Consider the following 144179-nt stretch of genomic DNA (forward strand, 5'->3'; position numbering starts at 1 on the left):
GTCGCATAGAAACTCTAGGAGAGAAAAAAAGATACGATACACTGTCACAGATAAACTGGTAGTGCTCTCACATACTAGGATAGCACTCAGTGTTGTTCAGAAACTCTCCAGAGTAAACACCGCGAAATGTTAATCCATATAGGGGCAATGTTGCTGCTGTTAACTAGCCATATCTGGGAGTATCCAAATATAGGAGGGAGAGCAGACCAAGCAGCGTTAATCATCGGACAATGTGGGGAAAAAAAAAAAAACCCCAAGCACACACTTAGGCCCAATTCAAAAGATGCCAAAAGTCTTGTTTTTCGGGATTACCCGATCTTACTAGGTCTATTTTTGATGTACGCAATACTGATAAGCGCCAGTCCAGCAAGGTGGGAGGCAGTGAATCCTTCCATTTCCTACATATCTCTCTTCTTGCAAGTAGGATACAATAAAACAAAAGCTTTTTGACCGAACCTTGAACTTCCAGTGATGTTCCAAAAATTACGAACAGTGCATTAATGGAAATTTGATATCCCACAGATGTTGTCAACAGTGTGCTAATAGCATCCCAAAAAGGTAACACCAGTGGGCATTCATAAAACATATGTAGATCCGAGGCTGCTAACAATCCGCATTTAGGGCATGCCACAGTGGATTCATTAGAAAATTTAGATAGCCGCTGTGGGGAATAATAAGCCCTGTGTAAAGTAAAAAGGTGGTTCCTACATAACCATGATGGCTTCACCGTATCCCATAAGATTTTACAAGAGGAATACCAGATGTTCTCAAGGTCTTCCCCTGGGAAAGAGGAACTCCATAATGTCTCAGGTAAGGCAAACTCCCCGTCAACTTCATCTAGTAACAAGTTGTACCAAAACGAAATCTCTTTAGGTGCAGGGGGTCTATCCATCAACAAGGTCACTATACTACTCTCACCACCTATTTCAAACCTACCTCTGACAGAGCTCTGCATACGGGCCCAACTTGCTATCTGTAGATATTTAAATTTAGAGAAACCTAACCCCACTCTAGCTAGTATGTGGTCCCAAGATAGCAAAACTCCATCAAAAAAAAGATCTCCCCAAATTTCCAGACCCGCCTCTCTCAGAGGTACTGCCAAGCTGTCAAGAAGCCACACCGGGGAACCGGGAGAGTTCCATAATGGTGACCTACCTGATCTATTGACTAAATGGAGGGAATATATCAAGGTTCTTTTTTAATAAAGGTATTTAATGTATGTTCATGTGAATTAAGTTCTTTAGGTGAAAAGGTATTACTTTCATGTCAGCGTTTGGAAAATGTATCTCTCCCATGAGAACAGATCAATTAAGTGTGAGTGTTGGTGTTATGGGCCCCACCAATGAATGTATTGAGTGAATATGCTAGTATAATATTTGGTCTGTGACGAAGGGAGGATTTACAATTCCACGCTGCATCAGTTTTTCTGGTAGCAGAATCATGGTTGTTATTGTTTTGGTTTGGTGATTATTGCTTGCACATTGCTTATCGATTATTGATTATTGATTGGTATTGGTTTATGTATTAACACTCTATGTTGAGTCGCGTCCAGTTTTATGTTGTTTGCACGGCTTCTGGGATGTAGGAAGTCGGAAGTTTGTAACAGTTACATAGTAGAGCACAGGTAAGCGCTGTTCTCGGGAAAGACGGAATTGTTGTTGCCCTGTAGGTACACAGGGAAAACGTGTAACGATTGAAGTTGCACAACGCATTATCTGGGTTTGATTCGGTGACATCGTCGCGTGTTGCATTAGAAATATCTCCTGTATGAAAGAAGTGTATGGTAGCGAAGGTCACCTGTGAAGTTTTGGTCTTAGGTACCAGGAGTCCAAAAGGCGCTCTGATAACGCTTATCACTAGAAAGGTAATAGGTGTTCTCTAATCTTGTTACAAGGATAAAGTAGAGGGAAGTGCTACTTTGTTAACGAGTGTCATAATTCTGTAGTAGGACAGACTGTTCGCTGTTCTCGGGAAAGACAGAATTCTGTGTGAATGTACTTCATTTTCTCGTGTGAAAGTGCGTGAATGTAAAGGCATTCAAGTTAATTGTGAAACTTTGGTTTTATTTCTCAGGAGCATTGGGTCTCCAACTAAGTGTCTTAATTCTGGAGAAACAGTTAGCTAATGCTTGTTAGACGGGTAAGGTAGAGGGATGTGCTACTTTATCAACGGAAGGAACGATTTCGTAGTAGGGCAGAGGTAAGCGCTGCTCTTGGGAAAGACGGAATTCTCGTGAGAAAGGTCTATTGCTATTCCTTGGTTAGCGAAGCGGACAATGGTGGTGTTTTTGTGTTGTTACTAACAGATTTGTAAATTTGAAACAAAACTCACCGAGTGAATTTTGTAAAGGAGGGGTAGACAGGAGCAGGAGCTGCGGCAGCGGCTGCTGATGTCAGAAAGACTGCGCTGGGATTGGCCAGTCAGCTAGAAACGTAAACGCTCCGGATTGGTGCGTTAGTGTGAGTCGCACTAGGAGTGGAGAATTAAAGGGTGACGTAGACGCTCCTGATTGGTGCGTTAGTGTGAGTCGCGCTGGGATTGGAGAATTGCAAAGGTGACATAGACGCTCCGGATTGGTGCGTCGTGCTACAATTGGTCAGAAAAGCGGTACGGTCGAAAGGAGAGACTAGTGATACACGAAAAGACAGAAAAGATGTAGTACGATCCACCAGAAAAGGAGAAGAAGTCCTGGTTCGGTAAAATTATAAAGTGGTTTAAGAAGGACAAACGGATTGCAACTAGGGAAGGACAATTACTTCCTCCACCGAAAACCCCCGCATCCTTTATGGTTGCGAAATATGGATATCACACCTGTATTTGGTTAGACAATTGGGTTAAGTACACTAGAGATGACGGAGTTTTGGCCTTTCCAGAACATGGTTCATTTAATTTAGCAGTTTTGAGAAATTTAAAGAGAAAATGATTAATCTAGAACCGAGACCTAGACCGACACAATTTGAAGCATTGACAGAATGGGAAGATGAGATGCATGACCGAGAAAGACAGAGGAGTGGTGGAAGGTATAGGTACATGTTTGGTAGATCATTCGGACATGAGAATCATGATGATCGAATGAGAAGGTGGCGTAATGCAAGTATGACTGAGGGTTTGTTTCCCGTAAGAACTGCAGAAGAAAATGGAGGAAGACAATGCGCAGAAAAAAGACATAATGTGGAATCGAGAGGGTATGGAGTGAATGAATCAGAGGATGATGTTCTTGATGACATGTTCTATAAAAATCAACCCCCATATCGGCCAGAACCAGAAATATTAACACCAAGTGCCCCAATGAAAGAAACTTTACGAATCATAAAATCGGAACCAGAGTTCCAAGATTTAGGGAAAAATAATTCCATTAGAGAGGTAGAGAGGAAGTCAGAAAGTAGAATAAATGGTGAAAATTCAGCAGAACTAGCAAAGACAACCTTAGAATTAACAGAGAAAATAAGAGAATTGACTAAAATCTGGAAGCTGTAACAGTTCCAGTGACGATAGGTCCACTAATGCCTATTTTTGATAAACAGAAAGATAGCGAACATTGTTTAACGGTCCCTTATAAAAGCAATAAACGGGTTGAGCAGCCAAAACCGAGTCAAAATGAAAATCCATGAGACAGACAATAAGTATGATTGAACCAAATGTTTCAAATAATCTGTTTATCGGCCAGAACTGTGCAGAAAGACGTATAACAACAGTGGAGTCAATATTAGAAACACAAAAGGATTCAGAACAAGGTAATGTAGAGAAGTCAGTAGGACCATCTACAGAGGAATTAAGTGAATGGTTGAGAAGCTTGCAGAGAAAAGACAAAGAATCTCAGTCAATAGATGTGGCCAAATTACGAATGGTATTAGAAGAGTTAATAGTAGGAACTATTCCCACGGAGAAGTTAAAAACTTACCAGGATGAGGAGTTGCTATTTCTGTGTAAAAGCATAACTTGGAGAGCAAAAAGTCTCCATGAAAGATTAGAAGAAGTGGCAAATGAAATGGGTATAGACATTGAAAAGGTAAAAGCCCTACAGAAACCATATCGAATAGATTTCACTGAAAAGGACATTGAAAATATGAATACCACAGGACGAATAAGTCAGATTAAGGAAATAATTATCTTGTTGAGAAAATGGGGAGATGTGGACGAATGGAAAAGTAGATGGTATCGAAAACGAGATGATGCCTCAGATAAAACTTTTTCAGCTTTCCCTGTTAGAGAAAAGGAGAAGGTAGTAACAGAATACCTTATGAGAGAGATTCCAGGAGGAGGATATGTACATGTCCCATGGACTAGGCAAGATATTTTGTCATTCATAAATGATTTCCCTCGACTACGTGAAAAACCCGTCGAGTGGTATAGACAGGTAGACAGATTTGTAAAATTGTCCAAAGTATTATGGATTGATCTAAACAGCCTGTTTGACATAATAGTACCAGCAGATCTATGGACAGAGTGTAAAATCATGATAGATTGGCCAACACAAGAATACCCAAGGGATCCAAAAACAGGGGCTCCAGACCCTGAGGTAATGAAGAAATACGAACAGGTTATTGCCTTTCTGAAGAATAAGGTTCCACCTAAAGAGACAGATTGGGTAAAAATTGAGAGAACACATCAGGAAAGCAAAGAGTCAGTACATGCATATTATGAGAGGCTGATCTTGGCCTTTAAACAGTTTAGTGGAGATGAAAATCTGAGTGAAAAGGATCTAAGTCATTTTGTATACAGGTTTGTATATGTTCTACGTCCAGAAATTAGTGAGATGATAAAACATACTGTAGATTGGCAGAATAAGAAAATAGACGAAGTATTGAGACATGCTAAATATTTCAGTGATGTGATTGAAGCTAAACAACGAAAATTGAAAGAAAAGGTTATGTGGGCACAAGTAAAGGTAGCAGAGAGACAGGAAGCTCAATTAGCGGAACAAGCGAATAATACAGGATCAAGACAAAAATTCAGTCCTGGGAAAGGTAAAGGAAATATAGAGGAAGCTAAGAAGAAATTCCCATGTCATAATTGCGGTAGAATAGGGCATTGGAAATCCGAGTGTAAATTTCCCCAAGTACTAACGATGAAAATGCATCATTGAATCCACAGGTGCAGAATGAGCTGAGTGGTCAACCGCAGCGACAGCAGCAGGTTGTTACCCAACAGAATCAGGTGCCAAAACTGCCTTTTCCACAGAGCAAAAAGTCCCAGAGGTATAGTAGTGAAACGGGATTCTACAACGGAGAACAGGTAAATAAACTGCCACGCGCTAGCGCTGTTTCGCAGTATTGGCTGCAACGCGATGAGAGTGATTCAGAAGAATGGTATTGACGGTGCCGAAGGGAGAAAGAAGAGTGCGTACTTGGCGCAACTCTAGAAGTAGACCAGTCAGGCCCATTTGTAGATGGAAAGATTAATGAAGAAAGCATTACTTTCCTAGTTGATACTGGTACTACTCGATCAACTGTCAGATCGGCTGATGTTAAGAATCTTCCTCTCTCGGATGAAACGATCCAAGTAGTTGGTGTATCCAACAGGCAGATTAAAACTTACCTTACAGAGCCGGTGAAAGTTAGCATAGGGAAATTTTCTGAAATGCGCCGATTTGCCGAGTGCGACACCAGTCCTGTGAATCTGTTAGGTAGAGACTTGTTGTACAAAATGAACTGCACTATATTTTTTACCCCGGATGGGATAGCATTTGAAACCCCGGATGAAGATGTGCTGTATAACATGACAATGACAAACAGGGAAAATAAGGTTATTGAAACCTATGCTGTATTTAACCCTGATGAATTACCTAAAGAAATGAAACAGTCTGTAAAAGCAGAAGTTTGGGATTTCACAGGAGAAGACGTGGGATTAATGAGAAATGTAGATTCAGTAAAAATAACAGTAAAAGAAGGAGTAAGTTATCCAAATGTCCCTCAATATAAATTGACACCGGAAATAATTGAAGGAGTAACTCCTGTGATTGAGAAAATGATAAAACAAGGTATTTTGAGAGAAATAATGAGTAGTCCATGTAATTCACCAATAATGGGACTGAAAAAACCTAGTGGGAATTTAAGGATAGTACAAGATCTGAGAAAAATAAACAAAATTGTTGTGTCATGTTGTCCCATTGTACCAAATCCATCTGTGATTTTATATCAAATTCCCCATGACGCAGAATGGTATACAGTAATTGATCTATGCCATGCTTTCTTTTCCATCCCATTGCACCATGACAGTCAGAAAATGTTTGCATTTCGTTTCGGCAAGCGTATTTTGGCTTGGTGCCGAATTCCACAGGGGTATACAGAAAGCCCCTCAATATTTAATCAGCTATTGAAGAAGTATTTGGAAAGTCTAGAAATGCCCGAAAATTCAGTGTTAGTTCAGTATATTGACGATCTTCTTGTGCGTCGAAAACCCGTGAGGCTTGTGAACTAGACACTATAGCCTTGCTGAACCATTTGGCAGATGGAGGACTTAAAGTGTCACCATCAAAATTACAATTTTGCAAGAAAGAAGTACAATATTTAGGACATCACATTGAAAAAGGACTGAGAAAGATAACAATAGATAGAATCAGGATCATAAAAAGAATGAGTGCACCCATGACCCAAAGAGAGGTGAGAATGTTTCTGGGAATGGTTGGATATTGTCGTCAATGGATCAGCAACTTTTCGTTGATCGCAAAACCTCTGGTACGACTGACAAGAAGCGATGTAAAAGATCCCATTGATTTGAACAAGGAAGAATTGGCAGCATTTAAAAGATTGAGAGATGGGTTGTGTGAAGCACCTGCATTAGGTATGCCTGACTACGAGAAAGAATTTGAGTTGTACTGCAGTGAGAGAAATGGATGTGCGCTCTCTGTACTAATACAGAAGCATGGAAAACTGAGGAGACCAATTGCATATTTTTCATCAATGTTGGACCCAGTAGCAGTGGCCCTACCTGGGTGTTTGAAAGCAGCAGCAGCTACATGCCGAAGTTTGGAACAGAGGAAATTGTGATGGGATATCCTGTGAAAGTGTTTGTACCTCATGATGTGGCAATCCTTTTAACAAGAAGTTGTACTCAGTATATGACACATAGTCGGCTGACTAAGTATGAGAAAGTTATACTAGGTGCCACAAATGTAAGTCTTGTGAGATGCTTAAATGTGAATCCTTCAACATTACTGCCTGATGCTGAGAATGTGGAAGTCAGAGATGAATCAGATCATGAGTGTGTGGATGTACTTGATTTCTGTACAAAACCACGACCTGACATAAAAGATGTACCCTTACCAGAAAGTGATTTAGTTCTGTTTGTGGATGGGTCCTGTTTGAGAACAGATGATGGAGTGTTAAGTGCAGCATATGCGGTATGTACGGTTGCAGCAGTAATGGAAGCATCATATCTGAAAGGAGTAAAATCGGCACAAGTAGCTGAACTTGTTGCTTTGACTAGAGCATGCAAGATTGGGAAGAGTGTGAGAGTGACTGTGATAACTGACAGCCAGTACGGATTCGGAGTCGTACATGACTTCGGTCAAATATGGCTGCAGAGAGGATTTTTGACATCAAGTGGAACTTCCATTAAGAATGCTGAAGTGGTTGGAAAATTGCTTGAGGCGATACAGCTGCCTAGGCAATTGGCTGTTGTGAAGTGTGCTGCCCATAGTCAAAGTAGTGATTATGTCGCAACTGGCAATAAATACGCAAATGACATGGCACAATACTGTGCACAAAATCAGAATTCCATTAATCGGGCTAAGGAAAGAGAGGTGATTTCTTGCTCCTTGATGTTTACTAACATTGTGGGAAAATGGGAAGAAGTGAGACAATTACAGGAAGAAGCAGGAAATGAGGAAATCAAGCAGTGGGTAAAAGCAGGATGTGCGCCAAGAGAGAAGGATCATGTGTGGGTCTATCGGGATGGAAGACCAGTCATGCCTGATAGCATGATGTCTGCCATGGCACGGATGTATCATGGTCAGGGACACATAGGGAGAGATGCCATGGTCAGGTCCTTTAAACAAACCTGATACAATGCAAAATTCAGACTTGTAGCAGAAAGTCATTGTCAGAGATGCCTAATATGTCAGCAATACAATCCTGGAAGAAAGACAGTAGTGAGTCTAGGAACAATAGGTCGAGAAGGAGGGCCTTTTACCAGAATGCAAGTGGATTTCATTGAGATGCCTCCCTGTAACAGACTGAGGTATGTTTTGGTTATGGTCTGTCTGTTTTCCAGATGGGTAGAAGCATTCCCAACAAGAAGAAATGATGGGATGACAGTGGCAAAATTACTTTTGAGGGAATTTATCCCTAGATTTGGGTTCCCAGTGACAATTGAATCAGACCGAGGAGGACATTTCCATAATGAGATCATAAAACTGATTTGTGAAGCATTGAATGTACGACAAAAACTACATTGTGCCTACCGACCAGAGCCTTCTGGTGTGGTGGAACAGATGAATGGTACTATCAAAAACAGGATAGGGAAAATGTGTTTAGCCACAGGTATGAAATGGCCTGATGTCTTGCCTCTGGTACTCATGACTATTAGATCAATTCCAGATAGAAATACAGGGTTAAGCCCCCATGAAATCATCATGGGACGAGCCATGCGGCACGTGTTTATACCAGTCAACAAGCTGATGACTATAACTGATAACATGGTGTTGGAATACTGTAAAAGCCTGGCTGACGCAGTTCATTCTGTGTTTCATCAGGTTGGAGCGGATGTCACCACCCTTGAAAAGAAGCCAGCCCATGATCTAAGCCCAAGGGACTGGGTGAGAGTAAAAGTTCATAGAAGAAGAAACTGTTTGGTTCCAAGGTGGGGAAAACCACGACAAGTCATCTTGACCACAACAACAGCTGTAAAGTGTGCTGGATTGAAAAACTGGATCCATGCAAGCCATACATTGAGAATTCCAAATCCAGTGGACAGCACAGAAAAGGAGTATTTTGATGAATCAGAATCCAGTACTGAGTCAGATGACGGAGAGCCAAAAACAAAAGAAAACCCTGAAAGGGGGAAAGCAGAAGTCTAACATATGTTCCAAGAAGTATTTCCCTGAGAAGAAGGTTACAGATTTCTGATACCAGTTCAGACTTAGAGACCGAACAAGGAGCGAAGTGTTCAAGTGAAAAACAAGGGAAAACCAAAGAAAAAGACAATAAAAGAGATTCATGAAAAGGAAGTGCCAGATGAAAGATTGAGAGAAATTCCACCTGAAACAACACATTTAGATGGACAGGTGCCAGATACAGAGAGAGAGAGAAAGATTATTGCGGAAGACCCCCGAGGAGGTGTAGGGAACTCCAACATTCAGTTAGAAGCAGGGACAAGTAGTCAGCAGGAAGATTGCGTGTCGGAGACTCAAGGAGGGACAGAAGTAGGGAAAACAAAAGAAGTGGTGGAAAAAGAAACTGTTGAGAGTAAAAAGCAAGTTGAAACAGAATCGGAGGAAAGCGAAGATGAAATACCTGAAGGTCGAGTTCTAAGAAAGAGAGCTTGGAGAACTGAAAAGAATGATAAAGGAAGTAAATTGAAAAGAGCAGCAAAAGACGACGTTTGGCCAAATAAAATAAAAAGATTGAGATATCGACTGACACGAGTAAATTCACCGAGGGCTGAACAGGTGAATGAAGTAACGAGTCAGGAGAAATCAAAAGACGAAGAAACCATTGTGATTAAATAGAGTAAAAGAACAAGAAAACCTAACCAGAAGTATAAATCACCAGAATAGACGTATGTGGCCCTGCCTGAAGTAAAAGAAGAGGCGCATAGCCAAGGAAATCCAGAGCTGGTTGTACCAGAAGTGGTTGAGGAAGACGAAGAATCGGAAATCCTGAGAGTTATCTTGTCCGATATTGGAGAAGAAGCGGATGTTCAGGTCATTCTGTATACAGATCATGAAGGAAAAGTGAAAGATGATGACATGCCAAACTAAATGAGATAAGAAAACAACTGATGGAAATACAATAAAATACAGAAAAAGACAAAAACTGGTAGAACCAAGTAGGTGCTTAGAGCCTTGGGTTAGAAAACTAGTTGTGAAGTAGAAGAGGCTAAGTCAAAAGACACAGTTCATTTTAGCAAAGATGGCAAACATAGATAGTAGAAAAGGTAGATGTACATTTTTGAAGAGATGGTGTAAAGTGTGTTGTTGTTGTACAGGATTATTAATGCTTCTATGGAGTGTACCTACTCTCCTGATCTCATTTAAAAATACTATAGATACAATAGAAGGACATAGTGAAAATATAACTAATATAGGGAAGATTCAAAAGGTAGTTCCGACTAGAATAGATAAAAACTATTTACATAAAGACAGGTCTATAACTAATTTTTCTAATAATGTGTTTTCGAAATTGTTGTATGAATATGTAAAGACAATGGATGTAAGGGACTGCTATGTCTGTATGCAGTTACCTGCCTCTGTATCGGAGGGAGTGACTTATCACCACCTTCCAGTAACTTATGGAATAACATGTAGTGTAATAGCTAGTTTATTTTACCAGATGGGAACATTTTAATATTATTTTTCAGATGTAGATACTATATTTTCACAAGTACCGTCAATTAACAAACTAAACAAGGTAAAACCTGCAAAGGTATTAGGTGAATTTTTCTTAAAGACTAAAGAACTAACATTAGAATACATATTTGAAAAAAATTTGACTTGCAGTTTAAAGAAAGAGGAAAAGATATTTTCAGATATGGTTGAAGAAAGGAGACTGAAAGTGCAAAGAAAGGCATCAGAAGGAAAGGTGGAGAAAACAGTATGGGATTTAGAAATGGAAAAACATTTGAAAGGGGAAACTAGTCCAACTATGGCTTTAGATTGGACTCAGAAAGGGAAATTATGTATTAGAAGGAATCAAACTGCATATGATAACTATTTTGTAGGGAATAGCGAGTGCCATGATACATACTGAATCATGGGTGGATGGGGATTTAAAGGTGTAAAAGATCCCGTTTTTCCTGGGTTATATTTCATTTGTGGGAACAGGGCATATTATCGTTTGCCAGACCATTGGGATGGCACATGTTACGTAGGCCTGGTCTCTCCGAAGATTTTTCACATGACTAGAGGAGAAGATGGTGTACATACTTTAGGTAGTAACTTAGCACGTAGTAAGAGAGAATCTTGGTCAGAAATTGTAGGTGACATTTTTGGAGCACTGATACCAGCAGTGGGAATATCTCTGAATGCAAACAGAATTAGAAGACTGTCAACAGTAGTGGATCGCTTGTCAAAAAGCACCGCTGGAGGATTTTTATTGGTAAACACTGAAATGGTTGCCATGCGTGCTATGGTAATGCAAAATCGACTTGCCCTTAATATATTATTGGCAAAAGAGGGTGGAGTCTGTGGAATGCTGAAAGTTCAACATTGTTGTACTTACATTCCTGACGAAAGTAAAGATTTGAAAATTTAAATTAAAAATATTACAGAATTGCATGACGAAATTGCACCACTGGAGGTTGAAGGTGTATGGGAAAAGATTGGAAGGAAAATATCAGCTATTAAAGAATTCTTAGTAAATTTAGGTGGTACATTTTTAGGTAAGATATTATTTCCATTAACATGTGTGATTTTCATAGTATTAATAATAAGATTAGGGTGTATCTGTCGTAAAAAGAATAAAACACAGAAAAAGTTAAAAAGAGAAAATTTAAGGAGAAAAGACATAAAACAAGAGAGAGAATTTGATGAGATAGAATTGGAGGAAGTTAAGGAGAATATGTACAAATCAGCAAACAGAGAAGAGACAGGGGAAACTGAATTATGAATAAAAGCAAGAAATCATTTTGCAATTCCGTAAAAGAGATACAAAATTTTGATGGTGTGGTGATATAATCACCAAAGGGGGGATTGCTGGAGCGGGTAGTACAACATTTTGTATATCCCCCCATTTCTGCATGTTTATATTAATCCGAATAATCTATTAATTGTAATATTATTAATCTGTTTGAAGTGATATCTAATCAACTATATTAATGAAATAATTACAAGTGGGATTTGCATTTGCATGGCTGAAATAATTTGTATACTAATGTATGTATGCATATTAATGGTAGAATATTAGAATATTGCATGATATATGTTGCTTTTGTGACGTAATTGTATGTTGCACCAGATGACATCATTGGGTGAATATAAACGCTTTGAATGTTGCTATCATGCTAGATAATTACATACACATAAGGGAATTAGTGAGGGTTTAATATTTTATTAGCCATTTCAATGTTTTAATTACGTTTTGTGTTTGTTTTGCTTAAGTTGACCAATTTGGCCCTTCGTAAAGATGGCTGACTTCGACATGATGGCCCTAGTCACCGTTCCACGAGGTTTCGGTTGAAGTGCGCCTGCGCCACAGCCAGTAACAAGTGGCCTTGTCCTGACCCCATGCAAGACGTACCCATCAAGGTCATACTGGGAGAGTTGCCAAGACTATTAAACAAAAGACTGTCTTTAAAACCGGAACCAGCATGTGTGATGACCTAACCAAATAGACTATGTGAGAACTTCACCGAATGACCCCAAACCCACCAATCAGGACGGCCTAACACTGATTTTGTTACATCTTGGCATTAAATTTATTATAAAAGATGGTAGAATAGTGAGTTAATAAGAAAATGCTGACGCTGACGGAGAGGACGGTGACACTGCTGGACAGCTGTTTTCCTGAATCTTTGACAGACTGAAGTGCTGCCTGACTTTTGATGAATTAAAGACTTTTCACGACTTGATTTACTTAGAGGACAACTAATAGCCAGATTAGGTAAATATGATGTTCCGTGGTTTGGTTTACGACTTATTAAATTTGCAATTAATTAGATGAACAAAATTATTATTTTAACAAACAAATGTGTCGGGTGATTTATTTGAAGAAATTAGAATAAGATTAAATGTAGATTAAAGAATTGAGTTACCAAATATCCAATTTCAACTAACTGATCTATCGACTAAATGGAGGGAATATCTCAAGGTTCTGAGTTTAATAAAGGTACTTAATGTATGTTCATGTGAATTAAGTTCTTTAGGTGAAAAGGTATTCCTTTCATGTCAGCGTTTGGAAAATGTATCTCTCCCATGAGAACGGATCAATGAAGTGTGAGTGTTGGTGTTATGGGCCCCACCAATGAATGTATTGAGTGACTATTCTAGTATAATATTTGGTCTGTGACGAAGGGAGGATTTAAAATTCCACGCTGCATCAGTTTTTCTGGTAGCAGAATGATGGTTGTTATTGTTTTAGTTTGGTGATTATTGCTTGCACATTGCTTATCGATTATTGATTATTGATTGGTATTGGTTTATGTATTAACACTCTATGTTGAGTCGCGTCGAGTTTTATGTTGTTTGCACGGCTTCTGGGATGTAAGAAGTCGGAAGTTTGTAACAGTTCCATAGTAGAGCAGAGGTAAGCGCTGTTCTCGGGAAAGACGGAATTGTTGTTGCCCTGTAGGTACACAGGGAAAACGTGTAACGATTGAAGTTGCACAACGCATTATCTGGGTTCGATTCAGTGACATTGTTGCGTGTTGCATTAGAAATATCTCCTGTATGAAAGAAGTGTATGGTAGCGAAGGTCACCTGTGAAGTTTTGGTCTTAGGTACCAGGAGTCCAAAAGGCGCTCTGATAATGCTTATCACTGGAAAGGTAATAGGTGTTCTCTAAGCTTGTTAGAAGGATAAAGTAGAGGGAAGTGCTACTTTGTTAACGAGTGTCATAATTCTGTAGTAGGACAGACTGTTCGCTGTTCACGGGAAAGACAGAATTCTGTGTGAATGTACTACATTTTCTCGTGTGAAAGTGCGTGAATGTAAAGGCATTCAAGTTAATTGTGAAACTTTGGTTTTATTTCTCAGGAGCATTGGGTCTCCAACTAAGTGTCTTAATTCTGGAGAAACAGTTAGCTAATGCTTGTTAGAAGGGTAAGGTAGAGGGATGTGCTACTTTATCAACGGAAGTAACGATTTCGTAGTAGGGCAGAGGTAAGCGCTGCTCTCGGGAAAGACAGAATTCTCGTGAGAAAGGTCTATTGCTATTCCTTGGTTAGCGAAGCGGAGAATGGTGGTGTTTATGTGTTGTTACTAACAGATTTGTAAATTTGAAACAAAACTTACCGAGTGAATTTTGTAAAGGAGGGCTAGACAGGAGCAGGAGCTGCGGCAGAAAGACTGCGCTGGGATTGGCCAGTCAGCTAGAAACGTAAACGCTCCGGATTGGTGCGTTAGTGTGAGTCGCGCTAGGAGTGGAGAATTAAAGGGTGACGTAGACGCTCCTGATTGGTGCGTTAGTGTGAGTCGCGCTGGGATTGGAGAATTGCAAAGGTGACATAGACGCTCCGGATTGGTGCGTTAGTGTGAGTCACGCTACAATTGGTCAGAAAAGCGGTACGGTCGAGAGGAGAGACTATTGATACACGAAAAGACAGAAAAGATGTATTATGATCCACCAGAAAAGGAGAAGAAGTCCTGGTTTGGTAGAATTATAAAGTGGTTTAAGAAGGACAAACCGATTGTAACTAGGGAAGGACAATTACTTCCTCCACCGAAAACCCCCGCATCCTTTATGGTTGCGAAATATGGATATCACACCTGTATTTGGTTAGACAATTGGGTTAAGTACACTAGAGATGACGGAGTTTTGGCCTTTCCAGAACATGGTTCATTTAATGTAGAAGTTTTGAGAAATTTTAAGAGAGAAAATGATGAATCTAGAACCTAGACCTAGACCGACACAATTTGAAGCATTGACAGAATGGGAAGATGAGATGCATGACCGAGAAAGACAGAAGAGTGGCGGAAGGTATAGGTACATGTTTGGTAGATCATTCGGACATGAGAATCATGATGATCGAATGAGAAGGTGGCGTAATGCAAGTATGACTGAGGGTTTGTTTCCCGCACGAACTGCAGAAGAAAATGGAGGAAGACAATGCGCAGAAAAAAGACATAATGAGGAATCGAGAGGGTATGGAGTGAATGAATCAGAGGATGATGTTCTTGATGACATGTTCTATAAAAATCCACCCCCATATCGGCCCGAACCAGAAATATTAACACCAAGTGCCCCAATGAAAGAAACTTTACGAATCATAAAATCGGAACCAGAGTTCCAAGATTTAGGGAAAAATAATTCCATTAGAGAGGTAGAGAGGAAGTCAGAAAGTAGAATAAATGGTGAAAATTCAGCACAACTAGCAAAGACAACCTTAGAATTAACAGAGAAAATAAGAGAATTGACTAAAAATCTGTAAGCTGTAACAGTTCCAGTAACAATAGGTCCAGTAATGCCTATTTTTGATAAACAGAAAGATGGCGAACATTGTTTAACGTTCCCTTTTAAAAGCAATAAAAAGGTTGAGCAGCCAAAACCGAGTCAAAATGAAAATCCATGGAGACAGACAATAAGTATGATTGAACCAAATGTTTCAAATAATCTGTTTATCGGCCAGAACTGTGCAGAAAGACGTATAACAACAGTGGAGTCAATATTAGAAACACAAAAGGATTCAGAACAAGGTAATGTAGAGAAATCAGTAGGACCATCTACAGAGGAATTAAGTGAATGGTTGAGAAGCTTGCAGAGAAAAGACAAAGAATCTCAGTCAATAGATGTGGCCAAACTACGATTGGTATTAGAAGAGCCAATAGTAGGAACTATTCCCACGGAGAAGTTAAAAACTTACCAGGATGAGGAGTTGCTATTTCTGTGTAAAAGCATAACTTGGAGAGCAAAAAGTCTCCATGAAAGATTAGAAGAAGTGGCAAATGAAATGGGTATAGACATTGAAAAGGTAAAAGCCCTACAGAAACCATATCGAATAGATTTCACTGAAAGGACATTGAAAATATGAATAGCACAGGACGAATAAGTCAGATTAAGGAAATAATTATCTTGTTGAGAAAATGGGGAGATGTGGACAAATGGAAAAGTAGATGGTATCGAAAACGAGATGATGCCTCAGATAAAACTTTTTCAGCTTTTCCTGTTAGAGAAAAGGAGAAGGTAGTAACAGAATACCCTATGAGAGAGATTCCAGGAGGAGGATATGTACATGTCCCATGGACTAGGCAAGATATTTTGTCATTCACAAATGATTTCCCTCGACTACGTGAAAAACCCATCGAGTGGTATAGACAGGTAGACAGATTTGTAAAATTGTCCAAAGTATTATGGATTGATCTAAACAGCCTGTTTGACATAATAGTACCAGCAGATCTATGGACAGAGTGCAAAATCATGATAGATTGGCCAACACAAGAATACCCAAGGGATACAAAAACAGGGGCTCCAGACCCTGAGGTAATGAAGAAATACGAACCGGTTATTGCCTTTCTGAAGAATAAGGTTCCACCTAAAGAGACAGATTGGGTAAAAATTGACAGAACGCATCAGGAAAGCAAAGAGTCAGTACATGTATATTATGAGAGGCTGATCTTGGCCTTTAAACAGTTTAGTGGAGATGAAAATCTGAGTGAAAAGGATCTAAGTCATTTTGTATACAGGTTTGTATATGTTCTACGTCCAGAAATTAGTGAGATGATAAAACATACTGTAGATTGCCAGAATAAGAAAATAGACGAAGTATTGACACATGCTAAATATTTCAGTGATGTGATTGAAGCTAAACAGCGAAAATTTAAAGAAAAGGCTATGTGGGCACAAGTAAAGGTAGCAGAGAGACAGTAAGCTCAATTAGCGGAACAAGCGAATAATACAGGATCAAGACAAAAAATTAGTCCTGGGAAAGGTAAAGGAAATATAGAGGAAGCTAAGAAGAAATTCCCATGTCATAATTGCGGTAGAATAGGGCATTGGAAATCCGAGTGTAAATTTCCCCAAGTACTAACGATGAAAATGCATCATTGCATCCACAGGTGCAGAATGAGCTGAGTGGTCAACCGCAGCAACAGCAGCAGGTTGTTACCCAACAGAATCAGGTGCCAAAACCGCCTTTTCCACAGAGCAAAAAGTCCCAGAGGTATAGTAGTGAAACGGGATTCCACAACGGAGAACAGGTAAATAAACTGCCACGTGCTAGCGCTGTTTCGCAGTATTGGCTGCAACGCGATGAGAGTGATTCAGAAGAAGGTTATTGGCGGTGCCGAAGGGAGGAAGAAGAGTGCGTACATGGCGCAACTCTAGAAGTAGACCAGTCAGGCCCATTTGTAGATGGAAAGATTAATGATGAAAGCATTACTTTCCTAGTTGATACTGGTGCTACTCGATCAACTGTCAGATCAGCTGATGTTAAGAATCTTCCTCTCTCGGATGAAACGATCCAAGTAGTTGGTGTATCCAACAGGCAGATTAAAACTTACCTTACAGAGCCGGTGAAAGTTAGCATAGGGAAATTTTCTGAAATGCACCGCTTTGTCGAGTGCGACACCAGTCCTGTGAATCTGTCAGGTAGAGATTTGTTGTACAAAATGAACTGCACTATATTTTTTACCCTGGATGGGATAGCATTTGAAACCCCCGGATGAAGATGTGCTGTATAAAATGACAATGACAAACAGGGAAAATAAGGTTATTGAAACCTATGCTGTATTTAACCCTGATGAATTACCTAAAGAATTGAAACAGTCTGTAAAAGCAGAAGTTTGGGATTTCACAGGAGAAGACTTGGGATTAATGAGAAATGTAGATTCAGTAAAAATAACAGTAAAAGAAGGAGTAAGTTATCCAAATGTCCCTCAATATAAATTGACACCTGAAATAATTGAAGGAGTAACTCCTGTGATTGGGAAAATGATAAAACAAGGTATTTTGAGAGAAATAATGAGTAGTCCATGTAATTCACCAATAATGGGACTGAAAAAGCCTAGTGGGAAGTTCAGGATAGTACAAGATCTGAGAAAAATAAACAAAATTGTTGTGTCATGTTGTCCCATTGTACCAAATCCATCTGTGATTTTATATCAGATTCCCCATGACGCAGAATGGTATACAGTAATTGATCTATGCCATGCTTTCTTTTCCATCCCATTGCACCATGACAGTCAGAAAATGTTTGCATTTCAGCAAGCGTATTTTGGCAATATTAGTACAATATTTAGGACATCACATTGAAAAAGGACTGAGAAAGATAACAATAGATAGAATCAGGATCATAAAAAGAATGAGTGCACCCATGACCCAAAGAGAGGTGAGAATGTTTCTGGGAATGGTTGGATATTGTCGTCAATGGATCAGCAACTTTTCGTTGATCGCAAAACCTCTGGTACGACTGACAAGAAGCGATGTAAAAGATCCCATTGATTTGAACAAGGAAGAATTGGCAGCATTTAAAAGATTGAGAGATGGGTTGTGTGAAGCACCTGCATTAGGTATGCCTGACTACGAGAAAGAATTTGAGTTGTACTGCAGTGAGAGAAATGGATGTGCGCTCTCTGTACTAATACAGAAGCATGGAAAACTGAGGAGACCAATTGCATATTTTTCATCAATGTTGGACCCAGTAGCAGTGGCCCTACCTGGGTGTTTGAAAGCAGCAGCAGCTACATGCCGAAGTTTGGAACAGAGGAAATTGTTATGGGATATCCTGTGAAAGTGTTTGTACCTCATGATGTGGCAATCCTTTTAACAAGAAGTCGTACTCAGTATATGACACATAGTCGGCTGACTAAGTATGAGAAAGTTATACTAGGTGCCACAAATGTAAGTCTTGTGAGATGCTTAAATGTGAATCCTTCAACATTACTGCCTGATGCTGAGAATGTGGAAGTCAGAGATGAATCAGATCATGAGTGTGTGGATGTACTTGATTTCTGTACAAAACCACGACCTGACATAAAAGATGTACCCTTACCAGAAAGTGATTTAGTTCTGTTTGTGGATGGGTCCTGTTTGAGAACAGATGATGGAGTGTTAAGTGCAGCATATGCGGTATGTACGGTTGCAGCAGTAATGGAAGCATCATATCTGAAAGGAGTAAAATCGGCACAAGTAGCTGAACTTGTTGCTTTGACTAGAGCATGCAAGATTGGGAAGAGTGTGAGAGTGACTGTGATAACTGACAGCCAGTACGGATTCGGAGTCGTACATGACTTCGGTCAAATATGGCTGCAGAGAGGATTTTTGACATCAAGTGGAACTTCCATTAAGAATGCTGAAGTGGTTGGAAAATTGCTTGAGGCGATACAGCTGCCTAGGCAATTGGCTGTTGTGAAGTGTGCTGCCCATAGTCAAAGTAGTGATTATGTCTCAACTGGCAATAAATACGCAAATGACATGGCACAATACTGTGCACTAAATCAGAATACCATTAATCGGGCTAAGGAAAGAGAGATGATTTCTTGCTCCTTGATGTTTACTAACATTGTGGGAACATGGGAAGAAGTGAGACAATTACAGGAAGAAGCAGGAAATGAGGAAATCAAGCAGTGGGTAAAAGCAGGATGTGCGCCAAGAGAGAAGGATCATGTGTGGGTCTATCGGGATGGAAGACCAGTCATGCCTGATAGCATGATGTCTGCCATGGCACGGATGTATCATGGTCAGGGACACATAGGGAGAGATGCCATGGTCAGGTCATTTAAACAAACCTGGTACAATGCAAAATTCAGACTTGTAGCAGAAAGTCTTTGTCAGAGATGCCTAATATGTCAGCAATACAATCCTGGAAGAAAGACAGTAGTGAGTCTAGGAACAATAGGTCGAGAAGGAGGGCCTTTTACCAGAATGCAAGTGGATTTCATTGAGATGCCTCCCTGTAACAGACTGAGGTATGTTTTGGTTATGGTCTGTCTGTTTTCCAGATGGGTAGAAGCATTCCCAACAAGAAGAAATGATGGGATGACAGTGGCAAAATTACTTTTGAGGGAATTTATCCCTAGATTTGGGTTCCCAGTGACAATTGAATCAGACCGAGGAGGACATTTCCATAATGAGATCATAAAACTGATTTGTGAAGCATTGAATGTACGACAAAAACTACATTGTGCCTACCGACCAGAGCCTTCTGGTGTGGTGGAACAGATGAATGGTACTATCAAAAACAGGATAGGGAAAATGTGTTTAGCCACAGGTATGAAATGGCCTGATGTCTTGCCTCTGGTACTCATGACTATTAGATCAATTCCAGATAGAAATACAGGGTTAAGCCCCCATGAAATCATCATGGGACGAGCCATGCGGCACGTGTTTATACCAGTCAACAAGCTGATGACTATAACTGATGACATGGTGTTGGAATACTGTAAAATCCTGGCTGACGCAGTTCATTCTGTGTTTCATCAGGTTGGAGCGGATTCCACCACCCTTGAAAAGAAGCCAGCCCATGATCTAAGCCCAAGGGACTGGGTGAGAGTAAAAGTTCATAGAAGAAGAAACTGTTTGGTTCCAAGGTGGGGAAAACCACGACAAGTCATCTTGACCACAACAACAGCTGTAAAGTGTGCTGGATTGAAAAACTGGATCCATGCAAGCCATACATTGAGAATTCCAAATCCAGTGGACAGCACAGAAAAGGAGTATTTTGATGAATCAGAATCCAGTACTGAGTCAGATGACGGAGAGCCAAAAACAAAAGAAAACCCTGAAAGGGGGAAAGCAGAAGTCTAACATATGTTCCAAGAAGTATTTCCCTGAGAAGAAGGTTACAGATTTCTGATACCAGTTCAGACTTAGAGACCGAACAAGGAGCGAAGTGTTCAAGTGAAAAACAAGGGAAAACCAAAGAAAAAGACAGTGAGGAGACAATAAAAGAGATTCATGAAAAGGAAGTGCCAGATGAAAGATTGAGAGAAATTCTACCTGAAACAACACATTTAGATGGACAGGTGCCAGATACAGAGAGAGAGGGAAAGATTATTGCGGAAGACCCCCGAGGAGGTGTAGGGAACTCCAACATTCAGTTAGAAGCAGGCAGTCAGCAGGTAGATTGCGTGTCGGAGACTCGAGGAGGGACAGAAGTAGGGAAAACAAAAGAAGTGGTGGAAAAAGAAACTGTTGAGAGTAAAAAGCAAGTTGAAACAGAATCGGAGGAAAGCGAAGATGAAATACCTGAAGGTCGAGTTCTAAGAAAGAGAGCTTGGAGAACTGAAAAGAATGATAAAGGAAGTAAATTGAAAAGAGCAGCAAAAGACGACATTTGGCCGAATAAAATAAAAAGATTGAGATATCGACTGACATGATTAAATTCACTGAGGGCTGAACAGGTGAATGAAGTAACAAGTCAGGAGAAATCAAAAGACGAAGAAACCATTGTAATTAAATAGAGTAAAAGAACAAGAAAACCTAACCAGAAGTATAAATCACCAGAATGGACGTATGTGGCCCTGCCTGAAGTAAAAGAAGAGGCGCATAGCCAAGGAAATCCAGAGCTGGTTGTACCAGAAGTGGTTGAGGAAGACGAAGAATCGGAAATCCTGAGAGTTATCTTGTCCGATATTGGAGAAGAAGCGGATGTTCAGGTCATTCTGTATACAGATCATGAAGGAAAAGTGAAAGATGATGAAATGCCAAACTAAATGAGATAAGAAAACAGCAGATGGAAATACAATAAAATACAGAAAAAGACAAAAACTCGTAGAACCAAGTAGGTGCTTAGAGCCTTGGGTTAGAAAACTAGTTGTGAAGTAGAAGAGGCTAAGTCAAAAGACACAGTCCATTTTAGCAAAGATGGCAAACATAGATAGTAGTAAAGGTAGATGTACATTTTTGAAGAGATGGTGTAAAATGTGTTGTTGTTGTACAGGATTATTAATGCTTCTATGAAGTGTACTTGCTCTCCTGATCTCATTTAAAGTTACTATAGATACAATAGAAGGACATAGTGAAAATATAACTAATATAAGGAAGATTCAAAAGGTAGTTCCGACTAGAATAGATAAAAACTATTTACATAAAGACAGGTCTATAACTAATTTTTCTAATAATGTGTTTTCGAAATTGTTGTATGAATATGTAAAGACAATGGATGTAAGGGACTGCTATGTCTGAATGCAGTTACCTGCCTCTGTATCGGAGGGAGTGACTTATCACCACCTTCCAGTAACTTATGGAATAACATGTAGTATAATAGCTAGTTTATTTTACCAGATGGGAAAATTTGAATATTATTTTTCAGATGTAGATACTATATTTTCACAAGTACCGTCAATTAACAAACTAAACAAGGTAAAACCTGCAAAGGTATTAGGTGAATTTTTCTTAGAGACTAAAGAACTAACATTAGAATACATATTTGAAAACAATTTGACTTGCAGTTTAAAGAAAGAGGAAAAGATATTTTTAGATATGGTTGAAGAAAGGAGACTGAAAATGCAAAGAAAGGCATCTGATGGAAAGGTGGAGAAAACAGAATGGGATGTAGAAATGGAAAAACACTTGAAAGGAGAAACTAGTCCAACTATGACTTTAGATTGGACTCAGAAAGGGAAATTATGTATTAGAAGGAATCAAACTGCATATGATAACTATTTTGTAGGGAATAGCGAGTGCCATGATACATACCGAATCATGGGTGGATGGGAATTTAAAGGTGGAAAAGATCCAGTTTTTCCTGGGTTATATTTCATTTGTGGGAACAGGGCATATTATCGTTTGCCAGACCATTGGTATGGCACATGTTATGTAGGCCTGGTCTTTCCAAAGATTTTTCACATGACTAGAGGAGAAGATGGTGTACATACTTTAGGTAGTAACTTAGCACGTAGTAAGAGAGAATCTTGGTCAGAAATTGTAGGTGACATTTTTGGAGCACTGATACCAGCAGTGGGAATATCTCTGAATGCAAACAGAATTAGAAGACTGTCAACAGTAGTGGATCGCTTGTCAACAAGCACCGCTGGAGGATTTTTATTGGTAAACACTGAAATGGTTGCCATGCGTGCTATGGTAATGCAAAACCGACTTGCCCTTAATATATTATTGGCAAAAGAGGGTGGAGTCTGTGAAATGCTGAAAATTCAACATTGTTGTACTTACATTCCTGACGAAAGTAAAGATTTGAAAATTTATATTAAAAATATTACAGAATTGCATGACGAAATTGCACCACTGGAGATTGAAGGTGTATGGGAAAAGATTGGAAGGAAAATATCAGCTATTAGAGAATTCTTAGTAAATTTAGGTGGTACATTTTTAGGTAAGATATTATTTCCATTAACATGTGTGATTTTCATAGTATTAATAATAAGATGAGGGTGTATCTGTCGTAAAAAGAATAAAACACAGAAAAAGTTAAAAAGAGAAAATTTAAGGAGAAAAGACATAAAACAAGAGAGAGAATTTGATGAGATAGAATTGGAGGAAGTTAAGGAGAATATGTACAAATCAGCAAAAAGAGAAGAGACAGGGGAAACTGAATTATGAATAAAAGCAAGAAATCATTTTGAAATTCCGTAAAAGAGATACAAAATTTTGATGGTGTGGTGATATAATCACCAAAGGGGGGATTGCTGGAGCGGGTAGTACAAAATGTTGTATATCCCCCATTTCTGCATGTTTATATTAATCCGAATAATCTATTAATTGTAATATTATTAATCTGTTTGAAGTGATATCTAATCAACTGTATTAATGAAATAATTACAAGTGGGATTTGCATTTGCATGACTGAAATAATTTGTATACTAATGTATGTACGCATATTAATGGTAGAAAATTAGAATATTGCATGATATATGTTGCTTTTGTGACGTAATTGTATGTTGCACCAGATGACATCATCGGGTGAATATAAACGCTTTGAATGTTGCTATCATGCTAGATAATTACATACACATAAGGGAATTAGTGAGGGTTTAACATTTTATTAGCCATTTCAATGTTTTAATTACGTTTTGTGTTTGTTTTGCTTAAGTTGACCGATTTGGCCCTTCGTAAAGATGGCTGACTTCGACATGACGGCCCTAGTCACCGTTCCACGAGGTTTCGGGTGAAGTGCGCCTGCGCCACAGCCAGTAACAAGTGGCCTCGTCCTGACCCCATGTAAGACGTACCCATCAAGGTCGTACTGGGAGAGTTGCCAAGACTATTAAACAAAACACTGTCTTTAAAACCGGAACCAGCGAGGGAGGAGCCTAGCGCGCAACCAAGATGGCCGCATAGGTGCGAGGCTCCCGAGGACCTCCGTGACCTCCTACACATATCCTGAAAATATCCTGTCCTAGATGAGGGGACTGTTTTGGTGAGCCCGAGCTGAGGTGGCACCCGTTTTCCGCTTCCAAATTGGACCTCGGACACCGGCGGGAACATCGATCGAGGTTTGCGGCCTTCTCCACGCCGGACCCCGGATTACATCTGTGGGGCCATCCGGAGACAAAGTGAACAACAGCGGCGGGCAGGGCTCGGCGACTCGCGTACCCCGCACTTTCACTTTCGCTTTTGCACCCTCCTTGCTGTCTTGGCGAGGTTGGGTCGCGGGGCGCGGTGAGGTGGTGTGGCCTCGTTGGGGTACCCTGCCGGCCCGCCGGCTGTGATCCACCCCGCGGGTCTGTGGTGGCCTCCCCCCGGAGCCCGTGACCCGGTTTGCCTGCCCTTTACGACGTGATTGGCACGATCGGGGGACTGGAACCATGTCCACAAAGCAAGATGGTGACCGGGCAAAGGTGAAATCGACCCGACGTGGCGCAGCCCAGCAGTCTAACAGCATGGACCGCTACACCCTCCAGAAGGGATCTCCTGAGGTGCCGCGTAGGTCCCCTGAGGGCCCGACTGATGCTCCATCTCTGCCCGCGGATCTGACCCTGCGGGATGTCATGGGTGCTATCGCCGAGATGAAGGCCTCGGTGAGCCAGCGTTTCGATACACTGGCGCAGAAGATAGACTCGGTCCTCGTGGATGTTGGCTTGGTGAGGGCCGATCTATCCAAGACCAATGATCGGGTCGATTCTTTGGCCCACACCACATCGGGCCTCACGACAGATGTGGCGACCCTCCAAAAGGAGGTGCGCCGGCTTGGCCAGGCGAGTGCGCTGATGGACCGCCGCTTGGAGGATTCCGAGGGTCGAGCCCGGAGGAATAATGTCCGCATTATCGGGGTGCCTGAGGGACGTGAGGAGGCGGCGGCGGACCTATTCGTGGAGGACTTGATTCTCACTCATCTCCAGCCCCGGGGGCTGAGTAAATTCTTCGCGGTGGAACGGGCCCACAGGGTTCCCGGGGGAAGGCCTAAGACCGGAGCCCCTCCGGGGCCTCTCATTGCCCGGATTTTCAACTTTCGGGACAGAGATGCTATTCTGCAATCCTCCAGACTACAGGGACCGGTCAGACTCGACAACATGGACATCAATTTTTATCCCGATTTCACTCCAGCGGTCCAAAAGCAGAGACTGAGCTTTCTCGGAGTCAAACGTCGTCTACTGGACCTTAACCTCAAGTATGCGATGCTTTTCCCAGCTAAGTTGCGGGTGGAGGTGGATGGCCGCACGCACTTTTTTGATCGTCCCGAAGCGGCTGGGGACTGGCTGGATACTTTGTCTGGGGATCGGGCTCGGGGGGGTGGGGGGGGAGCGGTTGGGGGAGAGGGCTCGCCGGATCAGGACTGAGGGACTAATATTAGGCCTCGCTCTGGACAAAATTGATGTCACTTTGGACTGTTCGTCTGTTCGAGTAAGTTCCCCTCCGGTGGAGGTCGTGTGGGGTCCCTTGGGGGTTCTCCCTCCTCCTCTGGGGGCTTAGTTAGTTTAACCATCTATGGGGCGACAGGCACACTGCACTTTGGGGGGGCTGTTCGGGCTCATGCAGGGGTGCAGGGAGGGGGGAGTTCTGTTGGGGTGGGTGGGTTGGGGTGGGGTGTTGTACGTTTTTACCACAAGGCAAACCCTTCTTTGTATTGGTCTTAAGGTGCTCTCCGGGGGACGAATGATGGCTTTTGTGTGTGATGGGGGATAGGGACTTGACTTTGTTGTCTTGGAACGTTAATGGACTGGGGGATAGGATCAAACGAGGTGTGGTCCTGCAGTATTTGAAACGAATCTCGCCCGATGTAGTCTTTCTGCAGGAGACACACCTTATTGGTAATTCTTTTTGTGCCATGAATCGGCGTGGCTACCGTTTAGTGGCCCACTCGGGCTTCACGTCGGGCTCACGGGGTGTGGGCACCATGGTGAAGAACTCGCTCCCGTTGGAAATTGATGAGGTGCTCCATGATGATAGGGGACGCTACACTGTCTTGGTGGGGAGAATGGAGGGCAAAGTAGTTGTCTTTGTATCAGTATACGTCCCACCGGGGCTACAGTCGACCACTTTTGCAGACCTGGGGCGCCTCCTCCTTGGCCTTCCGGGGGGGGCTTCTGGTGGTTGGGGGGGACTTCAATGCGGTGGTTTCTGGGACTGTGGATCGTCACCCCCCTAGGGACCTCCCCCGGGCACAGGCGTGGCTGTCCGGCCTCTTGGATACACTGGGATTGGTGGACTGCTGGCGCTTAAAACATCCCACGCAGCTGCAGTACACCTTCCACTCGGGGGCCCATGGTAGCCTCTCACGGCTTGATTATGTCCTTGTCCCGGCGGCCTATGTTGGGAGGGTAGGAGAGGTGCGCCATTTGGCGCGGGGTATTTCAGATCACTCCCCGCTCCTGTTACGCATTGATGTCTGCCCGAGGGGTGAGGGCAGGGTAGTTCCAATCAATGCTTGGTACCTGCGCGACCCCATCATTCGCGCTGACTTGATTAAATCCTTACAGCGATACTTTGATGAGAATGTGGGGTCCGTCCCTTCAGCTATCTCCCTGTGGGAAGCCTTCAAGACAGTTCTCAGAGGGGAGGCCCTATCCCTTATTTCCCATGCCCGGAGGCGCGAGCGGGAGGAGGTGACCCGGGTGGAGGCCGAAATTGTCGAATTGGAGGGTGATCTAGAGGGTGGGGTGACAGATGCTGCGCTACATGTCCTACAGCTTAAGCAGGCGGCCTACAGGGCCCTCGTCACGGAGGCGGCCAGGGGCCTCAGTAGGGAGCAACAGGGGCGACTGTATGATGTGGGTGATAAGGCTGGTAAACTGCTCGCGTGGTTGGATAAAAAGGAGAGAGCGAATCGTGTGGTCCCGCTGATTGAGAGGATGGATGGTGTGAGTGTAACCGAGCCAGAAGAAATTGTCTCCTGTTTCGCGGATTATTTCCGTGAAGTGTATTCCCCGGTTTCTCCCTGCTCGGAGGAGGATTCGCATGCCCTGCTTAGGGATATCGCGCTCCCTTCCCTTTCGGAGGAGGACAGGGTGTCGTTGGATGCCGCTCCCACCTCCGACGAAATTGCCCTCGCCATACGCTCGGTCGCCTCTGGCAAGGCCATGGGCCCGAATGGCATCCCTATCGAGTTGTATAAGTTGCGACCGGATGCATTGGCACCCCACCTTCGCGCGATGTTCCTGGCGGCCCACTCGCTGGGCTCCCTCCCGCTGGACCAGCGTCTGGCTACAATCGTGGTGATCCACAAGGAAGGGAGACCTCGGGACCGGGTTACATCCTATCGGCCTATCTCGCTCTTAAATGCGGAGCCCAAAATTCTTGCCAAGGTGCTGGCCAATCGGCTGGTCGGCGTGGTGGGCGATCTGGTCCATCAAGACCAGTCCGGCTTTATTCCCCATCGCAACACGGCCCTTAATCTGCGGCGCTTGCACGGGGTGCTCGCACGTGTTCCATTCGTGCGGGAGCCGGCCATACTGGCGTCCTTAGACGCCACCATGGCGTTTGACACGCTTGAGTGGCCATACATTTGGGCGATGCTGGCGAAGTTTGGATTTGGCCCGGGTTTCATCAGTTGGGTCAAATTGTTGTATTCGGGCCCATTGGCGCAGGTGGTGGTAAACGGAAGAGTATCGGCCCCATTCGAGCTGGGCCGGGGCACGCGGCAGGGCTGCCCCTTGTCGCCGCTCCTGTTTGCGCTGGCCTTGGAGCCCCTCGCGGAGTGGCTGCGGTGGGAGCCTTCCATCCGTGGTCTCCGTTGGACCCCCGAGTACGAGGACCGCGTGTCCCTATACGCCGACGACATCCTTTTGTACCTAGCCTCCCCACGTAAATCACTAATAGTCCTGGTTGATGTTTTACGTTCATTTGGCCGCAACTCAGGCCTTGTCATCAACTGGGCCAAATCATGTGTGTATGTGCTCTCCGGGGAGGCTCCCGTCCTCCCGCGGGGCTGTCCGATACAGATTGCCGCTCAGGGGTTTAAGTACCTGGGTGTCTACATTACTCTGGACCCTGAGGCCCGTTACGAGCGGAACTTGCTTCCCCCCCTCCAGCGCTTGAAGGAGGACGTCGCGCGCTGGCGGCGCCTGCCGCTTTCGCCGCTCGGCCGGGCGGCGCTGTTTAAAATGATGTCGTTGCCACGCTCTCCAGAACACTATGGACTTAGTCCCGGCGCACTACTTCCTTGAGGTGGAGAGCCTACAGCGCCGCCTGTTCTGGGACGGGAGGCCGCGTATTGCCCTGGCGAAGTTGACGCTCCCATGGTACGACGGGGGGATTGCCCTCCCGGATATTAAACGGTATTACTGGGCCTCCCAGTTAGCTGCAATCAACCATGGCCTCTACGGGCCCGCCTTGAACCCGGCATTTGAAATGGACAAGATGCTACTGCCCGGTGGCGACTACAATCGAGCGCTCTACTCTGGCGCGCCCGACGCTCGCCTGACGGGACCTACGCGTGTCATGGTGCGAGTATGGCACGCGGCTAATGCAGCTATGGGGTGGAAGGACCGTTTGACCCGGGCGTCACCGCTGTACGCATCTGAGAGGTTGGGCTCCCTGTGGACCTCGAAGGGCTTCGAGAAGTGGGACATGATAGGCATTAGTAAAGTCGGTGATCTCTGGACGAGGGGGGGATTTAAAACATTCGAGATGCTGCAGACGGAGTTTCAGCTGCAGGACAGTGAATACTTTAGGTACCTGCAGGTCCGTCATGCACTGGGCTCCGTCTTCCCAGACGTTGCCTCCATCCCGGAATCTTCCCCCCTGGAGGACAGAGTGCTGGATGGCCATGTCCCAGACAGCACGATCTCCCTTATTTACAAAAAGCTGATCAATGACCGCTCGGGCTTGCTAACTGGCCTCCGAGAGGCTTGGGTTGCCGATGGGCTGGAGTTGGACGACGAGGACTGGACCTCCGCGGTGGCCTCTCCGAAGGAGGTGGCCATACCGGCTCGCCTTCGCTTCGTCCAGCTTAAGATACTCCACCGGGTCTACATGACAGGGCCAAGGCTTCTGCGTATGGGCTACGCTGAGGATGGGCTGTGTAAGCGTGGGTGTGGTGCTTTGGCGACCTTTCTGCATATTTTGTGGGAATGTCCGAAGGTGGAGCGATTTTGGCGTGGTGTGCACGAGGTCCTGCGAGTGGTTACGCGTGTCGCGCTGCTGCCTGAAGCGAGGAGGTGCCTGTTGAATGTGTGGGAACCAACTGACTACTCGGCTCCGCAGATGTGGTGGGTGACTCTGGGATATATGGTAGCTAAGCGTGACATTGCTCAACTGTGGGGATCCCAGAAGCCCCCGGCGGTGTCGGCCTGGAAAGAACACATGGACTGGTGCATGTTTCGAGAAAAGGTGGTGTATGTGGCGAGGGGTAAGCCTGGGACATGGGTGAAAGTATGGGGCCCCTGGAACGTCTATCGTGGGGGTATCTGCGCGCCACCACTGCTGCCTGCTGCCTCACCAGCCCCGTCCCCTTAGCTGACTCTTTCCCCCAGCCCCGGGCACAGGGTTCCCCCAGTCCTTGCTCTGTTCCCCTTCCCCTCTTTAGACTCCTGTGGCTACTTGGGGTCCCCCATTCGGGGAGCACGTGCTGCTACTGTCGATTGCGGGTTGCCTTGTGGGTGTGGTTTTTTCTTGTTGTTTGTATAAAATGAAACCGTATTGTGGGGTCTGACTGATATGGCCCACGGCATTGATACCTCCTGAATATGCTCCTCTGCAACACCAAGTGTTTTATGAACGTATGTCATATGCTCCTGTCATCCTAGCGGCCGGCCGGAAGGTTGTAGGCCCATACCTGTATATTCTTGAGATTTGTAATAAACGGTTTAAAAAAAAAAAAAAAAAAACGGAACCAGCAAGTGTGATGACCTAACCAAATAGACTATGTGAGAACTTCACCGAACGACCCCAAACCCACCAATCAGGACGGCCTAAAACTGATTTTGTTACATCTTGACATTAAATTTATTATAAAAGATGGTAGAATAGTGAGTTAATAAGAAAATGCTGACGCTGACGGAGAGGATGATGACACTGCTGGACAGCTGTTTTCCTGAATCTTTGACAGACTGAAGTGCTGCCTGACTTTTGATGAATTAAAGACTTTTCACAACTTGATTGATTTAGAGGAAAACTAATAGCCAGATTAGGTAAATATGATGTTCCGTGGTTTGGTTTATGACTTATTAAATTTGCAATTAATTAGATAAACAAAATTATTATTTTAACAAACAAATGTGTCGGGTGATTTATTTGAAGAAATTAGAATAAGATTAAATGTAGATTAAAGAATTGAGTTACCAAATATCCAATTTCAACTAACTGATCTATCGACTAAATGGAGGGAATATCTCAAGGTTCTGAGTTTAATAAAGGTACTTAATGTATGTTCATGTGAATTAAGTTCTTTAGGTGAAAAGGTATTCCTTTCATGTCAGCGTTTGGAAAATGTATCTCTCCCATGAGAACGGATCAATGAAGTGTGAGTGTTGGTGTTATGGGCCCCACCAATGAATGTATTGAGTGAATATGCTAGTATAATATTTGGTCTGTGACGAAGGGAGGATTTAAAATTCCACGCTGCATCAGTATCCACCGGGACTGATATCTTTGGGAAGTAACTTTATGTTTGGCCACATTCGTACAAACATTTCATAAGGAATGATGGTGTAGAACGAACCATAGACTACCATCAATTCTATTTCCTTACCCTGAACCGTAAAAATTGCTTTGGGTCTCGTCTTTCTTCCCAGTGTGGCTGGTACGCCTTCATCCTCTAGGCACAATATTCTATCTTCACTTTCGTTACCTGCCATATTTATCATGTTCTCAGTCTCACTATGCACCACAGCTACTTTAAATTTACTATTTGATTTGCACATCATGAAGAAGTGACCCATTGCGGCTGCATTTTCTACAATCCTTGCCAATAGCATGACAATTCCTATAATCAGCAGTGTGGTAAGTGCTACCACACCTGGTGCACATTTTTTCAGATAATTTGTTGCCATCATAACCCCTTGTAACATAACTACCTATGCCACATTCGAATGTCTCAAACTTTAAATTAACCTCTACTTCACATGCACGCTTCACCTATACACAATTTATCATTACCCAAAGAAAAAAACCAAGGTTAATTAACCAACTCACAGAATGCATAACCGAGAGTTGCATGCTGTCAACCAACAACATATTCATAGGTACCTTCAATCATGACTGTGGAAAGCATTTATATCATTGCACTCAATGACCTAGGAATTGTTATAACTTATATCACATTCCAGACTTGAGCTTTATCCCCTTCTTTTAAAGAGCTACGGCCTGAGCTGGAGGTTGACATGCAGATTTTTTTCGTTTCCTTTATCCCCTGCATCTGCGAGACTGAGCAGAACCGTAGCCCAGGACGTTAAAATAACTTCATAGTTCAACGAGCCTAAAACGGCGTCCGACACTGACTCTGCTTCCCGCTCTGAGTGCGGTGGCCCCGAGTCACAAGGGGAGCCCCGAACAACCACTGAGGCTGCAGACGCCGAGGCACTGCGTTGTGGAACCCCCCCCTCCGACCCCCCTCACCGGCCGCCCTTGCAGCTTTGTTGCTGGAGCGCGACTCATGGTGACGCACGAGACCGGAGGGTGACACTCTGAGCAGGGATACCCACCAGCTGGAGAGGACCTTCAGGGACATAACGGCCCCCAGCGCCTGGCGGTGAGTGGCGCTCCGGTTGCGAAGAGGGGCGGGGGGCTCCCTAAGCTAAGCTTGCCACGGTCATTGGAAGCACCCAGTAGACTGGAGCCTGACCTTAAGATGGCGGCGGTCAGGCGCCATCTCACAGACTTACAGGGGAGCCCCTACCCGCGGTCCCGTTTTCGGCAGGCTGCCTCTGCCATGGCGCCCTCTCTACATGATTAGGGAAGTTGTGAGATCACCAGAGGTTAGCCTGTGGGGCAAATTCATCTTTTAACTGAATCGTAGGCGTTTCTGGACTAAAGAATTCGGTCACCCAAGACCACCACCCTTGAGTGCAACACCACCTGAACACCTGGCTGAACAATGGAAAGAATTTCCTGCTCTGTACATATGTAATATATAATTGTCCAAGCCTAATCGCTGTTAAAATGTAATCCTGAGTGAATTTGCAATTTGTATATATATTTATCTTTAACCACTAGTATATGTAGTAGACCTTTGTACTTACTACCATTCCTATGTGATTTTAGAGTTTATCTGTTTGTATCTCTTCCTTGAGTGACTTTACAGCTTGTACATTTGCAATGTTTCCCTCCTTTCACTCCTCTTGTATATATAACTCCAACCACTAGTATATGTAGTAGACCTTTGTACTTACTACCATTCCTATGTGATTTTAGAGTTTATCTGTTTGTATCTCTTCCTTGAGTGACTCTACAACTTGTACATTTGCAATGTTTTCCTTCTTTCGCTCCACTTGTACATTTGCAAGTTTTTTTTCCTGTAATATCTCTCATGTAATCCAAAGTCCTTATGTAACGCAACTGGTTCTTTTGTAAACCGCTCTGAAACCTTCGGGTAATGTTCCCGCTATATAAAATCGCATTAAATAAATACAGGGGTGTAGGAGACACTAAAATTCTGGGGGGGACAGGGACAACCTTGTGCACTTTCCAGTGACCCTATACAAATCACCGCCCGTTAAACAAATACAATCGCATACTTTCGAAGTGAAATATTGAGAAAAGCAGGCATGTATTCACAGTTTGCATGTATGCTTTATTGTTATTTACATTCATACAGTAATGAGACCAAATGTTTAAAAAAAACATATATGAATCTTGCATCTTAATGCACAAAGCAAACAAAGGCCGCTGACTTAGGGTGGGGGCGTCGTGTTTGCAAGTGCATTAGGGTTTGAAAAGTACCTGCTGCTGCATTCCTGGTCTCCAGCAATTTTCAGGCAACAATAAAAATGTGAAGATAACTTTGGTGATTAATGTTCTTTTTTTGAGAGAGATCGAAGGCTTGTCTAGTGAAAGTTTGAATTCAATAAGTCAGTGAGTTACTGCTTTTGTCTGAGATATTGTTTTGGTATTTGAAGTTTATAAGTTAAAATCCTAACATTGAACAGTGAGCTATTAACCGTCATCAAAGAGCTGCATAAAAACTTCAATGTATAGATTAGAACGTTATGATTTTTCCCCAGTCTTTCCCTATCCTAATGTTGGAAAATGGGTTCATTAGGATAGAAATCAATTCTGATTATTGAAGAGAACCCCCCAACCATGGTGTTATGTTTTACATTCTGAGTTTGCGTTTCTCTAGTGTTGCAAAGCCGCCCTTGGCACTCCCTAACTTTTTGCTGACTGGTACTGGTGGTACCTGACCGACTGACCCTGGCCTCTGCCTAAACAGCCAGTGCTATTCTGAAAGAGGCACTTAAAAATACAGTGAAAACACCTACATACACTAGGGTGCTCTATGGGTTAGGGTACCCCTATGATTGGCATGACCTCTCCTATAAGGCCCTAGCACATAATAGGGCAGGGGGATTAGAACTACTTTTAAGTCCCTAGAATATAATCAGGCATGGCAGTTTAGAGGCCAGCAGCCCTTTCTGCGCTTGCATGTGTGCACTGCTGAAGCCTGAGGTCAGTTTAAAAGTAGCCCTGTGTTATAGGGCTGCTTTTAAAATGCAAATTGTGCCCAAACTCGACTTTTGGGTTTGGGGAACTTACAAATTGATCAACTACAATGTTGGGGCAAAATTAAGTGGAAAAATGTTTTCCACTTAACTATGGTTGTATCATATTTGACACATAATATATCATCTGCTGCATAATCTAACGATTTCCTCCAAAACAATTTTGTAGCTCAAACGGATCCCAAATTACTAAAAGAAATGTGACTTGTGTTGATGTGAAGTTTAGGGTTGTTTGCAAAAGTTAGTAAAGAAAACAATTGGTCCCAGACACTCCTAATGACACTCAAATTAATACCTGTAGGAGAGTGTAGTATGCAATCAATTCATACAACCAAAAATGTATAATGTAAAGGCACATTCAACAGGGAAATCTCATAGATAAGAGGCCAACCAAAGTCAATTAAATTGCAAACATCAATTTATTTCCCGCCGAATCATATTCATAAAATGCAAACTTAGGGGCTGACTACGATGGCAGGCGGACTTCAGTACCACCGCCATCGAATCGGGGAATGGGACCGCTGGCCTTCAAGGTGGAGGCCCCACGATAGGCATTACAATGCGACTGCCACTACGGTGTTCGCAGTGCCTTTCTTTTACATTGCAGCAGGTGCTGCTGGCTTCATCATCCGCCGCAAAGTAAAAAAAAAAGGAACATGTTAAATATATTGGTGCCTGCCACATGGTGCAGTGATATGTTGTGGGGCATCATAGATGCCCCCCAGGACCCATGTCTGAGGGCCAGGGGTAAAGGGGCCTGCTACGGGCCCCCAATGTCCCTTTCGCCAGCATTTCCATGGCAGGTGAACCGCCATTGATAAGCTGGCGGGTAAGGGACATCGTAATCCCTGCTGCGGTGCATGGTAGGCACCACCAGCATTGTAGGAACCACGAGCCCCTCCACCACACCGGCGGGCTCAAGAAGCCCGTCGGGTGCGTGGTGGTTGGTCTTTCCGACCGCCAGGTAACCACCCGCCATTGTAATATGGCGGGCTGTGATGCAGTTACCAATGGCGGTGGGACCGCCACCGACGGGGTGACGTGGCGGTCCCACTGCCATTATAATCACCCCCTAAGTTTGGTGTGCATGCAAATCCTACATTGCCAACCCCTGGCAAGTTGCACTGCTAGTGCTAGATAAAGGCCAATGGAGGTACCAATGGGTGAGGTGGACTGGCCTCAAGGGTCTTGTGACCTTAGTGACAGATTCACTGTCGATCTAGGATGTGCTTCTTCATATGCCTGCCCGTAAGACTGGAAGCGAACTGCAGTATGGATTGTGGTGGACAGGTCCACCTGCGAGTGCTAAGACACCTGGGCTTCTAAGGTCTATCAGGCCTTCTAAGGTGTAGCATCGGAATAAGCTCTGTCAGGAGTGTGGTATGGTGAACTGGTCATGAAGGTCTGAACATGGTTCTCCAGTTCCAAATTCAGCAGCTCTGGCCAGAGTGCCACATTCTCTCCCACACTGAACACCATACTGCCCCACCGAGAGAAACTCGCACTGCCTTCAGCACAACTCAATTGTGCTGCGACTAAATTCAAATTATGCACTAGACAACAGTAAAATGCTGCCTGAAAAAAAAAAAAAATGAATAACACCCTGGAAAAAGCAAACACTCATAGGGAATGCAAGAATAAGCAAAGCATGTGAACTGTAAGCAGAAAAAAACATGGTTACCTTAACGGTTTTAAACTCATTATTCAGAAATCAGTAAGTGATTTTGCCTGAAAAGTTCAAGACATGGCTACAGGACCAGGAAGGGACCCCTTTCAATGTCCATTGCTTATATCATTTCAAAATGTATGCAGTTTGGTTTAAAAAAAGACCACATCCCCAAACACAGAGCCGCATTTTATAAGCTAAAATAATTAAAAAGTTGAAAACGATCATATTAAACGTTTCCACTCTACCCATCAACCAGGTATTGCAGTCCCTTTAGGAATGGCGCACTTACCCACCCTGGGAAAACAATGTTGTTCAAAGAAAAAAGATAAAAAGAAAGTAGCGCTTTCACTGGCAAACTCTGTAAAGTGGCGCTAATGTGTGTGGGTGTAAATAACAGTCTGGCCTGTCTGCTGTCCACTCTGTATTGCTTTATTTAGGTATTTAACTATTTTTTCTCTCCATTCCGAGGTTTTTCTTTTCAATAGAAAACGGTCAGAAAATGAGGACATTTACAGCCAAAGTGTTCAGCCTTTTTTGGATCAATTGCACAGGGGAACAAATAAAGAAAAGGAGAGGCAAGAGAGAGTACCTTAAGAGCTGCCTCTTGAAATCAGCACGTAAGCAGGAGCGAGACAGAGACAGAAAGAGATGGAGGAATAAAGAGAGGAGGGCAGCCGCCAGAGGCAGATCAGGAGTAGTGGACACGGTCCTTGCCATGAAGGAAAAGAGACAGCGTTTATTTTTTCTCCGTTCTCTGCCCTTCCTAGAACGGCTGAGCCTTCCTGCAGCATAACAAAAGGCAGAGGGGGTGGCCTCTGACTCCAGGCAGGTCAAGTGCAGGGCCATTAGGTAGCGCTTTCGCATGCTAATGGGCCTGCGATAACAGAAGGGAGAGGGGAAATTCCTTTGTCCCCTCGTCCCCCCCACCCTTGTCCCCCGTGTCCCCCCCACTCCAAAATCTGGGGGGGGATATATCCCCCGCGTCCCCCACACTTCCTACACCCATGAATAAATACATTTTAAAGCACGAGCTTATCAAATGCTCTCTTAGGTTAGCGTTCTAGTTCTTTAATAGACCTCTGACTTAGAACGCGTAGACGACCATAGAGACGTGCGTGCTGTACTCATGTTGTAAGAAAGAGCGCCCTCATGTTTTGATACAACGGAAGTAAGTCGCCAAAGAGCGGAAGTTGTGATTGAATGCGCCGGAAGTTAATTCCTGGTGTAGTGTTGTCGTTTCTGAGCTGCTGGCGCTGCTCCTACTGAAGACTGCAAGATGTCAATCGAAATCGAGTCATCAGAGTGAGTCCTTTCAGGGGCTGCAGAAGGGTTCGGGGGTACCATAGCGGCACACTTTACTTCAGTTTCGGGAGGAGCCGGGGGTTGGAGATCTGGTTTCAGTTACCGAGGGCTTGCCCAGTACTCTGCCAAGGTCCTCTGCACACCGACGCTCGGTCTCAACATCTAGTTGCAATGTCTGGTTGCTTTATCATTGGGATTTCCCTAGTTTTAACCACTGATCAGACGTCCGACATCATCCCGTGACACACACGAGAGATAACCATTCACGTTCCCAGTCATTTTATTTCCCAGTAATCAGTATAGAACTGCAGAAACTTTAATACATTATAAACGGCTCTGTATTGTCTACTCACGCTTGGTATGGAACATTATGATGACTCTACGTTGATTAGCATGTTTTCTGGACATTAGGCTTGAAGGCACTCTCTAAAGCCCTGCGTTTAATACATTTTGCAACCTTCGATATCGAGCGACCTTGTGTCGAGTTTAGCTCCTTCAGCCAGTCCTGGCTTTAAACTTTTTACCCTTCGAAGTGTAGACTTTATCCTAATACTTAAACTGTTGGTGGCTGAAAAGCTAGGGTCGTCAGCAGCTGTCATATATCACACAGGTCAGTTGCCTTATTGCTCCACAGTGTTTGTCACAGATAACCCTTTGCTTTGATCAAGTGTTCGCCGTCTCTTCATTAAAATAACTAAACATAGTTAATACACACCTTCATTGGACTTGTCTGATCACATTCCATTAATCAGTTTTTGAAATGAGCAGCAAGTGGGCCAGCTTTCCAACTCTACATGGATATCACAGATGGCCACTAATTGATCAGCCCTCATCCTCAAAACACCGATATAAACTGTCTGATAGCTTAAAGGAACATAACTGTTAAATATTCTCCATTGCTTGATATCTCATTTTCTGGTCCTCTGAGTAGTTATAGCAACAAATTGTGATTGCACTTTGGGGCTTCTAGAGAGCTGAATAGACACTGTTAGATTACTTCCTTTCCCCTTGTATAGCAAGAACTCACATTTTTTTTTTGCGGGGATAAGAGCGAGGTAGCCAGGTAATCACAGTTGCTTTAATATTGGTAGACATGATTTAACGACTTGAATCTGTAAGAACCATTACCTATCCTCCCAATTCTGATATTCAGTGTAAGACATAATCTGCACGTACCTTTAGCGATCAATTAGTATTCAAATATTTATTGCATCTGGCACTTTAAATTTCTTTTAGCTCTTTAGCTTGAACCTTCGGGTGTATTTGTATGCTAACTATGTAGCTGTATCAGTGGCAATGCTTGGCCATCAATCTTCACTCGAGAAGCTCTAAATCTTTGTAAATTGTCACCAAGATAAATATTGTAAACTATCTGACAATCTTAGGACATCCAAATTCTATCCATCCGTCAAAATCTTTGGTGCAAATATATACACACACACACAAAGGCATAAAACCTGTTACTAGCTTTTGTTGCAATCTAAATGTTATGTCAGTGGCATTACCATGTTGAATTTTAAAGATATTATGAGCACATTTTGTTTTATGCTTTATACGCATGGTCAGCTCTGCACAATGTATTGTCTCTTATTAGTGCAAATTTTATATTAAAAAAACCTTTTATGCTTGCATAATTCTTTGTACTCGAGATATAGACAAAGTCGATATATCCCCAGGAGGCCGTGAAAGAACTATCCTCCAGGCATGCATCTGCAAATTTGATCTTGAGTCCGCCGCACTAGCAGCTCCGATAGGGGGCACTGTGATCCACACTTACAGAGACACATCGACCCTGGACTATATCTTTTTAAGTTGCGAGCTATCAAAGAGGTGCACAGCCTTCGAGGTACATCAAAGGAACGAAAGTGACCACAACCTGATCACCATAGACAGTCTGAGCACAAAGATTCACAAAATCCGCAGTCCAGCCGGCCACAAGTATAAAACAAATGTGGGCCCACTAATAAAAAGATCAAATGAGGGCCGGTCTCAATGACTAATTATGAAGATTGGAAACATTCCATCGCCACTGGCAAATGGCCCCATGAGGTAACACCGACAGGGCAGTGGTCCCGGCTGCTAGACATGCTCCATGTGTCATTAACTCCACAAAATCAAAAGGAACACCAAATTGTGCCGAAAGAAGTTCGATGGCCCTGAACCATTGGAACTAGAAAGAATATAGACAGTAAAAAAACATACAGACAAGCTGCTAAACAACACAGAAAAGAAAGAACTATAGCTACAGAAAGCAAGGTGAAAGAGGCCAGAAAACAACACAAAAAATTGTGTGGAGCCAAAAACATCAAGAAACTCAGGAACAGTGGAAACACGTATTCTCTTTGCTTATGCCCAGCAAAGCCAAAGAATTCTGGACATATGTAAACAGTCTAGCAACTACATCATATAGCAAAGAGAATCGTCGTACCAGCAACCAAATGGGAGCAGCACGTGGAGAACCTATACGTAGACTCGGACAAATCAAAGGCTTTTCAAATAGAGTATTGGCAGAACATTTTAGAAGACACAGAGGACAGCACCATAACAGCAACTAGGGCAGAGATACTAAAGGTACTAAGTAATAGCCGGAGTGATGGGGCTCCAGGACCTAATGGCATACCGGGTATTATCTTCAAAGACGACAGAACGTTCTGGGTCCCGTGATGCTCAACCTGTTCAACGAATGCCTTGCTGAACCCACCGTACCGGAAGCATGTATGGGCTTGATCCCCTACCCAATACATAAAAAGGGAGATCCAACATTACCGGAAAACTACAGGTTAATTGCCCTCCTTGACGTAGATGGCAAATTCTTTGCAAAAATTCCCCTAAAAGAACTAAAGCAATGGATTACTGACAATAAAATCATACCACCCTATCAGACAGGATTCAGGCCTAACGCATCAACTCTCGACAACATCATCGCTCTCGCCTACCTGGACTCAAAGGCACATGAAAGAAACACTCCATTATATGCCTGCTTTGTCGACTACAGCGCGCCCTTTGACGGCATCGACTGTAACATCCTATGGAAAAAACTGGCAGGATGGGGTATTCCAAAACAACTGCTTGCACCAATTGCAGCCTTATACATGGATACACGGGTGAGAATCAAGCTAAAGCAATCACATACCACCAGACGGATTTCCACTAACAGAGGTTTGAAGCAGGGGTGTGTATTCGCCCCAACCTTATTCAACCTATACACAGCAGATTTAGGGGAAGAGCTTCTAGAAGGTAGAACCTTTCCGCCATCGTTAAGATGAAAAAAATTCCCAATAATACAGTACGCAGATGACTTGTTCTCGATGGATCAGACACTAATAGGAATGAGGCCTGGACATATTACACGAGTATAATAATCGCAATGCCCTCCATGCAAATGCGGGAAAAACAAAAGTCCTGATTTTTGGCTGATGCCCTTTAAAATGCGAACTCAAGTGGAAACTCAAACCATTAAAGGTCGACATGGACTCCAAGTATAATTACCTTGGAGTTTGGCTTATGGACTCAGGGAAACGCACGCTGCAGACAAAGGCAATAGGGGCCAAACCAGCAAAGATCATGTATGCTCTTTCTCGCCTCAACCATAACCTAAACAGCGACTCGGCAGAGGTAATTCGAAGAGTAATTGGGGCCAAACTTGTACCAATACTAAGTTACGACCACCTCGCCTACCCTGGACGGCTGACAGAGGTACTAGAACGAAACCACACATCATCCTACAAAAAGGTATTCAGCATACCAAAGCACACACAGCACACTTTAATACTCTTGGAATACAATCTCGCAAGCATGGATGTAGCATGCACAAAAGATATAATTAACTATTACTTCCAGGTGAGCCGGGCAGATCTTGATTCCTAGCGGGGTGCCCTTATGGCAATGTTCTCGGACAAGTCAAGTGCCTGAGCGAAGTACTTTGAACTAGCTGCTTCAACATTAAATCCGGATTTACCATCACTGACGGCTCTCCAAATTAGCAAGGCACAGCTAAAAGGCTAAGTAAAGATACAAGCTAAGAAGACCCCTAGTGATCTGGATCTAATCAAGGCAAGAACAATTAGAGGTGCTGAGGAGCTTGTAACATCCACAAAACCTTTCTTTGCCAACAATATTTGAGAGCAGCAATTGTAAAGCATGCCTTTAAGAACATTTTATCATTTAGGCTACTGACTATACCCATTAGGGAGTACAAGGCACACTGAAACAACTGTGCAGTGACACAGCAACAATGTAGGCTGTGCAATTACCACTCTGAATCAGCTGCCCACATCGTATGCTGCTGTGCAAGCTTATCAAAACAGAGACATGGGTATCTGAGGGCTATCCTTCTGCAACATGAGATAAGATCATGCAAGGAAGCACTACTATTCATATATACAACTGTCACTCCAAAAGACCTAGCACAGTTTGGTAAATTCTTCGAGGAAGCGGGCAGAATACTACGAGAGTCTGGCCCACCATTCGGGAGAGCCGATAATTTGCACAAAATTCTCCATGGAGCCGCCCCTGTCCCACATTACAGTATCCAGTAGAACTGCAGCACTTGAAGTAGATACTTTTTTTGAACGAGCTTGAACATGCCGACTTCCAACTATTAAAAGACTTAGGTTCCATCCCACTCCAAACACTGAGGAACTTGCATAGAATTTGCACAGATTTTTAATGCATCATATTTCCTTATAGTTGAGCCTATTATTTTCTGTCTGCATGAGCCATTCGGAGGGACAGAACAACTATACTGGCTAAACAAATAACCATACCATCCTTCTTACCATAAGGACTTAATAAGGAGACACTTAAAAAAAAGGAACTAATCCGAGATGACACTCCTAATTTCCTGTTTAAAGCTTTACTTATTGCTGTCAATGAAGGTGGCTGCTTTAACTACTATCAGCTCCATGGTTTTAACACTGTTAATCTTCACTTGACAATTAACTCTTTTTATTGTGTTTTATGTTTTATTGCGACGAATGATTGTTGTTTAACATTTTTGACGCTCTCAAAATTTTTGACAATTCTTTGTATCTTGCAATTGGCACTTTAATAGACTTGATTGTCTAAATAAACTATATAAATCCTAGCTTCCACCTCCACTGCATTGTTTCTACCAGCACACCTGTGCCCTCTTCATTGCTTTTGGGATAGGAATTAAAAAACAAATTTAATTACTAAACTGTCTATCTTTTTCCTGTTCTTGTATTAATTTCTACTCCCATGTAATTCAAGCGTAGACAAATGCTGTGTCAGCTAAGCTCATTCTGGCACTGAGTCTTTGTGTTTTGTGTCATGCATTTGTTTAATGTATTTATGACAATTGTATGGGTTATATTGATGTATGGAGTATTTTTATATTGTGAACTTAGCCAACAGGCAGCAGACTGCTGTACTGAATTAAAGGTAAATGCACAGTGAATCAGCGATTGGAAGGGTATATGGATTCTGTGAGTGGAGGTGGACGGATACTATGTAATGATTTAGTGTTTTTTTTTTTTTAAATAGCGTAGTCTCATCTGTTCTTTCCTATTTTGGAGCAGGTTGGTGTCATGCTGATGGTTCTGTGGATGTAGTTTCAGATCCTCCGAACATAAATGAGAAAGAGGGACCCCTAGGACTTGAATGGACTGATAGTCTGTAATGTGGTCAAAAGAAGGAGTCCATGGCAATTCTTCAAGACCTCTAAAGTTGAATTCTAATCTCCTCTGTAGGGACACTATTCAGAAAAGATTCTTCTGACCCAAAAACACGTATATTTTTAATTTCTATTAAAGTGAGAATTTTTTAAAATAAAATTAGAGCCCTAATCCATCGTCAGTCAGGGCCACCATAGAATGCCGGATGTGGCACCGTTTAATTTCACAATTTGTGTAGCTGGTCTGCACAGACTTCCTACCCACATCCTCCTCTCCCGAAAGTTCAGACACAGGTAGGCAGACCACCAGCACAGGCCTACTTGCAGCTAAATCAAATCAAATCAGGTGTTTGTTAAGCGTGACTAATCACCTGTAAGGGGCTGAAGGCGCTGGGAGGTGTGGGGGGGTTCGCAGGTTCCAGTCCTTCAAGAAGGGGGTCTATCGAAGAGCCAGGTTTTGAGGTTTCTTGTGAAGATTGGCAGCGATGTTATCTGTCTGAGGTGGAGCGGAAGGTCGTTCCAGGCTCTGGCTGCGCGGAAGGAGAAGGAGCGGCCTCCCGATCTGGTCTTTCTGGTGCGGGGGACCACGGCGTAGGATAGCTGGGCTGATCGTAGGGTCCTTTGGGGTGCGTGGAATTTGAGTCGGCTATTCAGGTATGCTGGTCCGTTGTCGTGGAGGGCCTTGTGAGAGTGGGTTAGCATCTTGAAGGTGATTCTAGCTTCGATGCGGAGCCAATGGAGTGTGCGAAGGTGCTGGGTGATGTGGCAGTGTCTTGGCAGGTTGAGGACCAGTTTTGCGGTGGCGTTTTGGATGTTCTGTAGCTTGCGGTGAGGTTGTTTATGCGGCATAGAGTGTGTTGCCGTAGTCGAGCCTGCTGGTGACCAGGGCGTGAGTGACGGTCTTTCTGTGTTCGAGGGGGATCCATTTGAAGGTCTTTCGTAGGAGGCGGAGGGTGTGGAAGCAGGAGGACGAGACAGAGTTGATCTGGCGGTCCATTTTGAGCTCTGAGTCCAGGATGATTCCCAGGTTGCGTCCGTGGGGGTGGGCGGGCGGCCACCAGGTATCTATCGTTCCAGGCGTCTGGGGTTGGGCCCATGATGAGTACTTCCGTTTTGTTGGTGTTTAGTTGTAGGCAGCTGTTTTTCATCGAGAACGCAAAGTATATAATGGTGTGTATCTGACCATGCCAGCAACGTTTTAGTCCATCAGCCTCTGCTCTTGTGAGGTGGGTCTCCTGCAGTATAGCTATGTGCACTCCCTGTCTTTTGAGGTAGATCTATATTTTATCCACTAGTTTGCAATTGTCTGCTTGCAACAGGTCCAGCTCTGCTGCTGCTGCCACTGTGCCAATCTCTCGTTGTTGCGTGGTCTTCACATCAGTGATGGCTGCAAGGATTGTGTCTTGTAGGAGTTGGGACAGCTTCTCCAATGCCTCCTCCGCCGGATCTTTCTCTGTGTCTTGCCCATCTCTAATGCCTAATGCGGTCCGCCCTTCAGTTGTCAGCAAACTCCCCACAACAAGCATGTCACTGTTAACGTATCGCATTCTTTCGCTACTCACCTCTGAGGCCACTTGGCTGCTGATCCCCAGTTTGCCAGCTGCTCGGCGCAGGGGTCAGGCATCGCCACATGCACCTCCAGAACGCCTGGTCTCTCCTAATATGTTATTGCTCAAGTGGGGGCTCTCAGTGCCTTCAGGTGGGTCCAGGGGGTGTCCAACACTCTAGGTCATGCCTCCAGGGCTTATGACCAGATCTCACAACTCCTCCGCGCGGCCGGGGCCTCCTGCAATCCTCTAGGGTCCGCACAACAGGTTCCTCATGTGCTTCCAGCCCCCTCTTGGGGGAGAAGAACGGGGAGGCTCGATTGGACTGCTCTCAGGCACTGCGTCCCGCTGGTACTGCTGTTCGCAGGCACTCAGCTCCTTAAGCCATGGCCTCGATTTTACCAGGTGTTCCAGCCCTTGCTACTTCGCTCGGCGCTGCCTGGCCTCTGTTTCGTTTCTTCCGCTAAGGGTCAGCTTTGAGCATGCTGTGGGGTGCCCATATGCCAGACACAAGGTTAGGAGCACCGATGCCCTTCATAGGCACACCTGCATGATATTTATTAGTCAGGAGGAACGAGCAACAAAGTGATGAAAAAGTTTGATTTTTAAAAAAAATATTTAAAAGAGAGGTAGCTGACTTCAGTACCTTGCAGAGTCCTAATAATAAAAAAGTGCCTGCCACTTTTCAAACTGCAGGTTTTTTCGGGTTCAAGTCCAATATGTGACCGGTAGAGTAGTACTGAATTTTGTTACCTAATGTGTGGAAGAAAAAGACCGCAGAGTGACTGCCCATTGATGTATTTGTTGGACAGATCGAAGGCGCTCGAATTGCCTCAGGTGCTTTTACATGCAGTCACTGTAGTGGTTGCTTCTTGTGGCATTTGAGAGTATTTGGTGATAGAAGATTTGATCATGTTCCAGGCCAGTCTATAGTGTATAACAGTGAAAAAGTTGGGAGATAATGGTATGTCCATTCATAAAGATGTGAAAATGGATCAAAATAATAGGATGTGGGGATGTACTGTGCAAGCCCAGAGGTCGGCTTATGTCATGGTAGGCGAAGTTTTCCTCCATAAAAGGGCTGGTTTATGATAGTTATGGATGTGATCAAGATGTTGATGTGCACTTTCAGGGTTTTTATGCAAGGATGTCTTTAGGAAATGGTTTCCTGTGGTCGCCTGCAATGTATTTAGTGGTGGTGATTAGAGTTCTGTGTGAAAAGAAAAAAAGGCTATTTCATGATAAGTTTTCCCTTGGGTGGCTGAAGGTGTATTAATTTGAGTGTCGGATATTTAGGTGTTGCTGTTAGGACACAAGTCCTCTGCATAGCTAGAAACAGATTTGCTGGCCTGCTTTTAATTCGGTTTTAGGTCTCGCCTAGCATTGCTGCGCACATGCGTAGCTCGCTCGGCGAGATTTATTGCTTACAAGGACTTTCAGCCCCACCCCTCATTTCCATTGACTGGCGTCACCGTTTATGCTAAACGGTGTCCTGCCATTGGAAATGAGGGTTTTCTGTAGACGCCCTTTCCCTTGCGGGCCGGACTGGCTCGCTACTTTGCTGCTGTCGCAAAGCACTTTCTTATCTTTATGGGGCCATGTGTTTCAAATTAGAAACACATGGTCCCATGAAGACAAGAGATCGCCATGCTCCGGCTGCAGCGCGGTCCTCTTTCACTTTCGGGACCGTTGCAGTGCCGTCCACACGCTTGTTCTCTCTGTCTGTCTCTTGCTTTCTCTTTATTTCGTCTAGTCCATCTTGCCTCCATTCTCTCTGCCTTTCCGCAGCTGCGATCCTTGGACGCTGATTTCAAGTCATGAACCCCGGCCCGCGGCTACACCTCCTTCGCAGCCCCAGGGACACGTCCGCCCAAGCCATGTCCTCAGCCCGCTTCGACTCGTCAGACTGCTGAAACTTTTTTGTTTTAAACATTAAATAATGTCGCCCACGTGTCTTGTTTTACCCGTGATCTGGGGAGAACTAACCGATGGTGACAGAGGCCTGGACAGAGATGTGAAGAGAGAACCAGCAAAAGACATATTACCCAACCACTCCTACCCTGCCTGCACCCGCCCCTTAGATGCCAAGAAGCCCCATGGCATGTGTAACTCCAAGCTCAGCCCGGGATGTGTCTTTAGGAAATAGTACACGTTATTTTCAGTCCAGACATACATTGTTGCGCGCGGGACTACAAGTACCAGAATGCAACGGGCAGGTCTGCTGAGTCGTCGGAAGGCGTCCCACATGGGATGGGTCGGGACGGCAGCGGTCCACGCCAACCTTTAACCCCTCGCAGACCCCCTCTCCTCCTCAGCCCCACAGCGCCCTCCTCGCAGCCCACGCGTCGCATGTCACAGAGCCCATGCAGATGTGCCATTATCTGTCTCACTCAGCTGGCTGAAGTGTGTAATGGGAGCTGGCAGGGCTCGCGCGCGCCTCTTTGCCTCTGTCCAATTTCCCCATAATTACACTTCCGAAGTGTTCACCATCTGTGGAAGATCAGATTCTGACAAATGCAGTGGGCCCTCTTTGTTGTTGTGTGTGTGTGTTTGTGAGGGGGGGGGAGCTGGGGGTGCTGTGGCCGCATGTCCCCCGGCTCCTTCCAGCGCTTACATCAAGCCCATTAGCGAAGCTCTCCACTGCTGGGGTTTGTAAATTGTTGGAAAGTGAGTTAAATCCCAGGGCAGGCCTCGTTCTGTGCTCTGCCTCGCTTCCTTCCCTCTCGCTGTGTCTGATTGGCTGCCGTGGGACGCGAACTGCAGAAAGTAGCTAGGGTCAAACTGCAGGTCCAGTTGCGTGCATCAAAGCAGGGGTGCCTGCACCAGGGAAATACTTTCAGAGTGCTTGAGACGAATTATTTGCGTCACTTCAGTAACAGTAGAAGCCTGGCCAATGGCGAAGTCGGGTCTGCTGCCACACCTGGTTATAGTTGCCAAGTATATTTGACCAGCCCTAGTTTGTTTAGCCAACAGCAAATGTAATCTCTTTAAATACTTACAATGTTAAAAATAAACTACAAGCCCCAGAATGCAGTATGTTCGACAAATGCCAGAACTAGCTTAAGATGTTATCATGGCAGCCACAATAGTTAAATTATGCTAGAATCAACCTCGTATTCCGGACTTTCCTTTCAGAATGTGCTTTCTTTCTTGCACCTGTACAAAGCAACCAGTGAAGACCGAGACCTCCGTGCACAGCTTATGGCACCGAGGGCAGGAGGTCTCAGCCATTGGTTTCTGTGTCATTCACATGTTAATCAGCACATGTAACGCTAACAGGATTAGGACCTTCTGTCCCTTGTACTCAGGTGCTGGTTTACAACCCCGTAGCAGGAAATACGTGCATGTAATGGTGGGAAAGTGTGACAGCATTGGGGGAGGGGGGTGTTCGGGGGGAGCGGCGTAGATGTGCTTTGTCATTAGTTGGACAGTCCATGTAGGTTGTCACCTGTTGAGTTTCAGAGACCGTGCCATGGTTTTGGATTACCAAGGCGTCTTCACTGGTTGCAGTGTCCTGGAGAATACACAGGCCCTTGGCACAGAGGGGGGTCCCTGGACTTGTCCCTTAGAGGTTTTATCCTTCAGTTGCCGGTGCTCAGGGCGGGAAACATTTTGAAGATCCAGAGAGTAACTGGTGCTGGGGAGTAAACACTTCATTGAGGTGACCTTAATCTAATGTACCTGTGACTCTGCAGCAAGGGCTGTACTGTGTCACAAGCAACCCTCATCCACTCTCTGGCTGTCCTCTTAGCTCCGTGGCTTCAGTCACTGGCGAAGACACCAGAAGAGCACAGTTGCCGCCTGACCTGCACACGGTCACGGGAGCACAGCCAGTGTGTCATGGGCTCTTGTGCGGCTGCATTTTAAAAATACCCTCAAGATCCTCGAGCACCAGATACTCTTCAGAGCTGCCCTTAACCACTACCACCACATCCTGAAAAACACTAGGAAGACCGCCCTAGCCAGCTGCAAGAATGACAGCTCCAACAACGGCAAGGAACTTTTCAACATACTCAAGAAATTCCCCAACCTTTCAGCAACAGAAAATAACATCCCACCCTGGCAAGATATCTGCAACGCCTTGAAAATGCAATAGGTCTCGCCTTTGATTAAGTTAAGTAGTATTAATGTATTACTGATGTGGATCGAAACTATATCTGTAGAGACTTCAGAGTTAGTACATCTCGGTTCCCTTAACTTATTGCTGCCTCAAGGATCGGTCGGCCTATTGATGTGCGGAAGCACACCGGTGTTTTACTCACCGATCTCTGACACCATCTTCCTAATTAGAAGTGATGCCATTAACTTGAATAAACTTTCGACTCTCTGAGACGGGCCGAACTTTCAACTTTTTGAGACCGGCTGAAGTTATACTCACCCATTTTATTGTTACTGTGAATAATTTTTTTCCTGGACCAAAGTAATCAAGGTTGAACTCCCTCCCTATTTTAATAGATACTGAATTATTTGTGACGCTCAATGGAAGTTTTAGTCCTGAGGATGACCGTGTAATTCTACAGTGGTCGAAACGCCGTCAACGCCTGTGTGGCCAAAAATGTATGAAGGACACATTCATTTTGTATATGTTGTACCCTCATTGTAACGTGTAATTTTTCGTTTGCCACCTGTCTGGTTTGTTATTTGTATTGTTTGTTCACCAGCATATTGTTTTGAGCGTTATTGTCTTAATTGTTTTACATTTTGTAATAAATTAATATTTCTACAGTGATTGTTCTTTTTACATATGGGTATTCTTATCTTTTTCTCTTTCTTTCACCCAAGGGTTGATTATTTGTTTTGATTATGATTTAGATATTTGTGTGTTATCCTTGTGTTTTTAAGCAAATTGCTTCTTGAACTTTTGTTAGGAATACACATTTGATTAAGTTAAAGCCATTTGCTTTGCTAATGGTATTGTATAGCAAAGCAAATGGCTTTAACTTAATAAAAGGCAAGACCTATTGCATTTTCAATGCTTGTTCTGGCTTGCTGTTTGGTTTTCCTATAATTGACTTGACATTTATGCAGGCCTTGTGGAGGCACTCCATGTTATTTTAGCTTTGCGAGACACACAAAAGATGCTTGCATGAATGCTTGCAAATAGTCTATACCACTGGCAATCATTCTGGGTAGCATTCAGTGCCATTGTTGTTCACCTACTCTACTGCTGTAGACAGAGACCAGCATTATTCAGATCAGTACGAAGCCCGCTCCTCGTGGGGTCAATCCATCCTGGACTTCAAGCTAGTCGCCTCCAGAAATATATGTGCTCCTTGGAACACATTGTTCTACGGTTGATGTGTGCGTTGTTAGTGGTACAAAATGTTCTTCCATGTTGCATACAATATAATTCTTTAGTATATTCAATTCTATTTGTTTGCAGTTATAACCAACACCATGAATGTATTATCTTTCTAGATCAGTAGAGATGCTGGCTGCTGCTAGAAATATTTTAATGTTTTTCTTTAACAAGTCAAACATACAAGTTTTTTGATATTCATGAATACTGTTTGAACAAGACCAATTAATGAAGTACGTTTTCCTTTTTTTCAGTGTTATACGTCTTATGATGCAGTACCTCAAGGAGAATGGCTTACATAGAACTCTCGCCACACTACAAGAGGAAACAACTGTATCTTTGAATACTGTGGACAGTATAGAGAGCTTTGTAGCGGATATCAACAGTGGTCATTGGGACACAGTACTACAGGCCATACAGTCACTGAAACTGCCAGATAAAACACTCATAGATCTGTATGAACAGGTGTGGTGCTTCATTGATAAGCATATCTTCTGTACTAATGATATTTGCATATATTTCTACAGTGAGTGTAATTGTTTAATAGTTCTACTATTGCATTTATGTTGTAGTTAATCACTTGGGTCACATCATCTTTCATATGTTCTCAAGCATGCAGAAAAGTAAATAAAAGAAATTATTTATCTGCTCAATGATGTTCAAGGTCAAAGTTTACAATTGAGAAAGAGTGGTCCAATTTCATCTTACCTTGAATGTGCGCTTTATTGCTTCTTGTTCCAGACTTGCTTTGATAATAGTTGAGACAAAACCTTCTGAAACGGCTGATTAGTATAGCTTTCGGGCATGAACCCATCTTCTGTATTGTAAGGGGGGTGATAGTAAAGGTTTCTTGTGAGTAATCGTGACCTACTCCTGACGTTGATGTGACTTGGCTATGAATCCTGCTGTCAGAAACATTGTCAGTCTCCTCAGCTAAGTTGCTGAGTTTTTTTTTCCTTTGGAATAGTGGAATATGTATGCGACTCTTTCTGTTTCAAAGCTGGTTTTCCTTACCAGTTACACAGTGATCACTAGAGTGGTTGTTCAACCAAGTTTGCAAAACAAAGAGCCACTATAAACGAAAGCAAAGCTGGATATGCATGCTCATCCCAACTCTAGGGTTAATGTGCTGTGTAGTTAGTTTACTGCTGTACAGAACCCACCTTCATTTTAAAGTACAGCCCACCTCCACCTCATTTTTACTACATACGTTGTAGACAAAAGACTGCTATAACGTGTTCCTCCATTTCCAAGGTGGTCTTTTTTCAGCACCTACTCCTCTCCTTGGCTGCAGCAACCATACTTCAGTTATTTCAACACACCTTGCACCAATACAGCTAGCAGTACACAAGTCGTAACGTTGACATTCTTCTGCCCATGTTATCTCTTCGCATGCAAGTTGCTTTATACTGACAAATACAGGCATTCACAGGATTTCTTTCTAAGCTGGTGCAGAGGGTTATATGTTCTGACTTGAATCGGACATCATGAAGTTATTTGGCCTTGTGAGCTTGCACTCATAAACATGTTTAATACGTTGACACAGTAAAATACAAGATGGACTCAAGTTTTTGTTGTGTGGTTTAGGGGAGCAATTTGAGTTCTTGTGGATATTGTTTTGTGGTATTTGTATTTAAGCAGGTTGTTTAACTATTTAATGAGTAAATGGCCCTTTAATGAATCCAGAAGTAGTATTATATGAAGAACAAGGAATATACCTGGCTTCCCTGTTCTTAGTCGGGAAGGGTAAAGACATGCGGTCTGGATAGAGTTGTTTTTTGCAGTAACTTTATTATAATCCTCTCTGGTCAAACTTCCCGTCTTACTGTACTTTACAAAGTGTAATTTTTAATTAGTTTGATAACACCTTTCTACTGTGACATTTGCTTTTGATATAACTGTTTTAACATAGACTATGTTAAACTAATTAATTACATTAGTTCAGTTAAGACAATTATTCCAACATGAAGATCTGTCTTCTAAACCTGTGCAAATCACTTAATGCATTGGAGTGTCCTTTCTTATGTCTCACCTAGCTGATTACGAAAGACCTACGCGAACCTGCAGTGGGCATATATATTGCCTATTGCTTATCATTGATTGCCTTTTTTGTCACTCTCCTTTGCTTTCCTCTTACTTAATGGCTTGCATTTTATTTATCCCTCCCCTGGAGCTTAGTCTCCTTAACTACCTTTTAATTGGCTGACTTACATCCTTTGATTACTCACTTCTTTCTATTTGGTTAAGCACTCCATAAGAGTGCTTTTGTTTTCCAGCTCCTTCTTGTGTTTCTCCTTCCACCAAATACCCCTCCTCTGTGCTGGTGGTTATTTGGTGTCTCTCGCTCTCTCTCCCCCCACCTCCCTCCCCACCTGTACTCAGTGTTGTTCTATCCCTTGCGCGCTTCTGCCCAGCCACGTATTGCTTTCCTCCCCTGTATACTGCTTTTCTCCTACTCCCTCCCCGCCCCATCCTCTCCTCAATCGATTTCCTAAATCCTGTAATCCTTTTTTATTTTTCTCTTTCACAAAATTAAATGTTTTATTTACTGATCCGCGTGGCGCGCGCCACCTTGAATGGATACATAAAAATTGTGTCCACAATGTGTGTGTAAATATATTGCTGATGCTGTGCAGCATCTGCAAAAAGCATTTTACTTATTTCAAGAAGCGTTTGAAAACATAAATGTTACTCATGTTTTGTTTTGATTTAATCACTTTTTCCCACTCAAATGTTCTCCTTTTCTTGTTGTTGCACAGGTTGTTTTGGAACTCATCGAACTCCGTGAGTTGGGGGCAGCTCGATCCCTCCTCAGGCAGACAGACCCAATGATCATGCTGAAACAAACCCAGCCAGAGAGATACATTCACCTTGAGAACCTTTTGGCAAGGTCTTACTTTGATCCGCGTGAGGTAAAGTTACTGTAGTAAAACAACAAATTTAGTACACCCCCTCTGGCGATATGCTGCATATAAGTAATTAACTTTATGAAAAATAATTCAAGCAGCAAATAGTTTTAATTCTTTTAAAGCACAGTACTAGTCCAAGCACCACGTTTTGACTTAGATAACACAGACTAAATACTGGTGGCCATTGCACACCTCCACCCTCTCAATAGCTATCATTCTCCATGTAGGAGCCCACAGTATTCTTCTCCGTTTTCCTCATGGAAGAGGAATCAAACTGCTTCCATGCACACAGGACTGTCTTCTGTGTCTTTGTACCACATATTAGAGATTCTTAAAGATGTTCGTAAGCTCTGCTGTAGGTATAGTCAATAGAACTCCACAGCAGTTCCTTATCTTAGCCAGCGGTGCCCTGGCCAGATAATGTAATTGGTCTGTGCCGATGAGGCCATGCTCTCAGAACTCCAGAGAACCATGCTTTTAGTTTTGTTGACTCAATGTAGAGGACTGTATTTGACCAAACCAGTATACAGTCAAGGTAACTTTCTCCTCCTTTACTTGGCTTTCACCCATGATTGTGTGAAAGCTCAGCAAAGGAGTACATCTTTTAAAAAACCAAGGGTTTCCTAATCTTAGAAAATTGCTTAAAAACAGACAGTTAGAAGCCCATTTTTAGGTCTCGCCTGACCCAGCGCATGCACTGGTCTGGCAAGACTTTTAGTGAGGGCTTAAAAAATGCAACCATGGCCGGCCTAGAGCTTCAGTGCATGTGCGCGGGCGTGTGCCGCACTTGATCGCGATCACTTTCGCGGCCGCTTTGATGTTCTCCGTGAGCCAATGCGCTTGAGTGCATGTGCGCGGGCGCGCACCGCGCTTTATCGCGATCGATCAAAGCAGCTAGACAAATGTTAATCTGCATTTGCTGAGGCCGCAGAGCCATACTGCTTCAGGCCTCAGGTTATTTTTAGATAGCCGGTTATGATCGCCGGTCTATCTTCAGACCAATTCTGCACCAAATGCCCCCACTCCACCAACAACCTGCTATGTTACGTTGTCGCCCACCCTTCTCTCACCTCTTTTACATGCACTTCATCTGACGTCAAAGTTCCATACGTCTATTACTATGCCTACTGGCATCCTGTCTGACCTCCAAACTGCTGCCCTTTCACGGTGCCTTAAAGACTTACACTAAACAGCAGTCAAGCAAGCTTACGAGTCTCCAGAGCTACACAGAATAAGAAAGGAAGCAACTAAACCATGTAAAATAGCAAAGTTAAGCAACCCAACAAAAAACAAGCATTGGCATAGCCAATAGGTCTCGCCTTTGGGACCTTATAAATGTTTAGCCATGCAACAGTTGCATAACGAAATACTTATAAGGTCCCAAAAGCGAGACCTATTGGCTATGCCAATGCTTGTTATTAATTACTAACTGTACTAAGCCTTCAGTAACTATGGCTCATGCCCTAAGTTAACAATAACTTGCGCCCTCGCCATGCAGTGCTAAAAAAAGCCACATAATCCAGCACTTATGGCATCTTCTATGACATAATATCATAGCGGCATTTGTAATTTTTGATGAGAAAACTGCATGGATGGGGCGCAGGTTAAAATGACTTTAGGGCACGAGTTATAGTTACTTCACATAACTATAAATAGTTAATATTTTTTTTCTTAATTAAAAAATCACTTTGTTACTGAACATTGCACCTATCTATAACGTTACTTTAACCTTTGTTTTTTAAGTGGAAAAAAACATATATATCTTGTCGTCAGATACAACTGTACTGGTTTGCCATGCTTATTGTTTTTAATGTTCTTTCATTTATCCTAAAATCATTTTTCATCCATTCTAGATTAATGTTAATTGTTCATCTTTTTAAATATACATTTTTATCCATTTGCCTCTGTAGGCATACCCTGATGGAAGCAGCAAGGAAAAGCGAAGAGCTGCCATTGCACAAGCTTTAGCCGGAGAAGTTAGTGTGGTTCCTTCCTCCCGTCTTATGGCGTTACTTGGGCAGGTAACCGATTCAGTTGCAACAGTATCATGTTCTAGCATGGCTCAGATAAGCTATGCCACCCTGAGATGTTCGACTGTTTGTGTTTCCTTCAATGCCTCTGATGTTCTGAGTACCTGTTAGCGGTTCTCCACACTTCTGTTGTTATTTTTGATGGAACGTATACTAGATAAGTGAGAGGCTGCATCCATAGTATACCTGACCTATAGATGAACATGAGGTATCCTAAAATCAGTCTACGGCAAGATTGTTGGTGGCACCTGATTGTAGTCACAGGGCACTTTCTCTTCCCTATAATCTGTACCTTAAAACCATAGATTACTGTAGTTCTTACACCCTTTCTCGTACTTCAGCATTTCATGTGTGATATGCTTCATGAATTTGGAGACTGTGCAAAAGTACACGGTGTCTACGTCTGCACTAAATTGGTCCCGGGGCAGGTTGCCACTGTCCTCCGTGAATATTAGTTCTTTGTCCTGGATCCCTGTGCCAAACTCCATTTGAACTTGTTTCTGACCTTGGTTGCAGCGGAGTGAGTGGGTTGAAAACTACTAGGTTTAAAAAAATATGTTTTGTGGCATCCTGTCATTCCGACTCCACTGATGCACCTTACCTTGCTTCCATGGCTACCAAGAAACTCGGGCATAGAACATACATACATAATACCCATCTAGATGCTTCTCATACCTTTACCTGACACCTTTGCCCTATTGGCTGCCCGGTGTTCCCAAATGTAGTAAACCTAAAGACTCATGAGTTCTGTTTAGAAAACGAATTTTCACTGATTTAGATTACATAGACTTGGATTTAAACATCTAATTTAGATGTCTGTACTTTTAGCTGGCCTAGTTCTACCTGCAAATATAGACAAACTGTTCTTATAGGTGATAGCTCCGCCTGGACATTGAGTTTGTACATTTTTACTGTCATGTTGTATCTTGGTTTCTAAGGAGGGCAATTGCCGGAATAATTGCAAGTTGTTTGCGCTAAAGACCTCATTATGTGCCCACAGATTAAATATTTTTTTCTGTATAAGTAAATCAACCTACACCACCAGAGTAGGCTATGCTCAAAGGTTCTCCTTATACCAGTGACCCAAATGATGATCTGATAGGTGGGTGGTATGTGGCGAGAGGATCTGTCAGGAGCACCAATCCAGGATTTTGCCACATATTCCACAACAAGGTTCAGGTCGCCTATATCAAATTCTTCTTTTGTGACCAACAACCCATAGAAGATTATATTACCCTCATCCATTATCTGTTGACCCATTACCTCTGTCTGGACTTAAGACAAGCTCAAAGGGTTTGAGCAGAGTTAAGAAAACACAAGCTGAATAATGCCAGTTTTGTATATAAAAAGATAACTGGAGAGACGAAATTAACATGTTTTTTCCCTCTTTGCCCTTTTCTTCCAGGCATTAAAGTGGCAGCAGCATCAAGGTCTGCTTCCTCCTGGTACGACCATCGATTTGTTCAGAGGTAAAGCTGCTGTGAAGGATGTGGAGGAGGAGAGGTTTCCAACTCAGCTCAGCAGGCATATTAAGGTGAGATTCCCCTGAACGCATTTGCTTCTAATGTTGCTATGATTTAGGCCTTGTTAGTTGTTTGATATATTGTTAAGTCCCAACTTACAGGTGGTTCAGAGCACTCTTAGACACTGTAGGGTCCCAGAAATTCCAAAAGAAAGTTAAAGTCCACATGAACAATATGTATCAGTGGGTCTGCACTTCAAGGCAATGCTCTCTCGTTGGAGCACTTATGGTGATCACTTGAATGGCCTGAACAACCAGTTTCTTCATGTAATTAAGGTGCATGACACTAAAAGCACATTCACACGGAGGAGACGTTTCAGTCTGCCATGCATTTAAATGTGCACAGGAAAACTGAATCCCTGACTTCACCTTCTCCATCAGCATACAAAGTGTGGGAGTAGCTTTGTGCTGGCCGAATGAATAATCGTGTAAGAAGGAACAAAGCTGTTATGTATATAGACCCCACCCCATAATCTCTACCCATCGACCAACGGTTAGCAAGCTTTCCCATCTCAGAGGCTATATCATCTCTACATTGAGGGCCTGTACTACCCTCTGATATGCCTAACTGCTCGCCCACTCTACCACAAATTAGAGCATTTGGGGTGTCATTTGCGCCTCTGTAAACCAGTTTGGGGTTGACTGGACTTTTTACATACTATACCTCTTTTTGGTCCACTATATAACGAGCCAGCTTCCTACATGTAGCATCTAAATTGTCTAAATAATCACCAACAGTGAGTGAAAGATCATGCAATTCATAAGTCTTCTAGTTAAAAGTGACCTACATTCCTTCCGTCATCCCAAAAATATAATCGCAAATAAAAATATTGAAATCAAACTGAATTGTATTTATTCTCCTTTTGCAGTTTGGCCAGAAGTCACATGTGGAATGTGCACGGTTTTCTCCAGATGGCCAATACCTAGTAACTGGTTCTGTGGATGGATTCATTGAAGTATGGAATTTCACTACTGGAAAAATCAGGAAGGTCGGTATAGCTAGGGAATCATTAAGCACTATAAATCGTTTCCAAAAAATGCTTTCTGGTATTTTTTATACGTTTTTAAAATTGTATTTAAGTTCACTTCTGACTTTAAGAAAAGACAATTCACACAACCAAAATTTTACGACGTAATGAAATTAAATGCCTTTACTTTCACCTCAGAGTTGTTAAGTGACAGATTGTTTGGTTTCTTTTTTTTCCTCTTCTTTAGGATCTGAAGTACCAGGCTCAAGACAACTTCATGATGATGGATGATGCTGTGCTTTGTATGTGTTTCAGCAGAGACACAGAAATGTTGGCAACGGGAGCTCAAGATGGAAAGATAAAGGTAAAATGATGAGGCATAATGTGTATTTCTGATCTTATAGCCTTATCTCTTTACTTTTCTTTCAATTTTGTTGTGGGGCTATGCTGTGCTGCCCATCTGGGTGAGTTCATTGGATTTGATACTTCCAGGATGGTGGTTGGGACGAGGACCTGAGCTGAGCATCAACTAACATGCATCTGTAGATGGATTTAATCTTATGAAACCTATACTTACCTGTGTTTATTAATCCTTCTAAAAATCTTTCATGTTGTCTACCCGTTGATCTACCAGGCGATCAATGGTGACAAAGAGAAACATGTAACCAAGAAGTAATGTGGAGAAGAATTAAATGGAAACGAGCACAAGGAAATATGAAAATTAAAAGAAAAGACAGTCCTGCAGCAATAAAACCCAGATCCCTCCAGTGCAGAGAGACGTGGCTGCCTGGAGACCAATTTTATGGTCTACTTGAGTCAATTAGATAGCTGTGTTTATCTTGCTGAAGAACTGTAAAGTTGATTCTGCTATGATGCAAAGTTGCATGGGTCTGTTAAGACCGCTGCAGCTGCATTCATATGAGATTAGTGTGCAAAGGGGGAAATTTATTCATGAGGAGGAAGACAAGAAAATTAGGAAGCAAAGGGCAGTGCACCCGAGGCAATAATGTGAAGTCATGCGTTGTAGCCATGAAGCGAGGTAGGGCTGGGAGGGCAACTGCTGCTGAGACACCATAAACTTCTTCTCCTTGAGTTGCAACAGCTTAAGACGGTCAGCCACATTTAAATCACTTGTTGACTTTCAAATGCTGAAGTGAAGCGCAAATTCCTACACATTCTTTTCATGGCAGCGTATGCTTTGCCAAGTCATATGACTGAGACTACCGGCTCATGACTTCTAGACCAGGGTCCAGAACTGTCTGACACAGACTTTTATTTTATGCATTCCTGGAGCTATTTAGGGAGTACATCACAAATTCAGCGTGAGGTGCCCATTCAGACTTTTACTGTTTAATCATAGAAGTGTCATAGGAACACAGAGGGATTATCTCCAATGCCATAAACTTTGATTGACAAAGGGGGAGGCATCACTTGTGGCACTGAAACGGAGGCGGAACTTTAGTTTGGTCATTGCCTATCTTTTACACTCCTCGTTTTGGTGTATTGAAGCAAGACTTTAGGAGGACTTTGATAGGGCATGTTTCCATGTACAAACATAGGCACGGGGGACGAAGGATATTCACACTTTATAATGTGTTACAATTGAAGCATAGTTTGGTCTACATGAAACAGAGTTATAGAGGTAAATTCCAAGTGAGGACAGTAGCCCTGTGCCTTCATGAAGGTAGCGCTTGGTGCACCCTTCCCGGTCAAAACAAACCACATTAGCGTGAGTCATGCATGGGTCAAGGGCTACCCTTCAGTTGATACTCGCATATCTACTACTTACTTTGTTTCACCCCATGTAGCTGTTTGTCATGTGTAAATCTTTGTTTATATTTTCATTTGATACAAAGTGGCTTATGTATACTAGCTAATTCCTTACAGCTGATTGTTATATGTGAATAATTGTATGTATCTCGGTTTGCCTCGGTTAAACTATCAGCTTTTCTTTCTGTATGTCCTCCATAAATGACTGCTACTCTTTAAGGTGCTTTGATTCCCTTGGGTAATTTCCGTACTATAAAAAAAGTTAGTAATTATATTCCATTGCGCAATATAACATGGGGGTCGGTAATACAGATGTGATATTCCCACTCCCAGAATTACTGATAACGTGGGTATCGTGTATTCCAGGATGTAGTAACATCACTGTATTCTGATTGGAGCCACCGCATAACCATTGACATGAAGGATTTCTGTGAGAATCTGTGTTTCTGCACCAGAAACCTCCTGTATTTCTCAATTTGTATCTTTTTAAAAAAACATTTCACACATGGAAATGTCACAAACATTTAGTTAATGAAAGCTTTGTGGGGGAAGGGGAATCTTAAGTGCACATATTCCCACATCTCTTGAAATTCCCAGTTTGGCTGGACACTCGAGTACTTCCTGAATCAGACATATGTTGTGGTATGGTTAGACAGATGTTAGGACTTGATTAGCCTTTTCCAGCAAAGTATAGGACTTGATTAGCCTTTTCCAGCAAAGTATATTGCGTAAGTGTTATTGGACAATGGCGACATACAAATGCAAGTCCACAAACGACCATTAACCTTTGCTTAAATAGCTCTAAGCCAAACCCTTCGAGAAGGAGTCAGCTGGGAGAGAGAGCATAGCATTAATGCAAAGATTCTGTTGCGAGATAGCAAGTACAAGTTTTTCACCTGCTCTACACATGTATTCCTTCATTTACAGTAATAAATAAAAAAAATCTACTCAAAACTTTTAAGTTAAATTAACAATGAAACGTTAAGGTAATTGAGGTACATTTTAGCAGATAATCTCCTAAATCCGAAAAGCATAGTTCTTTATAAACACGTATTTTTGTGCTAACTGTCGTAGCTGCTATTCAGTGCACTTTGTCATTTCGACCATGTTTCTCTTGCTTCCCTAGGTATGGAAGATTCAAAGTGGCCAGTGCTTAAGGCGGTTTGAACGTGCACACAGCAAAGGTGTCACCTGTCTCAGTTTCTCCAAAGACAGTAGTCAGATTCTCAGTGCTTCCTTTGACCAAACTATCAGGTGAGGCTTACATAAGAGAGACAGTTTTTCAAATGCATTTGTTGTTTTGTTAAATTTGACCTATTCAGTGATTTTGCTGTTTTGATTACATTCATGTTGAGGGTAATAAAGATACTCTGTGCTTTGCTGAATCACATGTTGCGGGCTTGACCCGAAAGCTCCGCCCAAAGAAATTGTCACTTTTTCCATTCTATGTTTTGTTGAGTTACACTTGTTTGTGTGTCTCGGTGTATGCTTCAGCCTAGCATGTCACCAACCATCCTCACTCAGTTCCTGCTTTTTCCCCTTATTGCCACAAACAAAACATGGGAGCAACCCTGTATTCATTGGAACCGTGGTGCTTATGACTTTGCAGAATCAACAGTTTAGAAGATCAGTAAATAAATTAACCACAATCCTAAACATAATGCAAAGTACCATAATTTAAAACCTGGGAAAAGACCACAAAAAAGTGTATGGGAAGCCCAAAGGGCTCTGTTAATAAGGTTAGAGTTCAGGTTCAATAGTTGCACAGTGGTATGAAATTAGTGCTAAATATTATAATGGTTGCGAATTCTAAGTGATGATGTGAAAAACAAATGGACAAAAAGCTGTGTTTCAAAGATAAAAAAGTATGAGTACCATCATAGGATATATTTCTACTCTGAATAAATCTGAGAAATCCAGTCCACAGCATACATCAAGTAGATGTTTAGAGCACAAGGGACTATTTGAGTGCAGTCTTCACCAGGATAAAAGTCAGCAAACACTTAAATATAGCACCCTATGTACAGTGGGTCAATGTGAATTGAATCCTCTTGATAGTCAGAGAGACCAGTGTGAATTGCAGGGCACCGGGCCAATGAACAGTGTAAGGCCTCACTGCCTAAGAAAGCACTTCGCTTGGTGCTGTAGCTGTCAGCCCTCTCAGTCAATGGATTGTGCATAGGGTGCTACTTCGAAATGCCGCCTTTTCCCTCATTTTCCATTCTCCATGCATGTTAAGCAGTTCATGACAGCTGACCCCCACAAAGACTGTGTGTTGTATTTGGGAACATTTCACCTGATTAGTTCTTGATCATTTTATGCAGAAATGAAGCTACGCCCTCTGTGTGCCAAGAAAGGGACTGGTGCTGAAGAACAGTCTTAGGAGCAGGATAGAACCCTTACACATTTAAGTAAGAGGGATTAAGGGTAGGACGTGTTCACTAGAATAGCAACATCCATTAGAAAAGATCGTGTCACCTCCTCTGTGCTGGAGCACGGTGCCACTAATGTTGGAGGTAAAACTTTAAAGCCATTTTGTGGTATTCTGGGATAGTCGGATTTAACTGGGCAGTAGTTGGTATAGCTATTGTCATTTAACTTTGTATCCCTGGGCCACAGTAGTAATCTGCTCAAATTGAAATGGCCAAGCATTCCCTTTTTAGGTCTCGCCCGAGCCAGCGCATGCGCCGCTCTGCAAGACATTTAGTAGGTGGGTTTTCAAAGTGCTACCCCACGCTTTGGCTGGCCTAGCGCATGCGTTCACACGAGCGTGCACGCGCGTAACTGCCAGCTTTCAGCGCCCGATCAGGTGCCATCTGTCTTTCCTCTCGCTTTCTCTCTGAATGCTCCTCCGCCCCTCCCCCGCTGCGTCTCGCGGTAATTCGCGCAGCTTTCACTTTCGCTGCACACCAAATTGAGCCTTGATGACAGCAGTGACTTGCTCAGGCTTTCGACCGGCTTCAACTTTTCAGGTACTTTCTTTCTCAGCATATACTTGTTGTATAAGGCCACCAGATGGCCCCTTTTCATCAAGCACATGCATGACGCTCACATTTTAGGTTTTTTTTATACACGCCAATATTTTCATTTGTGTTAATTGGAACAATTGAGTACATTCGGACTTCAACTTCCAGAGCGCACTGTGCCCTTCGTGACATGGGTCCCCCGCTAGTGTTATGCATGTGGCACTGAAGTCGGTTTGGCCCTTTTGAGTTCCGTGAACCAGGCCCACTCACCTGTGACTACCATATGACTGAAACAGTATCAACATAGACGTTTACCTCCCGTCGCTCCGCACAGTGGTCCTTGAGTGCCCATTCGCACATTATAAATGCTGGGCAGCTTTATCCAAATGCAAAGTGATGTAGTATAGAGCCTTGATAGCATTGGCATGTCTAACCTCAAGGAAACACTTACCTACTAAAACCTATTACTGAAATGATATGTTCTTTAGGCAAAGGTCGGGGCAGCACCCCCCCCCCCCCCCCTCCCCCCCCCCTTTGCTTGCACTTTTTCTTTTTCACTTGCACAGATGGAAGATGCTATTGTTACAGAGATGGATAACAGACAGCCCCAAGAGCTGCAGACCAGTTAATTAAGGGGATTTGATAGTTTTGACATAATAACTATTCATTGGCCTTATGTAAAGTTTCTTATTAAGAAGGCGCTGGCAGAATCTTCGGACTCACTGGTGAGGCCTGCATACAGAATTACATTTCAGTCGCTCGGCTGTGGAAATCAAAATACCTCTAATTTTCTATATTTTTCTTTCCTGCACTTCCTTTGACAATCCCTTCCTTTGTCTCACCTCCCTCGTCCCCTCCCCCGTCACTTCTTCTCTACATGTTTCTCTTTCCTCTTCTCCTGTTACTCTTGCCTTCTGTCTCACGCTCTCCGTTTGCCTCTCGACTTCCTCTATTCCATCTGCCTATCTTTCTCTTTTTAGCTCATTTGCGCTCTCTACCCCGCCCCCCTCCTCTGCGTTTCGTTCAGTTCCTCTCATTCTAGCTCCTTCTCGCCTCTCTCGGTCTTCCTGTCATTGTCTCTTCCCCTCTTTCTATCTCTCTCCTCCTCCTCCATTTTAGCCCTATTTTGCCATTTATCTCACTTGCCCTCCAACGAGCTGCATCTCGCTCTCTCCACTCTCCTCCGTGGACTGAATGTGTTTGACTATCATTTGACACAAGTTTGTAATGGGACAAGGCAGGGAGAAGCCGCCGACAGGTGCGCACCCACATAGTTCGCTGGTTTCTATTGCAGCAGATCAGAACATGTGGCCTGTCCTCTGGGAATCCTGACTACTCTAGGCACAGCGCACTATAATTAGACATATTCACATTCCAGAACGAGGCTCTTGGCACTAAAGTGTTTTCTTCCTGCACGGAACTCAAAGGGTCTCGGACTGCTTGCAGCACCTGGACCACACCAGCTGCATTTTTTATTAGATTTGTTGCATGCTATAAATAGAGCTCCTGGTATTATGGTATTTTTTTTGTTTACATTTCCGTATATATTTAACTATATTTATTTTTGGGCTATCTTACTGCTATTTATCTATATTTATTTTGAGTTTGGTGAATAAGTGAAAATGCAAAATAGTATATTTCGACATGTACCTGATAATCATGCACTCTTACTTTGATACCTTTCGTGCTTTAGCACATGAAAAGCAGCCAATTACAATATAATAATGCACCCACAGGTAAATGTTACCATTCCGTTGACATATGCCATCTGATAAGGAACCCCTCATTCTATAATTAAGTACCAACTGGACATCCAGGTTAAGGATTTTCCACTGTGGTACAATTGCTTCTGAGTTTCTATGGTCCTCCACCTTTTGCAGTAAGCCTTGATTTCTCAACCTTGTTATCCAGGCAAGCACAAACAAGCATTGGCATAGACAATAGGTCTCGCTTTTGGGACCTTATAAGTGTTTAGCCATGCAACAGTTGGTGTTGTTGCACTAAGGATATTGTGCTGCATACCTAAATACTTATAAGGTCCCAAAAGCGAGACCTATTGGCTATGCCAATGCTTGTTTCAGGTAAGAGGTGTTCCGAGAGTGTGGAGATTCTGATCCATCGTCCGCTAGTGGTGGAGGAGTCTTTAAAAGATAAAGCGGACGATGGATAGCAATTAAGGGAACCTTGAGAGGGCAGCCAATCACAATAGCTTCCTTGTGTAGCTTTTACCAGGATCGACAGCATTTCCTGATAGAAGCAGTCCGCTCTCAGGGTGTGTAATCTTCCGCACTAATTTTGATAGGGGGAGACCTCAATCTCATATATTATCCAGGGGTCGACACTGACCAATCGGAAGTGGAGGGTTGATGACCCTTTCGGCATCAGAAAAAAATGCTTTTAGAAGGCTTGGGGCTGGTAGATGCTTAGAGGACTCGACACAATCTGGAGTGAAACTACTTACACTATTTTGGGTCACACAAAACCTACAATAGACTGGGCTACCTCCTTCTCGATAAACGACTAGTCCCAAGCCTGGTAGAGGCAGTCCAATGCCCCATTGCTGGCCCAAAGCTCAGGCACTTCAAAGTATATTGCGATTGCAGTAGGGCCTCTTGAAGGACCCAGTCACTATTGCCAGCATAAAGACCAGTATCGCCGATTACATGTCCCACAATGACACTGGTAATAAAAAGGCTGCCACCCTTAGGGATGCTTTAAAGTCTGGTCTTCAAGCCAATTTCATTGCAGAGGTAGCTCAATTATGCTAAATGCTCACGGTGTTGTGAACAAAGCTTACTGAGGACCTTAGCGGGCTTCAGCAAATACATAAACCTACTCAATCACCAACATTCTTGAGAAAGATCCTCATGGTATGCTGCCAGATCAGTTTCTTAGAATCAGATTGGTCAGCGAATTTAATGGCCAAACTAGATCATAAATATTATAAATGGGGAAAACATATCTGACAAATTACTGGCCAATCTCTTACGAGTGTGCCATGCTAAAAGTATATTAGATTAAGTTAAATCGTTGGATGGGCAAACATATACTCAGGACTCAGAGATGGCTAAATGCTTTCACAAGTTTTATTCTCGACTCTAAACTAAGGAACCCACAGATCCACAAGGGCACGCCTCCTAATTAATTGGAGCTTCATTACCTGGGTTGAGACAGGCAGAGCCTTAATAAACCCATAACCAAAGAGTAAATTCTCATGCTGATAACTGAACTACTCCCCTCAAGGGCACCAGGCCCGGGTGGCTGTATAGCCTCCCTCTAGAAATGTTTAGCACCATCAACCCTCCCCCCTACTTCGCAAAGTTTACCAAGAGATGATTCAGGAAGGGCAGAGTACCCCCATCAACGCCGGATTGAATATAATCCCTGATCCTCAAGCCAGGCACGGAACCGAGGGAATGTGGATTGTATTGTCCAATCTCCCTCCTCAACATCTATGCAAAAGATTGTGACTCTGAGGCTGCAGACGTTAATGGGTGAATTGGTACATCCTGATCACTTTAGCTTAATTCAAGAACACTGGCAGGTGTCAGCACAATTTCTTTTTTTAGCTAGCTCATCTAGAATTTTCATTTCTATTAAGGACTCGGAGGCAAGGATTATGCTTCTCTTCGCTGTTTGTTATATCTTTCACAGCAGCCATCAAAAATAAACTTCAAAATTAACTACATTTCCTATCATTCCTGTAATTACATCACACATTCTGCTTTAATCATCGTCTCTCTGTCTTAACAAAATACGTCAGCACCATCTTTAATCCTCTTTCTCTGACTAATCAGCTGAAACGTAACAACAGAATCTAAGTCCATCGAACTGGAGGCAACAGCTTCAACAGAATAACTATAATGTCCTCTCGTAGCAGGGCTGAGGAACTGGAGTCATCCACGGGACCATCCGGAGAATAATAAACTGTGAATTCCGGTAACTTTTCCGCAGTATTTTATTTGTGCTTCTAGTCAGCGCCTAGAAGGAAAACAAAGGAATGCGTGTAGTACTTGGGTGATTGAACATAAAAAATTTGATTATTAATGCATTACTGTTTCTGGGTGGGTTATAACATTTATGCAAACTGTAGGAAGCTGGCTCTTTATATAGTTGACCAAAAGGAGGTACACTGTGTAAAAAGTCCAGGCAAACCCCAACTGGTATACAGAGGCACAGATGATATCCCAACACTAAATGCTCTCTTTTGAGGTGGTGTGGGCGAGCAGTTAGGTGTATCAGAGGGTAGTGCTAAGCATTTGTTGCACCCACAGAGGCAATAAATGAGACACACAGTCAAGAAGAAATCCAAGACCAATTTAGAAAACAAGTTGTATTTTTATATACATTACGATACCAAGAAGTTCTTTAAACGGTAAGTACTTTAACAGTTATTAATTTTTACAGGTAATTGAATAGTTCAATTCAAAGCCTCTTTACGCAGCAATATGTCTCTGTGGGAGAAACGGCATATGTTGCATACAGATATTTGCAAATGGTTTTGGGGGTCTCCTTCTGGACTGAGGTGCGTAAGGGACCAAGGTACCACCAGCAGTTACTTGTCACCTGCCCTGGGGCATCCGGGTGTAAAGGTACTGGTCGGGTTGGGAGCTGTACGCTCTACGCCGGTAAGTAGAAAAGGGGGGGGAGGAGGCACCTGAAAACAGAACTGCAGAGGGGGACTTGTGGACAAGTCCGGGAGCTCCCAATGAGGTCTTGGTTCACAAGGGTGTCCGGGAGCTCCCAACGAGGGCTCGGTTCACAAGTGTCCTGGAAGCAAGGCAGGGCAGTCTTTCCCAGGTCAGGGCGCTCGGGTTGCAGCGGGGTTAGGTCGACTGGGCTTGTGTGTTGCAGGTCCTTGCGGTTGTTGATCTCGATCGTTGAGGGTGTAAAAATCAAGACAGCTGGGCCACTCTGGATGAAGGTCTCTGTGGTGCTGACGCCCCTCGACGCCTGCTCGGTCTCAGTGTCAGAGTCCGGATTGTTTAGAAAAAAAAGTATTATTTCACAAAAGTCTCCACGGCTTATGTTGAGGGCTCTAACTGCTAATTACAATTGCATTTGAACTTACATTTCAAAAGCAAGACTCCTCTCTAAAATGAATCTTATAAAGTCACAGATTCTGGTATCCTTGTTCTACTTTGATTAAGCCACCTGTGGTACCCAAGGATGATCCGTAGTAAAATGGCTCAATCTGTAGCCTTTAAAATGACTGTCTCTAAAACCTCGACCCAAACAGGATCCCTCCCCCTTCAGGAATCTTTGGTACTTCTTGCTGTATCCAGGTGGGGTCAGTGGTGTCCACCAGGGGAAGGGGGAGGGCGGGGTTATAGTCCAATACACTGGATTCCAGTGATCTGTAAAGAGTCAAACTGGTCCCATTTGGAAACGGATGGCAAAATAGTGGGACAGTTTCCACCAATTGTCTAACGTGTGCGTTTTTCTTGCAGGGACCTGTTTCTCAGGATCTAATAGCCAAGGAAGATTTTTTTTTTCCTGATGGTTGGTAGTCACGGCGGCACTAGTGGCCTCTGGCTTTCGATCCAGCTACTGCTAAAAGAGTGAATACAGCTTCATTCGTCAATATCACCAGAACCGTAAGGACTAGAAAAATGTGATAAGAGTTTCTAGATTTAGAATGACCTCTGGCAGTTGGGATGAGAGCCCACACTGGTGGATGAACTCTAGTCATCTTGGGGCCCACTGGAGCGACAAAGAAGATCAATAAAATGGACAATGCAGACTCACACTTTCGACTTGTAAAGGCAATGGGTGTATCTTTTGCTTCTCCTGGGCAACAAGGCTCTGGCAAGCTTATGGCTCCTTGGCAATCTTAGTCCACCGGGAGGTCTGCACATAGGTCCTTCTAGACAGTTTCGTTTTAGAAAACGTCACTCTTCCTGGAAAGCACCCTCCAGTACCTCCGTCAGTTAGTTAGGTCATACTTCTACATGCAGGTCAGGCAGCAATGTTTTCCTTGACTAATGCCTAGTCCAGAGGAAAAAGGGGCATCCATGCCAAAGTTCCACTTCGGGCTGTCTCTCTTCTCTCCTTTGCTGTAGCATGTGTCTTCAGTGTTGAGTTGAAACTTTCAACGAAGTTCTGGCTAAAGGGGCCGTACTCTGACTCTTCTGGGGATCAAGGTGGCATCCCTTCAGCCAACCAGGGAATCTGCTGACAAAAGGGCATAATTAGACTTAGTAGATGCTAAGGTCACTCTGGGAAAGCACAGTGGTTGTCTAGAAAGCATACTGGGGAAGTTAACACATCCTCCCAAAGCCTTGCAGATGACCTTTGTCTCAACTGTTACCATTGAGTTGTGGCACACCTTTAAGAAACGCACTTTTGAATGATCGGTCCCATCCAGTGGTTTCACATTTAAGTGCCTATTTGGTAGGAGCCCAGCTGCCACTTTTTCTGCTCATAAGCTAACGCCCACTTGCTTACTGAGACGTTCGCTTTTTGACTTGAGCTTTATGCACCTGTACAAAGACAGGCTGAGATGAGGGGAAAGAATATTTGGCTGTTCTCTGGAGAGAAGGACTGAGCCTGATCTTGAAAGGAGGGAGAGACTGTCTGAGCTCTGGAGATCCTGCCTCAATCCAGCCCACTTCCAGCAGAATGCTCTATCGGTGCTTTCAACACGAAAGATTTCCAAGAACAGAGATGAGTTCCTGCTACCCAGCCCAACCCGAAGATTCCCTGTAGTGCAGCGAGGGATAGCTTTCCTAACCAAGAAGAACAAATCCACTGCAAATGTGACTGTACACTGCCGGGCTTCCTCTTCACTCTGCATTACAGAGCAGCCTTGTGTGCTTCAGCCTGACAAGTGATTTCTTTCCCAACAAGTGCCCAAAGTCTCTATGATCTGAAGTATCCTCCACGTATGGGGAACAGATGCGCTACTACTCTTGCTTTGATTCTTTGGAGATCTCCTACTCTGTCACGTCATAGTACTCTAACCAATGCGCACTGCCTGTGCTCCAACTTCCATTGAAGTCTTGCAAGCATGGAGCTGAAGCAGGATAGACTTGCAACAGCGACTGCTGAGGCACCCCTTTCCGCCCTGCAAGACAGCCGTCTGCACAATGACAAACTTAGTAAGACTGGAGTGCAAGCATCATGTCCTTGAGAGATACACGTTGGCTAATTCCGAATTTCCCCTTGAAATTGTATCATTACCACCTGTGTGTAGCCTCTAGCACAAGCAATGAAAAAGAGTATCAAGAGAATCTTGTCCAGTTTTCCTACTAATGTAATGACCTACTATGAATTACCTATCTGTTTCATTTTTGCATAAATCTTCATTTCTTTTCAAGAGATGACATTGCCTTTATTGTGAGTGATAAGATGTGCTAAATCAGCTTGGCGTTTGACGCCCACCATACCCTAAGTGTTGACTTTTTGACCTTATAACCCTCTGCAAACGCATGCCTATAAAGGAGATACTTTTCAATTCCGTGAGCTTGCTATGAAATGTAGGAGACTTATTAAGCGCAGTTGCCAAACGGTGTCCTGGCGTTGTCTAGCTTCCGTGGTTCCTGGGAGAACAGCAGTACTCATCACGAGGATTGGTTAGTTGCCTGGAGTTCCACGAGTGAAGATCAGCCTGACATCTGTGGGTTTTAAATTTTTTAAAATCGGTTTTCATTTAATTTGTCAACTCAGAAACGGCCAACCCGTATCGCAGGAATGTCACGCCGATTTAATCTTCTTTTTCCCCCCTAGATTTGTATATCGGACTGAAATATGGTCCATCTAGAACTGTCTTTAAAAAATAAACATTTAACACTGTAGCAAAAATAATGTGAAAGACCGTGTTTGTGCATTTTTTTACTGAAATGTTTCTTTATTCACCTCCCATATTCCTGTTAAATGCTCTAACTGTACCAGTTTTGAAACCCTAAAATCATGTTATGTTTTCATTCCAAAGCAATTAGTACACATTTTAGCCCTATAATTTTTGGTAAAAATGTAGGTCGAGGGTTCGATATATTTGTGTTTTTCTTAAAGCAAGATGCAGCTGGCATAAAATTAAATTTGCCATTATTCTGAAAAGCAGGAACCTTCAGTTTTAAGAGCAAATGGAATATGTAATTTCACACCCTGAACTCTAAAATCTAAAAAGAGGCATTCCATTTGGATCGACTGAACTGTTTTAATCCGTCTGAAATACATGGTGTGAAAATGACGTTTTTAAATGCTATTTTGTCTGTTCTGCCTGAATTGAACATTTCCTGTAAATTATTTTTTCTTGCACAGTTTCTGATAAATTGTGCTAGAGAAAACAAAGTCATAGACTCTTGGTTTCATAATTGTTGAAATGTTCTGCTTTATTTGACCAGGATCCATGGCTTGAAATCTGGCAAAACCTTAAAGGAATTCCGAGGTCACTCATCATTTGTCAATGAAGCAACTTTCACGCAGGACGGGCATTATATAATCAGCGCATCCTCTGATGGTACAGTAAAGGTAGGGCATCACACATGTTCAAATATGTTTCCTACAAGCTGTATCATACAGTAAATGTTTGTGTCAGAATTAGATGTGGACATGTATAACTTGGCAGTGATATAAAAAAAAGCATGGTGACAAGCTTGAATTTACGATTTTATCCAGTAGTCTTACGTCATTAAACTTCCCACATAGTAAGGAATCGAAAATATATTTTTAGTCATTAACCTTCTGAAGCACTCATGTATTTCTCTGTAGTGTGTTCACTTTTTCACAATCTAAGAATGGGGGTAGAAATTAAAAAAATAAAAAATATTTTGTATAAGAGGTTCTCAACGCGTCTAGTGCAGAGGATTTAGCCCGCATGTATCCACGCCTCTGACACCCCCCCCCCCCCCCCCCCCAAGGTATGGATGAACTGGAGCTCCACTTCCCTCCGAAACAACAGTCAGCCTTCCAGAACTCCCATGAAGAAATAACTCCAACCTGCCTGCGAGGGCTGGAAAGAAGCACTAGCCACCATGACAAATGTGTGTAAAATAAATGGATGGGGTGTGCGAAAATCTACATTGCTGAAACAAATTCCTCACTCCAAGGAGCATAAAAAGCCAATTGATGGATAAAAATAAACAACACATGATAAATTAGGCAGAATGGGCACCTTCCTGGCATCGAGCCACACTTCCCATTGGCTAGCAGCTGAGAAAAGATAAACATATTAACACCAGGGAATTACGAAAAGACATCAATAGGCTACCGGTCCTGCTTTTCCAGCAGACAAACTGCACTTCTCCTCATCTTGGATAAAAAGACACATCTGTTTTCATCTAAAGAGGGGTGAGTACATTGAGAGATCAAAAACAGTTATGAACTCAAAGGATTATAAGACCAGCATTGGCATAGCCAATAGGTCTCGCTTTTGGGACCTTATAAGTGTTAAGCCATGCAACAGTTGATGTTGCACCAAGGATATTATGCTGGATAACTGAACACTTATAAAGTCCCAAAAGCGAGACCTATTGGGTATGCCGATGCTTGTTATTTTGAGAATCTGACCCGACTGTGTGCCTTGGTCTTTTACGGACGGTGTTGCTAATTGCTCCTTTGATGTGGCTGTGCATTTGCAACATACAACACTACTTCAGTATTGTCACGGAACAAAGCACTCTTCGAATCGTGAATGGTAGCGGTACGTGCCGTTGTTGTCTGTTTAGCAGTGATTTGTATGTTTTGAGGCTAGGAGGACTGCATTAAAAGCAACAAAACCAATACAAATATGTTAAATATTTGCAAAGCTTGTCCTTACTTGGGGAAAATAAACATCTTTGGTTGTTTCCCTCATTATAACATTTTCAGCAAAAAATTTCTAGTGGGGACATCATTATTTATCCTTTTGCTTGTAATTTTATTGTTTTTATTTTTGAAATATTTAATTTATCAAGGTAAGTTTCCTCCAGGCTCAAGAACAACATGAGCTTTTGTTAGCATTTGCTTTGTGTTTCAGTTGTTTTCATGTCAGACAAGACAAACGGGTCCTCCTAGCTACTTGTGTGAAGCTCACTGGCGTAGCTGGGTGGGGGGCGGTGGGGGCGGTTCGCCCCAGGCGGCACTATTTTGGTGGCAGCGGCCCGTTCCGGCGGTCTTTTATAATTTATTTGGGGACAGTTGTGTCAGTGTCCCAGTGGGTCCCAGGGCCGTCAATCTTGTAGCGCGCGTAAGCGCTACCAATGACGGCCCTGGGCATCGTTTTGGGCCAGACCCCACGCCGCGCTGAAAATGCAGCACAGACGCGCGCCACCGCTAACACACTATTGTTGGGAGTGGCATTGAGTCTGGGGAGACTGAAAAGACTGCGCAGGCCGGCGCTGGACAACAGGTCGCGACGCGCTTGAGTTGCAGCAGGAGTTGTTGCGGCCACGAGGCGGCCTGCCTGGAACCGAATTGCTGCAAATGAGCCTCGCAAAGTAAGTGTGCGTGAATTTAGTGAGGTCTTTATAGGCGCTTCCTCTTGCCGCCCGAGGCGCAGTCCTGAGAAAGTTTTGGCTGGCACTGCTCGCACTGTTAAGACATTTAATCATGAAGCCCGCCACCTGATCAGTCGACAACCCCCACCGGTGGCGAAGTGAACCTGGTTGCTGGGAGTTTGTTGAATAAGGTCCATAAGACGAAGTATAGTTCAGGAAAAGATTTAATCCATAAGTAAGGAAAAGAGGAAGCACCACTGGTTACACGACTACAGGCTCCAGCAGACCTCCAACAACTCTCTCCTCTTGGTTCATGGGACTGATCACATGTTCTATTCTAGAACACTGTGATCGTGCCATGAACCATGGGTTTGTAAAACAACATGTGCACGATCTCGTGCCTGCAAGCACGAGATGAGCACTGGAAAAGTAAGCTAACATATATAACACATATTCCCCCCCCCTTAAATAAAAAAACAATTAATACACAAATCTATTTCTGATAAATGAAACCAAATCAGCCATCCACCCTGGTTTTTTCCGCTGTCGTTTTCCAGAATCTGCATTATAATCATTATCATTGGAAACATTGACAAAATCATCATTACAGATTGGTCTATTGACAAGATCTTCATCCTCAAGATTGTCAACTGACTTCATTTCATCCTCAGAATTGAGATAAATACTTTTGTTCCCTTTGAGAACAGCAATTCTACTTAAATTCCAGACCTTATTATTGGTAAGTTTAACAGAGTTCTTAAGTACCTCTTTTATTTCAAAAGGTCCCATAAATTGGCTTTCCCCTTTTTTGACTTTCCAAGGTTTTTTTACTTTAACAAACATCCCCACCTTAACAATCGGATCATGAACCGACCCTCTTTTCTTATCATACCGTTCTTTATTAACAGCATGATTTTTTATGAGATTTTCTTTTACAATCTGAAAATCCAAACTAGACATAGTAGATGGAGCTAACCATGCAGGATTACACTTGGTTCTCCAGAGTCTACCCCTCATTATTTCAAACGGGGAGTAACCCGTCATAGCATTAATCGAGGTCCTATACATCCATACAGTTTAGAAAATTTGAAGTTCCCATTTATCATTTTCAATTCCTGTAACTTGGATAGCACTTTTGAGAACTCTATTAAACCTCTCAATGACACCATTACCACTGGGGTTGTACAAAGAGGTGGTACAATGAATAATGCCAACTCTATTGAAATACGCTTTTGCTTTGTTAGACAAGAATTGAACACCATTGTCTGTAATAAGTCGTACCAGTAACCCCTCTTCAGTGAAAATTTCATCCAGAAACAATAACACAGAATCAGTGTCCACTTTATCTACAATTTTGACCACCGGCCATTTTGAAAAGACATCGATTGTTGCAAGAATGTATTTAGAGTTAGGACCAACTGGACCCATAATATCCATGGCAATGGTATGCCACGGAAAATCCGGAATGTTATGTTCACCTATATTAGGTTTTAGAGTAATCAAAGTCTTATCAGCATTCGCACAAGTAATGCAATTTCTAATAATTTGTTCAATGAAAACATCCATGCCTGGCCACCAAAAATTGTTTTTTACTTTTTGTTTGGTTCTAACAATACCACAGTGGCCCTCATGACCGTGAGAAACGATATTATTTCTTAATTTGCATTGAGGAATGGCACGATCTCCCCTTTTTAGTACACCATCTACCAAAGAGAGTTCATCCTTTACCTCCCAAAAACTTCTTAGGTCAGAATTGATGTTCTTTTTATTAGGCCAACCCGATACAATATACCCTTCAACATTTTTTAATATGGGATCATTTTCAACTTCCTTAAACCAAACTTTTTGGTCAATTGGTAAAAGGTCTTCATCATGTACCAAAGCTATATGATAATCATCCCACTCATTGTATGTACTTTCTCTCAGAGGTAATGGCATTCTTGATAGAAAATCAGCCGTTACATTATCTTTCCCGGATACATAAACAATGGTATAAATAAAATCCTGAAGGCGCATAGACATTCTAGCTATGCGTGCCGAAGCTTTCAACATGCCTTCTGTGGTTAAAAGGCGTACCAACGGTTTATGGTCACTTCTGATTAAGCACTCCTTGCCCCACACAAACACCCTGAAATGCTCAAGTGCCCAGACGCAAACTAAAGTTTCCCTTTCTATGGTAGAATATTTCTCTTCTACAGGTGTGAGTGCTCTGGACGCATGCGCAATGATGTGTTCTTTACCATTTTTGGATTTCTGAAACAGCACTGCACCTAAACCCTTTGAACTAGCGTCTGTAGTGATAATACACAGGAGTGAAGGATCAAAACCTGAAAGTGCAGTCGCAGCACAAATGGCTTTTTTAACATCATTAAATTCAGTCTCACAATCCTTAGACCACAAAAAATTGATCAAAAACAAAAGCAAATGTCTTATGTTGAATGTACGACATGAAACATTTTGTACATATATTTTGAATAAAATTCAGTAAGACCTAAAAAGGACCTAACATCATCTTTGGATTTAGGATGAGGAGCAGATCTAATAGCTTCAACTAAGTCATTTTTGGGTTTGATACCTTCCTCACACAATTCGTGACCTAAATAAGTCACAGACTTCACCCCAAATTTACATTTGGAATGATTAATAGTTAGACCATGGTCAGAGAGGACCCAGAGTACGTTCTCTAATGCTGACAAATGTGACTTAGGATTGTTTCCAAAGACTAGGATATTATCCTGAAAGCAAATTGCGTTGTTGCAATTCTTAAGGATGTCTTGCATTACACGTTGGAAAATGGCTGCAGCAGACGCCAAGCCAAAAGGCATTCTATTATACCTGAAACATCCGAAGGGAGTAATGAATGCGGTGTAATCCTTACTATTCTCATTCAGTTCAATCTGGTGATACGCTGCCGACAGGTCATTTGTAGAATTTTCTGCTTGATGGCTGGACAGAATTTAAAATTAGCTAAATGAGTTTTACTGCAACATCTATAACATTTCAAATTTTCTTTTTGATCATCATTCTTACTCTTGAAAGAACCAGATTTTTTTTTTGATTTAACGTCCTGTTCTTTGACGCGAGTTTTAGTATTAACTTTAGCAATAGTATCTGTATTAGCACTGCTAGAATCCCCCTTGACTTGCTTTGCACTTCTACATGACATTTCAGATTTTCTCACGATGGCTAAAATGCTCTCAAGATCAGAGTCTCCATTTACCCATAACCTCTCTTGAATAGTGGAATTGTTAGTGTGCATTACCACTTGATCCCTAATGAGCTCCTCTTGTAAAGTACCAAATCTACAATCTAAAGACAAGGTTTTCAATATAGAAACATAACTATCCACCGATTCATCAGTAAGCTGTTTCCTTTGATAGAATTTGTACCTTGAAATGCCAATACAAACTTTGGGAGAACAATAGCGATCAAAATCTGAAATAGCTTTTTCAAAGAGTGCTTCCTCTGCTACAGCCAGCCCAGATCACAATAGCAGCCCTCAGATGCAATCATGCCGGGCTGCCCTGAGTCCGAGTTCCGGGCTCCAGCTACCAACAAGTGTGCAGTGTTGCCGATGCAAAGAAATAAGTGCATGCGGTGTGATGTGTTAACTTACTACTGACTCATGTGTGCTGCTTTAGTATAGAAACAATAGAAATCACGAGCAATGCAGGATAGCGGCCTTACTTCCAGAGCCTAAAGGCAGCTGTTTCTATGTGGATTGAATGAGGGAAGGGTTTTCTGCGGCCTGCCCTTACCCTGTTCAGTAGAAAGAGAGGGATTCGGCCGACAGAAACGCTGCGTGGAAAACACAAGCAGAGCTTTCGAAACAAAGAAGTGTTAATTATCTGGGAGGCACGAAAATATATTTTCTGTACACAGGCTTGAGAGATTACACGGTTAAGCACACTGCAGCTCAGAAACTGCTGTAGCACCACGCTCCGGGAGGTGTTCTTGTACATACACATGCAAGTATAAATGTGAAATGAAATGGCGTTTAAGACTTTAAACGTAAACCTACCTAGTTTGCCCTTAGGCTTTTATTTATTTATTTTTTTACAACGTAGGCACATTATGACACAATAGAATAGACTGCTTTCTGTATTTAAACATCATATGTAAATAAAATGGGGTGATTGTCATTCGGAGATCTATGTACAAAAATTAGTGCTCGGAGAGACGCTAAATCCTTCTTCTGATAGTTCCCAAATCTCTTAATGGCAACTCCGCAGTAAACAACCAGTAGCAATTCTACATGATTTGGTGTTCTCTTACTAAAATGCAGAGGGATCAAACTATTCATAAGTTTAAGGACAATTTGTAATAGTTTTGATGTCAAAATAGAACGTTTCACTAGCAGTGGTTGGGCCAAAGATGGAGAAACACTCACTACAACAATTTTGGTGGGATATTTGTGAAACCCCTCTCACTACATGATAGAAGTTGGTTCACTTACGCTATAAACGTGGTAGTGCTTCCTTTACCGTCTTACAGTGGATGAATGTTTAAAGAATGATATCCCCTGGTTTGCGTCATCAAGCAGGAATAGTGGGGCTGACTGGGAAACCTTAAGGAGCAGATAGATGCATACAGGTGTCTGAGATGTGCTGCTTTGTTTTAATTTTAGCAAAGCTAATGTTCGCAAACTGAACTTCTGCAGTAAATAATCCCTTCCATTCCATTCATTGCCTGGTTTTGTTCACGAGAAAGTGTCACTCAGTCATTGAATGTCACTCATAAGTACACTGACATTATGAAAATGTCACACATAAGCAATCTGAAACCTTGGCAGCTATGCTGCCTGTGCCCTGTGACAGACATTTACACTGGTCAGCAGCGTCACTCAGCAGAGCAGCATTGGATGGCTCTCTGTGACAGGCCTGCTGTGGTGTGATCCGTGCGTTAGGCACCCGAAACCACGTGGCTAGAACGTCACTAGTGACTACATTGTGAGTCGAGCCAGGCACTCTTTAATTTAGTTCAACTACTGCCTCCTGAGATACGAGCAGGGTCGGGCAGCATTCCTAATGTTTTTAAAGTCTGCACTGGTGTAAATGCTGAAGGGGAATGGTAACCAGCTCTCGCCAAGCCACAGTATCCTGCGACGTCATGGACTCGACCCCCGTGGCCTTTTGCTTACCTGCAGTGGCACACACTTCTGCCCTGGCAATATGGCAGAGAGCTGCTGGCATGCGGTATCCATAACCAGACCTGACCACCCGCGGGCCGCACCTGAGACTGTTTGCTCAGGGTTGAGCAAGAAAGAATCATGCAGCCGCAACGTTAGTAGTCGTAGCAGCCATGGTGACGGGGGCTGGCAGTCAATTCAACTACACAGTGCACTTTTTTCAACGAGGAATACAGGTATTTTTGTGGACTGAGTGAAGCTGTCTCTGTGCCCTGAGTGAACCGCAATATCCTGCGCCCGTTTGTCTGTGTGGGTCTGCAATCACATGACCTTCATTTGAGGGCCTGGCTGGCTCCACTAAAACAATTTCAAGGTCCTAAAAGTTCATTTCGAAGACAATAACATTTTAATGCTAATTTTGAGTTGGCCTGCGATTTCATTGTCAGGGGACTCACAACTTTGACAGGTTGAGAGCAATGATCCCGAAAATTCTGGTGGTGCTATAGTGTGTTTATGGTTCAAAAGAATGACACTGCTAGTGCACAACTGTAAAAACTGCACTGAACAAAAGTCAACATCACAGCCTTTGTAGTGTTTGGAACTGGCTAAAAAAACCCTGACAGCCTAGACCCCTGCTCCACATTTTACTAAACTTTGGTTATCAGAGATCGCATCACACCCCACACTTTCTATGTGTCTGTGCATTCAAGTAATCTATCGCTAGGGGTAGACCCCTTTTAAAGGGTGCTGGGTTATAAATACAAGTCGTAGAGACTGGCATAATGGCTTCAGCTCAGCTGATGAGTCACTTCAGTAGACAGATGCACATTTTATTAGAGTTTACTTTATTGTACAGTACTTTTCAGGAGCCCTGAGCCGCGCAACATAGTTGAAGTCGCACTTAACTAGCTGGTGACGGTGGGGTGACTCTGGTCAGCGGTGACGGAGATAGTGTTGCTCATAGTTGAAATTCTGAAAATGTCACCTTAGCAATTTGAAACCTTGGCAGCTATGGGAGTGCTGGGCGATTTGCAGCAGAACAACCCCTACGGTAGGGGCCCTGCCACCACTGTGGACTCTACACACGACCGACAAGAGCCTAAAGTAAGAGCTAAAAATGGTTGTCATAAGGGGAGGAAAGGATCTTCGGTGAGCCTCCTCATTTTGGGGTTTAGAACTTCCCCTGAACATTACCCCAAAAAATGTTGTGTCACAGAGCTCCATTCCCAACTACCTCAGACCAAGTGCCTCTACTTTCAGCAGCAGCGAAATTGAGAATAGGTTTGGTTGGTATCTTTAGTTGCAGCAGTTTGCTCCTGTCATTGCTTGACTCTATAGTTTGAAGAGGACAGTGTTCTGCTTCCCCATGCCCAAGATATTAATGGGCGTTTAGTCATATAACAAAGTATTAAACCTTCCTTCATACACGATTCCTAATTCACTTCTTCTGTCCTGATGATGGTCCCGTTCATTGGTTGAACGTGGTAACAAATCTTTTACACCTAAAAGTCGAAGATTATTAAAGCTGATTTAAGAATAAAGCAATCATTTTTTGGGAAATCCATAGAAAGAATAACACCATCATAGTGAGAGAAATAACCCTACTAACATGAAGCGCGCAATTTTATTCTGTTTTTACCTAGAATTGTATTTTTGTATTTTTACCATACCTGTTCTTAATCAACTTTGTATAGCAATGGTTTTAAGTAACTATGCTAATAAAATTACTTACTTACTTACATAGTGAGAGTATAAAGGGGCATGAGCTATTCCCTGAAAGAGGACATGTAAAATAAAAGCAAAAAATTGGTCATAGGATATCTGAATCCATTTTGTTATATTAAAGTAAAGTAATAGAAATAATCCAAGGTTGGCAGACAAATTCCAGAGCAAATACGCACGCCCCCCCCCCCTTACCTGCCATGGGCGCCCATCTGAGGCATAGCCCCGGGCGCCAGAAGCTCTAGCTACGCCACTGGTGAAGCTGCCATTTACCCACGCAGTGGAAAGCTTTATTGAGTTTGCCCTGCAGCCATAGTCCGCTGTGGCAACGCTGCCCATATTTGGTGGCTGTGCAAGGAGAGCCAGTTGGTGCTGCGAAGCACAGCACAGTGAAGCGTTGGCAGATCCGGGGATGACATTTGTCATCCTGTACTGCTGAAGGGGAGATAAAAATCAGTTTTTCCGTATGGTTATGCTTTATTTTTTTGCCCGCAGTTTTGTCCAGATGGCTGTCTGAACATTGTTTACTTTTAAGATGCTGTCCCAGATGTTTTTCGGAGCCGATGGATAAATGCAACTGTGGCATACCGACATACAAAGTATTTGCAAACTTTTTTTAAAAATAATGGACAGTCCCTTAGTTGTACGATGGCATTTTACCGCAATTTTTAATTAAATTCTTCTTGAAGTCTGAAGGCGCTTTCAAAGTGATGACATCATGTTTTATTCATGTGGAATGTCGATGTTGCTGGACATGGAAGGGTCAACGAACTTGTTTTCAGAATGGGGAGGGGGGACTCTCAAACAACACTGATTATCACTCATCATTTAGGAGTTTAAATTTTCATGGTTTAGAATTTTGGTTGAATACACAGACAAATTAGAAGGGCTTCCTGCCCGCGTGCACGCGCAGCAATCACGTGGCTGTGAAAGTAATCGCGATAGCGATCAAGCGCGCGGCGAGCAATGCACTTATTGAGCATGAGGAATGCCATATGGCGCCTCTGCTAAAGCGTGCGCACATGCACGCAAGCTGTAGGCCGCCGGTAGCATTTTTCGAAGCCCTTACTTAAAGTCTCGCCAGACCAGCGCTGGGTCAGGCGAGACCTAAAAAAGGGGAATGAATGGAGTAGAGTGGTGAGCTGGCTCTTTCTTGCATTGGGCGTCAGTCAACATATGCTTGAGTGAAGGACCACTAGACACCAGGGAAATATATTTGAACAAAAAGATGAGGTCAGTGGATGTTGGCTCTTCCTGGAAGTGGAGACCCTGAAATAACAAGGAATCATTCATTTTTATAACTGAGGACTTGGGCACCGTGGTCTAGTGTCTGCTAACGCCCACCTCCCCAAATCCCTTGTGCTCCTGTGTAGCTATTCAGCACATCACTGTGTCAAGGCCAGTTATATGAGTGGCAATACCACAGCCTCTGTGTGAATTTGGATTCATGGTATGTCATTAAGATTAGAAACATACCTACCATTCCTACATCCTTTTGAAGAGTAGAAACTTTGCAGACTCTAAGGACGTTTGATGGGATTGAATTGCACAAATTCTCTTTGCCCATGAATCTCTAATGTCAATATTTGTGAAGAAGTGAGCACAGAAATTCACTGTCAGAGTCCAAACATACAGCTTTTCCACACTTCAACTGATTAAACATACCTCATATGTGGGTAGGCCTTTTGTGCACATCAGTAATGGGTCAAAACTGTGCCCGTCTGAAGTCAGTGTGAACTGCAAATGGGGAATGGCAAAGGTATTTTGGTCCGGAGTCAGCCAGCACCGAGCCAATCCTACCTTCCACCATTTCTTTTTCAAAAAAGCAAAATAGAGACCTAGAGAGATAGACGTTTTTTGGATGCCAGCAGTTTCTCTTACCTAGAAGGCTATCCAAACGACAAAATAAAGCTGCATAAAATGTGATTTCCTAGGGAAATATCTGCATTATTTGTGTGCAGGGTAGCTGGCACTAAGGGAACCTTAACCTGCACAGGTATTTCAGAGACATGGGGGACCAGTAGAAACAAATAAGGTGTGCGTTGCTTAAATCAACCCTCTCATAATAACTTTATTTCGATCACCAGTATCATTTAATTACACTTTAAAACCTAAAAACATCTCAACAGTATGCATAAAAGGACAATAAAAAATTGACACGATATAGCCATCCTATACAAACCATCATCAACAACTGTATTTCGATTACAAAGATCAAAAAAGTAGACCCCATATTATTAGTAAAATACACAATATAGATGTTGGAAAACGAGGCAGCATCTGTGAGGCCTGCACAAATAACATGACTACATTTGTCCTTCACTGGGAACCAAACACCCAATTGTAGCGCCTGACTCTCAGAGGGTAGCGTTGCAGAGCAGTCTGAGGCTTACTCAAGGGAGGTGGTGTGGGCTAGTAATCGCCATTTGCAAATGCACAAAAATAACACTCAATAATTGATTGTCCAGTCTGTACTTTGCTTTATAAAAGTAAGAGTACATTTATTAAACACACACACTACTCAATACTATGCACCAATTTACAAATATACATAAGCTGTTGGAATTACTTTGTGACATTTCATAACATCTCCACCTCTCCCGCAAGGGGGGGGTGGGGTCTAGAACCACCACTCCCATGTATGCACATCAACTTGCCCCCAATGCAGTTAGTTGAACATAACCTGGAGCGAGGGCCCTGCGCACTGGCACCATCCCAGTGGCGACCCACCCCATTACCTCAACAAGCATTAAAAAGGGGTAAACCTGCCTTGGTGACACATGACCCTGACTGAGCATCTCCTACTGACCATAAAGTATGCACCTCTATATCTTAAGAGCTAGCAGTCTGGGGACTTCACCTAAGCGCAGCAGCAAGAATCCATGTTTACGCACACTTTAGAATGACAGTACTCATCACCTTGTTTGATCATTTGAATGCATTGCAATTACAGCCCCTAAAGGCATCACAGATGAAATCACAGGATTGCGCATATACAGCCAGACACCCTAGCAGGACTATCTGGCAACATAGCCCCACTTGGCTTATGACATCTCCTTACACATGAAACTTACAGTCCCTTCAAAAGAAGTACTCCTGGCAACTACACTTCTTCTGCAGTGCGCCTCTTCACTTTAAAAGGAATCACAGGTAAAAGCATGGGATTACGTAAATACAGCCAGACTCCCTAGCAGGAAGGTCCAGCAACATAACCATTTAGTTTAACATCACCTTACACAGGTACTTCACTTTACACATGTGACTTTCAGTCCACCTAAAAAGAAATAACCAATAGTAAATGCATTTCGGTGCAATTACACCACTTCACCTCCAGGGGATGCCCTTCTCCAGACATCCCCACCTCAGCCCTTCACTCCATGATGCACTTCATAGTACACCCTCAGCTGTAGAATATAAGTTCCAGCCTAGAAGGTGTTAAAGGCTGGCTGAGCCCATGAGGGGTTATTCTTTCAGATGCCCCGTGAAACTTATGGGTGGACTGTTCTTCTTTATGCTGGGGGAGCCCCCCTGCACCCCTTTTCACACATGAGGGTGACCCCCCTCCTCTGGGGGCCACCAGGCACCAAAATAGCAGATTTCTTCATGCTGGGGGGTGGGAAAGACAGTGCTGCTCCATCAGCTTCCCCAGCACCTTTTCACAAGTGAGGGTGACCCCCTTCCTCTGGGGGCCACAAAGCACCAAAACGGCAGATTTCCAAATACCTAGCGAGGCATTATGGGGCGCTTCATTCTCCTCTTTACCAGGCCCAGCCACTGGGAACACTCTCCTCCGCCCTCGGGGTCTCTGATTCAGCAGGGTGCTGTCTTCACTGGCTCCCTGCGCCAGCCTTTCGCCTGGCTCTCCTCCGTGGCCTCTCTTCTCCCTGCGCAGAGGCCACTGCTCCTGTGCACCGGTCCTGGGCTCTTCTTCTGGGGCTAGTAGGGGCCTGGGGGTAGTCAGGGGGTCTCTCTTTCCAACTGCCCATTGCGCAACGCTCCAGCACCTTCAGCCTCAGCAGACCACACCCCAGAAAGAGGTTCTCTTCCTGTGCAGGCACTTTTTAAAAGTTGAGTAGGGGGCTGGCAGGAAGTCTCTGTTGGTCCTATCAAACAGCGACACATCACGTCCCTGCCCCTCCTTCTTGTCCAGCCTCTGGGTTAGTTAAAAATGGCGTCGTTCAGTGTCTCTGGCCACATGGCCTCTGATACCCAACTCCTTCCCTCCTTGGTGCAGCCTGGTGCCTGGCACCTAGTGATGGATGAGCCTGTAGCCCCACCCATCATCTCTTCATGGAGAGGAGGCCCTCGCTTGTGGAAGAAAGGTTATCAATCCATCCAGCTGATGTCAGCCCTCAGCCTGGGTCTGGTCATGGCTGGCTCAGAGAAATATGACAGTTCTGGATGACCCAAAAGCAGTACAAATATGACTTTGGACTCTGCAGAATACTTCTTTTCACATTTGCTACATTGGACTTAAGTGCGTGTCTGGAATCTGTAGGCCTAATGGAAGTTAATCTAGCCCCTGGCTCCACATTCCCATAGGGCAGGGGTCTTCAAACTGTGGGGCGCGACCCCCAGGGGGGCCGTGGAGTGATGCAAAGGGGGTCGCGCCTTCCCAGTCACACTTCTGCCTGGGCCCAAGAGCTTCAGCCCCCCCCCCCCCCCTTTCCCCCGTCCTGTGTCTCAGCCCGGGCTGCTGCAGTGAAACTTGAGCTGCTGGGGGCTCAGCTGGGCAGTGTCTGGATTCCTATCTCCGGCACCCCCGTGTTTTTTCACAGGTCTTTAAAGACCATTTAACATGCCTTTGTAAACTGGTTACAGAGGCTTAGGTTTTTTTGCTGGTTCCAGTACCCCCTGGGTCCCCACTGTGCCTATTCCTTACATTTGGATTTTGCATTCACTGCCGTAGTGTGAGAATGCATTTCATGGACAGGAATACAAAGTTGGCTTCCTGGGGGCGCCGTGAGTGAAAGTTTATTGTGCTTTTTGAAGCACCTGCTGCAGCGTTTCTTTCCCCGGCAATTACCAGGCCTCACATAAATGTCAAGATAACTCGTGTGATTAATTATCTTCCTGGAGAGAGATCAGAATGTTGTATAGTTGAGGTTTTGACTTGGGTGATGTTAGTGCAGAGGGTTAATATGCCTGCTGCAAAGAACGTGTACCAAGTAGATTACAGAGTGCGTATGATGTGAAGAGATCAGCAGGTTACTGCTTTCAAGAGAGACATCCTTTTGTTACTTGCAATTTATAACTTAAAGTCCTAATAGAGAATAGTGAGCTGTTAACTTTCATCCTAGAACAGCATGCACACTACAAAGAATACATTATTAGACCATTGATTAATGTTGCAAAAAGGGTTAATTTGGCTAGAAATCAATTCTTATTATTAAAGGAAACTCCCAACTATGCTGTTTCTTTTTCGACTCTGAGTTTGTGCTTCTCCACACCAAGCACTCTTGAACTATACTGCCTACCAGTATGGATGACATGTAACTCCTATACTTTTAGTCCTTTGGCTTATGTAACATTTCCTATACACTGATTTACACACTTATGATTGTCTCTGTGTAATGTGTGTGTGATGCAAAGTGCTCGGACACCCTACACTGGTATGAGTGGCACTATATAACTAATTCAATGCATCTGAGAGTGTGGGGTTATGGAGACTTGGTCACTGTTAAAGGGTGCTAGTGAGAGAATCCGTGGTGGGGGTGGTCATTGTGGGGGGCACCAACAAACATGGTCGCACAGAGCACCACCAGCACTAAAGCCGGCCCTGGGAAGTATGCACAGATAAGCGCTGAAAATACCGCTTTAGGTGACTGGTTTTTTTTGTACCGACTGGGCCACCAAAATAATCTGCTGGCAACCCTAACCATAGGACTGGAAGTTTGTTGCAGGATCAGCACATTATTTATTTCCTTCACCCTCGATCCCCGATTAATGCCGCACTAGTTTAACTTGGATCTTAAAGTCTACGCCCCGTCAATAACATGCTGAGTTACTTCATGGGTCTGGGAATGCACCCTGCATTCAGACAACTCATTCCTCATTCTCGCCCTTCATTGTCACGCTCACCCTGCACTCAGTGATCACAATGCACTCACACTGATCACCATGCACTTGCACCATTCACCCGCTCACCCTGCACTCACAGTGATCACTCTGCTCTCAAAATGCACTTGTCCTGCTCACACTATACCTCAACCTGCAGTCACACGAGTACACTACTCATCCTGCACTCATGTGACACTTCACTCACCTGTCCCCCTCACTACTCAATATGCAACTCACTCAAACAAGCCCATCAGTAATCATACATTCATTCATCCCATTCTGAACTTGCATCCGCACCCAAAATGAGAGAGGACAGCAAGGGAGCGAGAGAATTTGATTGAAGAGGTCAGGGATGAGGAGAAATGTGAATTGCCGAAGAGAAGTGTGGACACGCAAGAAGTGAGTGTGATCCAAAGGTGAGGGCTTCTGTTAGAACAAAGGGGAGATGTGAAAGAGGAATGCGGGGACTGGAGAGGTGTAAGATACAAATAGACAAAAATTTGAATGAAGAGACGAGGTGAATGAGAAGTGCTGAGGGGCACGGGAGGTGACAGGGCCAGAGAGGCCATGAGATAAATGTGAGAGACTGTTAGAGATGAGGGCAGTGAAAGGACAGAATGGCAAGAGGTGATTAAAGGTGAAGTGAGAGGTTGAATGGGGAGAGTTCAGAAGTTGTAAAAAGGGGTGAAAGAAAATGACCTGCAAAGTGAGAGAGGGATCCGGGGTTAGGAGAGGAGAGAGGGATGGAAGGGAGGGGGTGAGAGGAAAGCTGCATGGGTAAAAGGCTTAACTCTACACAAAACCGCCAGGGTTTTAAGGGACCCCTGCTTCTCTTCCAGGGGATCCTCATCAATAGTCATAAGCACTGAATATTCCCGCCCATGTGCGGTGACCCCGGAAATAATAAAATTATATATGTAAAAAACACATATATACAGCTCTGTATATGTATAAACATATATCATTTTTTTCCAAGCAAATGCAGCTCCCATAAAAGGCTAGGCAATGTAAATATACACATCCAATAACACATATATACATATAAATATATATATAAAGGTATAACAATACACCTAAATCTCTTTTTTTTTTTTTTTTTTTTTTTTTTTTTTTAATGAGGTAAACACTCATGAGAAATCAAAAAATAAAGAGAGCAAACTGTGGAAAAACACAGATGTACAACACATTGCCAGCCTGCAGGCTGCATTGCAATATAATACCATAGAGACTAAAAAGCCCTGTACAGGTAAAAACTGGCACCGTGCCTTTAAGGCAGCCCTGACTTCCATATCCCATCATGCCTCAGGGGTGACAGTTAGGTCAGTTGTTCTTTCCGGCTCCTTCAGTCAGGACCCTGGAATTCAGCTCTCTTCTTTTTTGACTCTTTAGTCAAGAATTATTACAACTTTAAGATTTTTTGGACTTCTTCTTACAACATCTTTGAAGAAGTTAGTATCCTGTGTTTTTCTGACTGACTTTTTTGCTGTTTTGTCAGAAAAATGCCTTCTTTATTTGTTCCATGTCCATCTTGTGGAAAAAAGAAGGCTGCTTCAGACACACATGAGGTGTGTATTATCTGTCTGCCGGACTCTCACTCTCCAGCAACATGCCATCATTGTGAAGACCTTTCCAAAAGGACTTTAAAGGAGAGGGAGAGGATTAGGCTGTATGGCCTAGCAGAACGGTCGACGTCGAAGCAGTTGGTCCCTGTTTGCTCCCCATCGACGTCGGGCTCGGCGTCGAAGACTCCAGCGGCGGGATCGTCGCTGAGAGGTGAGGAGTCAAGGGGAAGTCATGCTGCAAAGAGAAAATCGTCGTCGACTTTAGATTCAGCGTCGAAGCGGATGCGTTCGACGTCGACGGCGTCTAAAAGCTCGGCGTCGAGGACTCGGCGCCACAGTTCAACGTCGAAGAAGCATCTGTCGACGTCAAGAGAAGATCGATCGACGTCGGCACAGAGATATCGTTCGTCGTCGAAAGAAAGACATCGTTCGACGTCGAGGTCGGCGAGACATCATTCGACGTCGCAAGAAGTACGTAGGCGATCTCCACAGTCGACGTCGAGACCAAGATCGCCGTCAAGATCAAGATCGCCGTCGAGGAAACATCGTTCGAAGGCGAAGAGGCTTTCGACGTCGTCGGAGCATTCGACGTCGAGACAGAAGTCTCCGTCAGGAGTGACGTCGAGGCAGACGCCTCCGTCAGGGCCGACGTCGAGGCAGACGCCTCCGTCAGGGCCGACGTCGAGGCAGACGCCTCTGTCAGGGCCGACGTCGAGGCAGGAGCCTCCGTCGGAGTCGACGTCGAGGCAGAGGCCTCCGTCGGAGTCGACGTCGAGGCAAAGGCCTCCGTCGGAGTCGACGTCGAGGCAGGTGCCTCTGTCGGAGTCGACGTCGAGGCAGGTGCCTCCGTCCTCACAGGTCTCCAAAGCTTTGGTGAGGTACATGAAGCCTCCGTCGAAGATAATCTCGACGTCGAGACAAGAAGCTCGGAGCCTCGAAGATTCGAGTCAAAGATCTCCGGTGATAGGCCTATCACCGTCGAGGCAGCCCTCTGTTGAGGGTACGCAGGAGGTGTCGCATGTTCGCCTCACGATTCGACCAGTCTCAAGGCGAAAATCTCCTCATAGACTGATATATACGACTCCTGAGTCACCGCGTCTCATATCTATCTCGCCTTCAGGATCAGAGGGCTCAGGTTCAAGATCAGAATCACCAGAGCTTGTGCATCAATCTCCCGTACCTGCAAGAGAAAGTTCGCAGGAGGAGGACAATGCTGTACCTCAAAGTCCCGTAAGGGAGATGCCTCAGGACCCTGCTGTACCAGACGCAATAAAGGCATCGCTAACAAGAATAAGGGGCGTGGTATTCCCAGCGACACCGATCAGACCAAGATCTCGAGAAAGAGAATCCCGAAGTCACTCTCGAGCACCAAGAAGGCGATCCAGGTCTTCCTCCCGCAGAAGGGAGTCGACCAGATCAGAGAGAAGGCGCCGTAGAACCCCTTCTACCTCCCCTTCTTCCAGATCATCCAAAAGGGATTATTCACCGACACTCTCGGAGACGCCACCCTCTCGGGTATCTCCGGTAGATGATATTTCTACGTTTCAGGAAGTGTTGTGTAGAGGAGCTACAAAATTAAATATCCCTATGCCGGTTCAGGAGACCACTTCATCCATAATTTTTGAAACTCTTCATGAACGTACAGTGTCACGCCCGTTATTGCCGTTAGTCCCCGGTTTGCTACAACCGGTAATGGATATCTTTCTTACACCAGCAACCACCAAAACTGCGCCGGCGAGAATTCTAAAAAAGTACCGTCCAGCTCCGGAGGATCCTCTATTCCTTAAATCAGATCCTCCACCGGACTCTGTCATCACCGCCGCTGCCAGGAAGACACATGCAGTAGCTGGATCTTCAACGGTACCACCAGATAAGGACAGTAAGACACAAGACTCCTGGGGGAGGAAAGTTTGCGGCTCAGCATCCTCAAGCTTAAAGGTGGCGAGTGCCTCGGCGCTTCTGGGGCGCTATGATAGGTCATTATGGGACTCTCTGCAGAGGTTCATTGACAAAGTTCCATCAGAGGACAGACGGAACTTTGAAGAGATTTTGCATGAGGGGAGTCTGGTTTCTAACCAGATCATAAGTGCAGCGGCGGATGGGGCAACACTGGCAGCACATGAATATGCGCATGGAGTCATAGCCAGAAGATCATCCTGGCTTAGATTGACGGCCTTGAAACCGGAAGCGCAGGCAAGAATTTTAAATCTGCCTTTCTCCGGTAGTTCTCTTTTTGGGTCCCATGCAGACGAAGAAATGGCCCGTATGAAAGCAGAGCTGGAGACCATGAAAGCTGTCGGGCTTGAAAAGAGAAAAGAGTTTCGACGCCGCAAGGGAAATGACAGGCGCAGTTACCAACAGAGGGTTCAAACCCCTCATTGGCAAAAGAACCAGGACCAGCAAGGTCAAAAGAAACAGCAATACCAGTCCCGCAAGCCATCCAGGGGACGAGGTAACAACAGGCAATCTAATGCTGGAAACAAAGCTCCGGGGAAGCAATGAGAAGCCGCTTCCTCCGTTGCTGTCCACCGCTCCGGTGGGAGGAAGTGTTGCACATCATCTTCCAGAGTGGCAGTCCATCACAAAGGACAAGTGGGTACTGAATATACTGCGTCATGGGTACTCGCTTCGTTTCAGAAGTCACCCCCCATCGATTCCTCCTGTCAATTCATCCCAGCATCTAAAGCAGCTCAGAGAAGAGGTAGCGACGCTTCTACTCAAATCTGCAATAGAGAAAGTGCCCATAAACCAAAGAGGAAAGGGAGTTTACTCCAGATACTTTCTCATCCAAAAGAGGAGTGTGAAGGTAGAGTTCAGACCCATTTTAGACCTACGGATACTGAACAAGCACATAAGAAAGGAGAAATTTCGCATGCTGGCGCTCCACCAAATATATCCTGTTCTCCGGATGGGCGATTGGATGTGTTCACTGGACCTTCAGGATGCATATTTCCATATTCCCATCCTAAGGAATCATCGAAAATTTCTCAGGTTTGTGGTAGGCAACTCTCACTATCAGTTCAAAGTCCTCCCATTTGGCCTGAAGTCAGCTCCTCGAGTATTCACAAAATGCGTGTCAGTAGTAGCGGCTGCTCTGAGGCGCGCAGGAGTCTTCGTCTATCCCTACCTAGACGACTGTCTAATAAAGGGCTCATCACCACAGAATGTGCGGTCACAGCTGTCGCTATGCCTGAACTTATGTCGCAAGTTGGGTCTCAGAGTGAATGTCAAAAAGTCCAATTTTTCACCAACGCAGAGGATCCACTACCTGGGTGCAACTATAGACTCCGTAGTAGGAAAAGTGTTTCCTTCGGAGGAAAGACAGTCATCCATTATGCTAAAAGGCAGACAGATTATAACCAGCAATCTGTCGTCGGCAAGGCAAATCTCATCTCTGCTAGGGGCCATGGCATCCTGCATCTTCCTAGTGCCCAATGCCAGGCTAAGGATGCGTCCTCTCCAGCAAGATCTCGAGGACAAATGGGATCAAAGGAACTCCCTGTGGGAAGAAAAGGTTTGCCTCTCCTCTGCAGCCAAACAGTCAGTCAAGTGGTGGCTGAAACCAAGGAATCTACAAGTGGGGATCCCCTTCCATCAAGAGCCCCCAACTCAGACCTTAATCACCGACGCATCCCTTCAGGGATGGGGTGCGCATTTTGGGACTCTGCAAACTCAGGGACAGTGGTCCAGCAGCGAGCAGTTGTACCACATCAACATGCTGGAGCTCAGGGCAGTCCACCTAGCCCTCAAAGCGTTCCTGCCTGCGATCACGACGAGTACCATTCTAGTGCAGACGGACAATACCACCACAATGTACTACCTGAACAAGCAGGGGGGTACTCGATCCAGAACGCTCTCGCTGGAAGCTCAGTCCCTGTGGCACTGGATCCTAGCAAGGAACATCTCATTGAAAGCGGTGCACCTACCAGGAGAACTCAACGTGCAAGCGGACTTGCTCAGTCGGCATTTCCAAGAGCCAGAGGACTGGGTAATCAACGACGAGGTGTTAGAAGACATCTTCGGGGAATGGGGGCGTCCTCAAGTGGACCTCTTCGCGGACGAGCAAAACACAAAATGCCGAGGCTTCGCCTCAAGATACCATCGACCAGGATCCCTAGGGAATGCCCTTTTGATCAATTGGTCAATGACATTTGTGTACGCTTTTCCGCCTCTCCCACTAATTCCCAAGGTGGTGACCAAGCTACAGAATTCATCTGCCAAGATGATCCTCATAGCACCGGACTGGCCGAGGCAGTGGTGGTACACGGATCTCTTGCACATGTCGATCCGACCCCACAAGCGGCTGCCGTGCAGGCCGGACTTGTTATCCAAGATGCAGGGGAAGATTTACCATCCCAGCCTTCCCTCGCTGAGCTTAACAGCATGGCTCCTGAAGTCCTCCAGTATGGCCATCTGAACCTCCCTCAAGAGTGTATGTCCATACTGAAGGAAGCCAGGAGGCCTTCGACAAGACACTCCTACTTCTGTAAGTGGAAAAGATTTTATATATGGTGTGCTCAGCATCATTATGATCCCACTAAATGCCAGGAGGATGTAATTTTACCCTATCTTCTACATTTAGCAAGGGCAGGGTTGAAATTTTCATCCATAAAGGTTCACCTAGCAGCCATAACAGCATACAGGCGTTCGCCTTCACAGCAGTCATTTTTTAAAGTGCAGGTAGTGAAGGATTTCTTGCAAGGACTCAAGAAAGTCTATCCCCCTGTTAGACCTCCCTCTCCTTCCTGGGAGCTAAACTTGGTTCTGTCGAAGCTCATGGGTGCGCCTTTTGAGCCTATTCATAAGGCTACCCTACAGCACCTCTCATGGAAGACAGCATTTTTAATAGCCATCACTTCAGCACGGAGGGTCAGTGAGATACAGGCCCTCTGTTCTAAAGAACCCTACACTATTTTTCATCTAAATAGGGTGGTGATGAGAACTCATCCTTCGTTCCTACCCAAGGTGGTATCGGATTTTCATGTAAACCAAGCCATATCCTTACCAACCTTTTTTCCCAACCCCTCCTCTCCAGCAGAGAGGGCGTTGCATTCTCTAGATGTCAAAAGGGTCCTAAAATTCTACCTAGATAGGACTAAGAATGTCAGGAAATCTGATCAATTGTTTGTGAACTATGGGGTTGTCCGTATGGGCTTTGCTGCATCCAAACGTTCCATTGCTAGGTGGATTGTTTCAAGTATTACATTGGCCTACCAACTGGCTCAGAAACCATTGGGGGCGCGCCCTAAAGCGCATTCGACAAGAGGAAAAGCGGCTACCGCGGCTTTTCTCAATAATGTCCCACTCTCCGAGATCTGCAAGGCAGCCACTTGGAGATCTGTCCACACTTTTACCAGGCATTATTGTCTGGATTCGGACACCAGAGCAGACACTCAAGTAGGACAAGCCTCCTTGAGGAATCTGTTCCATGCATAATCATTTTCATGATTCGCTTTCTCCATGGGTGATACAACCTTAGTTTCATTTGCCTGCTGGTGGAAGGGGAGCTTGCTACTCTATTCAGTGCTTATGACTATTGATGAGGATCCCCTGGAAGAGAAGGGTAAGTTACTTACCTGTAATCCTAGTTCTCTTCCAGGGGTATCCTCATCAAAGTCATAAGCAACCCACCCACCTCCCCAGGCAAATGAGAAGAAGTGTATTATTCATTATGGAAAGGATATATCTTTGTGTTTAGGACTACGGTCCCGCAAAGAACAACTGACCTAACTGTTACCCCTGAGGCATGATGGGATATGGAAGTCAGGGCTGCCTTAAAGGCACGGTGCCAGTTTTTACCTGTACAGGGCTTTTTAGTCTCTATGGTATTATATTGCAATGCAGCCTGCAGGCTGGCAATGTGTTGTACATCTGTGTTTTTCCACAGTTTGCTCTCTTTATTTTTTGATTTCTCATGAGTGTTTACCTCATTAAAAAAAAAAAGAGAGATTTAGGTGTATTGTTATACCTTTATATATATATTTATATGTATATATGTGTTATTGGATGTGTATATTTACATTGCCTAGCCTTTTATGGGAGCTGCATTTGCTTGGAAAAAAATGATATATGTTTATACATATACAGAGCTGTATATATGTGTTTTTTACATATATAATTTTATTATTTCCGGGGTCCCCGCACATGGGCGGGAATATTCAGTGCTTATGACTTTGATGAGGATACCCCTGGAAGAGAACTAGGATTACAGGTAAGTAACTTACCCTTCTTCCGGTCAGGGCCAGGTGAGCTTCTAATGTGGCAGCACGTATTGCTGCAGAGTGGAAGGCCCTTCACAAAGGTTGACTTGAAATCTTTCTGATGATAATTGCTGTATTTTGGTTATAAATGGGTACTGATTGGGTGAAATCTTTCCTCAGCGTTACTGTGTGTAACAAATATCAAAATAATGAAGCAATGCTATCCCAAAATACGCGGCATCACATAACCTTATTTACATTTTCATCCCACGCAATTTAGTCAACAGGTTTAGACATTTTTGTCAAGAGGGGGTCCTTACGCCTCAAAATGTTGACAGGGGGGTCTCGGCATCCAAAAGTTTGAAGACCTCTGCCATAGGGGAATAATAAAGTGAAAAAACAGTAAGACACACTGACTTTCCCTGGCATGTTTCTTTCCAGTGTATAAAACCTATTCCATGTCACCACCCAATACTGCATAAGTCCTGCCACACCATTCACTTTGTAGCTGCTCCTGGACTGCGCACGCTAGGAATCTCCCCTGCGCAGCCCTTACACGTGTGCACACGCATGTACACGTGTCTGCATGTAACCAGCCCGGTGTCCTTTACTCCAGCTGCTGAACAGTGGCCTGGTCAAGCCAGGGGAACACCAGTAAAATCCCCATGCAGTCTCTTACATCCTGAGTTCACTGTGGGTGAGTCCCAACTTATGAGGCTCCCCCACAGTAAAAGCTCAACAATTAGGTGCTCAAAAAGCGAAAAATCCAGGCGGCCCATAGTGTCAGAACCACCTTCTAACAATAGATATCATGAAAATAATTTTAAAAATGTTAAAAACAGAAACAAAAATTAGGTTAATCATAAAATACATTCAATTGATCACATTGCAGCTGTTCCAGGTACCGTAAACATTTGTGAGCCCTTTGAGAGGAGACACTCCCTTTCGCCAGTTGAAACCGATAGAACTCCTGTAATCAGAACACCTATAATATGTCATAGTTTCTGTTACCAGTTATTAGAGATTCTAAGCTTGGCACAGTTCTTAATTTTATAAAAGTGAACCATTAAAAACATGATTAGCAAACATTGGCAAATCCAATAGGTTTCTACTTTGCAGAATCTATTGATTTTGTCAGTTGTTTTAGACATGTTACACAGCAGCCCGAGCTGCTATGCAGCATATCTTACAGTTAAAAAAAGGTGCTATGATAGGCACAGGTTTTTTTTTTTACTTCAAGACATGCTCTCGCTGTTGTGTAGCATGTCTAAAAAAAATTGTCAAAACCAATAGATTGCACAGATGCGAAACCTATTGGCTTTTCCAGTACTTGTTTAAAAGTGAAGTGACCCTTCAAACAAGTGGTAGCTGCGGGGCCCTAGATACCAGGTAATTTCTACTACAAGCATTCCATGTCAAAATATTTTTACAATAAAAGTTAAACCATTATCCAACGCAGCAACATTCTAACGCTCAGTATGGCAAGGAGCCATCTAAACAGCAATCCGTGCTGCAATCACTGGTGGAAGTTCAGGAAAGCTGAGCCTCGCGACAATGGAGGGTAAAAGCAAGTGGGCGTTGAAGCTCTTCCTTGAGCCGCCTCTGTTTAAAAAAATGAATAATTGTGCAAGAACTGTCTAAACAGCAGTCTGGGCTGCAGTCACTGGTGGAAGTTCAGGTAAGCCAAGCGTCATGACACGGGAGGAGTTCGGTGGAAGTTGAGGTAAGACAAGCGTCATGACACGGATGGAATTCGGTGGAAGTTCAGGAAAGCCAAGCGTCACGGCACAGGAGGGGGTAAGCAAGTGGGGATTGAAGCGCTGCCTCGGGGCACCTCTATTTAAAAAAAAAAAACGATGGCAAAGCCAGTAGGTCTTGCCTTTGCACGGGTTTTTTATTGTTGTTGTTCTGTCTATTGTACTGCAGTTATGTAGTAACTTTCACAAACCCTTCATATAAAACTGATGGACCGAACATGTCCCTCGGTGTCCGCTCTAATTGAGACTAGTTTCCTCCGGACTTGACCGTAGACTGCACTAATCCGCACCGTTTGTTGCATCTCAGAGGCTAGACAAACAAGCTAGCCTGCCACAGCTGTGAACAAAAGTGCCTTTCAGAAGGGTTCTGATGCTTTACAATATTCCAGTCGCACTGGCTTCTATTTACAGTAAGTCTTAGAATAATTTAATGCAGTCCTGAAACATTAAAATTCAATTTTTGCTGCATAAACCCGCGCAGGATATCACTGCAATTCAGATATTTATTTTTTTCTAATGCAATCTAACGAATATTGCTTTTCATGTCCTTTTCCGGCGTAGAATATAGTTGCCCCTTAGAGTGTGTTCACAGCGTAAAAATTCATTAATAACCCGTCTACAAAGTTGGGCAAAGCCAGCGAGTGAATAACAAACCAGGGCCTATACTTCTTATGGTGTCCCTTTGGCTGTGTATAAGCATTTTATAGACACAAATACCATAGTCATAGCACCACAGAATATATATTACAATTGATTAAAAGACAAGTCCAAAGAAGACAAAAATGCGCAATTACACAGTGAGAATCACTTCCTTGCCCATAAGCGAGCAAGAAAAGCCAATGGGCAAGCCATCTTCATCCCTGTCGTAGAATTACATCATCTACTCTGTCTTAAATGCACTTACTGCACCAGATCCAAAGGAAATAAGAAATTTTGCAATGAAGTAAGCCATCAATCTATTGGTAGCATCCAACTGTCGTCTGGTGCCCAGGTTCCTATAAAGTTGAACTATCCATTTGGATCTTTGAGAGCGATAGGCTGGACAAAAGAGTAATATATAAGTGAGTGACTCTGGCACTCCTGTACAAGCAGGACAGAGGTCACTCCCTGGAGTAGCTTCCGACCACTTACAAGAGAACCTTTTTTTGGGGAGCAATTTATATCTAAATTGGAGATACGGATTACATGCTAGCAGCGGAGTAGTTTAATTAATTGTGGATTTGAACCAAGGGCATGGTTTAGAATCTATCAATTCCATGGTCAATGACCCCTTGTAATTCGTGAAAATTTGATGAGCCACAAAGTCCCAGTACATTTCACTAAGGCCGGCTTTGGCTAATGATCTTATTTCATCTGGGAATAACCATAATCTCCCCAATCCCAGTTCCCTCAATAGTGTTTTCACGAAATTCAACTATGGGATTTTGCAAGCCCACCCTGGTGACATATGGTCTCTTATGCCCACTCAGTATGGTATAAGGGCTGGGGAAGACCATAACCGGTACCAATCAGAATTTTGCACTAATCCTTGTGTGTTATTTCCCTTGGTGCCAGGTCCAAGAAAAGCAGAACCATTGGCTTGCTCGCAGGTAGTTCCAGAAGCTATCCTATTGTTGTGTGCAGATTTAGATTCCGTATATAGGTTTCCCGATTTATGCCCTTATATAGGTACAATTCACATTGCCCTTATTTGGGCATAGAAATCCGGCCCTTATTTAGACATTGTCCATACAAACCAAATACAGGCATGGCCACCTACATCCGTCCATCCACGTCACAACGAATTCTTGGAAAACCAGACCCTTAAGCCTTTAGGAATTTCCCTCAGCTTGAATATTGATTTCTCCAAGAACTCATTAAGTATGCATGAACACCTATTCCTTAGGAGTTCATTCATGACGTTCCTCTGCCCGTCTTTTACGTCAATACTGGCATTCCTAGACACCTTGAAGGTATAAATATACCAACACTTGCCCTGGCAAATTGCGGTTCGCAGAGGATTCGATCCAACCCAGACTACGCGGTTCGCCACGGCAAGTTCGGAAGGAGATCGAGTTCCAACCTGATGCACTGACCTGACGCTGCCATCCTCCTCGCAGAGAATCCAGCTCCAGTGCTCTCTGACTTCCCTTGCGGTGGGTTGGACTATCTAGTCCTGAAAAGAGATTCCAACCTCTCTCATTCTAAGGTATGGAGCTGACTAAGAACTTAGAGAAACTTTTGGCAACTCCTGCCTAAACTAAAATATAGCAACCTATACTTTAGAAATGGCACCTACTTCAAACCTCGTACTGCACTTAGGTTAGGTACACTGGGGTAGAACAATTTAGAAGCATCAGGTGAGTATCACGTTTTAGCTTATGTTATTTATGTATGTATTTTGATTAATATATGTCATAGCTACAAACCATGCTATTGCAGTATTATTTTATCTTACTGCTAACCTCGTACATATTGTACTTTGCAGTCTGTCTTACGATTGTAACAATTCATATCTCTTGCATGAGAACTAAGACTGTTCAATAAACCCTTAATTGAAACGCCCGTCTCTCTAGTTCTGTGCAACTCTGTAGAAACGAAGCATGCACGATTGACTGAGTGAAACTGTTATCTATTGTTTCCACGATTCTGAGACTGTTTCGATTCTAAAAGGAAACAAAGTTGTCCTGTTTATGCGGTTGTCAGAGACTAATCCTTTCTTGTATATTCGAGAAGTTTCTAGTGACCTCTGAGTTAGCTGGCACACACAAGTAATTAAGTTTAATGTACTCGATAGAGACATACTGACCTTAGTCCTATGTCAAATCTATAGTGTTTGTTATTCCAATGCGCAGAGCCTATCAGGGCTATAGGAACTACACTACACTATGAACTTATTTCCAACTGGTGACAAGGTTTTGTTATTTGCATATCCCCAGATTTCTGAACCATACATGGCTACCCCCAGTGCCTTTACATTATAAATCTCAAGGGCTGGAGCAACCCTCTTAGATATTGTCCTTTTGTGAATTTTTACTATGCTGTCAGTGTGCTGAGTTATTAATAGATTTGTTTTTTGTAAATGCAAGTCCTAATTGAGGTTAGGTATTAACCTTATCACCAAATAGTCAAAGTTTAACACCTGTTCAATTACATATTTGTCCACATACATCAGAATCTTACTCCTTTTAAGGTCTCGGCTAGCGATGGCTGCGCTTGCGCAGTCTCGCTCGCGAGATTTAATGACATTGAGTAGAGGGGCTTGCACCCGCCCCTCTTCTCTCCTGTTCTCCATTGGCTGGCCTCTTAAATGCTGGCCAGCCACTGGAGAAGAGGTCCAGTCACTCCGTTGAAGCCCCGTCCTTTTCGGATCGGGGGGCGTGTTTTTTGCGAGAAGTCTCAGGGAGGAGACAACAGCAAAACACGCCCCCCAATCCGAAAAGGACGTGGCGTTTCTCCGAGGCATTTTCTGCTGTGCCTCGGAGAAAGGCGGTGGTGTCCCGGCGTTGCTCCCTCACCTGATCTCCTTCGTCATCAATGTGTCCGTCTTCAGCGACTCGGCGCTGTGCTTCGGCTGCAAGTTGAACCCTGCCTCGTCACACTTTTCTAGAAGTCATATATATGAGTTTGTATAGAAGGGGGCGAATCACAAAAATACTCATAGGCAGCGGAGCAGGTAAGGTCTTGTGGGCGACGGCCATGTTAGGGCTAGGCGAACATATCTTTAAAATGTAATGCTTTATCCCTTAGCTCTGGTTTACCCCCTGACTGACGCTCGAGGTGCAGACAGCGGCCATGTTGGAAGTCCATAAACTCTCCGCCGCCAGTTTATTGATGACGAAGGAGATCAGGTGAGGGAGCAACGCCGGGACACCACCGCCTTTCTCCGAGGCACAGCAGAAAATGCCTCGGAGAAAGGCGGTGGTGTCCCGGCGTTGCTCCCTCACCTGATCTCCTTCGTCATCAATGTGTCCGTCTTCAGCGACTCGGCGCTGTGCTTCGGCTGCAAGTTGAACCCTGCCTCATCACACTTTTCTAGAAGTCATATATATGAGTTTGGAAAGAAGGGGGCGAATCACAAAAATACTCATAGGCAGCGGAGCAGGTAAGGTCTTGTGGGCGACGGCCATGTTAGGGCTAGGCGAACATATCTTTAAAATGTAATGCTTTATCCCTTAGCTCTGGTTTACCCGCTGACTGACGCTCGAGGTGCAGACAGCGGCCATGTTGGAAGTCCATAAACTCTCCGCCGCCAGTTTATTAATGACAGGACGCGGTCCAGATCTGAGGGCGGGACCTGTCAGCGCAGCGAGCGTACGCTTCCGTTTGCCTCGTGACCCCCTTACCAGCTGATCCCGGAAGTGAGCCGCGCTGCCGCTGCACGAAAGATGGCGAGTGGGGCTGTGAGCGGTGGCCGGGGCTGCGGGACTCTCCTCGGGGGCCTCCTCCTGTGCCTGCTGCTGAGCGGTGCGTGGGGGCGCGTGCACCACCTTAGCCTACAGGTAAGGGGGCGAAAGACCAGTGCGGAGGTGAGGGGTCTGGGGGGAGAGTTCTGGGTAGACCAGGGATGTTGAAGGAGTGCCCTGGTGGGGGGGTCGTCCCCTCTCCCGGGGGCCCAGCGAAGAGTGGGATTGTCACCAGCTCGGGCTTTGCCCATCACAAAACAGCCGTGATCCGGCGCGACGGTGTCTGACAGTTGCCTCAGCCTCACTGGTGAGTCTGGACCCCCTGCAGACCATCGCTCTTTAACCTCCTGTCTCCGCCCTTGCAGGACGACTAGTTGGGATGGATGAGGATGTCACTCCTTAAAGCGTTGTGTCTTGTAATGCAAACTGGGGAGAGGAGACCGGGGAATGAACCTGTCTAGACCTCAGGGGAGAGGAGACCTTTGTGGGGGTGCCCAATGCGAAGGTGTCCTGGTACATGCTGGGTGGGAGGGGGCATGTGGACGAGTGATGTATGTGTCTGTGAAGGGCCATGCTAGAGACCCTCATGCAGAAGACCACAAGGCACTATGGGCACCACAGTGGAGGGGACAGGGGGGAGAACATGGCCCTGGATTGTAATGATCCCGTAGAAGAGGATTTTTTAGGTCTCGGCTAGCGATGGCTGCGCTTGCGCAGTCTCGCTCGCGAGACATAATGACTTGGGAGAAGAGGGGCTTGAAGCCGCCCCTCTTCTTCCCTGTTCTCCATTGGCTGGCCTAGTAAATGCTTGCCAGCCATTGGAGAAGAGGTCCCGTCACTCTAATCCTGCCCCGTCCTTTTCAGATCGGGGGGCGTGTTTTTGGCGAGAAGTCTCAGGGAGGAGACAACAGCAAAACACGCCCCCCCAATCCGAAAAGGACACTCCCTTTCTCCGAGGCATTTTCTGCTGTGCCTCGGAGAAAGGCGGTGGTGTCCCGGCGTTGCTCCCTCACCTGATCTCCTTCGTCATCAACGATTACCAGCCCGGAGGCTGCATCGTCTCGCACCTGGACCCCATCCACATCTTCGAAAGGCCCATCGTTTCTGTGTCCGTCTTCAGCGACTCGGCGCTGTGCTTCGGCTGCAAGTTATTGCATTAATTAGTGATTATGAATGTGTGTCAAGTTTTTCACTCTCCAGTGATTTGTGCCCATTACATCCAATACGAAACATAGACAGCAATTCCTGCTGTAGTTAGCTCTCGATGACTTGGTTTCAGTTTGTGAGCTTTTATTAGCTGACCTATGTCAGGAACAAAACAAGCATTTACAATGCAACGGTCTCGGCATTGTTAAAGTTAGAGCTATTGGAATTGCTCATGACATTATTTTTGTTTATGTTTTTAAAACATGTAAAGAAACGGCATTGTTATTTACAATGTCAATAGCTTAATCTGTGTGTGGGTGCAAATGCACTAGGTCTCGCATTGGAGAGTGATTAAGCTATTGACATTGTAAATAACAATGCCGTTTCTTGAAATGTTTTAAAAACAAAAACATAAACAAAAATAATGTCATGAGCAATGCCAATAGCTCTAACTTTACCAATGCCGAGACCATTGCATTGTAAATGCTTGTTTTCTTTGCGGGCTGAATACCATACATTTTGTCATTAAGCTATTCAGCTCAAGCCCCCACTCAACACAAATGCATGAAAGTTGTTCAGCAGCTGCTGAAGCCCCTGAGCGCAATAGGGTTTAGTCAGCAAATAGTAATGTGGGCACCCTTTAACCACCAACCTTTGCGGAATCACACCCATCTCTGTTCAAACATTCCACTACCCCATTAATGTACAACAAGAACAGGGTTGAGAAAAGGATACAACCCTACCTGACTCCACATTGTAGGACAGTGCCCCTTTTTGTCATGGCCAACCCCACTTTTTGCCACTGGTACTGATGTTTTTTGACTGATGGGCATTGGGTCCCTGCTAACTAGGTGGCAGTGCTCTGTACCTAAAGACAAGGAAAAATTGTCTAATTGTGATACAATTGGCACACACTTTAGTACCCCCGTAAGTCCCTAGTAAATGCTACACGTTGAATTCAATGGGGGAACAGTTCCTGCAAAGAAAGACTGCAAGGGGGACCAGTCTGGCAGAACCCAAAGGGGGACTCCGCTCTTGAGGGTCTCGGTACCACAGAGACACCATCAGTTTCAATGGACTCAGGCTGGGGAGTTCAGGTGCATAGTTGTTTTGTCCAGCGGGTCAGCGAGTTTGAGGCTCTCACAGTTCTCTTTGCACCTGCAGAATAGGGAGAAGAAACACAGCAAGACAACTTCTGGTGTGGAGCCAAGTAAATAGTTTCAACACTACGGTTTATAGCACAACGGCTGCTGCTGCACGTCTGGGGATAAGAAACAACCCCCAACTATTTAATAGCACCTTAGTGCTAGGTTTTCGTTAACATTGACCATATGGCCAGTGTTATGGTATGGGTCTCCGTTCAAAAGATTTCTGGAAGCATGCAGGTCTTTGATTTTGATTGGAGGTTTCTATCGCTTAGACAGTTTTCATTTTACAACAAACCAAAAAGTTAGTACAAAGGTCATGAACAGACATGAATTGTGGCTGACTTTGCTGGTATATATTTATGTTTAATATATAACACAGAATATGATTGTGTGAAGCATAGTAAGCAAGATAATATAGTTATAGTAGTCGGTGCAAGATGATCCACCAGGGGCCCCAATAGTTTCTCTTCTTGGTCGGACACACTCTTTCTTAATCACTTTTTCCATATCGACACACCGGTCCGTCCCCCTTAATCCCTCCGCATAGAGTGGGCCCCTATTGGAGCATGTGTGGTGAGCAATGTACCTCTTGCCAGGATGAACTCCACTCTCAATAGAATAAGAGCATACTGTGTACCATCCCTGTCACCCATGATGCCTAAACATAGGTTCACTTTCGATTCACCTTATCTGCCCCCTGAAGACTCTGGATGTTTACTATTTACACCAGGCATGGAACCTGTAGTAGCAATTCAGCCAACGGATGACTGAACCATCAAAATGTCTTGTTGGACTATAAAAGGTGAACATTTCTTTGAATTGTATGAGAGATAGCACCACAGTAATACTAAAGTTAAAGGTAAGGAATGCGTTTTTTCACTGCAGCATAACTCCATCGATGCTTAGAACATCATCCTCTCTCCATTTACATGGCAGGATCTAAATAACTTAAGACACTGAATTTCGTAGACCTTTTGTAAGTATCTAGATATGTACTAAATTAATTTGGTGATCTGCTTTTATTTTCTGACATCACAGATTTGGAACATGAAGACAACTGAATGCAGCAACACCTTCAAATCCCTAGGAAGCACTGCAGGGACAGACATCACAGTTAACAATGTAGTGCTGTTGCCAAAAAATCCAGAGCACTTCGTTGTGTGTAACAGGTCAAACACTGTGGTTATCATGAACATGCAGGGACAGGTACGTGAGTGACCATATGCTGTGCCTGAGATGACAGAATGATAACTGAACCGAACAATGTTAGGAATGTAATTTGTTTGTCTATGTTGGGACATGAATGCCTTGCAAAATGTATTTCTTCATCTTGGGGTAGTAATCATAATGCATAACCTTAGAATTCATCCAATCGGGGTGATTCTGGCCTTGACTTGAAAACATGAATGATAAAACAATATTAATTTCAGCCCAAACAAAACAGACCCTATCCCTTTACAACAAGAGCCTTCTCAGGCAGAGTTCCTAACTCTGAAAATAGTAGTAGCCTCCGGTTCATTTTAACGTTTGTGGTGATGACATTGAGCCTTCTTTTGGTTTAGATTTCTTTCCAGAAACCCTCTTTTTGATGTTTTCTAGTTTTATACTTGTTCCAAGAATTTGGGTACATTTCTTCTGCTTTTTGGTCCAGATACCAATATTGTTTTTCAATAAGCATTGTTTTTTTTGTCTTTCCCATTTAATTCCCTCTGTTTTAAGGGCTGTGACTTGTGGTAGCAGTTAATGGGGATTTTCAGTATGTTGTCTGCCTGTGACTCCAAGTTGCCTTCATGAAGCCTTCTTTCAGCAGGCTGTTTATTTATTTATTCATTTATTTTGTAGTGCTGCATAACACAAATCAACCTTTGAACATGAGAATGCAAAGCAGGATTACATACTCCCCTGCTGATAATGAATTACCTCTGTATGCCCATATTCTCAGACATGAATAGTTACAATGACATAGATCATGTTGAGGCACATTTCTTGTAAGCTTGTGTCCTATCCAGAACCTGTCCCCACTCCATTTTTTCTGTGTATGCAGAAGTGGTCTTTCCGTTGAAATCTCACTTCTGCTCTGTCCGTGTTTTTGTAGTACATTCTCTATCAGGAGAAATTGCTTTCTTCTTTGGCAGATATTTATAAAGATTAGAATATTTCTATTCCTCTGAATTTGATCCCTGAACATTTAGATTGAAGACACCTTATTTTTATTCAGTTTTCATATCTACAGGCAACTTTTGTGTTTTTATTTTAATAATCAAATCACATTTTGATAGTAACTGTTAAAATCCCACAGTAAGGAAAGAAGAAAAAATGATGCAGGAAATCTAATAAATTGACACTACTGACATAAGGGAATTGCAGGAAAGTGGATTATTATGTGACGGTGAGACCTCACCATGTAATAATGTCACAGTCTTTATAAGGTCAGTTAAGTTTCTTTAAGAAGACCTTTAACTCAGTCCCGGGTATCAGTGGCACAGAACCGTCAGGCATAATCAAAGGAACAAGTTGAAATCATTTAGAGGTACTAAAACACTTAATGAGTAAGAGAAACAACACGATAAAAATCCGACACCAATTTATAAAAACAGTGTATTTTTATCTTAATTTAGACACCAAAACACCAATCAAGGGAAACCAGAGATATAACTTTTCAAAAGTAAAGAAATATTCATTTTAAAAATGCAATAAATAGTTGTAAGCTATTAAACAAATCTTAGCCAACTGGCTAGCTCTCCACTTGGGATGGACCTCAAAGTGGTGGGGGTCAGGCACATGGACCACTTAGGTTCAGGGAGACAGTTGCCAGTATCATCCAGCAATCTTCTGAGTCTCTGCCTCCTTTAACCTTTAACACAGCCCATCAGTGGTCCTGAAGCTGAGGGTGCAGGATGCTTTTTCACTGCCATAATTACTGGTAAGCTCAACCCAACCAAGACAGAATTCCCAAAAACAATACAAACCTGGCCCAATGATCTGAACCTTGACAGCTTCGACTTCACCAAATGCCGAATCACTTGGATTCACCCTGGACACCAACCCCACCCTCAATGAACATAGTTCCAAAAGCAAAAAGACTGTCTGGTACCAGCTCTTTCTTCTAAAGAATGACAAAATGTTTCTTCCTGAAAGTGACTACCAAACTGCTGTTCAAGCTCTTTCATATTGATGGTGGTAATGCCGTGTCACTCGGCCTTCCAGATGCCACACTGGCACACATTAGGGGTGTAGGATGCTGGCTCTGTATAAAATATTGCCACTAACGAAAGAAAGGATAAGCTTTAGTGACCAGGGGAAAAGAAAGAGATGGGGTAGCGTCACTTGACCTGTTTGATACTTTCAGGTTCAGGGGAGAATGGAGACTGAACAATGGTATAAGAGGGCTGTCAGGTCTTCAGTCAGAGATGACACGTTGCAGCTGGGCCATAATCTCATGCAGCCTTATTCAGTGTCCCAAATGGACACACAACAAGAACTGCAATCTACAGTGAACCATTCTCTCAAAAAGACATAGCACACAAGCCACCAATAGGCAGAGGACACCAGTTATGTCAGACTGGATGTACTTTTATTTGGGAGAGCAAGTAAGCAGTCTCCTCACATGTAGGTAAGAAAACCTACATCACTAAACTAGAATCATCCTGCCATATCCATTCCGCTCATATGAGATGAGGAGTAGTAGCCACCTTCACTATGTTTAAGCTTACACTTTTGGTGTACCCTCTTTTTAAAAAGCGAGTCTCTGCTATCTAACCTCTCTAATTAAAAAGTGGTTCTCCCCAGTTGGCTTGCTGATTATCGAATCCACTAGAAGACAAAACAACTGTGCATGGCAGAACAGCACTGCAAAGATATCTAAAGAGCCTCTGTCCCAGCAGAGTAGCTTGTCTGGATTGGTTTTTTTTACACCAAGGAAGAGAGCAGCCACAAATAATGGGGTCACACCCCACTGCATCTAATCTTACCCTCATGCCATGGATGAACACTCAGAGTGCACCAAGACACTGACAATTTCTCATTACGCAAAGACAGTCAATTCAAAGGAGGGTCAGAGGAAGAAGAACTGCCCCCATGAGGGTCAGAGCCAGAGAGCAAGTGATTTGCCACTGCCCGCACCCCCCATAGACACAAAAAAGTAGGGGAGCTGGATCAACTAATTCTTCCAAGAGTGGAAAGCATTTCTGTAGGAAAATGGGTTTTTGTTCCAGTTATCACCCCCACCCTCCCTCCACACACACACCCTTTTAGTCTACTAGATGCTGATTTTTGACTGACGATGCACTGATGCCTGCTAACCAGACCTCCGTACTAGTGTTACTTCCCTAAAACAAGGTAAAGTCGAATTGTGCTACAAATGGCTGAGGACCTCAGCATTCCTATAAGTCCCTAGTAAACGGTACACCAGATATCCATGGCATGGGAACTAAAGAGGGACCCTAAGGGCTGCAGCACATCTTATGCCAGCCTAAGGGACCCACATACCAATTCCACACAGACTGCCATTGCACGCTGCATGACATGGTGCAAACGATGAGTGAAACCACAACATGACACACTCCCATGTGTTTTGCCAAAGTCACTGCATCTAATATATGTAAGTCACTCCTACAGCAGGCCTTTGAACCCTAATGCCGGGTGCATTATATTTTATGTGAGGATATATCTGCAGGAGCAGACTTGCCCCTGTGATGTCTAGTTCTATTTCTAGATATTGCAAGTGAACAGGGAAACCATTTTAAAACAATTGCTGGACACTGGTGAAAACGAGTTCCCCAGCTACATGATGGCTTCACTGAAAATAGGGATGTTTGGTTTCAAAAATCTCGTATTAATATACCCACACTGATTCCAGTGGTAGATTTATTGATATATGCACCCAGAGGGCACGTTGGTGGGGACCCCTGAGTTTCTACTAACCTCTGGTGTGTTGGCTGATTACTTTCTGCCAGCCTACCACCAGAAACTAGTGTCTGACCCCCAAGGGTGAGAGCCTTTTCTCTCAGGAGGTCAGAAACCAAGCCTGCACGGGAAGAGGGTGATAGATTTGTGTTTTAGAAACACGCTTTTTGTAGACATAAATGGCTAGACAAATGTTTATTTTAATCATAGCTTTGCAAATTATCAAAATATATGAATATGATGTTTGTTTCAAGTAGTTTGTAAGCCTTCCATATGTGTCTTATTTGTACTGTTATTATATTCTTCTGACAGACTACTCATTGTAGCCACAATTCCATATCTGGCTGCTAATGTGTGATGTCAAAATTCTCAAGAAATGTTATCTGAATTTGTGCATGCTTCTCCCATATTAAACTGTACACCACCAAAGGGGGATTCTTGTTCACCCTGTGCATGATTTGGAAAACTCACTAAATGCACTCCTTGATGCTAATGTTTCTGTATGCAGAAAGAAGCCACTCTGTTTGTTCTTATGTGTACATTAATATAGTGTGTCTCTTTCAGATTGTGAGGAGCTTTAGCTCTGGTAAGAGGGAAGGTGGTGATTTTGTGTGCTGCACCCTGTCGCCGCGTGGAGAATGGATCTACTGTGTAGGTGAAGACTTTGTGCTGTACTGCTTCAGTACAGTCACCGGCAAGCTGGAACGAACCTTGACGGTAAGCAAACCAGGGCAGATTGACTGTAAAGAAGCACTTAATTTCTTGTTTCATCCAGGTGCAGGAAATGCTGAAATCTGTTTGGCTGCACTGAAGCCAATAACTGCATCAGATATTGTTGGTATGCCTTTCTTAGGAAGACATTTGCTTATGATGTTGTGTGATAAGATCATACTATATCTACAAAGGATGAGTAAACTCAATTACTTGTTTAATTACTTTTTATTATAGCTAATGTTTAAAAACATTCCCTCGTTCTGCATTATTCTATCATCTAGTGCAGGGATACTCAAAATATGGCTCGGGGGCCGCATGCGGCCCTCCTGACCGTTAATTGCAGCCCCTGGTGAACAGCATAACTGAGCTGCTGTTCACTTAACAGAGCAGGAACATCCAGAAAGCTGTGAAACAAACAGACCTACTTTATTTACACATTAACTTAACTAACAGTAAAGAAGAAAAGAAGGTGTCCTAGACAACTTATCTTTAGGAACACCTTTAGTTTTAAAGACATCTTGCACTAAACATGTAAAAACATTATAAACTGTCTGCAAACTCCAAAATAATGTATTTTATTAACATGCATGGGCATTTTAGCTTATTAGATCAGATTATATCACTGCATTGAGAAGCATTTAATAGCAGTGATAGTTTTCAAACATGATCTTGGAAACATTCATGCTGCCCCCATTCTGAAAACAATGCCATTGTGAACCAAGAGGCAAGTCATTTGTTAGGTGCACCTTGTGTGTAGCCTTGATTGTTATAGAATTGGAACAACATTATAGTTAATAAATAAAACACAAGAGAAGGTTTTGTACAGCACATATCCTAAACTCGTATATCTTTAGGGGCTCGCATATGTGGTAATGAAGAAATAGGCGGCAAAGTGAAATTAAACAGTTGTCTAGGATCACACAATTTCGTCAAGTGGGGAAGCCAGGACTGATACCAGGTCTTCTGGTTTCCCATTTTAAAATTCAGCCAACAGATGAGTATCTCTTTTCCTCTCTCGTTTTACATTAGAAGTTAATGCTTTAACTTTAATTCTTGGTGCGCATGAGAATAAAGTGTTGGTGGCAGACAGGAGTCGTGTGAATGTTTGGTTTGTTGTCCACACCATGCATCTACTTCCCGTCCCCCTACGCCCACCTTTCATCACCCTGACCTTTGCATTGCTGGCATTGGTGCGACCCTAAGGCATACCAGAGACAGTAGTTTGCGGCCCCACGAGGAAATGATTGGGAGTACCCATAGTAAGTCTTGAAATTTTACATTTGTCTTTGCACTGGTGGGTTCCGAGTGAGGAGGAGCATAGGTGATTATTTGTCTGTATGTGTAATTCTGGAAGATTGGCACTGCAAGATTGTAGCTATTGAGTTCGTAAACATAACAACACTCATGAAAGACACATCATAGATCAGTGATTCGAAAAGTATTGTGAGGTCCTTGACATACATGGCAGATGTGGAAGTTACTGTAAATGGATGAGTCATTGTCTCTGTTTTTTCAATCTAGTCTTCAAGATTTTGGCTTGTATTCCTATTGCCAAGAAAGTTTGCATCAAAGGACAAGTCTGACTTGTGGTATCTCTGCCTGTCTTTCTGTGGCAATGACAAAGGATGTGTTCCTTGTACACCTCTTAAACCAAAATCAATGATAATGAATGAACCAGAACTTAGAATTCATCATGGCTTTGCTCAAAGGTACAAGTCCAAAGTCATGAAGTTCATGCTGTGAAGCAGACTTTGTTGGATCTGGAGCTTAGCTCACACATGCCTCCGATGTCGAAGGGAAGAAAGAAGCACATGGGAAATATTCTCATTATTTGATTTGGAGACTGAAGATCTGGGAAATGTGATCCTTATCAACCTCAGTTCACGCAGATCTTTCATGACCAATATTAATTTCAAAGGCAAACATCTAAGGAGGCAGTTCTTCTTGAAACCAATCTTCAGACTACAAAACAGACCAGTAAGACAAAATAACACTATTGACACTGAAAACGTTGACTACTAAAAAAAACAAAGAAAAGTTATACATTTACCAATGACGAAGGCAAGACAGCTTCAGTGTTAAAAGAAGACATCAGCAAGACTGTAAAAAAAAAAAAAAGGCTGCGACTTAAAGTTGAGAGGCATCTTTACACATGGTTGACAAAACTGCCTGATAACTTTATATAAATTGATGTTGAAAATCACATGTTGCTTCAGAAACCGTAAACCTTTGAAGAAGCTTTGAGATCTTACTCTGTTGTACAGAAGACTGGACGTCAGAGACAGAGAGGAAAGGTAGAATCAGTAAATGTTGCGCAAATGGTAGCAACACCCAGCCCATCACCACAAAATTCACCTACCAGACCAGAGAATGAGTCTCAAGAGTACTATAGGAAGCATGACGCTGAAGGGCAGGAGAATGTAACACAGGTGGATGTTGAGTATAAACAATATATTTGGGAAGCTTTAGAGGCTCCTCAGGTAGAGAATTACCCAACTAAATCATCAACTCCAGCAGATAAATCTGAATACTATGTTATGCTTAGGCAATCAGCGAACAGAGTATTCAGGTGGGAAAGAATCATGCTTTCTATTGTAAACATGACACCAAATACAGAAGAAAAAAAAGTTTGTTTTTACCAATGTTGTCCAGCACCATTAACAGAGAGTTAAAAAAACTTGCCATGTTTAAGAGAATTGGGTACAAGTTGTTTCCTGCTAGTGTGGATTACAGAATCCAGCCGCTCTTATTGGTCCTCTTCCAGCTAAGGAAAGGAAAAGGCAGGTAACTGATATGAGACGACAGCTACACAGTGGTGAATACCAGTCTATGTTGCTCTTCAGAAGACCTAGAAGTTGGCATGCAATTCCTCCCTGAAGAACATACTCAAGCAATTACTCCGGGACGGGGGTGTACACAGTGAATGGTGGTAATCATCTCATACACTCATTTAAGTACTGGGCAAGAGGAGACCTGTATTAATGTGTCTGGTGTTAAGCTAGAGGCACATATAATTGACACACCTCTAAATGGATGACCACTGTTTGGACATCCTCTTGATGTGTCCCGTGAGCTGATTTAAAGAGACAGTAAAAAAGCAAGAGCCAAGGGAGTCTTAAAGAGAGAACATATATTGCAGAATGTACCTAACCCAAAGAGACCCCTGCAGAGACCGTTGCATTCCCAGCAACAAGGACACACTTTTCATTCCTTGAGGGACATCAACCAACCTCATCTTAGCAACCTGCTTTACCATTCCTAAAGACAGACAGAACATTTTTACTCACTTGTGCACCTCACCTAACAGCAGGTTGGGAGAGAGAGAATGAGGGATTATTCCCACCTGCAGGAAACTGTTACCTCAGATAAATGGGTTCTGTGACTAAGAATAGGTTTTGCTTGGAACTGCTATAGCCACCATCAGGTATAAAGCAGAAGCATTCCAAGGTGAAATCAGACCACCTTCCTTTCCTTCTTAAAGGTCAAAGCTTGTTTCTAAATGGAGCATTAGAGTCACTTTTAAAAATTAACCCAAATACTTTATTTAAGACTGTAAAATTCAAAATAGCAATATTTAAGGCGTCATATCAGTGCTGGAAAAGAATGTCTTCGCTAAAAGAGATCTCAAAGATGCTGATGTCCACATTCTCATGCACCCAAAACTTTCAAAATATCTATGGTTTGTTAGGAGGGTGGGCGGGGAGAGGCTACATTATCATTTTAAAGTACTGCCGTTTGAAATAAAATCTTGACCAAGGCTGTAAACAAAATGCTTATTTTTTGTGGCTGTAGATCTAAGTTGGCAAGCCAGCTAATATTTTGACAACTGGTTGGGAAATGGAAATTTGGTCCAACAATGCCTGAACAGCATAAGTGCAGTAATTCCTTTTCTTTAACCAGTGGGGTTCACAGGAAACTTGGATGAATAATCCCCAAAAGCCGAACAGAATTTTTTATTTGGGGGGGAGCTGAGATCGACGCAGGGCAATTGCTGTACCATCCCCCCAAAAATAATACAGGTGTTTCAATCTAATAGAAGGTTGTCTCCGATGATGAGGAATGTAATTACATTTTTGAGAATGATGTGTATGGTCTAGTTTACCCCGTGCAAACTACACGATACTTGTCAATGACTGACTTTCAAACCAGTGAACATAGTTACCAGGAGATTGAAGGTTTTGTCTCACACAAGGTTGCAATAGTTCTAAAGTAGTAAAAACAATTGACAAAGGGTAGATCAGTCAAGGAACCAGTCCCACTAATAATAACAAATGCCTCACAGGGGTAGGGTGGCACACCTAAATAGTCTGATATGCCTCCAAGTAAGCAGTTAAGAATAATTGTACTTTCTTTTTTTTTTTATGCAGAGTTTTATATAGCGCGAACTTGACCCAAATCCAATCCGGTATCAGAGGGCTTAACATAGCACCAGCTACGTTACATGAGGACACACATTCATTCTTTGTTAGGCACGGGGAGATTAAGTGATTTGCCCAGAATCACAAGATATTCGGCGTCAATACCGAGGCTCGAACCCAGTTCCCCATGTCCGAGGTCGAGTGCCCTAGCTGTTAGGCCAACTCCTCTGTACTGGTATTGAATGCATTCCAACGGCCTACACAGGGGGAAATACAACAATCCTCACATACAGCACCAAAACGATGATGTTTTGTGAACAGAGGAGGGTAAAATATTCACCTCTAGGTAATTCAAAAGTGTTCAACTGTTGGCATATCACTTGAGAGAACAAAATGCAATGTTAGGAACATTAAGCAGAAGTGCAGGTGTGGTCCATGAGTGGGAATTACGCCAGCCCTTAGTAGAACATATATTCACTGTGTAGGAAAAGCTACCCATAAGTATTTGCTTTGGACGAAACACAAAATACCAATACTTTGCCGCCAGATACCCCATCTCCTATCCTATTAGAGATCATTGCGTATGCATTTGCCCATATACCACTTACTCCTTTAGTGCAGAACAAAATACCATAGGTCACGAGTAATTAAATTACATAGACTACACCACAGTTTCTTACACGTCTGTGGTATTAACATCAGAAGATATGTCACATCTACTTGCCTTGAAAAACGGACAAACATATTATCCTGAACCAAAGCTCCAAGTCTTAAAGTTTGGACGCTTGAATTTACCTACAGGATATATGGAGATATTAAAAAGAGGCAGATGCTGCAAATTAGAAATAGTTTGCTTCTTGGTGGAATAATAAGGGATTCAAAGCATATCAACCTGACGAAAGAATGAGTGTCCGATACCCTAGGCATTTGTTGGATAGTCAGTTTAGTAATACATTGCTGAGAGTCTGTGTACCTGCTGTTGCAGGATAGGCAAAACCAGTGATTAAAGAAGTTTAATCATTATTGAACAATCCAATAACTAAATATGTTTTTTTAAACCGGTAAAAAGCATGGATTCACAATTCAGATTACCATTACCATGATAGAACTTAAATGCAGTTTTTGGTAGGCTCCAGCTACCATTGTTTAAACAAATACACAAACTTGTATTGAAACACCATGTAATCAAGAATGCAATCTTGGGTGTAATTTTCTCATGCCTACAATACATGAAATATAAGCTGTAGCTGTCCAAAAGGCAGACTTACAGATCTGGAAAGGTCGGGTTGTGATGATGACAAACCCAGAGTTAATGCCTAAGGTAGTGCAACTTTTTTACTTCAATCAAACAATTCAGGTGCAGTTTTTCTTCCACCAGGCATAATTCCTGAACACACTGAATGTTAGGAGACAGTAATGTATTACCTGGAGACAAAGGAGTTTAAACCAATGCAGCAGGTGTATGTCAAACATGCCACATTTAAGGGGTGAGCACTTACTAAAGCAACAATTGTTAGATGGATTGTGAAGACAATTAAAATATTTTAACCTCCTGCAGGACAGACATTGATAATACTAAGAACACATTCTGGAAGGAAAAAGGGGGATCTTCAGCAAACATTTGAAATATTCTTGTAGTAAAGTAAATTAATGTTTCGGGTGAACAAGTGTCCACCTCATAAAATATGGCCACTGTAGGAAGCCGACTCTCTTTATTTGGTATACTTATAACCGTGCACAGAGTCCAGAGATTCCCCCAGAAGTGTACAGGGCTCAGTGTAAACCTAAATTGCTCTGTCAGTGGTAGTGTGGGCGAGCAGCCTCAAGCCCAACACAGAGGAGTGTAAGACATTTATTGCACACAAATAACCAATAATTGATGTACGACTCAAAAAGGAGATCTGCACCAATTTTATAAAATAAAGCTTTGTTCAAGTCTGGCGCCAAATGCTTTTCAATGGAGAAATTGTTTCGGACAAACAGGCTGCGGGCATCGCACCGGAGGTTGCAGGTGGGAGACCAACGACAGCAGAGGTAAGTAGAGATGTAGGCGGTCGTAGGGGCACCATTGGCTCAGCTCACCAAGACCCAGGGCTTCCGGTGCAGGGGTGCCTTTAGACGTCAGATTCTTCTTACCAGAGCCGGGTGCGGTCAGTAGCCACCTGGACTCAAGACTGAGGTGTCGGGTGCAGAGTGGTCAGGACTTGTGGTTCCGGAGGGCACCTGAGTCCTTTGTGTAGATTTCTTGGCGACAGAGCTTCTGACCTCGGGAGTCTCTGGTCCTTGTCGAAGGGCAGGCAGTCTTCCTCTGGTTCTAGCAGTCTCCGGCTGCAGGACAGGCATCGTCATCTTTGCAGGGTCTTTGAAGCTGGAGACAGGCCGGTAGGGCTGGGGCCAAGTCAGTATTCGTCTTGAAGCTTCGCTGCACAGCATTTTCTTCGTCCTTTTTCTTAGGTCAGCAGGGAACTAGTTTCCAGGTGTCAGGGAGCCACCTTAATACTAAATGTAGAGGGGTTTTAGAGTAGTAATAGGTAAGGCCAATGGGCACCTAACCTGGGATGACTATACCCTCAATTATGCCACCCTCCTGTGGGAGGGGGTATAGACCTAGCTTTGACTGGAGGAGATCTTCAACATGGCGGGGACCGAAAAATGTTCTTCACCTCACCTCCCCCTCCTCAGGGGTGGAGTTGGCAGAGGTGGGCACACCTCCTATTCTTCTAAGTTTTCCTGTCTGTTTTCCTGCCCAAAGTGGGGATGTAAACTAGGGGCTGCCATCTGCTGCTAGCAGAGGACGCTGGGAGTCCCATTACTTGCTAGCAGAGGACTCTGGGAGTCCCATTACAAAAGTGGCAGGCCTTTGAAGCTTCCCTCTCGAGCACTGTGCCTATCCTGGGAGAGGAGGTGTGACACCTCCGCCCGGGGTGTGCATTGTTTCTGGTCCCTGAAAGCAGAGTCTCTCGACTCAGGGGTCCAGAAACAATGGACACCTCCGCCCAGGGTGTGCATTGTTTCTGGTCCCTGAAAGCAGAGTCTCTCGACTCAGGGGTCCAGAAACATGTCTGGGGGTGGCCGGCTGCCTACAGTTCGTCTGTGCCCACACCACGGTTGGTACGTTTTCAGCGGGCACCTCTGAGGTGCCCTCTTGGTACATGGTTCAATAAGTCCCACACTAGCATCAGTGTGGGTTTATTGAGAGGAGTAGTTTGGTGCAAAACACTCCTGGGTTCAGAAAAGCCATCATGGTGCACGGAACTCGAGTCGTTGAATTTGTAGCCAATTTACTCTTTATGGCTTCCCTGGCACTTACAGTATCTAAGAATCGACTTGGATATTGTAAAGGCATATCTGCTCAGGCAGATATGCCCACACTGTGGTATAATGCACCCTGCCTTAGCGCTGTGAGGCCTGCTAGAGAGGTGACTTACCTATACCATAGACCGTGCTAATTGGCAAGGCAAACAGACAGTAAGCCATGTCGACTTTGTCGTTTTGTCTGCACCAGGCCAGGCATGCTGCAGTGACTATTTGCTTGGACTTGGTGAGGGGTCCCTAGGTGACCCGCTTCAGTCCCCATGCTCTAAGTACTCCAGTACCATTTACTGGGGACCTACAGAGGGCCCGAAGGAACAATTGTGGAACAGTTTTAGGAAAAGAACACTGGGAACCAGGACAGCACAGCCCCAGTACACTTCAGTCAAAGTTGCATCAAAAGCCATGCAAAATGTTATTGGGTCGTGGTTACTGCAACAGCCACCCACTGCTTGATGTCACAGAATCACAGAAATTAAATTAAATAACCTGTGCTGATTTCCTAGTAAGGTGACACGAGGCAGTCTGGCAAAGTATTTCAACAGTGCATGCACAGTAAAAAAAAAAAAAAAAAAGTCACACAAAACATAATAAAACTCCACAAGCAATTTTAAAATAAAGAGATACATCTAATGACTACAATAAAAATAATACAACAAAGATCTGATAAGGGAACCCGGTATATGAATTTTAAAGGTTTAAGTGAAAATATCGCTAGAAAACACTAGGCGCCAGTGATAGTCCATGAAAGAGGTAGACCAGGACCTAAGGGCATTTTAGGCTAACTGTGATGGAGCCCTAGACAGATACAAGTGGATTGGTCCTGGTGTAAGTCTGGAAGTCATAAAGTTTGAAAAAGTTTATAGGTCCCAATGCAGAAAGGGACTTCGTCCCTTTTTGAGAAGACAAATCTCCTTGGGCGGGACACTGCTGAAATTGTAGCTGCTGTCATGTTAATGAAGGCGGAGTACTCGTTTTTTTACTGAAGTACTGAGGGCCTCATCTGCGGTCACTAAAAATTGGTACTGGGGTGGCTTTTTCCACCACTGATGTTGATGTCAGCCTGACTAGGTGGGCAATAGCTAGGGCTTTTCAGGTGTCACCTAAGATTTCCGTATGACAGGCCGGGCCACTTTAAAGTAAATTAAGTCCCTGGGCCCACCCTAGCTGTTTATCCTGCCCAGGGAAGAAAACACTCCTCCACTCCGAGGCCATTGTCTCCGCTGTGGGAACAGTTTTCATAACTCATTCAGGCCAAGAACAGGCTAGACAGTTACTGGAGAGCTAATGCCAATTAGGCCTTCCGCAACTTCAGTCAGGGTAAAGGTAAATTTCTAAAAGTTACATTTAAAATATATTAAAAATCCACCCTCACCATTAGATTCGATCTTTTATTAAATATAAAACGAGTAGTTGACTGCAGTCTATAGCTAGTTCAGGTCAATAGTTACAGATTTCAGCATATAATCAATGCTTCGACTTTTCCTATGTACCGGTTACAGCATGAGTAGGGACAATGTCGTTTTGGGCCTAGTCAGTGGCTGAACATGCCATTTCTAATGTCACACGTTTCCTCCGTCTAAATATTATGCATCCTATCATGTAGGCAGCAAGATGTGCTTATTGTAGGAAAGTGCCCATTTTTGACATGGTCACTACCACTTTGTTCCTAGTATCTAATGTAATTTTGACAGAAGTGCACTGTGCTCCTGTAATTCAGGTCCCCAGTGCCTGAACCCCTTTCCCTAAACTGTACAATTGTTTCCCCAATGAGCAATATCTTTAGCCCCCCCCTGTAAGTCTCTAGTAAATGGTACCCTGGTACCTAGGGCAATGTGGCTAAAGAGGGTGGCTAAAGAGGGTCCCTAAGGGCTGCAGCATATTTTATGGCACCCTAAAGGACCTCTCAGCACGAATATGCAAACTGCCATTGCAGGCGGCATGTCCTGGTGCAGAGAAAATTGAAGAACCTACATGGCACACCTTCTGGGTGCCATGCCTACAGACACTGTATGCAGTATAGGTAAGCCACTCCTGCAGCATGCCTATCAGCCCTAAGGCAGGGTGCACTATACTGCATGTGTGGAAATATCTGCATGATGTCTTAGTCGATTCTTAGATATTGCAAGGGAGCAGGGAAGACATTTTAAGTACATGCTGGGCAAGGGTTAAAACGAGTTCCCTAGCTACATGATGGCTTCACTGAAACTAGAGAAGTTTGGTATCCAACATCCTGCAGTAATAAACTGACACCGATTTCAGTGATGAATTTATTAATACATGCACCCAGAGGTTACTTTAGAGGTGCCCCCTGAAAACCTACCGACTACTGGTGTGCTGATGGACTGGTGTAGACGAGCCTGCCACCACAAAACGAGGGCAGGAACAGTGCTTACTCTGACCAGAAGTGTTGTCACCTCCTCCAAGCGGGAGGGCTAAGTGATCCGCATATGGAGGCAGGAGGTTTCAAAGGCCTCTGTCGCCTTAGATATGCGACCCAAGGCTTCCCCAGACAGAGTAAATTTCACCCCTTGCCCAATTTGCACTAGTTCAGGTGGGAAAAATAGCTAGTTAGGAGGTGTGTCCCCCTCTCAGGCTAATTCCACCCCTAAGGTGGGCTACCTGATGTGGGCACAATTTTTAGAACTCCACCATCTGAATTTTGGCAGAATTAATCTGTGTGGGTCAGGGTTATGCCCACTTCACACATAAAAGATGTAAACCAATGGTTACTACCTGTCACTCCCCGTAACACCCCTAAATTGAGTATTTAGATGGCACCCCTGACACCAGGAACTTAGATTTGTTGGATAAAGAAGAGGACTCAGAGCCGCAAGGAAGAGCGAGAAATGAAGAATTGCTGTGGACTTTTGGCACCAAACCTTGCCTGCTGCACAAAGTCTCGACAATCACGTGCAGCCCACAGGCATCAAAACACAAGTCTGGTCTCCCGAGTTGCCAACACGATGCAGCACCTCCCCAGGAAGAGGACCCTGTGCTCCTGAAGGTCAGATCTGCCCTTCCACCAAGTGAGAGGACCTGTTATTTGGGTGATTTTGACAGGTCCTGGCAGCAGGGTTCACGCTGCTGTTGTCAGGCTACATACTGTAAGCCTGAAGCCGTGTTTTTACTGCCACTGCAGTGGATGGCACAGTATGTGCTGCAGTCCACAGTGGCATTTAACTGTCCATCCCAGAGGTATATTCATGCACTATGGCCATTTAAGAATTTTGAAAGTGCCAATTCGGTATTAAGCCAATTTCAACATGTTTTAAGCGACAGAGCACATACACTGGGAACTGAACTGCCCTAAAAGGGGTCACTTTGCAACAGTTAGCCATCTTTGATATTTGTTCTAAGCAATTTGGTCGTCATTATATACTTTTAAAAAACATTATCATGTAGATTCTCTGACAAAGAAGGAAGTGGAACAAACTGTGTTATACTTTTTTTTTATACTTCTCATACTTTACATCTTAGGCGGAGAAATGATGCTGCATAATTGATAACAACATGTGAATCTAAAATCTGTTTACACTACAAAAAAAATGAATCACTTACCTGTTACTATAGTTTCGGAGTTTGAGACTGGCCTAAATTCATATATGGCCCTTTCACCTCCACAGATAAGGGGTAGGGTGCAGACAAAATGAGAGTTTATTGTTGATCGATATCAGAGCATATACCACACACAAAATAATTTGAAGAAAACATATCTCAAGAATACCACTTGTAGAAAGAATTCAAACCTAACCACTTGATGAACAAATAATCGTCATGTGAATCTAGAATAGTCTCACCATTCAAAACTATTGTTAGGTAAATATAACTAATTTCTTATATATGATGTTATTCGTAATCCACTGACACATGTATAGCTCTGTTAGTCGCAGAGGAAATTATTGTGTCTCGGGTGACTGTGGAGAGTTTACGTTCTGTTGTTGTTACTTGGATGTGTTACCTTGTTTTTACCTACAGAGTGCCCGGTAGCATAGCATTTGCTAACAGTGCGGACAAAGATGTTCATGCTTCCTATTTGGTGTGTGTGTTTTTGTATGTATATGCACCATGATCTGTTAAATGGGATTGCTGCTTTTGAGGTTAGTAGTTAAAGATCGCTAAATGCTAAACGGTCAATTTTTACAGTTATTCACGAATTGTGATGGCTTGTGTTGAAATGTGGTTCTTGTTAAAGATGCAAAATAGAAAGGGAGAACCTTCATTCACAAAGTCTTCCTAATCAGCACTAGACTTATCCACAGCCTGCTAATGTGCAGCAGCCCTATGAAGGTGGACGAGAATAGTTCTGAAACTTCATCCACCACGGTCAGCTGCTATTTCTGTGCCAAGAATGCACACAAATGTGGACAAAATTCAAAAGGTCAGCAGTATGTGTCCAGGAAAGTGAAAGTGATTAACTACTGGATCTTATCTTCATAAGTTGCTGTGAGTCTGAAGAGGGGTCCTTTACTGTGTCATTAGAACAGTAATGATTCAATGTGTGTATTTGCAGCGAGACATTTGTGCTTTAAGACTTTGTCGCCAGTTTCAGATCCTTATTCCTCAGCTATACTGTCCTCCTCCTCCTGCTCCAGCAGATGTTCCATATCCTTCTTTTCTCAAAAAAACCCTAATTTAGAACTGTGTGCCCCTGTTCAGAAATGCCTTACTTACCATCAACCTACCAGTAAAGTCTATTTTCTTTCCTCCGTTTGGCCATTTCCTTAACAACCTTCACTCTTGTATCCTGACGTACATTGCAGTTGTCGCTTTTTACCCTTCTTGTGCACTCACAATTTCTTGGTTCTGCAAAGTGCCTCCACATTAGCTCCATCCATCTATGAAATCAAGTTGAATTTTAATTTCCACTGCTTGTATGGTCAGGTCTGTCTATTTCCAATGGCAAATGCCTGGTTCACCTTACTGCTGACAATCCCTCCTTCTACCACCATTCCCATATCCACCTTTCTCTGCTACTATGCCACCGCTACACACCCACTAATGTTGAATTGTTGCTATTTGTTTTACTTACGTTTACTTCCACCCACATAAAAGCAGTAATTGCCACTAACGTAAGAAGTTTAATGGGCATCTGATGTACACAGTAATTTCTCAACCCATTTCTGCATCTTTAAAACCATTTGTGAAGAAAGATAAGTTGATCTTAAGCCACCTAAATACCCTTAGTTATTTGTGTAAGCAGTTCTAAGCTTGGCCTTCTGTTTTTCTTTGTTGCAGGTTCATGAAAAAGATGTAATTGGCATTGCACATCACCCGCATCAAAATCTGATCGGCACATATAGTGAAGATGGACTTTTGAAGCTTTGGAAACCATAAATGGCCTGCATTCCCATTGGGAAGAGTGGAAGAACCAATTGTGTTGGGGCTTGGTCGTGATTTTCAAACAATTTGTGCCAGTTCCATGGTCCAACATTGACGAACTATGTATAATATACATTTTTTTTACTCTCCCTTGGATGAACTTTGATTACTTCGTGTTTCTAAGTAAAAGAAAAACAGGTGGTTCAAAATATATTAAGACTGAGTGGTGTGTGCTTTTGGTTGCTTAGTTTTGATGAGGATCACTGCATTCTAAAAGCATTGTTCTTACCCAGGGCACTAGACCCCACGCTGCAGAATATTCCCCTTCTGTTTGTGCTTAAATGTTTGACAAAGAGCTCTTGTTTTCTATTTCATTGGTTTCTGTCCAAATGTATGTTCCATGCATAAAGCTCCAGTGCTACTTTTTATGAAAGAAGGTGGTTAGTTCCTGGTCAGAGGGTGAACAACTGCACAAAGCAGTGAGATATATTTCGATTAAACACTCAGCATCTCAGTATATTTTGCACTGATCATTGTTACAATTCAGTAAGTCCCAGTTAACCAGTAAAAGGTTGAAGGTATATCTACCAGAGTTAAGTGATTGGTTTCAAAGCTTTTAACCTGCGTGTCCTTCTAGTTGAAATGTAGACTATTACATAATTACTAGCTGGACCTTCTCGGTTTGCTTACTTTTATTTTCATTGGTTCCATAAATGTGAAATTGCTCAACCCCTACCTTGAGCTCTTGCCTACTATGTTACCTATGTCGATAAAACATTTCCATAAATCTTTACATTTTTCTGCTCTATTTCATTTTTTGAAAAATGTTTTTCAATGGCATGACTTTTTTGGGAGGTGTTGGGGTAAATATCTTGTGGATGTTCCAACAGAGTGCTTTTGGCACCCCACCTTCATTCTGTATCTCGAATGGTATTCTAACAGCCGTCTTACTTATTTCTGTTCTGGTAATAATTAAAATACTGCTTAATACCGTTGACTAGTTAAATACATAATAGAGCAATCATCAAGAACTCTTGCAGTCTCCAGGATTTTGTTTTACGATTTGTGCAATAAATGTCATTGTGTACACCCCGACTGCATCACTGTGTACAAAGAGATTATCTACTACAACATAACATCCTCATATGGCTTCATTCATTTTATGACGTCTTCAGCATTCAGTTATATCTAAAATATTGACATAGGACTAGTACAAATGGCATGTGTGTCTGTTGATCATGGCAGCAAGGTCATCTTGACCTTTGAAGAAGTAGAAGCATATTGGTGTCTCATGTTTTAGTTGTTCTCCTAAAACCATCAAGCATATTTGAACCTGTTGACAGTGATTGATTTGCAGTGTTTCTTTTCACTACCTACATTCTAATTTCTGTTGAGCTCAAATAGGTTTGAGCTTGATGATTTGCATATCTGTGTGATCTCTTGTTCTCCCTCCTGAACTAGTTCTGCTGCTGCAAGCAGGGCAAGAGAGCACTCAATAGATGTTGTCACCTGAAATGTCTCAAGGTGGACCTAGGCATAAGCATATGTTAGTATTTCAGGCTTCTCCCCAGTCCATTTATCACTAAAATTGATCTTGCTCTTTTGTGTTTGTGTCATTTTTGTCTGCTCATTTTCTGCAGCATTAGATTTGTTTCATGAGAGGCAGACCTTTTGAGACATCAGTGTTGAACAATCAGTGTTGTTCAGCAAACGTGCAAGGGCAGGGCAGCACACCTTCCTTTCGTCTCTCCTAGGACATTCTTCCTACATAGAGCTTTCATTCCAGCATAAACTTGATCTTGGCATTGAGAGAGATAATATTTCCACTACCTTTCTAGTGCCCAAGGTAGACTACGAGAGTCTGACCACCTCAACATTTCATTGTCCTAATGGTAATTTGGGATTATAATGCTGTCTGCTCCTTTTAGAGATGTTCCAACTACTCTTCTCAAGTCTTCCTGTAAATAGCAAAATCAATTTAATAAGCCTTTAGCCAAACCAGGACATTATTTATCACTCCATGGATTTGAAGTCCTTGAAGCTGTAGGTGTTGTTAATTAGAGTTAAGTTGGGATGTTCTATGGAGGAGTTGAGGATTCCACAACCCTGGAAAGAGACGACCTTCCCGGAGTTGGATGCCTGATTTTTTGATCCTCCATAAAGATTCATGTTCAACTACTAATTCCTGTTAAGGGGCATGGCTAACCTCCTAAGATGGCGGCTGCTTAATTCCGAGTCTCCCACTCCCGGGCTACAGAATCCTAACTTAAGTAGCCGCTAAACACACCATCGACTGCTAAAGACGGCACCCACACCTTCCAAACAGACTTGTTGTGCTGTGGAGGCTGAGGCAGAGAGGGGTTCTTTCTCGACCTGCGCTACTGCCATTGCTGAGCTCTGCCCGGACACTGGCGGTCCCTCGTGTCGTGTGTGACACTGGGGACGTGGGTTCCACCTGGAGCGGTGCTGGCGGAGGCTTCGGCCCGTGCGGCTCTTGACTATGTGCGGGGGCTGAGCGGACACACTTGCAGCCAATACTAGTCTCCGCTGCGGTGTGCCTGGGCTTGGGTGTTGGAGGCACCCACCTCACCCTGTACCAACACTGCTGCATCTGGGTCGGAGGCCATGGCCCCTTTTGGTGCAGTATCTGGGATGGACCCGTTGAGGCCATTGGTGCTGCCACCGAGCCGCACCAGACTGCCTGATACTCGGTCCTGACAGCGGAAACGGGACACCCGACCGGTGGGGTACGCATATTCTTTGGAGGTGAGGAACAGTGTGATGGAAGGGGTACTCTGGGTGGCCCAAGTCCGTTGTGAGCACATGGTTGTCTGAGGCCCTGGACACAAGAGACTGCTAATGATCTCCCCTTGTGGCTGTGGGGAACTAGAATCTATCTACCCTGGGCCCACGATGGTAACCTACTATATGATCGAGGTCCCCGCCCTCATGCTGATGTAGAACCCCCTACTTCACTGAAGCTGCCAAGCCATATACTTTGCACTGTTGGCGGACTGCTGCGGTGTGGGTGTCATCTGGATTGTCTTCCTGCTAGTGTGGTGAGTCTAGAGAATATACCACCAACGTCGCTCTCTGTGCCCTGTGGCTCTGTGGCACTGAGACTGATTGTAGCCTATTTGGGCCAGTACTGAGACTATATACCTGCCTATAAATACAGTGGGGTGCTGTGGGCCCTGAGCACAAGTTGGTTCGAGGCATGTGGGCTGCTGAATTCATATCTGTGCATAGATCGCCGCCTAGTGTTGGGTCCGGATGTTTGCATGTTGTTGTCCTGGAAGAGTCTTCGAAGTATCACGAGATAGGTGACTCCTCCCCTGTACCACAGTGCGCATGGGCATCCTCTCCATCCTTAGATTGTTTTTTTCCGCCATTGGGTTCGGATGTGCCTATCTTAGCTCAAGTTAGGAAAATTAAGTTTAAGGCCTTTAGGTTTCGTCGGTACTGTTCCCGTTCGGTATCGACTACTTTCTTTACTATTTTAGAACCTTCTTCCAGCCTTTCGGATCCGTTTGGTCCGAACATCGAACTTACATCGACGATGGAATCGAGGACTCCATTCAAACGGTGTCCTTTATGCCACGCAAAATACCCACACATCGACGTCCACCCGGTCTGCAACAAATATCTCTCACCGGATCACGATGAGTCGAAATGTATGGCCTGTGCCCGATTCCGATCGAAGAAGACTCTCCGGAATCGACGGGCGGCGAGATTAGAAGCGCAGCAATCGGCGCCTGTCCCGGCCAACATCTTCAGCACCGAAGACGAGGACGCCGAAAGCGTGGAAGAAGTAAACTCCAGCCCCGCTTCCGAACACGATTCCCGATCGGAAGACGACGACGAGGTGCTTTTTCACAGAGAAGAAGTCGTCGACGAGGTAGGAGACAACGATGAGGCCTTTGGGGCCGAAGAAGATAGCTCTAGCGAGGAGCCAGGCCCACCCGTCAATACGGAGGCCGACAAAGTGCGTCATCATAAGGCTCAGGTCGAGGGATCGCCTCCGGGCCTTTTCAAGATCAATCTCAAAGTTCTTCGGCCCCGCCTTCAGGCCCGGCCTCGAACATCCCGCACGAGCCATTATTACCGAAGACGACTGGGTTCCCTTCAGCGAAACCAAAACCAATCGTCGCACCAGTTCCACCGAAACGAAAAGCGAAACTGGCTGAAATCGGCTCGAAGGCCTCGAAGCCCTCCACTCTTTCGACGCCAGCAAAGGCCGTCGGCCCCGAACGCAGTAAAAGGGATTTCGGCGCCAAGCTCACCGCAGCGGATATCGGTACCGAGCCGAAGAAAAAGGCCCTCAGTACCCACAAAGCGCCTCGGCCTCTGGCACCGAAGCCGTCGGCCCCGACCACCATAGTCAAAATGGCCGCACCATCTGCGTCGACGTCGAAGACAGCGGCACATGCCAAGTCGTCGACCCCAACAACCCTCGATACCTCTCTTCGGATCGATGACCCCATGGCTCCAAAGCAGTCGACGCCCACCTCCAAGGTGCCGACCGGTTCCAAAGAGCCTTCTGCGTTCTCCGTGCAACAAGTCGCGGCATCGTTGCAACGCATCAAGGAACGGGCAGCCCTCCGATCCACATCGGGCCCCGACACGCACAAGGCTCCGAAAGCACCCTCGGCGCCGACCAACATCACTTTTGGCTTGCCGCCGTCCACGGCGCCGAAGATGTTCGAGATCCGAACACGTGTCCGCCAGACACAGTCCCCGTCTACTGGACACACAGATTCTGAGCCTTCACAGCCACAATTCATCGACGCCAACACTGGTAAACTGATGCTCCGCAAGCGGAAAATCACGCCAGAGAGGGGATTGGACTCCTACAGAATCCCTCTCAAGCACAAATTTCCAGCGGGTTCGGAACCGGTTCTTCATGAACACTTACAACCCTCCTATCACGATCCCCAGTCCTTTTCTCCTATGCCTTCAGAGACAGACGCAGTAGAGGACTATATGGGAGATGATACCACCTACCCTGGGGATTTTGATCCTGATGAGCATCTGCAAAACCCAGATCAGGCATTGGATAACCCTATAGACCAGGGTACCGCGCCAGATACCCATGACACGCAGCTTTACAGCACAAAGACATCTCCCACAGAGGACACTGCTGCCTTCAATGCCCTCATAGAACGGGCTGCTGCCAATCATGGAGTAGAACTCCACTCTGACACTGTCGAAGAAGACTTCCTGGTGGACACTTTCGCCTCTTCCGAAAGAACTGTCAAGACTCTGCCCATGTTGAAAGGGGTTCTCAAACCTGCAAAAGACATCTTTAAGGAAACAACCAGGGCACGGGTGCTAAACCCCAGGATTGAAAAAAAATACAAGCCTGCACCCGGAGACCCTATGTACATTAGGGGTCAGTTACCTTTGGACTCCATGGTAGTTGCTAACGCTCGCAAACGAGCCCATTCGCAGACAACAGGTGATGCTCCTCCCCCAGACAAGGAGTCCAAAGTGCTGGAGACATCGGGCAAAAGGATTGCAGCGCAAGCAGCAAACATCTGGCGCATTGCCAACACACAGGCACTCCTGGCCCGTTATGATCGTTCCCACTACGACACACTAGAGTCACTACTCCAACATTTGCCAGATGAATACAAAGAGGCAGCGGAGCTCCTCATCAGAGAGGGACAACTCCTTACCAATGCATCCATCAAGTGCGCCCTGGATGCTGCCGACACAGCGGCAAGGGCAATCAACACCAGAGTCATGTTAAGACGACACGCATGGTTGAGAATCTCAGGCTTCAAGCCGGAGATTCAGAACAACATCTTAAATCAACCAGTCAACCCCGACTACTTATTCGGCCCTGAAGTTGACACTACCCTCGAGAAAATTAAGAAAGACACTGACACTGCGATATCAATGGGGGCTCTGCAGACGCAGCAGTTTCGTAGTGGCTCCTTTCGTCGCCCCGGGAATAGAGGAACAGCTAGAGGCCAGGGGTCACAGCAGCAATACACTAAAGGGGGCACACAGAGTACCTACGATAAAACCAACAGAGGCGGATATCGTGGCTCCAGCACCAAGGGCAGAGGACGTGGTTACGGCAACACCAGGTTCTCACCCAAAAACAAACCGTGACGCCCTCTCCCTTCCCCCCGACCACATCACACCTGTCGGGGGGAGACTCCAGCGGTTCCTGTCCACGTGGAAAACCATCACCACGGACAGGTGGGTCAGGGACATCATCCAGCACGGTTACTGTCTCGAATTAACCTCCACTCCACCCAACATACCGCCAAAGCACCGTCCTATGTCCGTAGAGCACTTAGCATTATTGCAGCAGGAAGTGCTAAGTATGCTGCAAAAAGGTGCAATAGAGGTCGTGCCCGTCAACCAGCAGGGGACAGGGGTGTACTCTCTGTACTTCTTAATCCCAAAAAAGGACGGGTCGCTCAGACCTATACTAGACCTGAGACCCCTCAACCACTACATTCTCTCAAGAGCATTTCCATATGCTCACCCTACAGCAGGTTCTCCCGCTACTCAGTCAGGGAGACTTCCTAGCAACACTGGACCTAAAGGATGCGTATTTCCACATCCCCATACACCCTTCACACAGGAAATATCTCAGGTTCACTATTCAGGGGCATCACTACCAGTTCAAAGTTCTCCCCTTCGGAGTAACAACAGCACCCAGGGTCTTTACCAAGTGCCTAGCAACAGTGGCGGCACATCTCCGAAGACAACACATTCACGTCTTCCCTTACCTGGACGACTGGCTTGTTCAGGCAAAGTCAGCCCAGCAATGTGCCAACCACATGTCCCTCACCATTCACCTTCTTCACAGTCTGGGATTCTCACTAAATTACCCAAAATCACATCTCCAACCCGCCCACGTACAACAGTACCTAGGCGCGACCATAAACACTTTGGCAGCCACAGCTCAGCCAAATTTAGTGAGGATCAACAGCATGCAACTGCTGATCTCGAAGTTCAAACCTCAACACTCCCTTCCTGCGCGAGTGTTCATGCAGTTGATAGGCATGATGGCCTCCTGCATTTTCATAGTCCCGCATGCGAGACTACATATGCGCCCGCTTCAGGAGTGCTTAGCACGTCAATGGAATCAGGCTCACGGGCAACTAAAAGACCTAGTGTTGGTGAGCGGTCGGGCATACAACTCTCTGCATTGGTGGAATCCACAAAACCTTTGCAAGGGCCGACCGTTCCAAGAGCCTGTTCCACAAATAATACTGACAGCGGACGCCTCTCTCCAGGGTTGGGGAGCTCATGTACTCACACAGTGCAGGGACTATGGACAACGCAACAAAAGAAGATGCACATCAACGTTCTTGAACTGATGGCAATCTTCCTAGCCATGAAGGCATTCAAAGTACACTTGTGCAACAAAGTCGTGTTGATCCGGACGGACAACATGACTGCCATGTACTACATACAGAAGCAGGGAGGAACACACTCTCCACAGTTGTCTCATCTGGCTCAGAGTATGTGGAAGTGGGCCATTCAGAGGAACATATTCCTCATGGCGGAACACCTCCCCGGCAAGGACAACCAGATGGCGGATCTGCTCAGCAGACACAGCCAACAGATGCACAAGTGGGAGCTACATCCGTCAGTTCTCCAACCGTACTTCCAACAGTGGGGTCATCCAGAGATAGACCTATTCGCCACAAACGAAAACGCAAAATGCCAAAGCTTTGCCGCCAGGTTCCCACATCCACAGTCTCAGGGCAATGCGATATGGATGAACTGGTCCGGCAGATTTGCGTACACTTTTCCCCCAGCGCCATTAATACCTCTAGTGGCACGCAAACTGCGACAACACTCACTGACACTCATCCTAGTTGCTCCCACATGGGCGCGCCAACCATGGTACACCACCTTTCTAGAATTTCCGTGGTGCCGCATCAAAGGCTGCGGATCAAACCCGCACTTTTAACGCAGAACCATGGCGAGATTCAGCACCCAGATCCGCAACAGCTGAACCTGGCAATCTGGCTCCTGAAGTCTTAGAGTTTGGCTACCTAAACCTGCCACCTGACTGTATGGATATCATTAAGGAGGCCAGGAGACCCACTACCAGAGCTTGCTATGCGGCTAAATGGAAAAGGTTTGTCATTTATTGTAACAACAATGACATTAACCCGCTGGCCGCATCCATTCAAAACATCATCTGTTACCTCTTGCACCTATACCGATGCAATCTGGCATACACCTCAATACGTATCCATTTAACCGCAATAGCAGCCTATCTCCAAAACAGGCAGCACCTCTCTTTATTCAGAGTGCCTGCCATCAAAGCCTTCTTGGAGGGACTCAAACGAGTAATTCCCCCAAGACACCCACCAGCACCGGTGTGGAACCTCAATTTGGTCCTCACCAGACTGATGGGTCCACCCTTCGAACCTCTCTATTCATGTGAGATTCAATTCCTCACCTGGAAAGTAGCTTTCCTAGTGGCAATCACTTTGTTAAGAAGAGTTAGTGAACTCCAGGCACTAACCATTCAAGAGCCATTCATACAGGTTCACGCAAACAGGGTTGTACTACGTACCAATCCCAAATTCATGCCCAAGGTGATATCGCAGTTCCACATGAATCAAACTATTGAACTGCCTGTTTTCTTTCAAAATCCACAAAATGTCGCAGAGAGAATGCTCCATACACTGGATGTAAAAAGAGCCCTCATGTACTATACAGACAGAACTAAGGTCTTTAGGAAGACAAAACAACTTTTCGTTGCCTTTTCTCCACAACACAAGGGCAACGCCATTTCCAAAGCAGGTATAGCCAGATGGATCGTTAAATGTATTCAAATTTGCTATCACAAAGCTAAACGTACATTAACGATTCCCCCACGAGCCCACTCAACACAAAAGTTAGGGGCGTCCATGGCTTTCCTAGGAAACATTCCTTTACAGGAAATATGTAGAGCAGCCACATGGTCCACTGTACATACATTTACCAAACACTACTGTGTAGATGTACACTCAAAACAGCAGGCAGCTGTAGGACAGGCTGTTCTCCAAACTCTTTTTCAGACTGCTGCAGCTGGCACGGGTAGCCGCCGCTAATAGGAGGTACTGCTATGTATTCTATGCACAGATATGAATTCAGCAGCCCACATGCCTCGAACTGAATATGCTACTTACCAGTATGCATCTGTTCTTGGCATGTAGGGCTGCTGACATTCATATCGCCCACCCTCCTCCCCGGCGCCTGTAGCAGCTGCAGCTCTCAGAATTACTGTATAGCATGGTCATCACTTACTGTATCTACTCCATCACTGCCACAATGGCGAAAAACAATCTAAGGATGGAGAGGATGCCCATGCGCACTGTGGTCCAGGGGAGGAGTCACCTATCTCGTGATACTTCGAAGACTCTTCCAGGACAACAACGTGCAAACATCCGGACCCAACACTAGGCGGCGATCTATGCACAGATATGAATGTCAGCAGCCCTACATGCCAAGAACAGATGCATACGGGTAAGTAGCATATTCAATCGCCGCCCTGGGGTTGAGCTGAACTGGAGTCACCTTCTGCAGATCCCATTTGGGCCTGTGCCCCAGACTCCGTAGCATCCACATATATATATGGCGATACCTGCCTTTTTGGCCATAAGGTTGGCCCCCACCAGCGATTGTTACCCCAGCATATAGTGGTAGCCTACACCCTGCCCCTAAATGACCTGTCCAGCAAACTGGGTTTAGGAAAGTACTCTTGCACGCCTAGACCACCAGGCTCCCCTACCAACTACTGTGGACAGTGAGGTGCCCCACGGGCAGCCTTGGACAGTGCTGATTGTCTAACTCACCTCCACTAACGCTACACAGCACAGGGTGTAACTACTTCTGACTGCCATGGGCTGAACATTGTGGATCAGTCGGCCACACACTCCTGCGCTTGGCCCATGCCCTCTGAACACTTATAAGCCTCGTCACTCGACAACATTGTGCCCCCCACTGAGATGCCACCCCAAATGGATAAGCTTGATGTCTTACCACAAGAAATACGAGACTCGCGTATAGCAATAGAGTAGTGTGTGGGTGCCATGACAACTGACATCAGTATCCTTAAAGATGATTGTAGTATCCTGATGTGATGGATTGCCCCTCCCATGTTTCCCTGTCCCTGGCTGCTCAGCCCATGTTGAGTGTTCTGAATGGAATGTTTGGTCTGTGGGCTATGTGTGGAAGGCTTGGGTGACTGAATAGTAGAATGACAGTTGGATGGATGGGGCTGAGCAGCGAGCAGGCTGCTCCCAGTGGGGTTTACCATGACTTATACCTGGACTTATTCTACCTGTGTACCTGTGATAGGACCAGATTCTTGCCTACCTGATTATCTCCAAGAATCCTCTCAGGTCGCCAGGATCTTTTTATCTGCTAAATAGTGTAGAGGAGAGAAAATTCAAATCTCAATACATAATTAACCAAATTAAATTTCCATTCCAAAGGACCACTGACTACGAATCTACATTTTTAAGATTTTATTACAGCCAGAAATAAATGCACATACAAACACCACAATACAAGGTAAAGAAAATAAATGGGCACTAATACAAAAGAAATTCTACGCAAGAGTCTCATACGACTCAGAATAAACAGGATAATCAATTCTAAAAGCATCAATAAAACAATGGTTAGTCCAATCTCTATATCTGAAACCATTAGCCTAAAAGAAAAATCAGTTAGTCTTTCCCTACTCTATCTCTAAGGTGACATCACTACTTAGTATTTCCCTTCCCAGGCAAGAGAATAAAAAGGTGTCAGAAGTGAAGACTTCCTTAGAAGTACATTCACTTAGTCAGAGCTCGTTCTAAGATGCTCCTTTTAGCTTCCCATCTAAACCTCATCTGCTCAACCCACGGGGCACTGTCCAGAATACAAAATCCCCAAAACGTAGAACACGCCCTTCGGCACACCTCTTCAGCCAGGCCTTCTTCCAGTACTTTTCCAGTGAAACTTGTACTCCATCCAACGACGGTTAGCTTGACCTTGGGTCCCAGGCACCTTCTCCGCTGAAAGTATCATCCGTACATTCCAATGTACTCCCCTGTTGGCTTCTCGTACCATCCCAACTCCTAAAACAAAGACCTAGTCTCTCTAACGAGTTAAATGTCCTTGCACCTGCAACAGAACATGGGAACGAAAAACTTTTCTCTCCTCTAAGATTTTCCATCCTCCTGAAACCCAAAGCCTTTACCAAGGGAAATCATTTTCAGCCTACAACATTTAGCTAACATAAGAAATGAACAGGCCTTTCTCTTTAACCGTATATGCGATCAGGCCTTAACATTGTTAAACACTCCTAAATCACACTTTAAGCATTAGTTTTCATTAGTCCTATATACGTGAATAAGCAAACTGCACGTGCAACTTTAACATGACGCACGTTTAACTAACACATTGCATTACGTGAAAATCAAACATTATGCGTTTACTAAAATACATTCGCAATGATCTGCAGCATTACTTATCATGAAAAGCATGGTTACATTTCTAATCGCTCCTATTTTAAACAATTCTAGTAATACATTTCTATGGCACACCTAACCTACGTCGATTGATATGTGGGTGCGGACCAACAGTGAATATGATGCACCCCTACAAATTTCAGAATAACGTAACGCTCTATCACCTGCTTACCTGATACCTGAATAAACCTATGTTGACATCATCACTCCAAGGACAGAGCGTACATCAAGAGTTACATGGCCAGGGTGCCTGCGCAAAGTCTGTTTCCTGATGTGAGCACAACGTGGAAAGAGCCTGCATATTGTCTCTATTCGCTTTTGCACATCTACTAGATGTCTCATATATACAATAAGCGCAGAAATCTCTACTCTTGGTCCTGCACTAATCTGGTGTCAGCTGTGGTCAGCCTCAACGATGATACTTCCAAAAAGGTTTGCTGCGTGTGGAGACTGCTTTGCCAGAGAGCATGTTACCCACAGTTCACTTTATATGTACGGAGGTATGGCTTTGGTTTGGCTCTACTTGTCTACATGGTGTGATTTTGGCAGTTACATTTCTGCCCAGCTGTGTTTTTTTTTTTTTAAATGCGCACAATGTGGACAGTCTTTGGCTGGCACACGCTTCTGCAGACTGAGGACATGTCTTAAATTGAACTTTGACCATTTTGCGACGATGTTTTGTGAGCATAGGACTTTTTTTGTCTTACATTGTTGGGTTATGCTGAGACCTCATGTCTGCAGCGCCCAACCCCGGTTTTGAATTTAATTTTTTTTAACTTTGCTCATGCTTACCTGCCTCAGTCCTGGAGTTGGAGTCTTGGCTGTGACTCACTCTTCTCCTCTGCTGGGGATGCCTTCGTGAGTTTGGAACACGCTTATGACGTGAGCCTCCCGGCATGGCGTGATCTGACGTGCTGCCTTTTTGATGCTAGCAAGGTTTGCTGTTTTGCCAACCACGTTTTCACATGTGCGTTGTCTTCAATGGAGTTATTTGGTGCATGAAGACTGACGAGAACGTCATGTTTAAGAGGAATGAGCATGATGCTGTTTTTTTTACACCGGCGGTGAGTGAAAGTTGGTTTTTTCCCCCCTCAAAGTGACTACCATCCGGTGCCAGGATCTATTTTTCTTTTTCACGTTTCACACCAGGATTTTAGGAAACTGCAACATGAAGGCATTTCTTTATCGTAATGGGCAAAACATACATGAAAGGCTTATCGGAGTGCTTCTTTTCTCGAGTGCAGTGTAGGATTGTTAAAAATTGTGAAATCTTGTTTTCATGCATTTCTTCATTCACTGCTCTGTGTTACGCTGCAATCTAGTAACAATTTCTCACACTTGAAGTCCGTTGGTGGTTAATTGAGTTCTACTGCTTGTAACGCTTGTCTGTTTTTGTACATGAAGTTCAATGTTGGCAAATCTTTAGCTTGTAGCTCCATGTTCAATATCTCTCTTTTCAGTTTTTATATAGCAATTTTGAATGTCATATTTATATTACAGTTTACAGTTTCCACATTTCACAGTTTAATTTTCACTTACGTTGGGGACGCTTTAGTTTTCTGTGGTTAGCTGCACTTCATTCTCCCTTACATGAGGGATGGTCATGGGTTTAGGTACATGTCCTTTTCCCATAAAGTGTTACACGTGGCCCCTACACAGGGGTGGAACCCTTTCACGGGGTAACTTTACCCTTACATGAGGGTTGGCTCTACGTGGGGGTACGTTTTTGGGTTCTGTGACCTCACTTTGAGGTTGATGATTGGGTTTCGTTTTTTCCCTTTCACACGTTTGTTTTTTAAGTCCAACTTTACACTATATTTACATTGTACCCTTACGTGAGGGTGGTCTCTTTGACTTGTTGCAGGGGTGGGTCCCTGTGTGCTTAAGACTCCTTGCGCTGCACGAGTTTATGTTGCAGGGGTGTCCCTGTGTGCTTAAGACACCTTGCGCTGCACGAGTTTTATTGCAGAGGTGGTCCCCTTGTGCTGCACGGGTTTTTGTTGCAGGGTTTTCATCCTGCCTGACTCCTCACATTGGAGAGCTTTCTTGTTCTTTTCACTGGTTGTCCCTCGTAATTTGTTGGGGCAGGACATTGGGTTATAGTCCCTCTAGTCCTCATTTACGTACACGTTGTCCCTTACTTAGGGTGGGGGCAGAACGTTTGGTACTAGTCCCTTCTGTCCACATTTACTGTACTCCTTACATGGAGAGGTTACATTTGAACGTTTTCTCATTTTTTCTTCATAAGAAGAGGGAGATGGGTATCATTGTTTATCTATTGTTTATCCGTCTTTCTCCATAGTCTTTTGTTCCTTTCCCTCTAGTGATGCTTGTTTGTCGCTATCCCTGGGTCTGGGCTCTCGATTCATCTTGTTTAGCTATATTCCTCTTGCAATATAGTCTTTTCTTATTGTACTGATGCTGTAATTTTTATGTTTATAGTTATATGCTGTTTTTATCTTTTATGCTTTGTTTACGTTACATCTTATCTTCTGTTCATTAGGGAAGAGGTATGTAGTATCCTGATGTTATGGATTGCCTCTCCCATGTTTCCCTGTCCCTGGCTGCTCAGCCCGTGTTGAGTGTTCTGAATGGAATGTTTGGTGTGTGGGCTATGAGTGGAATTCTTGGGTGACTGAATGTGAGATGACAGTTGATGGATGGGGCTGATCAGCTGGCAGGCTGCTCCCGGTGGGGTTTACCATGACTTATACCTGGACTTATTCTACCTGTGTACGTGCTTACCTGATACCTGAATAAACCTACGTTGACATCATCACTCCAGTGTGGTCTCCTGATTACTACAATGATTGTGTAAGCTGGCTGACAGTCAAAACGAACGAGCAAGCTAAAGCCTCACTGTCACTCATTGCAACTAGCTCACCTGCACCAGGAAGTTGAACAACTCCAAGATAAAGTGGATGATGCGGAAGGTAGGGCCCAACACAACAACATTCGCATCGTGGGGTCGCCAAGGTGGCAGAAGGCCCAAATCCAACGCAATTTGTTGAAGATTGGTTCCGCAACAAGGTGGCCCCCACTGGGCTGTCAGAAATGTTCTCTGTGAAGAGGGCCTATCCCTTGGGCAGCACCACATCCCATGTTGTCCAAAATCCTAAACTTCAAGGTCCACAATGTCTTGTTATGTGCTGCACAGAAGCAGGGGCCTATCCACTTGGAAAATGTACAGATCTTGCTGTTCCCAGACTAAACCATTACAGTGCAAAGTCAGGGCTCTTCGTTCAAGGAGGTGAAAACACAGTTGAGGTCGGCAGGCCACAAATGCGCATTACTGCTTATGTCTAGACTTAAAATTATACATGAACAAAACACCGTTTTCTTTGAGACCCCTGAAAAAGCATGGGGCTGACTGATGAACTCTATTTCCCTGATTCATGGCGCCGCAAACAACTGTTACGGGATCCACTCAGGTTGCAGCGACCTCTGAGACGGAGATGCGGGGGGCCAAGGGGAGAGTCATCCCAGGTGCGTTCCCCTCCCCACAACAGATCAGAGACTAGCTGCGATCAGGTCAGCGCCCTCCTTAAGGCACAGCCAGAAATCTATCAGTCCCAGTTCTTAAGAAGACAGCATCTCCGACTCTGCTGGCAGCATGGCCCTGTTTCCATCCATAATGGCACATATCACACATGATGTAATGGGTTGATGTTTTAGGTCTACTTGTTTGCATTAATTAATATTTATTTTCAGGATTGCCCGTTGACTTCAGGGGCGCTCCATTTTCTTGGTCCGTGGTAAGCAGAGTATTGCTATACTGGGGCAACATCTATGTTCATCATGTGTTCACTGTATTTTTACAGATTTCATGCCTGACATCTCATCATTGCTAATATCCTCACTGTTACAAGATATCCTTGCTACTAAATGAGTTTAGTATCCATAATGGTTTCAGCCTGGGTCCGATCAACCTATAATGGTGGAGTTGACTTGCGTTTTTTACTTTGCTTTCTATCTGGAAATGTCAAATTGTACACCACTTGTGCGAATGCAACTGTTTGTTCGAAATTATTAGTTGGAGTTGGGAATTTATTGTTTAGAACTGTCACCTGTTTCATCACTTGGAGGGCTCTGGAGAGGGGGAATGGGGTGGACTGCTGGGGGGGTGGGGGGTGTTTTTTCTTGTTTATCAAATACCAGTAACGTTGAGTGCATATATTATTAGTACCTGGAACTTACGTGGGTTAGGTGCGCTACACAAAAGGCACAGGGTCTTGGCGCAACTGAATAGGCACAGCATGTGCATAGTATTTCTGCAACAAAACCCACCTCACCAATCACGCGTCCCTGAAAAGACGCAGAAAGTAGAGGGGTCAACTCATCTCCACTTCATATTCTGCTTTGGCCAGTGGCGCAGTGATTTGGATCTGGGAAGGGGTTCCCTTCATAAGCCTAAACACTAAGATTGACCCACAGGGACACTATGTCCTAGTCAGGGGTACCTTAGACAAAGCACCACTTGTAATAGGATGCATATATGCACCCACTGAAAAACAAAATGTCTTTTTGTCCCACCTGTCTTTAACAGACTGGGCTGCATACCCCTGGATACTCGGAGGAGACTTTAATGCAGTACTAGATATCACCCTGGACCGTACACATCCACCCCTTCCAGGCACTGCAACGGTACACCAGTCGAGTGTGCTGAAGCAATGGATAAGGGATGGAGTTTTTCCAAAGTCTGGTGTAGTCACAGCACCACATTCAGGGAGTACCCCTTTTATTCATATCCACACACACTTAATTCTCTCCTAGACAGATTCCTTAGCCCCGCCACACTATTGCCCAGCATTACCCATGCTGCACATTTAGGAAAAACACTGATCACAACCCTGTGGAATTAACACTAATGTAGGGTGATACGCTGATACTAAAAAGGCATTAACAGCTCACCCTCTTAGAAGGCACAGTGTTTTGTGAGACGTTAGCTGCGGCCATAGATATGTACTTGAACGAGGGCACCACCTCTTCCCCGCTCATAGAATGGGAAGATTTTAAAGTTGTGATCAGAGGAACAGCCACAAACGCAGTGCTAAGGGTTCAAAGAGAGACGGAAAGGGAACTCACAGTTAGAACACAAGCTGGACCCACTAGAAACTGAAGCAGTGACTGATAATGCAGTAGCAGATGAGCTCCAGGAAGCTTGGATCACACATGCCGAATTGCTGGAGCCACTTAGGGTAATTGACTATAGAACCTATTTCCAGAAAACACATGTTCACGCAGACAAATCAGGTCCTCTTCTGGCTCGCCTGATATGGTCAGATACACCCACACCCATCCTGGCTATCAAGGAGCCAGAGCGATTGCTATTGACACGCGGGGCCAAATAAACAGTGCCGTCCAATGCTTCTATTTGCAACTATACACTGCCCTGAGTCAATTGCTGATTTTGTTTTAGCCAGGCAACATTGCCTAGAGTGTCTGTAGCGGACGGGGAGGTCTTGAGTGCCCTGGTGATCCTGGGGGAGATACGTGGAGCCATTAAAGATTTGGCCAAAGATAAAACGCCAGGCTTAGATGGGATCTTGACTGAATTTTACGCAACATACTTTGCTAAATTAGTACCACGACTGTAGAAACTATACAATGCATCCATAGAGGAAGGTGAACTGCTCCATCCACCAGAGAAGCATTGGTGACCTCTCTGTTAAAGCCTGGTAAGCCACCCACAGAACTCACTTCGTACAGGCCTCTCTCACTTCTTAATACCGAATTCAAAATTTTAAGTACAATTTTAGCAGGTAGACTTCTCCCACTAATTCCAAAATAAGCTCCATATCGACCAATGTGGGTTTATGCCCGGGCGTAGCACGTCATTGAATATTCTCTGCCTGCTCCATATTATGAATGTGGCCCAAGACCAGTACCCTTATGCTGTCTGCATCTCACTGGATGTTCGTCAAGCATTCAACACCCTGGGGTGGGACTACGTGATGGCAGCGCAGACTCACTATGTAATTCTCGGCACATATATTAAATGGGTCACCTTCCTTTACACCAATCCAACAGCCAAAGCAAGGACGTGCACGCATATGTCCGACTTCTACCCAGTTGCAAGGGGAACACAACTGGGTTGCCCCCTGTGACCACTTGTATTTATACTGGCATTGGAACCCGTAGCCCAACACACCCGCCAAGACTCAGTGACGAGTGGGATACCGGTTGGCAATACGTTACACTCAGTGTCACTGTATTCAGATGACATGGTCCTATACATCAAGGATCTCCAAATGGGATTACTGGACTATGCCCAATTGCTATCCTCCTCCGGTACACTTTTGGGACTTCGCATTAATGTAGAAAAATGCTGCGCCTTTCAATTCAATGCGACGAACATAGGCCCCACACTGCTATTCGGGGGTGTGGATCTTCCGGGGGCACCTCAGACACTCCGCTACCCGGGATTCCAGGTGTACAGTGACATGAAGGATCTCGAGGGAAACTTTGTAAAAAATGTTAAATCCATTACGTCATATATTGTTTTCTGGGTCACCGTGCCCCTTTCGGTAGCTGGCCTCCTAGCATTAGCAAACATTGTCATGTTGCCTCGCCTCCTTCACTATTTTCTAAACCTCCTGGTGGTGGTGCTGGCATAGGAAGTTACTGAATACTCTGCTGACTGAACTTGCTTGGGGGCAGGGGCGTCGGAGAGTGAGCATCGCCAAATTGCAGCTCCCTTCGGGAGGTGGGGACTTCAGAGCCCCGACTTCAAGGTCTACTGCTTGGTGGGGCAGCTGCAATGGCTCTCCTTCTGGGTGACAGAGCACAATCTATCTGACAGAGATATACTACTCAACAAAGAGCAATCGGCTAACTACATAGGCTTGAGCTGCCCCCCTGTGGTCTACACCTGCTATTGCGAGAGGCTCTGGCCTACTGGCAAATGGCGCTGAAATGCACAGCAACTCCTGACCCTTATGCACCCAATATCCCACTACTAGGCCTCCCAGTTTGTTCAGGCACGCAGACAACCCGTTGGCTGGACCCCTGAGAACTGGTGGAAGTAACAACTTTCAGGGCAGTATTTCAAGACGGCACACTACTGACCCACGGAGATTTTGCAACCACTCACGGTCCTCCATATATACAATTCTTGACACATGCAAGCATTCTTTAGTATGTGTGACTTCATTGGTCCCCTGACATGGGATCCCGACACACACAAGCAGTTGCAGTCACTACATGTTATGAGACATGGCCGGCACCTTATACGCTGGCTGTACCGTGGGATTAGGGCGCACCAAGGCGCTACACTCACTCACTTGAAATGTAGTTGGGAAACAGACCGTATCCAAGAATTATCAGACGGTGACTGGACACATATGCTGAATACCCTAAAAGAGTATCCCGCAAATTCCAGATTCTAATTCATCTAATTCTCCATATTACACAGGGCCTAGTTAACACCCCATAGAATTGGCAGGCTGTTTTCCCTCCATCTCATTTGCTTGTCCTCGCTGCAGAGCCACAGGTGCCAATCTGTTTCACGTTATGGACATGCCCACGACTCCACATACTGGCAGGGCATCTCATTTCCATTGACTGATCTCACAGGTCTCAGTCAGTCGAGCACTCGGGCACAATTTCTCCTGGGCCTCCACCCATGTCCCAGGGGCTCCAAGATAACGCTATGCTTTGCTGATTTAGCATTGCTATTAGCGAAAAGGCTCATTACGAGACAGTGGGAGTCCAGAACAGCTCCACGGCTGGTGGATTGGCAGGGGGAGGTGGCGCAATGAGGACTGGTGGAGAGTGTGGCCATCCGTCATGAAGAGTACAGAGGTCACAATAATAGGCCCTTATCCCTGGAATGGGATACCTTGGTAGAAGGTTCTGAAGTGCAGGATATGGTGCCCGACTGACCGATGGCCCTGGACCATGTGCCCTAGCATAGGGTATACATGTAGTGTGATCTAGAATACTCTAACATTTGATAGGACCACACCTGATGGGGCATTCATAGCCACGCTGCCCGCGAGGTATTGACCCTCCGGCGTGCCTTATTAGCATTCAGGGTGCTGCCGCGGGCACAGCTCAACCCCCCCATGGAATCCCCATGTGGGTTTTCCGACCTCGGAGCTTAGTCCGTTCCATATTTGAGGTATTACACAGGTCACCAGTTAACAAGTTGGGGCGTGGGATGGGTAGTTATCATTGGTTATTGGTTTTGATTGCCTTCAGGCATTCAGACGCACGCAGACAATTCGATTTCCTGATCGCCAAACTGCGGATTCTAATGATGCTATCTATACTATAGTTTGTCATACGGATGTATGATGCTGTGCTGAACTGATTTTAATTTAGAAAAGGCAATAAAGTCTGTGTTTAAAAAAACAAAAAACTACTGCTTTCTGTTGGCTTCAGAAGTAGGGTCCTCGGGTGTGAATAACAGCCTTCTTGGCTCCAGCACCAAAGTGAATTCCCAGTAGCCATACTACGGTACTTTCCTGTACCCAACTTTTCCACACAAGTCGTCCAGCTCTTTGAAAAGAGTGGGCGTCTATGTGAGTCCTTCTACAGTTTCCCCAAGGAGGTACAGGTAAAACAAGCATTTGCAATGCAATAGGTCTCGCATTTACGCGAGTTTGAGCTATTGACATTGCAAATGACAATGCCTTTTATTTTTGTTTTTTGAACATAAATAAAAGGCATTGTCATTTACAATGCCAATAGCTTAAACTCGTGTAAATGCGAGACCTATTGCATTGCAAATGCTTGTTACACTTGTTAACACTGTTTGGGCATTGGTTGCACCTCAATTTAACACCCACATATTGTGATAATCAACCAGTGACCTTTCCAAAACACCTTCCACTGCGCAGCAACATGTGTTGCCGCATTATCAGTAACTTTTAAACAGTTTAATCTAAAAGCACATTTTTGGTGGTTAAAATCAGCAGTTAATGCAGCAGATGATGGATTGTGTGATAAATACTGCTAATCTATAATTATGTGAAAATCGCTGCGCCTGCACAATCGAATTATGACAGTGGCTCTGCTTACATGAAATGGCTCCCTATCGAGGCATGCAGCCTCGTGAGAACTGCTTTCTTGACAGTCACAGCTCTGAATCTCCAAAATATCTCTCGCTGAAGCTTTCCTTTTCTGGAGACTCTTGCTCGCTGTGTTGGAAAGATAGATCTCTCTTGACTTCAAGTTTCAAGAAGTTAGTGCTTCGCAAGAGCAGTTAACGTTGATGCTGAACTGAACACTTTCTGCGTGAATCTTTTATTATTCATTTGCATATTCAGCTATCTGTTGATGCTTTGCAAGATCGTTTTGTTGAAGCAGAAAGTGTAATTAATCTATATTATTTGTGGAATGTTGTTTCTCATCACTTATTAATACACCCTGTCTAGTGTAATATTCTTTCCCTCAATAAATAGCGTAACAAATTTGTTTTTTTTGGTGCAAAAATAAATTGTTCAATTACGTTAGCTCATAAATGATTAACTTTTTTGCCTCCCTTTACATCTTCTCCGTGATGCATACTGGAAGCCAGTTGGGTGAAGTTTGTATTTTTAAAGACAACAAACAAGTTTAAAAAAATAAAATAAAATAAAAATAAAAAGGATGTTCCCAAGTGAACCTTTGCCCACCACCACCCGGCCTTCTACCCCTATGGCCAGTATCAGTTCGGGGATCCCTCCAGGTCCAAGAACTCCACCCATGAGAGCACCAGCACCCTGAAGGCCTGGCTGAACGAACACCGCAAGAACCCCGGCAAGGGCGAGAGGATCATGCTCTGTGAATATGTAATATATATATATATATATATATATATGTCCAATCCTAATCGCTTCAACTTTTCTTAATAAGTAATCTTGAGTGAATTTGCAACTTGTATATCTGTAACTCTCACCATGAGCAACTGTAGTAGATGCATGTACTGCCACTCACCACCGTTCTTTTTGATTTTAGGCGCATGTATCGGTTTCCTATCCTATTTGTAATTCATGTACTCTGGAGTGCTTATGTAATGTAAATGGTGCTATAGTAAAACGCTCCGACACCTCCGGGTAAAGTACGCGCTATATAAAAACGCATAAATAAATGCATTCATAAATAAATACATCTCCTGAAAGCGACGGCTCGGTGTTTTGCAGCTCGGCTTTGACGCCTGCTATACCTTTAGTCAGGTACCCGACGTATTTGGGTCAGCAACATGCCCGCACCGATGCGAAAAAGCATGATGCGTGCTATCAGCAGCCTGCAGGTTTCGTCCTAGAGACAGCTGGGAGCACCCCAGTAGAGAATGCCTTATGGGGTTCATTTCCCACGGCGAGGCTGGGATCCTATCCTTACACTACTGTGTTTTTACAATCCTCACACTTTTCTCAGGCGAATGTGAGAAGGCGCGAGGCAAGGACGGGTGAGGGGGGGTTGTTTTTCCTCTGTTCAACACCACCAACAAATATCTCATGGGGGTCGTTTGTCATGATGGGATAAATTGAACAGCAGTAAGGAAGGAGATAGCTGACCCTTGACCTCGCCCACGCCCTCTGAAGAACCCCCTCCCAGACAAGCCTACCTCCCTCCGTGATAGACAATAGGATTCTAGAACGGGGTGAGTGGGCAGGGCAGGGGGGGGTGAGCGGGGGAGCGAGTGCTTTCTCAATAACAACACCACCACCCATAGGCTGGCTGCCTCTGGTGCGCGATGGGAAAAATAGGTTAGGCAATGCGGACTCACTGTTTTATTATTTCTGGGATCACTAAAAAGGAGTATCGTTCAGTTTAAGTAATGCATAATGTATAATGACATTGCCACCAATCTCTGCCTCGAGATCCAGACACGACAAAAGCTACCAGGCATCAAATGTCACTGCTGCCAAGTCCTTTCTTCCGTGCTGGTTTTCAGACCGGTTACGGCCACCTCGACAGAGGCAATGCTGTCCTACCCAGCATCTCTGCCACACACCTGGTGAAAGTCTTACAGCCTGCAGTCAACCTGATAAAACAAGCAGGAAGGAGGTGGCAAATGGCGTGCACTTTCACGGCCGCTTTGATGTCCTCAGTGGCCGCGCGGCTCACTGAGGACATCAAAGCGGCCGTGAAAGTGATCAGGCAGTGCTTTTCAGGCTGTCCATTGGTGCGCGCGCCCGGCGCACATGCACTGTATTTGGAGGCCTGAAAAGCACTCGTTTGCACTTCCAGATCCCCCTTTAACAAAAGCTCTCGCGAGAGCAGCGCTAAAGCGCTGTCTCAGGCGAGACCTAAAAAGGGCTCCTATAGTATTAATTTAATGCCACCATGGTCATTCACCACATAACCTGTGTTGAAGTGGCAGTAGACAACCTCACTCGAAAACCGTGTACAAGTTGGTGTTGTGAGAGCATTGCTCTAATGATGCCCAAAAGAGAAGACATGGAACACCTCTAGTGGACTCGCATAATAGGTGAAAGTAACTGGAGGAAAAGTGCAGGGTTTGTCCTGAAAAACATCATGGGGCAGGATAACACTACTTTACCAAATGGGAGGAAGTTTTGTTACAATAATCAATTCACTGTAGCACAAATGTCCTCTTCAAGACTAGGAGAATCTGTGCCGCTCAGGTGGTAACAATTTTCTGACCTACAATGCGTTGTTCCTCCAGTGCGCTTGACAGACATGTGAACCCACTGGAGGTACTTTGTGATTTTTGTTTTATATGAACATCAGCTTCGAAATCATGTGCACAGTCAAAGGGCAACCCTCGTTCTGAGTTAGGGTGGCTCCTACCCTCTTAACCTTGACAACTGCTAGTTAATGTGTTAGAGGCCTGTGAGAAAGTGGCTTTGTATATACTGTTCCCAAATAGGTACAGGGTGTACAGAGTCCACAGTCCCCAGAGGTTTGGCAGAGGCTAAAGTTAGATATAACCTTACTCTCTAAAGTGGTAGCTTGGTTGAGCAGTAAGGCATTATCAGAGGACAGTGTAAAGCATTTGTTGTACACACTCAGTCAGGAAATGGTCTCACACACTCAATAACTGAACTCTAGGCCAATGGTTTATATAAAAAAAATATATGCTTGTTTTATTTTAGAACCAACAATTGAAATTAAAATATACTTTCTCAGAATTAGATGCTTTATATAAATACTTTTGCAATATGCAATTGACTTTTGTAAACAGTTACAAGTGGTTGCAATAGGCAACACTATTTTAAACCCAATAATGCATTGAGTTTCATGTTATTTGCCACAGATTACTTCTAGGATTACTTTTGGAATTCCAGGACTGGATCCTAGATTCAGTCCTGGGTCAGTACTTGGAATCAAGTGATAAAAGTCGACTTAATTCCTGATGATTTTTAGACAATATTGTGCTATTTTAAAAGTTGACACTTTGAAAATATCTCATAGAAAACAGTCAATGATTCCCTATGGCAGAAAATTCAAGTTGCAGGTAAAGTATGTTCTCGTTACTTTTGTAATCCAGTACTGGGTGCCTAGACTCAGTACTGGGACCTTTATCCAAAACAGGTAAGTAATTACGTTTTCAGATATACGATTTTTAAAGAATATTTAAAGATTGCAGAAATTGACACTTAGAAGAACTTTCACAGAAAAAACGGTCCATGATTTCCTATGGAAGAAAATTGGGTTACTGGTAAGTACAGTTGTAAGTAGTTCTCAGAGTCAGTGCTGGGCACCAAGATCCAGCACTGGGAGCTCACCTAAGAGCAGGTGAGTATTTTCGTTTTCGTTACTCAGCTGATTTTTGGTGAATATTTTAAGTTTTGAAAAGGCCACCCTTAGAAGAAAATTCAGAAAAAGCCAGTCAATGTTACCCTATGGAGAAAATTGAGTTATCGGTTTAAAGGTAAGTACTCGATTGGCAGAGTTAAGGTTCTGGGCATAGACTCAGGGGTCTCCCAGGGTCAGGTAGGTACAGTTTGTTCGCCCCCAGCGGCACAAGGGCGACCGGGTGCAGAGAGAGTTGGGCCCAATGTTATCCTATGAGAGGTAGGGGGGCCTTGGTTGGTGGCTGCTGACTAGCAGGCCACGCGGCTGTGGGAGCTGGGCTCCTGGTCACTTACTCAGGGCAAGTGGGGAAGTAGATAGGTGTAGAGGTTGCACTGCCAGGGCCACTCGGGCGGCTGGGTGCAGGGTGCTTTTGAGCCTTCGGGG

At 44.2% G+C, this 144179-nt stretch overlaps 1 protein-coding gene across 1 annotated transcript; it reads left to right on the plus strand.

Moving 5' to 3' along the window:
• The first annotated feature begins 36622 nt into the window (after positions 1–36622).
• Positions 36623–120662, plus strand: SMU1 (SMU1 DNA replication regulator and spliceosomal factor). Its single transcript, XM_085641086.1, has 12 exons — positions 36623–36779; positions 49515–49725; positions 52020–52172; positions 54080–54190; positions 55605–55733; positions 56591–56710; positions 56937–57053; positions 59586–59713; positions 69771–69897; positions 101990–102157; positions 106421–106573; positions 119479–120662. The coding sequence occupies exons 1-12, from the start codon at positions 36754–36756 to the stop codon at positions 119575–119577; spliced, it is 1542 nt and encodes a 513-aa protein (XP_085497212.1). The 5' UTR covers positions 36623–36753; the 3' UTR covers positions 119578–120662.
• Positions 120663–144179: the final 23517 nt, after the last annotated feature.

This window comes from Triturus cristatus, chromosome 2_2 (genome assembly GCF_964204655.1).
Source record: "Triturus cristatus chromosome 2_2, aTriCri1.1, whole genome shotgun sequence".
NCBI classification, from domain to species: Eukaryota; Metazoa; Chordata; class Amphibia; order Caudata; family Salamandridae; genus Triturus; species Triturus cristatus.

Bases quoted from the DNA above. Each gene is read 5' to 3' on its own strand.
- SMU1 (XM_085641086.1), top strand. From the start codon at position 36,754: ATGTCAATCGAAATCGAGTCATCAGA. The intron at 52,173-54,079 runs GTAAAGTTACTG...TTGCCTCTGTAG, and splicing joins CTTACTTTGATCCGCGTGAG to GCATACCCTGATGGAAGCAG. The intron at 57,054-59,585 runs GTAAAATGATGA...TTGCTTCCCTAG, and splicing joins CTCAAGATGGAAAGATAAAG to GTATGGAAGATTCAAAGTGG.